Here is a 144,179-nt window from a genome sequence, read left to right as displayed (position 1 = left end):
GGGAGTTTTTAAAAGCCTCAGGTATCTTTTGCATGTGTTTAGACTTAATTAGTTGATTCAGAAGATTAGGGTAATAGGTCGTTTAGAGAACCTTTTCTTGATATGCTAATTTATTGAGACAGGTTTTTTGGGTTATCAGGGGTTGTAGGCCAAAATCATCAGTATTAAAACAATAAAAGACCTGACAAATTTCAGTTGGTGGATAATGAATCTATAATATATGAAAGTTTAATTGTAATCATTACATTATGGTAAATAATGAAATTTAACACTATATGCTAATTTTTTGAGAAGGACCTGTACTCGGGTATATATGGTTTAAAACAAGCCGCTAAAGCATGGAATGATAAAATCACAGAAGTACTCATAAATGAAGATTTTCAAAGAAGCAAAGCGGATCCTTGCCTATATACAAAAGAGACTGACAGATGGATCTATGTGCTGATATATGTGGATAATATTTTAGTTTGTTTTGAAAAAGAAAGGGATGAAGCGGAGACAGTGAAAACTTTGGATCAACACTTCGAGATCAAAGATCTGGGAAATGTGAAACAGTACCTAGGAATACAGATAGAAAGAGAAGACGGGAGTTTCCTTCTTATTTAAAATCACATGACTCAAGACATAATCGAAACATTTGAATTGAAAGATGCAAAACCAGTAAAATCTACAATGGAAACCAACTATCTGAAGGACATAAATAGTGAACAGAATCTATTACCGAATAATGAACAATACAGAAAGGAAATTGGAAAATTATTATATCTTGCGATTGTTACAAGGCCAGACATTGCAGCAGCAGTAGGAATTTTGAGCAGGAAAGTGTCAAAGCCAAACAAAATGGATTGGAATGCAGTGAAGAGAGTAATCTGTTATTTGAAAGGGACTAGCAGTGTTAAACTGAAACTACCTGCAAGTGAGAAATGCAGATAAAAAAAAAAGAAAAACCAGATATATTGATGCAGACTGGTCTGGAGATCCAAATGACAGGATTTATCTTTTCTTGCTCTCATGCGGACCAACTAGTTGGACTAGTAAGAAACAATCTATAGTAACACTGTCGTCGACCGAAGCAGAATATGTCGCCGCAGCACATGTCAGTCAAGAAGTTCTATGATTAAGACAACTGCTAACAGACTTAGGACAACAATTTGGACAATCAAAGGTGTATGAGGACAATTAAGGATGTCTAGTTCTTGCTCAGATGGAATGAGTTAATCCAAGAACTAAACACACTGATGTAAAGTTTCACTTCTTGAGATATCACCAGGAACAAGGAATCCTAAATTTAGAGTACTGCCCAACTGAAGATATGACAGCAGATGTTTTCACAAAGGCATTGAATGCTGAAAGACATCAGAGACTGATGAAGAAATTAGGTTTAACTGAATAAGTCCTTACTGTTGAGAAAAGGTGTTGGCAGATATGCAACAGATACAGACTTATTTGAGTGCAGGAGGAGTTAACACTTTTCTGAAAGTAGATGACGATGTCGTTACTGTTATATGCTTAGTTGAATGTAATGCATATACTTGTACTTTGGTTTCACTTTATCTCTCGTAAAAGGTTCTTTAGACTTCCTGTTATGCTGTATTAAGAAGCTGATGCATGTACCTTGTTCTGTGTAGATAAAAGTTGAATTACCCCATATAATCTACTTTCACAAGTTTCTTCTGCGACCAAACTATGCAACAATATTGTGGATTTTGATGTGTGTTTAGGATCATTATCCATTTTTCAACTTCAGCTTTTTTACAGATGATGATTGATCCACCCCCATGCTTAATGATTGGTGAGATGTTCTTTTTCTGAAATTCTGCGCCCTTTTTTCTCCACACGTACTGTACCTTTGATGATTGTGGCCAAAGAGTTCTATTTTAACCTCATCAGTCCACAGGACTGGTTTCCAAAATGCATCAGACTTATTTTAGATGTTCTTTTGCGTACTTCTGAATTTTATGGTGAGAACATAGGAGAGATTTTCTTCTGATGACTCTTCCATGAAGGCCATATTGTGGAGGTGTCTAAGAACAGTAGAACAATGTACCACAACGCCAGTGTCTGCTAAATCTTTTGCTTGGTCTTCCAAACCTTATCCTAACCTCCACTGTTCCTGTTAACTACCATTTCTTAATTACATTTTGAATGGAGGAAAGGGCAACTTGAAAACCCTTTTCTATCTTCTTATAGCCTTATCCTGGTTTGTGGGCCTCCACATTTGATCACTTGGTACTATTGCCACTTCGGCACGCTCCTATCCATTGTCCCCTGATGAGCCCTGATGGGAGAGGGCGAAACGCGTAGGGACGCCATACATAAGACTGGGACAAATTATCAGAAATGACCAGATAAGTGACTTACTATGGTGGATTAAGCATATTATTTTACTGCATGACTAACCATGATGTATATTCTGTGAGACCAGATTGCTCTATATATGTTTGGTCATTGAGCCCAGAGATACTGGGACTATATGCCCTATTTTTTAGGTGTCCATAATAATCTGATATTGGGTCTCTTAGTGAGTGGACACTGATGTGGTATATGTATTGTCCTGGTGGGATATACCTACTCTATATTTGTTTTTTACTGCAGCTTCAATAAGTCATGGTCATTGGAAAAATCATGCAGTTGGTCTCTATCTAGTACATCTAGCTTACCCAGATGACTATTCGTTAACTGTGACCCTAATATTCAGGGTTATTTTCCTATTTAAAGATATACCCTAGGTTTGTGTACGAATTGGGTATTTTTGTATCTATCAGTTTTTGCTAGATAGTGATTGTATGCATGTGGGGTTTGGGGTGTGGGTAGTTGGCAGGGACATCCAGGGCTAGGAGGGATAGCCGACGAGGAGTGGGGGCGCCATATCGATTTTAGGGTGCCAACCTCCACTGATAGGAAGGGTGAGCCTAATAGGAGCCCCTAGGGGATTTGCACAGGCATACTTTCCCTCCTAATCACTATACTTTTGCCCTGTGCCCACTGCCTTACCCAACCTGGGGTGTGGGTATGTTGTACTTTATTTTTGTAATTGTTCTTCAGTGATGGTTTACATCTTTTAATTTATATTTATTAAAAGTATTTTTTAAGGGTTTTTTTCTTTTTGGTTTTTCTATATTGTACCCTTCATTAAATTTGTTTTGGTTTTCCTTTGTGGGCCTCCGCCATTTTCATTTTCAAAGGGCTAGGCAGCTGCTTTTTATGCAACTGGCAATGTGCATTACCTGGCCTTTCCTAACAATGATAGTGAACAAGTCATAAATTATCTGAGCACACAAATCTCTAAGGGTGTCCAAACTTTTGCATCCGCCCAATTTCCTTTTTGTAAGTTTTAAAATGTAAAAAAATTACTTTCTTCACCCAAAAAAGGAAATGTGTCATCTTTAACTTTAGCCCTTTGGGATGATTTAATCGTCAAGTTAAAGGGAGCATATCAGCAGTTTTGGCTGATATAAGATATGGCCACTGCCTTTCAGCGCTTATCTACAGCATTCTATAATGCTGTAGATAAACCCTGGACTGACCTGAAAGATAAGAAAAATAAGTTTTATTATACTCACCCGGGGGGCGGTCTGGACCGATGGGTGTCGTAGGTTCGGGTCCAGCACCTCCCATCTTCTTGTGATGCCGCCCTCCTGCTTGCTTCATCACTCCCCGGGAAAGGTCAGAGAGGCCTAGCACCTGAGCACTGTAGTACTTTACTCAACAGGGCAGATAATTACGCCTGCGCAGGAGCGCGATACTGGGGAACGATAAAGCAACAGGAGGATGGTATCGCAAGAAGATGGGAGGCGCCGACCCGGACCTGCGACACCCATCGGACCAGACTGCACCGGACCGCTCCCCGGGTGAGTATAATAAAACTTATTTTTTTATCTTTCAGGTCGGACCGGGGGCTTATCTACCGCATTATAGATTAGTCATTTTGACCAGAGGTGGCCAAATTTTACATGCCACTGTATGCACACTCACTATACATTATTCATAGATTATTCACGTTTACTTCATTATAATAGTGCGTGTGCATTTTATTTTGCCTCTTGCCTTGAGCTTTTTAATTTCTGTTTAAAAGGGTTGTCCAGTCTTGAGGTCACTCTACATGACTGCAGGCTTCTTAATGCTTACAGCGCACACTGTCAAGATTCTCTGGTGTCACTGCCAAGATCGGGCTGTCATGTGACCACAAATATGTGATTTACATGTATGCAGTCATGTGCTGACTAGATATGCTCGGCCTTTCTCGATACTAGTTAACTGAGCGAGGACAAGCGTGTCTAGTAGGAATGTCATCAGAAGTGTGCAAATTGCATTTTTGCGGTCACACGTGACCACCCACTCTCTGTAACAACACAGGAGAATCTAGACTGTGTGCGGTACATGCACTGTGAGGATTCAGAAGTCTGCAGTCACATAGTCACTGCACACTTTCACCACAAGACCAAACAACCCCTTTAATAATAGGTTACAAAACGATTACTGTGTGTAAGGCTTTATTTCATATGTATATACAGGTCCTTCTCAAAAAATTAGCATATAGTGTTAAATTTCATTATTTACCATAATGTAATGATTACAATTAAACTTTCATATATTATAGATTCATTATCCACCAACTGAAATTTGTCAGGTCTTTTATTGTTTTAATACTGATGATTTTGGCCTACAACTCCTGATAACCCAAAAAACCTGTCTCAATAAATTAGCATATCAAGAAAAGGTTCTCTAAACGACCTATTACCCTAATCTTCTGAATCAACTAATTAACTCTAAACACATGCAAAAGATACCTGAGGCTTTTAAAAACTCCCTGCCTGGTTCATTACTCAAAACCCCCATCATGGGTAGGACTAGCGACCTGACAGATGTCAAGAAGGCCATCATTGACACCCTCAAGCAAGAGGGTAAGACCCAGAAAGAAATTTCTCAACAAATAGGCTGTTCCCAGAGTGCTGTATCAAGGCACCTCAATGGTAAGTCTGTTGGAAGGAAACAATGTGGCAGAAAACGCTGTACAACGAGAAGAGGTGACCGGACCCTGAGGAAGATTGTGGAGAAGGACCGATTCCAGACCTTGGGGAACCTGAGGAAGCAGTGGACTGAGTCTGGTGTGGAAACATCCAGAGCCACCGTGCACAGGCGTGTGCAGGAAATGGGCTACAGGTGCCGCATTCCCCAGGTAAAGCCACTTTTGAACCATAAACAGCGGCAGAAGCGCCTGACCTGGGCTACAGAGAAGCAGCACTGGACTGTTGCTAAGTGGTCCCAAGTACTTTTTTCTGATGAAAGCAAATTTTGCATGTCATTCGGAAATCAAGGTGCCAGAGTCTGGAGGAAGACTGGGGAGAAGGAAATGCCAAAATGCCTGAAGTCCACTGTCAAGTACCCAGTCAGTGATGGTGTGGGGTGCCATGTCAGCTGCTGGTGTTGGTCCACTGTGTTTCATCAAGGGCAGGGTCAATGCAGCTAGCTATCAGGAGATTTTGGAGCACTTCATGCTTCCTGGCACCTGCTCACAGTGCCAAAACCACTGGTAAATGGTTTACTGACCATGGTATTACTGTGCTCAATTGGCCTGCCAACTCTCCTGACCTGAACCCCATAGAGAATCTGTGGGATATTGTGAAGAGAAAGTTGAGAGACGCAAGACCCAACACTCTGGATGAGCTTAAGGCCGCTATTGAAGCATCCTGGGCCTCCATAACATCTCAGCAGTGTCACAGGCTGATTGCCTCCATGCCACGCCGCATTGAAGCAGTCATTTCTGCCAAAGGATTCCCGACCAAGTATTGAGTGCATAACTGAACATTATTATTTGATGGTTTTTTTGTTTGTTATTAAAAAACACTTTTATTTGATTGGACGGGTGAAATATGCTAATTTATTGAGACAGGTTTTTTGGGTTATCAGGAGTTGTATGCCAAAATCATCAGTATTAAAACAATAAAAGACCTGACAAATTTCAGTTGGTGGATAATGAATCTATAATATATGAAAGTTTAATTGTAATCATTACATTATGGTAAATAATGAAGTTTAACACTATATGCTAATTTTTTGAGAAGGACCTGTATATATCTGATCGGTAGACACCAGGGAAATAATTTGCATGGTGTGTTAACCTCAGTTCCAAAGATAAAGAATACATATTTTAGACTGTATACGTAGCAAATGCTTATTCTATATCAGCAAATAGTGTAACTGGGGTGGGGAAGATTTGAGGACACAGTTTGGGGAGCAAGAAATGGACAGGTACAGACACAATATCGGGAGCAAGGGGAGAGATGTATGAAGAAACGGTACAGGGGGATTGATGTGGACACAGTATGGTGATTGTGGGAATGGGTGTTGACACAGTATGGTGAGTGGAGGGAAGAGTGCGTACACAATATGGTGAGAGGGGGATGGTGTGGACACAGTATTGGAAGTGAGGGGGAATGTATGAGAGGTGGGTGCAGACACAGTATGGTAAGTGGGGAGATTGGTGCCGACACAGAATGGGAAGGATGGGTGTGAACACAGTATGGGGAACAAAGGAGGAAATGTATGCCGACATAAAATGGGAAGTGAGTGGGGGTATGGGTGCAGACACAGTATGATGGAGTGGGATGGGAAAAATGTATGTGAACACAGTATGGAGTGCCAGGGTAATGGGATGTGTGCACAGTATGGGGAGCTGTGGGGATGTATGAGGAGACAGTATGGAAAGTGAGAGGGTAAATATCTGAGGAGACAGTATCAGTAGGGAGGGGGAAATGTGAGAATAATGTGAAAAGACAATATGGAGAGAAACGTGTGAATGGGCACAGAATAGAGACTGATTAGTGTGGGAGGAGGGTATAGCATGGAGGAACAGTGTAAGGCCCCAGCCAAGAAGGAGGAAGTTTGATAAGGGGGCACAGTATGGAGACTGGGCCCTAAAGGAGGAACACAGTGTGAGAGGACTGTGTGAAGAGGGAGCCCAGTATGTAAAGGAGAGAGCAGTGTGGGAGGCATGTACCACAAGAGGGACAGTGTGTGGGTTATATTTTGTGTAGGGAATATAGTGAGTGGCAATTATTTATTCTGGGGCTCAGCGTAGAGCACACATTTTTATTCAGGAGCATTAAAATTACATGGCTATCTTTAAGGGCATTGTGTGGGGATGTGCTGCACAAGACCGGAGAAGATGGAAGTTTTCAGAGATGAGCTGTGAATGTGAAACGTCATAATGGAGTCTGGACAAGATAAAGAGAAGAGAACGGTTCCAATGAGAGACAATGTCATCTATCAGGTACCTGGATGTAAAAAAATTTTGTGATACTCACTTTTTTTTTTTAACCCCTAAACCCCCCATGGTGGTTTGCACGTTAATGACCAGGCTAATTTTTAAAATTCTGCCCAGTGTCACTTCATGAGTTAATAACTCGGTAATGCTTTATCAGATCCCACTGATTCTGAGTCTATTTGTACTTAATGATAGTGATAAAATTTACTCTAAATAACTTTATTTGTGAAAAAAACGGAAATTTGGCTAAAATTTGGAAAATGTAGTAATTTTCAAACTGTGAATTTTTATGAACTTAAATCTAAGAGATGTGTCACACAAAATAGCTAAGAAATAACATTTACCACTACTTTGCATCAGCACAATTTTTGAGACAAATTTTTTTTGTTACGAAGTTATTCTTCGGGTCAGTATGATTACGGGGATACCCAATTTATATTTTTTTATGTTTTGGCGCTTTTACACAATAAAAACTATTTTATAGAAAAACTTATTTTTGCATCGCTTTATTCTGAGAGCTATAACTTTTTTATTTTTCCGCTGCTGGAGCTGTATACTGGCTTGTTTTTTTTGCGGGACAAGATGACGTTTTCAGTGGTTTCAGGTTTATTTATATTCGTCTTTTTGATCGCGTCTTATTCCATTTTTTGTTCAGCGGTATGATAATAAAGCGTTGGTTTTTGCCTTGTTTTTTATTTATGGTGTTCACTAAAGGGGTTAATTAGTGGGACAGTTTCATTGGTTGCGTTGTTCGGTTCTTCCGCTTGTATAGCATGATCAAGCAACTTTGCTAGCTCTGGTAACCCAGACTTCATCATGACCGTACCGAAGAATAAAACTCATAGCATACATCATTATCCATTAGTAATGTTCCACACACGTGATTAAGTAAATCCAGCCAACCACTTACTTCAATGACGATTACCTTTATTGTTAAGTCTTGGGATATACTATACTATCAATATACTAAATATGTAATAGCCTTACGTATAAATCTGGACATGATAGGCAAAGTAATAGCCCCCTGTATGTGTAACATCACTTTCAGCTAACATCTGGTAATAAATTGGTTAATAAGAGGGCCCAGTGCTCCGCGTCTGTGGTTTAGAATGTCAGTAAATCCTCGTGGCAATATGTGCCCTTAATATGCTATGTGCAGAAGGCTGTGCTAATTCTATATGAAACATAATATTGTGTAAAATCAGCCCCATGTGTCTCCTTATTGTCTTCTTGGATTGTGGGTAGCAAATTGCTCTATTGAAGGGCACATGGGTATGATTCAATAATCTGTCCATGGGTATAGCGCTGAAACATCAGACATGTCAGAAATATCAATTTGCAACCGCCAGCAGGTCTACAAAGTATAACACGGTGCTACTTACAACTATGCTGTCTCTAAATGTGCAGTTAGGTAAATATAGGTGATGTGGAAGTAGCTGTGGCATCCGGATCCTGGTATTGGAGGACATCAGAATTATAAATGGCACATAATAAATCGGGGCACCATCTACACCAGAGTCCAAGAATTATTTCTATATATACAATGACTGGCGGTACAAATTATAATGGAATCAAATAGGGTTATTCTCATCTCTAAGATCCTATCCCAATATATAGTAGGTGTAATAATAATAATATTAGTAAGTACCTTCAATTACAAATGTAGTATAGTTCTTCTGATTCGCTAAGTTGCTTTCCCCATGTGCAGGCATTGCAGTAACTTAGATTATCCATGGTTACGACCACTATATGAGTGGGATTAACCATGGATACCTAAGCTACTGCAATGCCCTGTAAGCGACATAGTTTATCAGAAGAACTATATTACATTGCTCATTGCAGATATTAGCTAAAATTATTATTATTATTACACATACTATATCTTGGAAATGGGAATAGCCCTTTAGGTTTTTAACATTTTCAGCCACTCTTATGTTTAATTTATGCATCGATTGCATTTTTAAACCCTGCTTCCACGACATCTAAACTGGAAATATGTTTAAGTTTATTTAGAGATATATGCTTATGGACTTTCTTTCTGCATCTAGAAAAGCTGGATAAGCTGTAATGATAAAAATACTGGTTGTTCTTCCACTTTTAAAAATGCAGAAAATTTTGCAATTTTTCATTTACACAAATGGTCAAAATTGTTGGTACCCCTCATTTAATGACAGAAAAAGCCACGTGACCACATGTGTATTTACGTAGAGCTGGCAGAAATCCATGTGCCAACACAATTCAGAGATCTCTGACTGCTTTTCAAAAATTTATGTTAAAAAATCTGCTACATGCTAGGGCGCGGGCGTACAACCACCGCATTAGTGGTTACCCATCCCTATAGTGTTACCTGATATTCCTAATATGAAAATTACAAATGAACAGCTACCAGAGAGTTTCAGGTATGTCTACAACCTTCTGGTGAGGGTCACACAGAAAGACATCAAGGGCTGCATGTGGGCCCCAGATTGGGCACCCCTGCCATAGGGCTATATTAAGAGATGTTTGAATAGCCTGATATCAGGTTTTGGCCAGCTTCACGTGACCACATTTCATGGTCTGTGTATGGAACAAAATTTCCTGACCTGAATGTGTCAGCGTCATATATGTCTATGAGGTTGTTGAGTTCAGGTCAGAAGATCCTCGGCCGGTCTGAAAATTGTGGTCTGTACACAGACCGTAAGCTCAACCTTAGGCTGATAAACACATGATGAGCCTGATATAGCTTTTTGACCCAATAACCTTTTTTTGCTGCATCTATTTTTGCAAGGAAACTGCATGTGTGGACCCTAAGGGAATGTCCACAAGATGATTTTTTTTAATCTTTTCAGAATACTGTATATCCATTTTCTCTGGTGTTTTGTAAACCTGATTTTTTTTAAACTTTTTTTTAGGGCACCTTTTGTGGTGTTTTTTTCCTGAACATTTTTATTTAATCTCCATTCATCAATGAAGAAATAACAAGAAAGCGCTTACCAAAGGCTCAAAAACAAATATGGTATCTTTTCTGCCTTCCCATTGACTTATGTTGTAAGTATAGAGCATTTTCAGAACAGAAGATGCCTGAAGAATGATCTAATCACTTCTTTTAAATCACTTGGCATCTTTCGAAACCTAAAGTGGTTAAAAATGCTCAAAAGCCTGAACCTATCAGCAGAGTCATTTTTACATAAAAGGTATATGATTATCCTTATGAGCGTTTTATTAGCACTTTTTCATGCAAGTTTCTAAGGGGACTCACTCCGGACCCTCCTGAAAAAGACGCCATGTGAACGTACCCCAATGGTTTCCCATCATCTCTAAGTAGGTAACACATTATAATACTAAAACCAGTGGATAGAAGTTGATCCCCACAACATTGCCAAATTCAATTTGAGGCAGTAAATAATTAGTGCTAACTTCTATACAAACACAAAAGGAGAATCTGATGGCCTTTTGGCTTTGTGTGGGTGACAAGAACAGCCTATGAATAGTGAACATCGGACTCACCAGACAATTAATATTAATCTTCTCTAGTTCAGCGCCTATGTAGAGATATTGGAGACAATCGGTTTGAAATGAGATGGAAGAAAATGCACCATATGGCCAGACACAGAAATGCCACAAAGTGCAATTTCTCAAACTTGGCAGGCTGTGTTTTCACTAATGATGAAAAACTCTGTTTTTTTGACCTGAGGCGTTGTTGATTGTTGGGCTTCTCCGTTTACAAAAAATCCCAACTATAATTCAGAATCATGAAGGCTCCAATTCATTACTTTTTGTCTTGTCTCCATTTGCGCTGGTGAACTTTGTGCCAAATCGATTAAAATCGGCGAATAAAAATTAATAAATTGATACAAGTTAATTTATGGTACCTTTTTAGAGTAAAAAAAAATCATTTGCACAATCCTTTCAATAAGCTTCAATAAGAAGTTTGTACTTCTCAAAGGTCCTGGATTACAATTGCACAATTTTGGGACATTTCGAAAAACAGTAAACGATTAATTAGGCTTTCAAATCTGGATAATCAATATCAAAGCCATAATGATGAGCTAAAAAAAGACAAAACTGATTAAAGTTACTTTAAATACATAAAATAAATAGTGAATAAATTGCCAATACAGAGCCATTATTAGGGCTCGCTTGCACAAGCGTATAACACATCCGAGTAATATCTGATGTTTTATCGGATAGCACTCGGCGCAATGTTATTCCATGAGGCCAGGGATGGACTGGGACTGAATTTCAGTTTTGGCATTTGAAATCACACACGACCATGCTGTCCCCGTCCCCGAATCCCAGATGGGGAAATATTACTAATATTACCCTGCCTGGAGGAAATCAAGATTTATTACAAGACCAATATTTCTATTATTATTATTATATTGCTGTATAAGATTAAATAATTATAATATCAAAATAATAATATTTCAATATACCAAATACCAACAAACCATAACCAAATATTACCAGCATATACAGTTATAATAATACCACCATACTGATCATTAAAGGGGTTGAGGTTAAAATCTATGAAACTTCAGACTTCTGACTCCTCAGAGCGCACACTGTGAGGATTCTCTGGTGCTGGCATTGGGAGCGGGCCGTCATGGCTTTGCTAATCTCACTTGTATTGAGCGAGGCCGTGCATATCTAGTCAGCACTTGACCACATTTATGCAAATCGTATAAATGATCCCTTTGGCCTATAAAAAAACATTAATGCTATTAACCCCTTAAGCCCCAAGGATGGTTTGCACGTTAATGACCGGGCCAATTTTTACAATTCTGACCACTGTCCCTTTATGAGGTTATAACTTTGGAACGCTTCAATGGATCCCGGTGATTCTGACATGGTTTTCTCGTGACATATTGGGCTTCATGATAGTGGTAAAATTTATTTGATATTACCTGCGTTTATTTGTGAAAAAAAACGGTAATTTGGCGAAAATTTTGAAAATTTTGCAATTTTCCAACTTTTAATTTTTATGCCCTTAAATCACAGAGATATGTCACACAAAATACTTAATAAGTAACATTTCCCACATGTATACTTTACATCAGCACAATTTTGGAACCAAAATTTTTTTTATTACGGAGTTATAAAGGTTAAAAATTGACCAGCAATTTCTCATTTTTACACCACCATTTTTTTTTTAGGGACCACATCACATTTGAAGTCATTTTGAGGTGTCTATATGATAGAAAATAACCAAGTGTGACACCATTCTAAAAACTGCACCCCTCAAGGTGCTCAAAACCACATTCAAGAAGGTTATTAACCCTTCAGATGTTTCACAGGAATTTTTTGAATGTTTAAAAAAAAATTAACATTTAACTTTTTTTCCACAAAAAATTTACTTCAGCTCCAATTTGTTTTATTTTACCAAGGGTAACAGGAGAAATTGGACCACAAAAGTTGTTGTACAATTTGTCCTGAGTACGCCGATACCCCATATGTGGGGGTAAACCACTGTTTGGGCACATGGCAGAGCTCGGAAGAGAAGGAGCGCCGTTTGACTTTTCAATGCAAAATTGACTGGAATTGAGATGGGATGCCATATTGCGTTTGGAGAGCCACTGATGTGCCTAAACATTGAAACCCCTGACAAGTGACACCATTTTGGAAAGTAGACCCCCTAAGGAACTTATCTAGATGTGTTGTGAGAGCTTTGAACCCCCAAATGCTTCACTACGGTTTATAACGCAGAGCCGTGAAAATAAAAATTCTTTTTTTCCCACAAAAATAATTTTTTAGCCCCCAGTTTTGCATTTTCCCAAGAGTAACAGGAGAAATTGGACCCCAAAAGTTGTTGTCCAATTTGTCCTGAGTACGCCGATACCCTATATGTGGTGGGGAACCACCGTTTGGGTGCATGGTAGAGCTCGGAAGGGAAAGAGCACCATTTGGAATGCAGACTTAGATGGATTGCTCTGCAGGCGTCACGTTGCATTTGCAGAGCCTCTGATGTACCTAAACAGTAGAAACCCCCCACAAGTGACCCCATATTCAAAAGTAGACCCCCAAAGAACTTATTTAGATGTGTTGTGAGAACTTTGATCCCCCAAGTGTATCACTACAGTTTATAACGCAGAGCCGTGAAAATAATTTTTTTCCACAAAAATTATTTTTTAGCCCCCAGTTTTGTATTTTTCCAAGGGTAACAGGAGAAATTGAACCGCAAAAGTTGTTGTCCAATTTGTCCTGAGTACACTGATATCCCATATGTGGGGGGGAACCACCGTTTGGGCGCATGGCAGAGCTCGAAAGGGAAGGAGCGCCATTTGGAATGCAGACTTAGATGGATTGGTCTGTAGGCGTTACGTTGCATTTGCAGAGCCCCTGATGTATCTAAACAGTAGAAACCCCCCACAAGTGACCCCATATTCAAAAGTAGACCCCCCAAGGAACTTATCTAGATGTGTTGTGAGAACTTTGAACCCCCAAGTGTTTAACTACAGTTTATAAAGCAGAACCGTGAAAATAAAAAATCATTTTTTCCCACAAAAATGTTTTTTTAGCCCTCCAAATGTTTATTTTCCCAAGGGTAACAAGAGAAATTGGAGCCTAAAAGTTGTTGTCCAATTTGTCTTGAGTACGCTGATACCCCATATGTTGGGGCAAACCCCTGTTTGGGAACACGGGAGAGCTCGGAAGGGAAGGAGCACTGTTTTACTTTTTCAACGCAGAATTGGCTGGAATTGAGATCGGATGCCATGTCGTGTTTGGAGAGCCCTGATGTACCTAAACAGTGGAAACCCCCAATTGTAACTGAAACCCTAACCCAAACACACCTCTAACCCTAATCCCAACCACACCCCTAACCCCAACCACACCCCTAACCCTAACACACCCCTAACCCTAATCCCAACCCTAACCACCCCCCAACTCCAACACACCCCTAACCCTAATCCCAACCATAACCCTAACCACACCCCTAACCCTAATCCCAACCGTAAATGTAATCGAAACCCTAACCCTAACTTTAGCCCCAACCCTAACTGTAGCCCTAACCCTAACTTTAGCCCCAACCTTAACCCTAACTTTAGCCCCAACCCTAACCCTAACTTTAGCCCCAGCCCTAACCCTAACTTTAGCCCCAGCCCTAACCCTAACTTTAGCCCCAACCCTAAGTGTAGACCTAACCCTAACCCCAACCCTAACCCTAGCCCTAAAGGGAAAATGGAAATAAATACATTTTTTTTAATTTTATTATTTTTCCCTAACTAAGGGGGTCATGAAGGGGGGTTTGATTTACTTTTATAGCAGTTTTTTTAGCGGATTTTTATGATTGGCAGCTGTCACACACTAAAATTTTAATAGGCTGACACGTCACTCCTTAATTTCAGGTGCTCAGAAGAGGGATGCCAACCCCTATATCCAATATTAGAAAAAGATCCGGCACTCAAAGTTCATGCAATCTTATTTATTTGATTTCAAAAAAGTAAATCAATCCATCATGTAACGTTTCGGTCTGTTCGACCTTCATCAGACTATGATACAGAAAGAAATAGATAAAAAAATAATAAATAACAAAAAAAAAAAAATCCATATTATTTATATTACATAAATCATTACATATAATGTGCAGATACAACAATTTGGAATTGTCTTTCTCCTTTTATAATCAATGTTTATACTGGATAATAATATCAAGATTATATGGATAATAATCATATCTACCTCAAGTCTAGTAACAATACAGTATATTTAGACTCTAAATGAATGATCCCAGCAAAATTATAGCATAATTGATCATACAGTGAATCCTATTTAAAAGGGAAAGGTAATGCATAAATTGCACAATCCCATAAGGTACATTATTAGTAATTACCATGGTTCAATATTATCCTATGATATTCTGTGAAAGCATAAAGTAAAGCGCTTACCGCTAGATGCAGTGATAGAAAAAAGACCGACCTATGAGAGGCTTGTGACTCCTAATGGAGTTCTAAAAGGAAGGGGACAAAGCGAAAAAACAGAAATAAACACCAGGAAAAATATATAAAAAATATAAAAAGAATATAAAAAATATATAAAAGAGGAAGCACATGTTCCAGTCCGTGTCCAAAAGAATGCTAATGTGCAGGGAGAGCTTACCGCATATGTGTCCGGTGGTCCGAGTGTTGCTAACCGCAAAGTAGCGGTAAAAAGTAACTCTGCATGCCATGCTGACATAGCGTCCGTGTTAAAAAGCCCATGACCCGGAAGTGACGTCTGAATATGCGACTGAAACGCTAGGTGGAACGCAACATTGAGATCGGCGCTACCGGAACTACGTCACCACAGTGTATGGATAGGATTCCTCTAAAGACACTGAAACGGTATGCAGAAGTGCGCGGTGAGATTCCCAGTGACAACCGGAACTATCAATCCGTAGTGCATCAATCATTCAACGCTGGAACAAGGAAATTAGGTGAGTATGGTGTAAAAATAAAGAATCAATTGCCCGCCTGAAAGAAAAAAGAGAAAAGAAAGAATGATTAGCCAGAATAAATGTTATAACAAGCTCCTAAGGTGCACAATATCAGAGGATTATTTTCCATGTACATTACATCACGTATCATTTTTTATATCAATCCATGGACTATTTCTGAATATAATGCATATTAATCAACTGATAGCTAGGATTAAAATGACATATGAATAAATCAAAAAATAGAAAATAGTATAAAAACAACCATGCTTGACATAAGTCTCTGGGTCAGGAATTTAATATCCGTTAGTTTTAATTTCGAAGGGAAAGGCAGATTTAGAAGAAACCTGTCAGATTAAAGTCCCTATTCAAGCCCTTAGGTTCGAGGCTCTGTAAAAAGTGAATCCAAAACGCCTCTCTTTGTAACAATCTTCTATTTAAGTTACCCCCTCTACGGTTCGGAGTAATCTGTTCTAAAACCAAGAATCGTAATTGTGCTATTGAATGTCCTGCCTCATGAAAATGATGGGGAATCGGAAGGTGACGCTTCCCGCAACGAATATCAGATTTGTGGTGTGAAATACGATCTTTTATCGCCTGCATCGTTTCACCCACATAAACTTTGCCACAAGGGCATTTTATTGCATAGATCACTTGTTTAGAGTCACAAGTAAAAAATCCTTGAATAGGGATATCCGTACCTGTCAATGGGTGTGAAATCTTAGGACCTTTTAACACATTGGCACACTGTGCACATCGTAAACACGGAAAAGTTCCTTTCCGTGGTGTTTGCAAAAAAGTCTGTCGTGCAATGTTAGACGGTGAACCGATATCTGCCCTTATAATTTTATTCTTTAAATTACTTGGCCGTCTAAAACAAGGTAAAAACGGTGCTTGAAATTCTGGTATCCCCGGAAAGCTATCCTGTAATATGTGCCAATGTTTCCGAATCTTGTTGTGGAGTTTATACATAAAAGGATGAAACGTATGAACCAGAGGAATCCTCTCAGATGCTCCTAAACTCCTATCTCGGTTTCCATCAATACGACATTGGCGCAATATACGACGTGGATAGCCTCTTTGTAAGAATTTATTTTCCATCTCATCCAGGCGCTGTGAACATAAAGTTGAATCACTTACAATTCTACGTACCCTTTCAAACTGGGAACGGGGGATCGACTTTTTGATCGCTTTAGGGTGACAACTCTGATAAAGTAAAAGATTGTTACGATCCGTATCCTTCACGTAAAGATCTACCATTAGTGTCCCATCAGACTTTTGAATAACCTTAGTGTCCAAAAAATTAATCTCTGTACAATCATAGTTTAATGTGAAAGATAATTCCGGCCAAACTGAATTAATCTGGTCAAGGAACATATATAAAGTCTCACATGAACCCCTCCACAGACAGAACACGTCATCAATGTATCTACACCATAATATACAATGAGACTGATATAATTCATTACTGTATACAAATTCGGACTCAAAAGTGGACATGAAGCAATTTGCATAGGGTGGGGCCACATTGGACCCCATTGCCGAGCCCTGAATCTGAACGTAAAAAGTGTCCTCAAAAATAAAAAAATTTTCTGTCAAAACTAATTTAAGTAAATCCAATAGAAAAGAAATCACTTTCCGATCTATTTGCGAATTAATGAGAAGTTGTTCTGTTGCTCTTAAACCCTTAACGTGTTGGATGGAAGTATACAAATTATTTACATCCAATGTTACCCAAAGTGTATTTTCTGGTAGATTGCCTAATTAACGAATAATTTTTAGGAAGGCCCCCGTATCCAACAAAAAAGCAGGTGTTTTTTTAATAAGGGGTGTTAGTACTTTCTCCAGTAAAATTGACAATGGTGATAGAATAGAATCAGTTGATGCTACTATCGGCCTCCCTGGAGGTTTTTTTAAATTCTTATGAATTTTAGGCAATATATAAAAAAACCGGAATTATTGGATACTCATTTGTCAAGAATTCTTTAGTCTTTTTGTCTATAATCTGCGCTGATAAAGCTTCCTCCAGTACTAAAGCGATTTTATTCCTGATTGCTGAGGTCGGATTATTAGTGAGAGGCAAATATACCTCTCTATTTCCCAATTGAGATAAAATCTCATATCGATAAAAAGAATAATCCATAATGACTATTGCTCCCCCTTTATCAGCTGCCTTTATGACTATATCTTTGTCACTCATAAGGGATTTAAGAGCTACACGTTCGGCTTGTTGTAGATTTGATCTCAAAGTGAATTCCCCTTTAACAATCTGTTTAGAGAAATTCAAAACCTCTCTATCAATTAGAGTAATAAATGTCTCTACAGGTGCACTGTTTTTTGGAGGGGAGAAATTACTACGTAATCTTAAACCCAGATCTTTCAGATTAATAGGTGTTGTCTGGGCCACCACGGCCTGTGTAGTAGTGGGTAATGGTTCACCAAAGTACGCTTTTAGTCGTAAATTTCTATAGAATCTTTCTAAATCAATATTTACCTGAAAAGAATTAAACTTATATGTCGGACAAAACGATAAACCCTTTTCTAACAGCCGTAGCTGTGATGTATCAAGAGATTTCTTTGATATATTTATGACCAAGTTCGACTCATTACCTGGGATCTGGTATTCATAGTGTGACGATTTATTTCTGAAGCATTGGCCACCCCTCCTCGTCCTTTTCGAGTGTTGTACCTCCGACCTGCACCTAAAAAAGAACGACTGTAATCCGTGCGTTCGTTGTCTGAACTCGATGCTGACGAGCCATCTGTGTATCTGTAGTTTCGGTAATTCGGACGATAGGAGGAATTTTGCCATTTGTAGACTCTTTTCTGTAGATAATCCTGGGTATCTCTTATGAACTTCTGTCGTTTACGTTTCTCCGTTTCTTTCTTAAAACTGTCCACGTTTTCTTTTGTACGGGTTTTTACTGAATCAAATTCTTCTTTCGGTAGTGAATCTTTTAGCTGTGTCTCAATACTAGAGACTTTTTCTTGACTGTTCTTAATTTCTTTATTTAAATGATCTAAGGTTAAAGTCATCAGGTCCACCGAGCACTTATTCAAAATCTGCTCAAACTTAGAGCAGAACTCAGAATTCTCTTGAAATAAGGTGGGTCGTAATGAAACACGAAGGCCTCTTGGAATACGTTGTGTTTTTATATATTCAGCGATAGTAATGCTATGCAGCTCCAAACTCACCAAGTGGCGGGACTCCCTTTCCAGGTCCCGTGATTTAAATTCACTTCCCGAGACTTGTAAGAAGTCACTACTTGCCGTGACTTGTGAAACGATATTTGCCACCTCTGTTTCACTATATGAAAAACCAATTGTAGACATATTCCACTATTAACAGTCACAAATGTATCCAAAAAATTCAAGAAAAAAATATCATGAAAATATACAGAACTGGATCAAGAAATATTCAGGGTGCTCGTGAAAAAAGGCACAATCCAATTTTAATAGGCTGACACGTCACTCCTTAATTTCAGGTGCTCAGAAGAGGGATGCCAACCCCTATATCCAATATTAGAAAAAGATCCGGCACTCAAAGTTCATGCAATCTTATTTATTTGATTTAAAAAAAGTAAATCAATCCATCATGTAACGTTTCGGTCTGTTCGACCTTCATCAGACTATGATACAGAAAGAAATAGATAAAAAAATAATAAATAACAAGAAAAAAAATCCATATTATTTATATTACATAAATCATTACATATAATGTGCAGATACAACAATTTGGAATTGTCTTTCTCCTTTTATAATCAATGTTTATACTGGATAATAATATCAAGATTATATGGATAATAATCATATCTACCTCAAGTCTAGTAACAATACAGTATATTTAGACTCTAAATGAATGATCCCAGCAAAATTATAGCATAATTGATCATACAGTGAATCCTATTTAAAAGGGAAAGGTAATGCATAAATTGCACAATCCCATAAGGTACATTATTAGTAATTACCATGGTTCAATATTATCCTATGATATTCTGTGAAAGCATAAAGTAAAGCGCTTACCGCTAGATGCAGTGATAGAAAAAAGACCGACCTATGAGAGGCTTGTGACTCCTAATGGAGTTCTAAAAGGAAGGGGACAAAGCGAAAAAACAGAAATAAACACCAGGAAAAATATATAAAAAATATAAAAAAAAAAAAATATAAAAAATATATAAAAGAGGAAGCACATGTTCCAGTCCGTGTCCAAAAGAATGCTAATGTGCAGGGAGAGCTTACCGCATATGTGTCCGGTGGTCCGAGTGTTGCTAACCGCAAAGTAGCGGTAAAAAGTAACTCTGCATGCCATGCTGACATAGCGTCCGTGTTAAAAAGCCCATGACCCGGAAGTGACGTCTGAATATGCGACTGAAACGCTAGGTGGAACGCAACATTGAGATCGGCGCTACCGGCCGATTACGTAGTAATTTCTCCCCTCCAAAAAACAGTGCACCTGTAGAGACATTTATTACTCTAATTGATAGAGAGGTTTTGAATTTCTCTAAACAGATTGTTAAAGGGGAATTCACTTTGAGATCAAATCTACAACAAGCCGAACGTGTAGCTCTTAAATCCCTTATGAGTGACAAAGATATAGTCATAAAGGCGGCTGATAAAGGGGGAGCAATAGTCATTATGGATTATTCTTTTTATCGATATGAGATTTTATCTCAATTGGGAAATAGAGAGGTATATTTGCCTCTCACTAATAATCCGACCTCAGCAATCAGGAATAAAATCGCTTTAGTACTGGAGGAAGCTTTATCAGCGCAGATTATAGACAAAAAGACTAAAGAATTCTTGACAAATGAGTATCCAATAATTCCGGTTTTTTATATATTGCCTAAAATTCATAAGAATTTAAAAAAACCTCCAGGGAGGCCGATAGTAGCATCAACTGATTCTATTCTATCACCATTGTCAATTTTACTGGAGAAAGTACTAACACCCCTTATTAAAAAAACACCTGCTTTTTTGTTGGATACGGGGGCCTTCCTAAAAATTATTCATTAATTAGGCAATCTACCAGAAAATACACTTTGGGTAACATTGGATGTAAATAATTTGTATACTTCCATCCAACACGTTAAGGGTTTAAGAGCAACAGAACAACTTCTCATTAATTCGCAAATAGATCGGAAAGTGATTTCTTTTCTATTGGATTTACTTAAATTAGTTTTGACAGAAATTTTTTTTATTTTTGAGGACACTTTTTACGTTCAGATTCAGGGCTCGGCAATGGGGTCCAATGTGGCCCCACCCTATGCAAATTGCTTCATGTCCACTTTTGAGTCCGAATTTGTATACAGTAATGAATTATATCAGTCTCATTGTATATTATGGCATAGATACATTGATGACGTGTTCTGTCTGTGGAGGGGTCCATGTGAGACTTTATATATGTTCCTTGACCAGATTAATTCAGTTTGGCCGGAATTATCTTTCACATTAAACTATGATTGTACAGAGATTAATTTTTTGGACACTAAGGTTATTCAAAAGTCTGATGGAACACTAATGGTAGATCTTTACGTGAAGGATACGGATCGTAACAATCTTTTACTTTATCAGAGTTGTCACCCTAAAGCGATCAAAAAGTCGATCCCCCGTTCCCAGTTTGAAAGGGTACGTAGAATTGTAAGTGATTCAACTTTATGTTCACAGCGCCTGGATGAGATGGAAAATAAATTCTTACAAAGAGGCTATCCACGTCGTATATTGCGCCAATGTCGTATTGATGGAAACCGAGATAGGAGTTTAGGAGCATCTGAGAGGATTCCTCTGGTTCATACGTTTCATCCTTTTATGTATAAACTCCACAACAAGATTCGGAAACATTGGCACATATTACAGGATAGCTTTCCGGGGATACCAGAATTTCAAGCACCGTTTTTACCTTGTTTTAGACGGCCAAGTAATTTAAAGAATAAAATTATAAGGGCAGATATCGGTTCACCGTCTAACATCGCACGACAGACTTTTTTGCAAACACCACGGAAAGGGACTTTTCCGTGTTTACGATGTGCACAGTGTGCCAATGTGTTAAAAGGTCCTAAGATTTCACACCCATTGACAGGTACGGATATCCCTATTCAAGGATTTTTTACTTGTGACTCTAAACAAGTGATCTATGCAATAAAATGCACTTGTGGCAAAGTTTATGTGGGTGAAACGATGCAGGCGATAAAAGATCGTATTTCACACCACAAATCTGATATTCGTTGCGGGAAGCGTCACCTTCCGATTCCCCATCATTTTCATGAGGCAGGACATTCAATAGCACAATTACGATTCTTGGTTTTAGAACAGATTACTCCGAACCGTAGAGGGGGTAACTTAAATAGAAGATTGTTACAAAGAGAGGCGTTTTGGATTCACTTTTTACAGAGCCTCGAACCTAAGGGCTTGAATAGGGACTTTAATCTGACAGGTTTCTTCTAAATCTGCCTTTCCCTTCGAAATTAAAACTAACGGATATTAAATTCCTGACCCAGAGACTTATGTCAAGCATGGTTGTTTTTATACTATTTTCTGATTTATTCATATGTCATTTTAATCCTAGCTATCAGTTGATTAATATGCATTATATTCAGAAATAGTCCATGGATTGATATAAAAAATGATACGTGATGTAATGTACATGGAAAATAATCCTCTGATATTGTGCACCTTAGGAGCTTGTTATAACATTTATTCTGGCTAATCATTCTTTCTTTTCTCTTTTTTCTTTCAGGCGGGCAATTGATTCTTTATTTTTACACCATACTCACCTAATTTGCTTGTTCCAGCGTTGAATGATTGATGCACTACGGATTGATAGTTCCGGTTGTCACTGGGAATCTCACCGCGCACTTCTGCATACCGTTTCAGTGTCTTTAGAGGAATCCTATCCATACACTGTGGTGACGTAGTTCCGGTAGCGCCGATCTCAATGTTGCGTTCCACCTAGCGTTTCAGTCGCATATTCAGACGTCACTTCCGGGTCATGGGCTTTTTAACACGGACGCTATGTCAGCATGGCATGCAGAGTTACTTTTTACCGCTACTTTGCGGTTAGCAACACTCGGACCACCGGACACATATGCGGTAAGCTCTCCCTGCACATTAGCATTCTTTTGGACACGGACTGGAACATGTGCTTCCTCTTTTATATATTTTTTATATTTTTTTTTTATATTTTTTATATATTTTTCCTGGTGTTTATTTCTGTTTTTTCGCTTTGTCCCCTTCCTTTTAGAACTCCATTAGGAGTCACAAGCCTCTCATAGGTCGGTCTTTTTTCTATCACTGCATCTAGCGGTAAGCGCTTTACTTTATGCTTTCACAGAATATCATAGGATAATATTGAACCATGGTAATTACTAATAATGTACCTTATGGGATTGTGCAATTTATGCATTACCTTTCCCTTTTAAATAGGATTCACTGTATGATCAATTATGCTATAATTTTGCTGGGATCATTCATTTAGAGTCTAAATATACTGTATTGTTACTAGACTTGAGGTAGATATGATTATTATCCATATAATCTTGATATTATTATCCAGTATAAACATTGATTATAAAAGGAGAAAGACAATTCCAAATTGTTGTATCTGCACATTATATGTAATGATTTATGTAATATAAATAATATGGATTTTTTTTTTTTGTTATTTATTATTTTTTTGTCACACACTAAAAGACGCTTTTTATTGCAAAAAATAGTTTTTGCGTCTCCACATTTTGAGAGCTATAATTTTTCTATATTTTGGTCCACAGAGTCATGTGAGGTCTTGTTTTTTGCGGGACGAGTTGACGTTTTTATTGGTAACATTTTCGGGCACGTGACATTTTTTGATCGCTTTTTATTCCGATTTTTGTGAGGCAGAATGACCAAAATCCAGCTATTCATGAATTTCTTTTGTGGGGGCGTTTATACCGTTCCATGTTTGGTAAAATTGATAAAGCAGTTTTATTCTTCGGGTCAGTATTATAGCGATACCTCATTTATATCATTTTTTTATGTTTTGGCACTTTTATACTATAAAAACTATTTTATAGAAAAAATAATTATTTTTGCATCGCTTTATTCTGAGGACTATAACTTTTTAATTTTTTCGCTGATGATGCTGTATGGCAGCTCGTTTTTTTGTGGGACAAGATGACGTTTTCAGCGGTACCATGGTTATTTATATCCGTCTTTTTGATCGCGTGTTATTTCACTTTTTGTTCGGCGGCATGATAATAAAGCGTTGTTTTTGCCTCTTTTTTATGGTGTTCACTGAAGGGGTTAACTAGTGGGACAGTTTTATCGGTCGGGTCGTTACGGACGCGGCGATACAAAATTATGTGTACTTTTATAGTTTTTTTTTTATTTAGATAAAGAAATGTATTTATTGGAACAATATTTTTTTTTTCTTTATTTAGGAATTATTATTTTTTTTTACACATCTAAATATATATTTTTTTACATTAGCACATTGTCCCAGGAGGGGACATCACTATATAGTGACAGATCACTGATCTGACACTTTGCAGAGCACTGTGTCAGATCAGCGATCTGACGGGCACTGCTCCAGGCTTACAGGCGCCTGCTCTGAGTAGGCGCTTGTAAGCCACCTCCCTGCAAGACCCGGAAGTAGCCATTTTGGATCTGGGGCCTGCAGGGAGGAGACGCTTGGTACAAGGTGAGCACATTGCCTTGTACCGAGGGTCTCAGGGAAGCCCGCAGGGAGCCCCCTCCCTGCGCGATGCTTCCCTATGCCCCGGAAAGCTGCGATCATGTTTGATCACAGTGTTCCGGGGGTTAATGTGCGAGAAGCGGTCCGTGACCGCTCCTGGCACATAGTGCCGGATGTCAGCTGCGATATTCAGCTGACACCCGGCCGCGCTCCCCCCGTGAGCGCGGCCGATTGCATATGACGTACTATCCCGTCACTGGGAATTAAGTCCCAGGTCACCTCGACGGGATAGTACGTCATATGGGATTAAGGGGTTAAAGACTTGCAATAATTGGGGGCCCCATTAAAGATTTTGCTTTTTTGCCTAGGAAAGGTGACATATCAGGACAGGGACCAAATTTGAAGGACGCCTTGACGTGGCAGTTGGATTCACATAAATTGGCCAATCTATGCGACAAAGTACCTTCTTTTTTTACTGCATTTTTCATAGAAATTTTGCAAATGAATATTTCATATATACATTATATAACTTTTTCTCCTTTTTTTCCATTTTCTATGGCAGTAATGCAGTTTCAATGTTCTAGAGTAATCATTCTTGGTAATTCATGGTGCAACCTTGACAGTTGTTCATGTTACCCTGTTGGTGCTGGCCTTAGCAGGTAGTAGACAAAAGGGATGCCCGTGGCTTGCTGGGGTAGGTGATGAAGCCTGGGACTTTGTGCTGTGTCACAACTGCTAATAGTGTGGGTGTCTTGAGGATGCTGATCCTGATAAAAATGTAGCAGCCAAGACGGCCCAAGACCAGACAGGCCCATCTGAGAATTGCCAGATGGCCAGTCTGGCCCTGTCTGTCATCATCTACATGTCCTCCATGTATAGCGCAGGGGTCTGTCACTCCCTACCTGCCCTCCATGTGTAATGCAGGGGTCTGTCACTCTCTACCTGCCTCCCATGTGTAGTGCGGGATTTGTTACTATCTACCTTTTCTCCATGCGTGGTGCGGAGTCTGTCACTCTCTATCTGCTCTCCATGTGTAGTGTGGGGCCTGTCACTCCCTACCTGCTCTCCATGTGTAGTGTTGGGTCTGTCACTCTCTACCTGCTCTCCATGAGTAGTGTGGGGTCTGTCACTCTCTTTATTCACTTGGAAAATGTGCTTGGTGGAGGATAAAAACAGCAATAACAGAGGGTAAAATGCGATATCAGCGCGTTTTTCAAATAAGTAAACAATAGGAGTTTAATTTCCTTTATTAGTGTCTCCGCACACGCCTAGACACCTATTGTTTACTTATTTGAGAAACGCATTGATATCGCATTTTACCCTGTTATTGCTGATGTTTTTATCCTCCACCGAGCACATTTTCCAAGTGAATAAAGAAAAGATTTCTTCACTATCTTGTTGAGCTGGATTCTTCATTGCGGGATATGTTACTATCTACCTGCCCTCCATGTGTAGTACAGGGGTCTGTCACTATCTACCTGCCCTGTGTACTACAGGGGTCTGTCATTCTCTACCTGCCTTCCATGTGTAGTCCTCGGGTCTGTCACTCTCTACCTGCCCTCCACGTGTAGTGTAGGGGTCTGTCACACTCTACCTGCCCTCCACGTGAAGTGCAGGGGTCTGTCACGCTCTACCTGCCCTCCACATGAAGTGCGAGATTCTGTCACTCTTTACCTGTCCTCATTGTGTAGTCCTCGGGTCTGTCACTTTCTACCTGCCTTCTATGTGTAGTTCGGGGTCTGTCACTCTCTACCTGCCCTCCATGTGTAGTTCAGGGGTCGGTCATTCTCTACTTGCCCTCCATGTATAGTGCAGGGGTCTGTCACTCTCTACCTGCCCTCCATGTGTAGTGCAGGGGTCTGTCATGCTCTACATGCCCTCCATGTGAAGTGCAAGGTTCTGTCACTCTTTACCTGTCCTCAATGTGTAGTGCACGGGTCTTTCACTCTCTACCTGCCCTCTACGTGAAGTGCGAGGTTCTGTCACTCTTTATCTGCCCTCAATATGTAGTCCTCGGGTCTGTCACTCTCTACCTGCCCTCCATGTGTAGTGCGGGGTCTGTCACTCTTTACCTGTCCTCAATGTGTAGTCCTCAAGTCTGTCACTTTCTACCTGCCCTCCATGTGTAGTGCAGGGGTCTGTCACTCTCTACTTGCCCTCCATGTGTAATGTAGGGGTCTGTCACGCTCTACCTGCCCTCCATATGTAGTGCAGGGGTCTGTCACCCTCTACCTGCCCTCCATGTGTAGTGTAGGGGTCTGTCACGCTCTACTTGCCCTCCATGTGTAGTGTAGGGGTCTGTCACCCTCTACCTGCCCTCCATGTGTAGTGTAGGGGTCTGTCACACTCTACCTGCCCTCCATGTGAAGTGCAAGGTTCTGTCACTCTTTACCTGTCCTCAATGTGCAGTGCACGGGTCTTTCACTCTCTACCTACTCTCCATGTGTAGTGCACGGGTCTTTCACTCTCTACCTGCCCTCCATGTGAAGTGCACGGGTCTTTCACTCTCTACCTGCCCTCCATGTGTATTCCTCGGGTCTGTCACGCTCTACCTGCCCTCCATCTGTAGGGCGGGGTCTGTCACTCTCTACCTGTCCTCCATGTGCAGTGCATGGGTCTGTCACTCTCTACCTGCCCTCCATGTGTAGTGCGGGGTTGAAAACTATTTATCCCCAGACATGGATTACGGTGTGTGACAGAATGACGGACAGGTGAGGGATGTTGTTTTTTTATTTTTGTTTTATTACAGAAGACGAGGGATTCAATGGAATAGGTGTTAGTTGAGTATAACTGTGTTATTTTTAAATAAAAATGGAAAAGTGTATTTAATTTAAAATAAAGGACTTTATTCTGGCTGTGTCTTTATTTACAATATAACTATAGGATTAGCAATGGATAGGTGTCTTATAGACGCCTCTCCATTACAGAGCTGTAGGCTTGATGTCACCAGACAATACAAAGGTGACATCAATCCTACAAATATGAATCCCACTTGCCACCGCTACAGGGCAAGTGGGAAGAGTAGAGCAAAGAGCCAGAATCGGCGCCTTTTCTGGGTGGCTGCGGGCTGCTATTTTAAGGCTTGGGGAGGTCAATATCTATGGCCCCTTACCTGCCTGAGATTACCAGCCCCCAGCTGTCAGCTTTAGCTTGGCTGGTTGTCAAAATTATTTAATTATTTAAATAATTAGAAAACAGTGTGGGGACCCCTCTATTGTTGAAAACCAGCCTTGCTGACAGCTGAGGGTTGTAGCCCACGTTCAGTTGTATCTGGTTGGTTATCAAAAATACAGGGGGACCCATGCCACTTTTTTAATTTATTTCTTTATATCATAGGTGGTGGCTGATGGGAGTATTCATCAGCTGCCGCCTGTGCTATAAAGAAATAAATAACCACAAGTATTACAAACACAGACATATGGACACAGATATTTCCAGTAACAGGCATTAGAGAGCAAGCAAAATATTTTCATGAACTCCAAAATGTCATCAATGAAAACATCAGCTCACAGTGCAAAAAAACAAACTAAACAAAAACAAGTTGTCACAAAGTTAATTCATGGGAAAGTAAAAACGTTACAGGTAGTGTTGAGCATTCCGATACCGCAAGTATCGGGTATCGGCCGATACTTGCGGTATCGGAATTCCGATACCGGGATTCCGATACTTGCCGCGTATCGGATACCGGAATCGGAAGTTCCAAGATTCAAAATGCAGAAATTCAGCCAATGAGAATGATTCCAAGTGTGGGCACATCCTGTTTAGCATGGAGGGCATGAAACTACTGGCAAGGCTGTGATTGGCTGCTGAAATGATGTCATGCTGCAGTTTAAAAGTCGCTGGCGCCATTTTGCGATCACTCTGCTGTGAATTCAGTTAGTGACAGGACGCTGTTTGCTGACTGAGGGACAGTTTAGAGATAGCGATTTGCTTCTTTGTGCTTTCCAAAGGCTAATTTAGCAACCGCTGTGTTCACCTACTATTCACCTTGCTTTTGCCTTGTAGCGCTGTTTTCACAGCGATCTGCAAGGTCTGTGTGTGTGTGTGTGAGTGCAGCCCACTCTCTAGTCTGAGTGCAGCCACATAGGCCATCCATAGCTGGTTGTATTCAGTTCAGGGAGGGTGGTTCATTGCCTCATACTGTTCTTTTTTTTTTTTTTTTTTTTCAAGTAGTGTAGTCTGCTGCTAATTTATTCAAAAAAATCCTATTAGTGTCTTTCCACCCGTCTCCAGCTAATTTGTGGAAAAACACTACATAGGATAAAGTAGAGGAGGGTTTTTGGGCCTTGCAGCGCCGTTTACGGCTGTCTGCACGGTCTCCGTGTGATTGCAGCTCGCCCTGTAGTCTGTGAGCAGCCATAGCCTGGTTGTCTCCAGCTCAGGGTTGTTCACTGCGTCATACCGCCAAATCAATTTTAATTTTTTTTCAAGTAGTGTAGTCTGCTGCTAATTTATTTAAAAAAATCCTATTAGTGTCTTTCCACCCGTCTCCAGCTAATTTGTGGAAAAACACTACATAGGATAAAGTAGAGGAGGGTTTTTGGGCCTTGCAGCGCCGTTTACGGCTGTCTGCACGGTCTCCGTGTGATTGCAGCTCGCCCTGTAGTCTGTGAGCAGCCATAGCCTGGTTGTCTCCAGCTCAGGGTTGTTCACTGCGTCATACCGCCAAATCAATTTTCTTTTTTTTTCAAGTAGTGTAGGTTGCTGCTAATTTATTTTAAAAAATCCTATTAGTGTCTTTCCACCCGTCTCCAGCTAACTTGTGGAAAAACACTACATAGGATAACGTAGAGGAGGGTTTTTGGGCCTTGCAGCGCCGTTTACGTCTGTCTGCACGGTCTCCGTGTGACTGCAGCTCTATCTGTTGTCAGTTCAGCCCCCAAAAAATAAATAAATAATAAAGTTCACCAAACACACCAGTTACACCACTTTACATTTGTGTAGGCCACATTAGCTCATATTAAAGTCTAGTCCACACTTTAGAAAATTAGTGTTTCTTATACCTGTTAGGAGGAGTTGCTCAGGAATAAGCACACAAATCCGTTAGTACTTTTCTGCTTATCTTATCAGTCAACCAAGATGAAGAAGGCAGTGAGTAAGGCACGTGGGCGTGGGCATGGGCGCGGAGCAGGGAGGGGACGTGGGGATTCTGTGCCTGCTGCGGGCACCAGTGACTCATCAGCACCCACTTTCACCAGGCAACAGTCGTTCATGCGCAGCTTTGTGTCAGAACGCCGTACACCGCTGCTGCGTCAAGAACAAATTGAAGCTGTTGTCGGATGGATGGCAGCTAATGCATCAACTTCCATTAGTGCCACATCCTCTCAGACACAGAGCACTGGAGAGCAGCCATCTGTCTCTTCACCACCTGCCAAATTGCCCAGGCAGACAGAGAGCCCAGGACAGGAGCCGTCTCTACTTCTGTTCTCTGAATCTCTTGGCTTGGAAACAGGGGGCCAGCCAAGCAGCATTGGAGAAATGGAAGAAGAGGCAGGGTGCAGTGATGCCCAACAGCTTTTTCTGTCTTCCTCTGAAGAGGCGGGTGGGCCAGTGGCTCCGGTCACCACATCGCAGGCCGCATCAGCTGATGATGACACTCAGGTGCCACTTACTGGTGCGTGCTCTGCTGCTGAGACTACCCAGGAGGAGCAGTTGGGGGCAGAGGGTAGTGTAGATGATGAGGTCCTCGACCCATCTTGGCGTGAGGGACAGGAAGGTGGTGGGAGCAGCTCTGAGGAAGGGATTCCCCGTACGGCCCAAAGAGGGAGAGGGAGGGGGAAGACTGCGGATCCTGCAGCCTCCGCTTTGGCACCTGTTAGGAGCATGTCTCTTCCAAAAGCCAAAAAGGGCGCTCCCAAGACTTGCAGTGCCTGGTCCTTTTTTGACACAGTTGCAGATGACATTTGCTATGTCAGATGCAAGGTGTGTCATCAAAAAGTCAAAAGAGGGAAAAATGTCAGCAACCTCAATACCTCCAACATGTGGAAACATGTGCGCAACAGGCACCCGGCGGAGTTAGAAAAACACACTGAAGAGGTAGGCCAACCAACAGCGGCAGCTACCACCTCTTCAGCTCGTGTTGCCTCTTCCTCTAGCTCACACGCAGCTGGTTCGGCTTCCTCCCAGGATCGCCGTGGAAGAACCTCTGGCCCTGTTGTCCAGAGACCCGCTGTAATTCCACCCGCAGCACCACTTTCCCAGTCATCCACACACTCCCAGCCCAGTCTACAGCCATCGGTAGTACAGGCATGGGAGAAAAGGCGGCCTTTCTCGTCAAACCACCCACGAGCACAGGCTCTGACTGCAGGCATTGCCAAACTTCTGTCACTGGAAATGCTGTCATTCAGGCTGGTGGAGACTGACAGCTTCCGTGACTTGATGTCATTGGCAGTCCCACAGTACAATGTGCCCAGCCGCTTTTACTTCAGCAGGCAAGCCGTCCCTGCCCTGCACAAGCATGTGGAGGGACACATAAAACACGCGCTACTGAACGCCGTCAGTAGCAAGGTCCACCTCACCACCGATGCGTGGACCAGTCAACATGGACAGGGGCGATACCTTTCCCTCACTGCCCATTGGGTTAATGTCGTTGAGCCGGGTACAGAACGTGCGAGTGGCGCAGGACGTGTCCTGCCCACTCCAAGGATTGCAGGAATCCATTCTGTACGCATTGACTCCTCCTCTTACACCAGTTCCTCAGAATCATCGCTGCAGGAGCCGTCACAGTCCACCTCCACATGGACCCGTGATGAACGTGTACCTGTTACGACCGACATGAGCACAGCCGTGGCCAAACGTCAACAGGCCGTCTTGAAATTAATTTTTTGGGGGAATCGTAGCCACACAGCGCAGGAGCTCTGGAATGCCATCAAGCAGGAGAGCGATGTGTGGTTTGTGCCAGCGAATCTCCAGCCAGGCATGGTAGTGTGTGATAATGGCCGAAATCTGGTGGCAGCTCTGGGCCTCGGCAACCTCACTCACATCCCATGTCTGGCACATGTGCTCAATTTGGTCATGCAGAGCTTTTTGAGGGACTATCCGGATCTTGATGCACTGCTGCACAAGGTCCGCCTAGAGTGTGCTCACTTGCGGCGTTCCAGCACGGCAAAAGCGCGCATTGCGGCTCTGCAGCGCCGACACCGCCTGCCGGAACATCGCATCATATGTGACCTACCTACCAGGTGGAATTCCACGTTACATATGTTGGAGCGGTTGTGTGAGCAGCAGCAAGCTGTAATGGAGTACCAGCTGCTTCAGGCGCAAAAAAGTCGCAGTCAGCGCTGTACAGACTTCACAACCACAGAGTGGGCCACTATGAATGACGTCTGCCAGGTTTTGCGTCCCTTTGATTATTCCACGCGGATGGCGAGTGCAGATGATGCACTAGTCAGCATGACTGTCCCCCTTATCTGCCTGCTTGAAAAATCACTGCAAGCGCTAAGGGATGATGTTGTGGAAGAGGTGGAGGATGAGGATTCACCATTTCCATCATCTTCTGGACAGTCAGCGCCACGTGGTTCCTCACAAACGCGTAGGCAGGGGACAGTTTGTGAGGAGGATGAGGAGGAGTCAATGGAGGAGGAAGACGTCCGTCCAGAGGAGGGAGTTACCGAATTGTCCAGTACTCAGTGTGTACAGCGAGGGTGGGGTGATGACGAGCAGGCAGAGATCACGCCTCCAGCAGGGGACAGCGTTTCTTGGGCAGTTGGCAGTCTGCAGCACATGGTGGATTACATGCTGCAGTGCCTGAGAAACGACCGCCGCATCGCCCACATTCTCAACATGTCTGATTATTGGGTGTTCACCCTCCTCGATCCTCGCTACCGGGACAACGTAGAAAGCCTCATCACACCGTTGAACCGGGAGCGAAAAATGCGGGAGTACCAAGACACACTGGTCAATTCCATCATCTTCTCCATTCCAAGTGAGAGAAGTTCTGCTAGTGCATTCCAAAGCAGCTCAGTGCGTCCAGGCAGTGGTGGAGGCTCTGCACAAAGAGGGAGCAGAAGCAGTGCCTCTGCCCAAGGCAAGACCAGTATGGCCCAACTGTGGCACAGTTTTCTGTGCCCCCCACAAAAGTCTACACCATCACAGACGGCTCCAGTCAGCAGGAGGCAACGGTTCCGTCAGATGGTGACAGACTACATGTCTTGCCCTCTTGCTGTACTCCCAGACGGCTCTTCCCCTTTCAAGTTTTGGGTCTCAAAGCTGGATACATGGCCAGAGCTAAGCCAGTATGCATTGGAGGTGCTGTCTTGCCCTGCGGCCAGTGTATTATCGGAACGTGTCTTTAGTGCTGCAGGTGGTGTACTAACTGACCGTCGCATGCGACTATCCTCCGATAACGTTGACCGGCTTACTTTCCTGAAAATGAACAAGGCCTGGATCTCGCAGGAATTTGCCACTCCTCCTCCTGATTAAATAATTAGGTCACTGTATACGTTATCCAGGTCTCCTGTTGTGTTCATCTTTCTACCACCTGAACTTAAATTCCTGGGCTCCAACACCGCCAGTTGAGGCTCAGAAGTGCCGTCTGCACAGTCAAAACATACGACCCAGTGTTATTGGGTTTCAGTAACGTCAGCTGATCCCCAGCTGTGTAGCCGGCAATGTGTCATGCGACCGCCACGCTGACACAACAACTGAAATGTAAGGGAATCTGTCCCCCCCCCCCAAGGCGTTTGTTACTGAAAGAGCCACCTTGTACAGCAGTAATGCTGCACAAGGAAAAGGTAGCTATTTTTGTTTAGCACCTTGCACACGCAGAACTTAACACTTATAAAATGTGTCCACTGATACCGTAACACCGTCCCGGAGGTGGGACTTTCCTTCGTAATGTGACGCAGCACAGCCGTCATTCCTACCCCCCCGGCGCCGCGCACCCGCTCCTCAGCGTTGTTTGATTCCGTCCCGGAGCCTGCGCTGTTATGTTATCCCGTGGCCAGGCACACTTAGCGCTGCCCGTCTTCTGGCATCATTTGGTGTCAGGATGGCTGCGCCTGTGCGGCCGCGCTGGCAGAGAGCCCGCCTCGCAGTGTCTTCTGATTTAATCCCACTGGGGGCCTGGGATCCATGGACATGCGCAGTGCATATCTGAACCTCCACCTCTCACTCATCTCCCTATGGCTTCTTCAGACTGTTCGGTGTCAGCTGGTCCCTAATAGCATGCCACGGCCGTGACACTGCACAGTCTTAAGAAGCCGTAGGGAGGGGAGTGAGAGGCGAGGATATGCACTGCGCATGTCCATGGATCCCAGGCCCCCAGTGGGATTAAATCAGAAGACACTGCGAGGCGGGCTCTCGGCCAGCGCGGCCGCACAGGCGCAGCCATCCTGACACCAAATGATGCCAGAAGACGGGCAGCGCTAAGTGTGCCTGGCCACGGGATAACATAACAGCGCAGGCTCCGGGACGGAATCAAACAACGCTGAGGAGCCGGTGCGCGGCGCCGGGGGGGTAGGAATGACGGCTGTGCTGCGTCACATTACGAAGGAAAGTCCCACCTCCAGGACGGTTTTACGGTTGCAGGGGACACATTTTATAAGTGTTTAGTTCTGTGTTTGCAAGGAGCATGATGAAAAGAGCCACCTTTTCCTTTTGCATCTTTTGTGCTGCACAAGCTGGCTCTTTCAGCTACAAACGCCTTGGGGGGGGGGTTAAAGGTTCCCTTTCGACTTTCTCAGGCTTCGGCCTACATTGTGTTCCTCTGCTTTTCCACCTGTCCCTGGGCTCCAACACCGCCAGTTGCCGTCCAGAAGTGCTGTACGCACAGTCAACAGTCGCTCCTCTGTTATTGGGGTTCAGTAACGTCAGCTGTTCCCCTGCTGTGTGTGTGGCAATCCCTCCTACCTCCTCCAACCTCCTCCTCCTCCTCCACCTGTCCCTGGGCTCCAACACCGCCAGTTGCCGTCCAGAAGTGCTGTACGCACAGTCAACAGTCCCTCCTCTGTTATTGGGGTTCAGTAACGTCAGCTGTTCCCCTGCTGTGTGTGTGGCAATCCCTCCTACCTCCTCCAACCTCCTCCTCCTCCTCCACCTGTCCCTGGGCTCCAACACCGCCAGTTGCCGTCCAGAAGTGCTGTACGCACAGTCAACAGTCCCTCCTCTGTTATTGGGGTTCAGTAACGTCAGCTGTTCCCCTGCTGTGTGTGTGGCAATCCCTCCTACCTCCTCCAACCTCCTCCTCCTCCTCCACCTGTCCCTGGGCTCCAACACCGCCAGTTGCCGTCCAGAAGTGCTGTACTCACAGTCAACAGTCGCTCCTCTGTTATTGGGGTTCAGTAACGTCAGCTGTTCCCCTGCTGTGTGTGTGGCAATCCCTCCTACCTCCTCCAACCTCCTCCTCCTCCTCCACCTGTCCCTGGGCTCCAACACCGCCAGTTGCCGTCCAGAAGTGCTGTACGCACAGTCAACAGTCCCTCCTCTGTTATTGGGGTTCAGTAACGTCAGCTGTTCCCCTGCTGTGTGTGTGGCAATCCCTCCTACCTCCTCCACCTGTCCCTGGGCTCCAACACCGCCTGTTGCCGTCCAGAAGTGCTGTACGCACAGTCAACAGTCGCTCCTCTGTTATTGGGGTTCAGTAACGTCAGCTGTTCCCCTGCTGTGTGTGTGGCAATCCCTCCTACCTCCTCCAACCTCCTCCTCCTCCACCTGTCCCTGGGCTCCAACACCGCCAGTTGCCGTCCAGAAGTGCTGTACGCACAGTCAACAGTCGCTCCTCTGTTATTGGGGTTCAGTAACGTCAGCTGTTCCCCTGCTGTGTGTGTGGCAATCCCTCCTACCTCCTCCAACCTCCTCCTCCTCCACCTGTCCCTGGGCTCCAACACCGCCAGTTGCCGTCCAGAAGTGCTGTACGCACAGTCAACAGTCCCTCCTCTGTTATTGGGGTTCAGTAACGTCAGCTGTTCCCCTGCTGTGTGTGTGGCAATCCCTCCTACCTCCTCCAACCTCCTCCTCCTCCTCCACCTGTCCCTGGGCTCCAACACCGCCAGTTGCCGTCCAGAAGTGCTGTACGCACAGTCAACAGTCCCTCCTCTGTTATTGGGGTTCAGTAACGTCAGCTGTTCCCCTGCTGTGTGTGTGGCAATCCCTCCTACCTCCTCCAACCTCCTCCTCCTCCTCCACCTGTCCCTGGGCTCCAACACCGCCAGTTGCCGTCCAGAAGTGCTGTACGCACAGTCAACAGTCGCTCCTCTGTTATTGGGGTTCAGTAACGTCAGCTGTTCCCCTGCTGTGTGTGTGGCAATCCCTCCTACCTCCTCCAACCTCCTCCTCCTCCACCTGTCCCTGGGCTCCAACACCGCCAGTTGCCGTCCAGAAGTGCTGTACGCACAGTCAACAGTCGCTCCTCTGTTATTGGGGTTCAGTAACGTCAGCTGTTCCCCTGCTGTGTGTGTGGCAATCCCTCCTACCTCCTCCAACCTCCTCCTCCTCCACCTGTCCCTGGGCTCCAACACCGCCAGTTGCCGTCCAGAAGTGCTGTACGCACAGTCAACAGTCCCTCCTCTGTTATTGGGGTTCAGTAACGTCAGCTGTTCCCCTGCTGTGTGTGTGGCAATCCCTCCTACCTCCTCCAACCTCCTCCTCCTCCTCCACCTGTCCCTGGGCTCCAACACCGCCAGTTGCCGTCCAGAAGTGCTGTACGCACAGTCAACAGTCCCTCCTCTGTTATTGGGGTTCAGTAACGTCAGCTGTTCCCCTGCTGTGTGTGTGGCAATCCCTCCTACCTCCTCCAACCTCCTCCTCCTCCACCTGTCCCTGGGCTCCAACACCGCCAGTTGCCGTCCAGAAGTGCTGTACGCACAGTCAACAGTCCCTCCTCTGTTATTGGGGTTCAGTAACGTCAGCTGTTCCCCTGCTGTGTGTGTGGCAATCCCTCCTACCTCCTCCAACCTCCTCCAACCTCCTCCTCCTCCACCTGTCCCTGGGCTCCAACACCGCCAGTTGCCGTCCAGAAGTGCTGTACGCACAGAGCCAAACACATCGCAAATGTGTTAGTGGGGTTCAGCACCGCCAGCTGTTCCCCTGCTGTGTATACGGCAACGTGTACTGCGACCGCCACGCAGGCACAACAAGTTAAATTTAAGGGAACCTGTCCCCCCCCCCCCCAGGCGTTTGTTACTGAAGGAGCCACCTTGTGCAGCAGTAATGATGCAAAGGGAAAAAGTGCCTCTTTTCGTGGTGCTCCTTGCAGATGCTGAACCTAACACTTATGAAATGTGTCCCCTCACAGCGTTCAACCGTCCGGTAGGTGGAACTTTCCTTTGTCATGTGACGCAGCACAGCCGTCATTTTTACCCCCTTGGCGCCGTGCGCCGCCTCCTCAGCGTTGTTTGAATCTGTCCCGGAGCCTGCGCTGTTAGGTTACCCCTTGGCCATGCACACATTTCGCGCTGCCCGTCTTCTGACATCATTTGCTGTCAGGCTGGCTGCGCCTGTGTGGGTGCGCTGTCCGAGATTCAGCCTCGCAGTGTCGTGTAATGTAATCCCACCGCGGGCCTGGGATCCGTGGCCATGCGCAGTGCATATCCTCGCCTCTCACTCCCCTCCCTACGGCTTCTAAAGACTGTTCGGTGTCAGCTGATCCCTAATAGCATGCCACGGCCGTGACACCGCACAGTCTGAAGAAGCCGTAGGGAGGGGAGTGAGAGGTGAGGATATGCACTGCGCATGGCCACGGATCCCAGGCCCGCGGTGGGATTACATTACACGACACCGCGAGGCTGAATCTCGGACAGCGCACCCACACAGGCGCAGCCAGCCTGACAGCAAATGATGTCAGAAGACGGGCAGCGCGAAATGTGTGCATGGCCAAGGGGTAACCTAACAGCGCAGGCTCCGGGACAGATTCAAACAACGCTGAGGAGGCGGCGCACGGCGCCAAGGGGGTAAAAATGACGGCTGTGCTGCGTCACATGACAAAGGAAAGTTCCACCTACCGGACGGTTGAACGCTGTGAGGGGACACATTTCATAAGTGTTAGGTTCAGCATCTGCAAGGACCATAATTAAAAGAGCTAAGTTTACCTTTTCCAGCATTAGTGGTGTACACGATGGCTCTTCCAGCTACAAACGCCTGGGGGGGGGGTTAAAGGTTTCCTTTCAACTTGCTCCAGTGCAGGCTTCGGCCTACACTCCGCTCCCCCTGCTCCTCCTGCTGACCCTGGGCTCTAACACCGCCAGTTGGGGCCCAGATGTGCTAGCTGCACAGAGAAAAACACCAGCCAATGTGTCAGTGGGGTTCAGCACCGCCAGCTGTTCCCCTGCTGTGCAGCCGGCATCGTGTCCTGCAAAAGCCACGCAGACACAAGAACTGAAATTGAAGGGAACCTGTCCCCCCTCCCCCAGGCGTTTGTACGTTTAAAAGGCCACCTTGTACAGCGGTAATGCTGCATGTGTGCAAGGTGGCTCATAAACGTATTCTCCTCGCACATGTGGAACTGAAAACACGTCTAAAATGTGTCCTCTGTGTGACCATTTAACCGTCCCGGTGGTGTGACTTTCCTTTGTAATGACACGCTGCAACCCCCTTGGTAGCGCTGCCCGTCTTCTGGCATCATTGTTTGGCTGCCTGCGCCTCTGCGGCCGCCCTGACCCACACAACGCCCCTCGTTGTCTTATTTATTGGGACTGCGAGGGTGTGATTGACGGGCATGATCAGTGCATCAGTTCGCCTGTCCCTCATCTCCTTCCGCCTTCTGCGGACTGTGCGGCTTCATGGCCGTGGCATGCGATAAGGGATCAGATGACGCCGCACAGTCTGAAGCGGGTGTAAGGACCCGAGTGTGAGAGGCGAACATATGTGCTGCGCCAGGCCCTGAATCCCAGCCCCGCAGTGTTTTAACAATGTTAAGACACTGCGGGGCTGGGATTCATGGTCATCGCGAACCGCACCGGCCGACATTAAATGATGCCAGAACATGGGCAGCGCTAACAGCGCTAGGCCAGGGGATCACACGACAGCGCAGACTCCTGTACAGCAAATAACAACGCTCAGGAGGCTGCACCCAGCACCAAGGTGGGATTCTTGACATCTGTGCTGCGTCTCATTACAAAGGGAACTCGCGCCTCCAACACAGTTTGACTGTTTAAAGGGCTAAATGTTATACGTGTTTCATTCAGCGTGTGCAAGGAGCGAAATTAAAAGAGCAACCTTTGACTTGTGCAGCACTACTGCTGCATAAGCTGTGGCTCTTCTACTTTGTAATCCCTGAGGGGGGGTTAAAGGTTACCTTTGAAATTGGTTCAATTAGGCTTCGGCCTACACTCTGCTCCCCCTGCAGAGCCCTGGGCTCCAACACCGCCAGTTGGGGCCCGGTACTGCTAGCTGCACAGAGAAAAACACCAGCCAATGTGTCAGTGGGGTTCAGCACCGCCAGCTGTTCCCCTGCTGTGCAGCCGGCAACGTGTCCTGCAACTGCCACGCAGGCACAACAGACCCAAAAGCTGCCGCCAGTGCAGGCTTCGGCCTACACTCTGCTCCATCTCCTCCTGCTGACCCCGGGCTCCAACACCGCCAGTTGGGGCCCGGTACTGCTAGCTGCACAGAGAAAAACACCAGCCAATGTGTCAGTGGGGTTCAGCACCGCCAGCTGTTCCCCTGCTGTGCAGCCGGCATCGTGTCCTGCAAAAGCCACGCAGACACAAGAACTGAAATTGAAGGGAACCTGTCCCCCCTCCCCCAGGCGTTTGTACGTTTTAAAGGCCACCTTGTACAGCGGTAATGCTGCATGTGTGCAAGGTGGCTCATAAACGTATTCTCCTCGCACATGTGGAACTGAAAACACGTCTAAAATGTGTCCTCTGTGTGACCATTTAACCGTCCCGGTGGTGTGACTTTCCTTTGTAATGACACGCTGCGACCCCCTTGGTAGCGCTGCCCGTCTTCTGGCATCATTGTTTGGCTGCCTGCGCCTCTGCGGCCGCCCTGACCCACACAACGCCCCTCGTTGTCTTATTTATTGGGACTGCGAGGGTGTGATTGACGGGCATGATCAGTGCATCAGTTCGCCTGTCCCTCATCTCCTTCCGCCTTCTGCGGACTGTGCGGCTTCATGGCCGTGGCATGCGATAAGGGATCAGATGACGCCGCACAGTCTGAAGCGGGTGTAAGGACCCGAGTGTGAGAGGCGAACATATGTGCTGCGCCAGGCCCTGAATCCCAGCCCCGCAGTGTTTTAACAATGTTAAGACACTGCGGGGCTGGGATTCATGGTCATCGCGAACCGCACCGGCCGACATTAAATGATGCCAGAACATGGGCAGCGCTAACAGCGCTAGGCCAGGGGATCACACGACAGCGCAGACTCCTGTACAGCAAATAACAACGCTCAGGAGGCTGCACCCAGCACCAAGGTGGGATTCTTGACATCTGTGCTGCGTCTCATTACAAAGGGAACTCGCGCCTCCAACACAGTTTGACTGTTTAAAGGGCTAAATGTTATACGTGTTTCATTCAGCGTGTGCAAGGAGCGAAATTAAAAGAGCAACCTTTGACTTGTGCAGCACTACTGCTGCATAAGCTGTGGCTCTTCTACTTTGTAACCCCTGAGGGGGGGTTAAAGGTTACCTTTGAAATTGGTTCAATTAGGCTTCGGCCTACACTCTGCTCCCCCTGCAGAGCCCTGGGCTCCAACACCGCCAGTTGGGGCCCGGTACTGCTAGCTGCACAGAGAAAAACACCAGCCAATGTGTCAGTGGGGTTCAGCACCGCCAGCTGTTCCCCTGCTGTGCAGCCGGCAACGTGTCCTGCAACTGCCACGCAGGCACAACAGACCCAAAAGCTGCCGCCAGTGCAGGCTTCGGCCTACACTCTGCTCCATCTCCTCCTCCTGCTGACCCCGGGCTCCAACACCGCCAGTTGGGGCCCGGTACTGCTAGCTGCACAGAGAAAAACACCAGCCAATGTGTCAGTGGGGTTCAGCACCGCCAGCTGTTCCCCTGCTGTGCAGCCGGCATCGTGTCCTGCAAAAGCCACGCAGACACTTGCTCTTGTACCTTCTGCTCCCCATCCTGGTTCCAGTACCGTCAGCTGGTTCCGGGCAGAGCCTTTGGCTTAGGTGCCTCCCTCTGGGTATCCGAGTTCCACCAACGTCAGGTGGTCCTTGGTAGTGCTTTCAGGCACGGGTACCTCCTGCTTAGTAACCGGGTTCCAGTAACGTCAGCTGGTCCTCGGTAGTTCCATTGGCTCTTGGACCTTCGGCTACCCATCCGGGTTCCAGCACCGTCAGCTGGTTCTTGGCAGTGTCTTTTGCTCTTGTAGCTTCTGCTCCCCATCCTGGTTCCAGTACCGTCAGCTGGTTCCGGGCAGAGCCTTTGGCTTAGGTGCCTCCCTCTGGGTATCCGAGTTCCACCAACGTCAGGTGGTCCTTGGTAGTGCTTTCAGGCACGGGTACCTCCTGCTTAGTAACCGGGTTCCAGTAACGTCAGCTGGTCCTCGGTAGTTCCATTGGCTCTTGGACCTTCGGGTAGCCATCCGAGTTCCAGTTCCATCAGCTGGTTCTCGGCATTTTCTCAGCCTTCTTGTACCTTCTGCTACATTTCCAAGTTCAAGAGACTAAACACGATGACCCGGAAGACCACCCCTAAGATGACGACGACACCAGAGACGACAACCACCGTGATGACGACGACCCTGGAGACGATGACCCCGAAGACCACCCCGATGACGACGACCCCGGAGACGACGACCCTGAAGACCACCCCGATGACGACGAGCCCGGAGACGACGACCCTGGAGACGACGACGACCTGGAAGACCGAGAAGCAGAAGAACAAGAGGCTGCAGAACAAAGAGCAGAAGAACATTAACCCCTTCACCCCCGGAGCTTTTTCCGTTTTTCCGTTTTCGTTTTTCGTTCCCCTCCTTCCCAGAGCCATAACTTTTTTATTTTTCCGTCAATTTGGCCACGTGAGGGCTTATTTTTTGCGGGACGAGTTGTACTTTTGAACGACATCATTGGTTTTAGCATGTCGTGTACTAGAAAACGGGAAAAAAATTCCAAGTGCAGTGAAATTGCAAAAAAAGTGCAATCCCACACTTGTTTTTTGCTTGCCTATTTTGCTAGGATTTTTCACTAAATGCTAAAACTGACCTAACATTATGATTCTCCAGGTCAGTACGAGTTCATAGACACCTAACATGACTAGGTTATTTTTCACCTAAGTGGTGAAAAAAAATTCCAAACTTTGCAAAAAACAAAACAAAACAAAATTGCGCCATTTTCCGATACTCGTAGCGTCTCCATTTTTCGTGATCTGGGGTCAGGTGAGGTCTTATTTTTTGCGTGCCGAGCTGGCGTTTTTAATGATAGCATTTTGGTGTAGATACGTTCTTTTGATCGCCCGTTATTGCATTTTAATGCAATGTCGTGGCGACCAAAAAAACGTAAATCTGGCGTTTCGAATTTTTTTCTCATTACGCCATTTAGCGATCAGGTTAATGCTTTTTTTTATTTGATAGATCGGGCGATTCTGAACGCGGCGATACCAAATATGTGTAGGTTTTGTTTTTTTTTATTGATTTATTTTGATTGGGGCGAAAGGGGGGTGATTTAAACTTTTATGTTTTTTTTATTTTTTTCACATTTTTAAAAACTTTTTTTTTTTACTTTTGCCATGCTTCTATAGCCTCCATGGGAGGCTAGAAGCAGGCACAGCCCGATCGGCTCTGCTACATAACAGCGATCATCAGATCGCTGTTATGTAGCTAAAATGCAGGTGTGCTGTGAGCGCCGACCACAGGGGGGCGCTCACAGCCACCGGCAATCAGTAACCATAGAGGTCTCAAGGACCTCTATGGTTACAATGGAGGAGCATCGCCGACCCCCGATCATGTGACAGGGGTCGGCGATGCGCTCATATCCGGCCGCACGGCCGGATGCGGTAGTTAAATGCCGCTGTCTGCGTTTGACAGCGGCATTTAACTAGTTAATAGCGGCGGGTGATCGCGATTTCACCCGCCGCTATTGCGCGCACATGTCAGCTGTAAAAAACAGCTGACATGTCGCGACTTTGATGTGCGCTCACTGCCGGAGCGCACATCAAAGCGGGGGTCCCGACATGTGACGTACTATTCCGTCACATGTCGGGAAGGGGTTAAGCATAACACTAAATATCAGAGCAAAAAATATTATCTAAATTATAAGCAGAAGAAGACTAAGCAGTGTATGGGGGTGAGTCCGTTCCTCCTCGTGGTGCCCCTGGATAAAGCCTGATGCTGCAGGCCAAACTGAACGCGGACAAATGTAACTGTTTTGTGACAGGCAGAACGGAAGGTGTAATCTTCAAACTTTTATAGATAACAACTACGGGAATGCCTGTCACAAATAAGAATATGATGAAGAAGTAGAATATGATGAAGATAATAGTAAAATAAAAAGAATATGAACAATGTAACCAAAAAAATAATAGGTAGAAGATGAAGAAGAAGATGAATAAGGTGAAGAAGTTGATGTCAAAGAAGCTGATGATGAGGATAATGAAGAAGAAAGTGTGGGAGAAGTAAAAAAGAAGGTGAAGGGCGTGGAAGTAGTGAAACATCAATATCTGACAAAATAAAAAAAAAAATTAACATAGTCAAAATCTTTCTACCGCCGAACGTCATAAAAAAAACCCAAAATCCTGCTATTCTATTACATTGGGCTAAACCTCTGTGCCTTTAATGTCTCCGCCACGTCCCCCAATACATCCTACATTATTCTTAGTTGTTTTCCTTCATGTAGAATTAACCTACAAGTTTATAAAGGGTTTATTTTAATTCCGATATTTTCGTCCCATTGACTTGCATTGGGATCGGGTATCGGTATCGGATTGGATCCGATATTTTGACGGTATCGGCCGATACTTTCCGATACCGATACTTTCCGATATCGGAAAGTATCGCTCAACACTAGTTACAGGTCTTAGAAAAAAAAAAGTAAAGTTGGTATCATCATACTGACCTGGAGAATCAGGCTTCCAGGCCATTTTTACCATACAATCTACGCCATAAAAATAAAGTAGGAATTGCATATTTTTCACCATTTCATCCCACTTTAAATTTTGTTCACATTATTTTGTAAATTGTATGGTAAAATTAATGTGTTATTCAAAACTATAATTTGTCTCACAAAGATACAAGACCTCATACAGCCATGTTAACACACACAAAAACGTTATGGCTTTTTGAAGACAAGGGGGGAAACTGAAAAGTAAAAAAATGAAAAATTGGCTGGGAGTGAAGGGGTTAAAGAGACTGTGCAGCGCCCCAGAGTCCTGGTCGTTGCAGTACTGTCGCACCGCCACTAAGGGGAGTGATGGTACATCTGATTGCACTAAAAGAGTTCACCTTGCAGGTATCACAGACACACATTACACTTCACACTCCGGCCGCCAGGGGGAGCAAAAGGTCCTATCTACTAGGCCACTCCTCACACATGGGTAAAACTGGGGGTTGGATAGGAAGTCAGGGAGAAAGTAGCTGGGGAGAGCTCGAGAGAGGACCTGTCAGGGGTGGGATCCTCACAGAACCCTAGAAAAGGACAGATCGTTACGGAGCCGTGCCTGTGCCTTATAGCGGCAGATTCCTAAGAAAGGACACGAAGCAAAGCATATTGTGGAGAAGTGAGAAACGGGATCACAGCACAAAGGAGATAGAACCAGAAGGAGTCGTGCCTCAAGATCAGCAACATCCTTCTGAGGCACGTAGCCAGCGGCCGGAACGCCGAGGAAGTAAGAGACTCTACGCATTACTTTGAACTACGGCCGGGCAGTTAACTTTAGGTTGGCTGTCTCACCTTTACACCTAATGAAGACAACGGAGGCAATTGAGGGAGAGGGGTGTCTCTAGGGTCCCTATAAAATAACTCCAGGCCTACCCCGTCATACGGGTTTGTCCTATCCATATCATCTGGGGGATGGAGAGAAAGAACAGAAACATACATGACAGTTGTGAGGACTATCCAGTGGTGCTCAGCAGGGAGGTACTACAACACACAGGCGCTGGTAGGAAGGACACTGATTCCCACCTGTAAAGGGAACTCTGGATGTGCCTTCGGACTGGCCGGTCTCAGCCAGCCCTGTTAGCAGTGCTCTGGATTGCGGATGCCGAAGCCTTCAGTAAAGAGGTAAAGAGACTGCAACCCTGTGTCCTCGTTATTTACTGCGACCTACACCACCACCTACACCTTTCATTGGGCGCCCCTTAGCAGGACCACGGACCGGGTCGGGCCACCGTGACATCCTCAGAACCGAGAGACCCGGATTCGAGTACCCCGTCGTCCTGCGTCTGGGGGCCGCTCCAACTTGGCGTCACGAACAGGATCTACTTAAGCCTGAAGAATCAGGTCATGTGTGCCTTGGAACTGTGACTGAATTATGCTGAATCGTGATTTATTGCAAAGACTGTGTGTTGCTATTTGCCGCCCCCCCAAAAAAAAAAATCCGCCATCGCCGCGCACGAGGGGAGGAGCCATAGCTTCATGGGCGGAGCCGGCCAAAAAGAGAGCGGAACAAGAAGACGCGGTGAGGTGCTGATTCCGAAGAGGAACCCCGACTTCCAGCAGGTTAGCAGGGGGGAAGAACAGCCATGTCTGATTCAGGAGGAGCGGAGGCGGCGGTCGCAGCCGCAGACCCAGGGGCGCCTCCGGGCCCCGCATTAGACGCTGCCGCGGGCCTTGTACCACCGCCGGTTGCCACAAAGCTTGCCGCCCCCATCAGCCAACCGGATACTGCCGCGGCTACAGCAGCCATAATGCCTGTTGTGAATTTGCTTTTTGCTCCCTCTAGTGGTTACTAGTTTTTTGACTCTGGTTTTTCTGTCATTCCTTTTATCCGCACCTGGGTCGTTAGTTAGGGGTGTTGCTATATAAGCTCCCTGGACCTTCAGTTCAATGCCTGGCAACGTAGTTATCAGAGCTAGTCTGCTGTGCTCTTGTCTACTGATCCTGGTTCCAGTTATATCAGCTAAGTCTGCCTTTTGCTTTTTGCTATTTGTTTTGGTTTTGTATTTTTGTCCAGCTTGTTCCAAATCTATATCCTGACCTTTGCTGGAAGCTCTAGGGGGGCTGGTGTTCTCCCCCCGGACCGTTAGACGGTTCGGGGGTTCTTGAATTTCCAGTGTGGATTTTGATAGGGTTTTTGTTGACCATATAAGTTACCTTTCTTTATTCTGCTATCAGTAAGCGGGCCTCTCTGTGCTAAACCTGGTTCATTTCTGTGTTTGTCATTTCCTCTTACATCACCGTCATTATTTGTGGGGGGCTTCTATCCAGCTTTGGGGTCCCCTTCTCTGGAGGCAAGAAAGGTCTTTGTTTTCCTCTACTAGGGGTAGCTAGATTCTCCGGCTGGCGCGTGTCATCTAGAATCAACGTAGGAATGATCCCCGGCTACTTCTAGTGTTGGCGTTAGGAGTAGATATATGGTCAACCCAGTTACCACTGCCCTATGAGCTGGATTTTTGTATTCTGCAGACTTCCACGTTCCTCTGAGACCCTCGCCATTGGGGTCATAACAAATGCCCTTCTCCATGCTGTACCTACCTGAAGCAGCCTGGCTCCCGCGATACTCTGGAGAATCACACACACTAACTGACTTTAAAGAAGGGATCGGCAGCCTGCTCGAGTTCTCTCCCTTGACAGAGCCCCAGAAAGTTCATATGATAACAGGCCAACTCTTTGGAGCGGCTCTGAGAGAAGTGAAGTCCTGGCCCGCCGCGGATGAGAACTGCGCAGCAGGTCTTTGCAATGCTTAAAGCCACCTTTGACACCCGCACCGCTACAGAAATTAAATTGACGTTCTATGGGTGCAAGCAGAGGCCGCAGGATAGCTTACGGGACTATGCCCTTAATCTCCAGGAGGCACTGCGGGCCATCAAGCAGAGTGACCCAGACAGCATGCAAGATGAAGATAAACTCCTGAAAGAGCGGTTCATCGAGGGGCTCTTGTGCAGTCACCAAAGGGCTCAATTACACTTCCTCGCTATGCAGAATCCAGACCTGACTTTTGCGCAATTCAAAGATAAAGCCATCCAGGCACTACCGGAGCGACAGCCCAGCCGTGCCGTACTTCCCAGGCATCAAGCCTTCACGTACCACCAGGAGGTGGCGCCGGATACGCCAGTTTCCGCCAAGGCCGATGCCCAGATCCTGGAAGATGACTCCCCTGCAGGACTACGCCTCCAGATGCAGGAGCTGACCAAGAGTGTTGCTGCCCTAGCCCGGACCGTACAGTCTATACAGGAGGCCCCCAAGGAAAAGATCCAGCTGGCTTCCAGACCGGAAGATGTCCCCTGTCAGCGACAGAGGAGGACTCCACCGACCAGAGGCAGGGACGACGATCGCTTTCATCGGGACGGACGACCTATCTGCCGCCGCTGCCACCAGGTGGGCCATCTTGCAAGGTACTGTCATTTAAACGAGCAACCCCTGGGGCAGAGGGCCAACCCCCAGGAGTAGGACGATCAGGCCCGCAAAACTGGAGAGCCAAATACATCGGGGGCGACCAGTTCTCCCCATCGTAATCGACGGTATCCCCATGAACGCTTTGCTGGACACCGGTTCCCAGGTGACGACTATGCCTTACATCCTTTATAAAAGTTATTGGGAGGACACCGACATTACACGTGGCCCCGATGATGATTTCACCATAATAGCCAGTAATGGTCAGCCATTGCCACAAGTGGGGTATAAAGAGGTCACCATTAAAGTGGGGCGGGTAGAATTGGAGGCCCAAGGGATTGTAATTGTTGATATTGACCGCCACGAATGTAATCCCATGATGACCATTGGTACTAATGTCATAGAAAACTGTCTTGCAGAAGTTATTGTCTTGTTACAGCAGGTAGCAGAAACAGCTGGCTACAGTGAACAACGCGCCCTGCAAAAAGAAATCAGGGCTCTGATGCAGAGACAGCAGGTGGAGCTGACTGGTGGTGAAATTGGTCGTGTCACAGTGAGTGATTCAAACCCCATTGCGATACCCCCCAGGAGTGAAATGTTAATATGGTGTCGGGCAGCCATAGGCCTTAGGGGTAAAGACTATCAGGCCCTGGTAGAACCCGTATATTCAGATAATAGGCCTACCCTCCTGACAGCCAGAGGGGTGGTTGACGTCCGCAATTGGAGGGTGCCAGTACGTGTTCTTAACTGTGGGGAGGAGGAAGTCCATCTAACCAAATATGCCACACTTGCCAAACTGTTTACTGTTAATAATAGTGTGATACAGGCACCCGGACCCTTGCTCTCGTCCAATCCGGCGGAGAACAACGGTTCTGCAGGGCAACGGAAAGATTGGTGTCGGGAATTGCACGTGGGCACTGACTCTACCCCATCCCACCAGAAACAGGGGGCCTACAGGGTGGTTCATGAGTACGAGCGGGTATTTAGCAAACACCCCCTAGATTTTGGGCAGATAAAAGGGATTCAACATCATATCTGTTATGATCTGGTGACCTTGGAGCCGCATGAAAACTTTCTCTGGAGTCGGTGGAACCTGTACTGACCGCAAATCCTGAACTAACACCGCAACTAGAAGTAGCCGTGGGGTGTGCCTAACAAACCCTAGACACCTCGACACAGCCGGAGGACTAAATACCCCTATAGATGGAAACAGGAATGCTATCTTGCCTCAGAGCAGACCCCCAAAGGATAGGCAGCCCCCCACGAATAATGACTGTGAGTAGGAGAAGAATAGACACACGCAGGTAGAAAACAGGATTTAGCAAAAGAGGCCACTCTAGCTAAATAGGAAAGGATAGGACAGATTACTAGGCGGTCAGTATTAAAACCCTTCCGAAAATATCCACAGCAGATAATACAAAAAGTTCCACAATCTAACTAAAGACATGGAATGTATATCTGCCACTCCAGAGAATCCAACAAGACTGAGAAAATACTGACACAGTCTAAGCTGGACAAGAAAACACAAAGAAGAGCACTGAATTGTGAAGCACACAGCATGTGTGCCACAGGAAAAAAAAACAGACACTTATCTTTGCTGATTTGGCAGAAAGGCATGAGGAACCAGGCAGAGGTCCAACACCACCCAACAACAATTGACAACTGGCAAGGACTAATGAATCCTGCACACCTAAATACCCCAGTCAGAACTGCAATCAGCAGACACACCTGACCAGGACTGCAACCCAGGGACAACTGCATTACCACCTACTACCACCGGAGGGAACCCAAAAGCAGAATTCACAACAGTACCCTCCCCTTGAGGAGGGGTCACCGGACCCTCACCAGCGCCTCCAGGCCGATCAGGACGAGCCAGATGAAAGGCACGGACCAGATCAGCAGCATGGACATCAGAAGCAAAAACCCAAGAAATATCCTCCTGGACATAACCCTTCCATTTGACAAGGTACTGAAGCCTCCGCCTCGAAAAACGAGAATCCAAAATCTTATCAACCACATACTCCAACTCACCATCAACCAAAACAGGGGCCGGAGGATCAACAGAGGGAACAACAGGCACCACATATTTCCGCAATAAAGATCTATGGAAGACATTATGGATAGCAAAAGAGGCCGGAAGCGCCAATCGAAAAGACACCGGATTAATAATCTCAGAAATCCTATAAGGACCAATAAACCGAGGCTTAAACTTAGGGGAAGAGACCTTCATAGGAACATGACGGGAAGACAACCAAACCAAATCCCCAACCCGAAGCCGGGAACCAACACACCGACGACGGTTAGCAAAACGTTGAGCCTCCTCCTGAGACAACACCAAATTGTCCACCACATGAGCCCAAATCTGCTGCAACCTGTCAACCACAGAATCCACACCAGGACAGTCAGAAGGCTCAACCTGCCCAGAAGAAAAACGAGGATGAAAACCAAAATTACAAAAAAAAGGCGAAACCAAAGTAGCCGAACTAGCCCGATTATTAAGGGCAAACTTGGCCAATGGCAAAAAGGCCACCCAATCATCCTGATCGGCAGACACAAAGCATCTCAAATAAGTCTCCAAAGTCTGATTAGTTCGCTCGGTCTGGCCATTTGTCTGAGGATGAAATGCAGAAGAAAAAGACAAATCAATGCCCAGCCTAGCACAAAAGGCCCGCCAAAACCTAGAAACAAACTGGGAACCTCTGTCGGACACAATATTCTCCGGAATACCATGCAAACGAACCACATGCTGAAAAAACAACGGAACCAACTCTGAAGAGGAAGGCAATTTAGGCAAAGGCACCAAATGAACCATCTTAGAAAACCGGTCACAAACAACCCAGATAACCGACATCCTCTGGGAAACCGGAAGATCAGAAATAAAATCCATAGAAATATGCGTCCAGGGCCTCTCAGGGACCGGCAATGGCAAAAGTAACCCACTAGCACGGGAACAACAAGGCTTGGCCCGCGCACAAGTCCCACAGGACTGCACAAAAGAACGCACATCACGTGACAACGAAGGCCACCAAAAGGACCTACCAACCAAATCTCTGGTACCAAAAATACCAGGATGACCAGCCAACACAGAACAGTGAACCTCAGAAATCACTCTACTAGTCCATCTGTCAGGAACAAACAATTTCCCCACAGGACAGCGGTCAGGTCTATCAGCCTGAAATTCCTGAAGAACCCGCCGTAAATCAGGGGAAATGGCAGAAAGGACCACCCCTTCTTTCAGAATGCCGACCGGTTCAAGGACCTCAGGAGAATCAGGCAAAAAACTCCTAGAAAGGGCATCAGCCTTAATATTCTTAGAACCCGGAAGATACGAAACCACAAAATCAAAACGGGAAAAAAACAAGGACCATCGAGCCTGTCTAGGACTCAGCCGTTTGGCAGACTCGAGGTAAATCAAATTCTTATGATCGGTCAGGACCACAATACAGTGCTTAGCTCCCTCAAGCCAATGTCGCCACTCCTCAAACGCCCACTTCATAGCCAACAACTCCCGATTGCCGACATCATAATTGCGTTCAGCAGGCGAAAACTTGCGGGAGAAGAAGGCACACGGTTTCATCCAAGAACCAACAGAATCCCTCTGAGACAAAACGGCCCCTGCCCCAATCTCAGAAGCATCAATCTCAACCTGAAACGGAAGAGAAACATCTGGTTGGCGCAACACCGGAGCAGAAGTAAATCGGCGTTTAAGCTCCTGAAAGGCAGAGACAGCCGCAGAGGACCAATTCGTCACATCCGCGCCTTTTTTCGTCAAATCAGTCAAGGGTTTAACCACGCTGGAGAAGTTAGCAATGAACCGGCGATAAAAATTTGCAAAACCCAAAAATTTCTGAAGGCTCTTCACGGATGTGGGTTGAATCCAATCATGAATGGCCTGAACCTTAAACGGATCCATCTCCATAGATGAGGGAGAAAAAATAAAACCCAAAAAAGAAACCTTCTGCACCCCAAAGAGACACTTAGACCCCTTCACAAACAAAGCATTGTCACGAAGGATCTGAAATACCATCCTGACCTGTTCCACATGAGACTTCCAATGATCGGAAAAAATCAAAATATCGTCCAAATATACAATCAAGAATTTATCAATATAAATCCGGAAGATATCATGCATGAAGGATTGAAAAACAGATGGAGCGTTAGTGAGCCCGAATGGCATCACAAGGTATTCAAAATGGCCTTCGGGCGTATTAAACGCAGTTTTCCATTCATCACCCTGCTTAATATGAACCAAATTATATGCCCCCCGAAGGTCAATCTTCGTAAACCAACTAGCCCCCTTAATCCTAGCAAACAAATCGGAAAGCAAAGGTAAAGGGTATTGAAACTTGACCGTGATCTTATTCAAGAGGCGATAATCAATACAAGGTCTCAAGGAGCCATCCTTCTTAGCAACAAAAAAAAATCCCGCTCCCAACGGTGAAGAAGATGGCCGAATATGCCCTTTCTCCAAAGACTCCTTAACATAACTCCACATGGCGGTATGTTCAGGCACAGACAGGTTGAAAAGTCGGCCCTTAGGAAACTTACTGCCTGGAATCAAGTCAATAGCACAATCACAGTCCCTGTGCGGTGGAAGGGAACTGGACTTGGGCTCATCGAATACATCCTGAAAATCAGACAAAAACTCTGGAATTTCAGAAGAGGAAGAAGAGGAGATTGACATCAAAGGAACATCATTATGAACCCCCTGACAACCCCAACTAGTCACAGACATAGATTTCCAATCCAACACAGGATTATGTACCTGCAACCACGGAAAACCCAGCACGATAACATCATGCAAATTATGCAACACCAGAAATCGACAATCTTCCTGATGGGCTGGCGCCATGTGCATGGTCACCTGTGTCCAAAACTGGGGCTTATTTTTAGCCAAAGGTGTAGCATCAATTCCCCTTAAAGGAATACGGTTCTGCAAAGGCTGCAAGGGAAAACCACAACGCCTGGCAAACTCAAAATCCATTAAGTTCAAGGCGGCGCCTGAATCCACAAACGCCATGACAGAAAATGATGACAATGAGCAGATCAAGGACACCGATCACAGAAATTTAGGTTGTACAGTACTGATAGTAAATGAACTAGCGATCCTTTTTGTCCGCTTTGGGCAGACTGAAATGACATGAGAAGCGTCGCCACAATAATAACACAACCTATTCTGACGTCTGAATCCTTGTTGTTCCATTCTAGACAAAATCCTATCACACTGCATTGGCTCAGGACTTTGCTCTAAGGACGACGCCACAGCGCGCACAGTTTGACGCTCCCGCAAGCGCCGATCAATCTGAATGGCCAGAGACATAGAATCACTCAGACCGGAAGGCGTGGGAAACCCCACCATAACATCTTTAACGGATTAAGAAAGACCCTTTCTGAAAATTGCCGCCAAAGCATCATCATTCCATTTAGTCAACACAGACCATTTTCTGAATTTCTGACAATACAATTCTGCCGCCTCTTGACCCTGAGACAGGGCCAACAAGGTTTTCTCCGCTTGATCCACAGAATTCGGTTCATCATATAATAATCCTAAAGCCTGAAAAAAGGAATCTACATTAAGCAAGGCCGGATTCCCAGATTCCAGGGAAAATGCCCAATCCTGTGGATCGCCACGCAGCAGGGAGATGACAATTTTAACGTGCTGAATGGAATCACCGGAGGATCGCAGTCTCAGAGCAAAAAACAGTTTACAATTGTTTTTAAAACCCCAGAATTTGGACCTATCACCAAAAAACAAATCAGGAGTAGGAATCTTCGGCTCTAAAGCAGGAGTCTGAACAATATAATCAGAAATACCCTGTACCCTAGCAGCAAGCTGGTCTACACGAGAAGCTAATTCCTGAACATCCATGCTGGCACAAGACTCCTCAGCCACCCATAAATAAAGAGGGAAGAAAAGACAAAACAGACTGCAGAAAAAAAAATGGCTCAACACCTTTCTTCCCTTCTTCTGAGATGCATTTAACTCATTATGGGCCAGTTGTACTGTTATGATCTGGTGACCTTGGAGCCGCATGAAAACTTTCTCTGGAGTCGTTGGAACCTGTACTGACCGCAAATCCTGAACTAACACCGCAACTGGAAGTAGCCGTGGGGTGTGAGGCATGAGGAACCAGGCAGAGGTCCAACACCACCCAACAACAATTGACAACTGGCAAGGACTAATGAATCCTGCACACCTAAATACCCCAGTCAGAACTGCAATCAGCAGACACACCTGACCAGGACTGCAACCCAGGGACAACTGCATTACCACCTACTACCACCGGAGGGAACCCAAAAGCAGAATTCACAACACATATCCCCACAGGAGACCATCGACCCATAAAAGAGAGATACTGTCCTGTACCCCCAGCTCATTATCAGTGTGCCAAAGACATGTTGCGAGAGATGAAGGAGGCTGGGGTAGTGAGAGACAGTTGTAGCCCCTGGGCAGCTCCATTAGTCCTCGTTAAGAAGAAAGATGGCACAATGAGGATGTGTGTTGATTATAGGCAGTTAAATCGCATTACACATAAGGATGCATACCCACTGCCCAGGATAGAGGAGTCCCTGGCTGCTTTAAAATCTGCTAACTACTTCTCTACCTTGGATCTCACCAGTGGGTACTGGCAGGTTCCCGTGGCAGAGGCGGACAAGGAGAAGACGGCCTTCACGACGCCGATGGGTCTCTGCGAATTCAACTACATGCCCTTCGGATTGTGCAATGCCCCGGGAACATTCCAGAGGATGATGGAGTGCTGTCTAGGGCACAAGAACTTCGAAACCGTGTTGCTATACCTGGACGACGTCATCGTCTTCTCCAAGACTTATGAGGACCATCTGAAGCACCTGGCCGAGGTGTTCGAAGCCCTGTCCAACTTTGGTCTAAAGGTAAAACCGTCCAAATGCCATCTGCTAAAACCCAAGGTGCAGTACCTGGGCCATGTGGTGAGTGCTGATGGGGTGGCCCCAGACCCCGACAAAGTCACGGTGATCAAGGACTGGCCAAAGCCCGGCAACCTCCATGAGGTCCGGCAGTTCCTTGGGTTGGTAGGCTATTACAGGAGGTTCATCAAGGACTTCACCAAGAAGGCCGCGCCATTGCAAGACCTGTTGGTGGGCCAATCCAGGAAGACCAAGGGTAAGAATACCCCATTTGATTGGAACGAGGGACTGGAAGAATCGTTCACTTGCTTAAAGTTGGCGCTGACGGGAGAAGAGGTACTGGCCTGCCCTGAATATGATCAACCGTTTGTGCTGTATACGGATGCCAGCAACGTGGGACTGGGAGCCGTGGTGTCCCAGGTCCAGAAAGGCAAGGAGAGGGTAATTGCTTACGCCAGCAGAAAACTTCGTCCCACTGAAAGGAATCCGGACAACTACAGTTCCTTTAAGCTGGAATTCCTCGCCATCATTTGGGCAGTGATGGAGAGGTTCAAACACTACCTGGCCTCAGCAAAATTCACCGTCTTCACGGATAACAATCCACTAACGCATCTGGACACTGCAAAGCTCGGTGCCTTGGAGCAGCGGTGGATGGCCCGGTTGTCCAATTACGACTTCAGCATCAAATACCAGGCAGGGCACAAGAACGCGAATGCCGATGCATTGTACCGGATGCCCAACTTGCCAGAAACGGGAGAAGACCCTGAGGCACTTGAAGAGGTAGAACTGCCCGCTTTCCATCGCCCCAAGGCCACCCAGTGCTCCCATCAGGTGGAGAACAGGCGCAGGAATAAGCAGGGCGCCACGCTGAACCCCCTGCCCCATCACGGGTGGGCAGAGACCCAGGATGGTGACCCCGCGGTCCGTCGGGTGAAAGAGCTTCTGACGCAGGCAGGTTCGCATCCCAGCCCGGATGACCCACAAGAGACACAACAGCTGTGGAGGGGGAGAGGCAAACTGTTTATTCACAACGGTAAGCTGTGACGGAGAAGCATCGACCCACGCACTCATGAATTGGTATGGCAGATAGTGGTCCCAAGACAAGATGTGCCAATGGTTCTGGCAGCGTACCACGATGGGGCAGGACACTTCGGATGGAGGAAGCTGGAGAGGCTACTCCGTGGGAGGTTCTACTGGCATGGCATGAAGAAAGCCATTGAGAAGTGGTGTCGGGAGTGTGGCCCCTGTAGCCTACGAAGGAAGGACCGTGACAGCCAACGGGTTCCCTTGCAGCCCATCATCACCAAACGGCCGCTCGAACTGGTTGCGCTAGATCATGTGAAGCTAACACCTAGTCGGTTAGGCTATATCTACGCCCTGACCATCATGGACCACTACTCTAGATTCCTGGTAGTCGTGCCCGTCAAAGATCTAACAGCCAGGACGGCCGCCAAAACCTTCCAGAAGTACTTCTGTAGACCCCATGGGTACCCGGAAAAGGTACTGACCGATCAGGGGCCAGCATTTGAAGCGGAGGAGTTCCAGGAGTTCATCTGTACCGGTGTAAGAAGATCAGAACCACACCGTACCATCCACAAACCAACGGAATGTGTGAAAAGATGAACCAAGTGGTAATCGACTTACTGAAGACCTTACCTGTGGAGGAACGGAACTTGTGGCCTGCAAAGTTGCCCGACTTGGTAGACATGTACAACCACATCCCAGTGAATTCCACCAACTGCACTCCAGCGTACCTGATGCGAGGAAGATCTAGCAAGTTGCCTGTTGATCATGACATGGGGGTCCTAACTCCCGAAGATACCTCGCCAGATGCAGATTGGGATACAGAAAGGCATCAAAGATACCGCAAAGTACAGGAATACGTGGAAAGAAGTCTCTCCCAAGCCAGACAAAAACAAGAAAGGGACTACAACCAGCATGCTCCTGCGATTCCCCTATCACCCGGTGAGCAAGTACCCAAACAGAAGAGGAGGCTACACAAGCTTGACGATCAATGGGAAGCGGAACCGTATACCATCCTGCCATCCGATTTCGACAACACGAAGGTCTGTCTCATCAGCAAAGATGGAGGGGAAACCTCAACGGCAATATCCAGAGACCACCTTAAAATATGCCCTGATAAGTTGAGAGAGAGGGAAACAGATCCAGGAAACTCTCCACCTGTAGAAGAGGAGAAGATGATACACACTGTTCTTGGCGATTTTCCCCAGTCTTGGACTCAAATAAATCAGGCCATCGTGGTACCTGTCTTAACGTTTCGTCAATTGAAACCGCCAGAACTAAATGTGGTGCCAGATCATCCGGACCCGCAATCACAGCAGATCCCACCAGAGGATGCCATGCCAACCGTTGAACCGGCAAATCCTCCCTCTGCTATCGGCGAATCTGCCATACCCACCAGTAGTAGCAGCAGCCCTGAGAGCTCCAGCATGCCAGTGCTACCCAGACTCACTAGAAGTGTAGCTAGAAGACAGTGCACTACACCAGCGATAGCAAGCATAGCGGGCCCTGTTAGACCAATAGCAACCCCTGCACTGCGGAGGTCTACACGTAGCACCAAGAATCAAACTCCACTTCGCTACAAAACTTGGAGATATTAACGATAGTTGCTATTTGGTTGAAAATGTTTGTGTAAATATCTTTGCTACAGGTTTAAAAAATGGACAATGGAGTAATGGACAGTGAATTGCTCCAAAACTTTCACAGGGACCCCTTTGTTTACCCGGGGTCCCTGCTGTTTCAAGGTTGCACCCACTGAACTGGGAGTCATGAACTGTGCATGACCAAACTTTCGCAACATTCAAGTGTCCTCACCTCCCATAAAGGGAAGCCCTGTTATATTTACTTGTTCATAGCATTTACTTGTTCATAGCATTTCAAAATTTTGTATGTCTGTTGCTAACATGTATTGTTGTTCTTCTTTTCCCAGTCCGGGAGTACTGGATTTAACCGGGGGGGGGGAGTGCAGCGCCCCAGAGTCCTGGTCATTTCAGTACTGTCGCTCCGCCACTAAGGGTAGTGATGGTACGTCTGATTGCACTAAAAGAGTTCACCTTGCAGGTATCACAGACACACATTACACTTCACACTCCGGCCGCCAGGGGGAGCAAAAAGTCCTATCTACTAGGCCACTCCTCACACATGGGTAAAACTGGGGGTTGGATAGGAAGTCAGGGAGAAAGTAGCTGGGGAGAGCTCGAGAGAGGACCTGTCAGGGGTGGGATCCTGAAAGAGCCCTAGAAAGGGACAGATCGTTACGGAGCCGTGCCTGTGCCTTATAGCGGCAGACTCCTAAGAAAGGACACGAAGCGAAGCGTATTGTAGAGAAGTGAGAAATGGGATCACAGCACAAAGGAGATAGAACCAGAAGGAGTCGTGCCTCAAGATCAGCAACATCCTTCTGAGGCGCGTAGTCGGCGGCCGGAATGCTGAGGAAGTAAGAGACTCTACGCATTACTTTGAACTACGGCCGGGCAGTTAACTTTAGGTTGGCTGTCTCACCTTTACACCTAACGAAGACAACGGAGGCAATTGAGGGAGAGGGGCGTCTCTAGGGTCCCTATAAAATAACTCCAGGCCTACCCCGTCATACAGGTGCGTCCTATCCATATCATCTGGGGATGGAGAGAAAGAACAGAAACATACACGACAGTTGTGAGGACTATCCCGTGGTGCTCAGCAGGGAGGTACTACAACACAAAGGCGCTGGTAGGAAGGACACTGATTTCCACCTGTAAAGGGAACTCTGGATGCGCCTTCGGACCGGCTGGTCTCAGCCAGCCCTGTTAGCAGTGCTCTGGATTGCGGATGCCGAAGCCTTCAGTAAAGAGGTAAAGAGACTGCAACCCTGTGTCCTCGTTATTTACTGCGACCTACACCACCACCTACACCTTTTATTGGGCGCCCCTTAGCAGGACCACGGACCGGGTCGGGCCACTGTGACATCCTCAGAACCGAGAGACCCGGATTCGAGTACCCCGTCGTCCTGCGTCTGGGGGCCGCTCCACTATGTATGAAGTTAGTTTTAGATTTTGAGTGGGGTAAAAAACGACAAGTTTTCCAGCATAAACCGCTTAAAGGGACTGTCCGGTCCACAACGATAAGTCTGCAGTCACCACTGGCCAGGAGGATCTATAACTCATACATACCTGCTAGTTCGTGCACTGGGCGGATTCATAAGTCTGCAGTCATACAGAGTGACTGCAGACTTATCAGTTTGGAGTGGACAACCCTTTAAGGAAATGCTCCTCCATTAGGGAATAATTTAAGGAATTTTTTAGTTTCCTTAAACCGTTTTGAATTTTTTTAAAAAGCGTTTTTGCTCAGTTTGTTTCCTGAATATATTTATTTTTGTAGCAATATTTGACATACACTCTCCCATCAAGTGTTTTTCACAACCTGATGTGGATGAAAAACGTTTAAAAAGACTTAACATATGATGAGCAAAAGAAAAGGTAAAAATAAGTAAAGATACAAAAAAAGATTCATACAAATTTTTTTTTTTTTTTTTCAATGATACATTCCCTGAGTATTTGGTGAGATTTTGATTTTCAGATCTTCTATAAAACACTTCTGTACCTATTACGGTATATACATTAATTATTCATTTTTTAATTGCATTTTTTAGTTTGTTATTTTTACATATGTTTTTATTATCTTTTTGATGCTGCAGTTTTTGTATTTGGCTGTGACAACTTTATTGATAGTCATATGTGGTTTAGTGCGCACAAGATATGCATATGTGGAAACTTTATATTATATATACACTACCGTTCAAAAGTTTAGGGTGACTTCGAAATTTCCTTATTTTTGAAAGAAAAACACAGGTTTTTTTTCCAATGAAGCTAACATTAAATGATTCAGAAATACAATCTATACATTCTTAATGTGGTAAATAACTATTCTAGCTGCAAACGTCTGGTTTGTAATGCAATATCTTCATAGGTGTATAGAGGCCCATTTCCAACATCACTCCAGTGTTCTTATGGTACTTTGTGTTTGCTAACTGTGTAAGAAGGCTAATGGATGGTTAGAATACCCTTGAAATCCCTTGTGAAAGTATGTTAGCACAGCTGAAAACAGTTTGGCTGATTAGAGAAGCTATAAACCTGACCTTGCTTTGAGCTAGCTGAGAATCTGGAGCATTACATTTGTTGGTTCCATTAAACTCTCAAAATGGCCAGAAAAAAAGAACTTTAATGTGAAACTCGACAGTCTATTCTTGTTCTTAGAAATGAAAGCTATTCCATGCGAGAAGTTTCCAAGAAACTGAAGATTTTCTACAACGGTGTGTACTACTCCCTTCAGAGGAGAGCACAAACAGGCTCTAACCAGAGTAGAAAGAGAAGTGGGAGGCCCCGCTGCACAACTGAGCAACATGACAAGTACATTAGAGTCTGTATTTTGAGAAATCGATGCCTCACAGATCCTCAACTGGCAGCTTCATTACATAGTACACGCAAAATGTCAGTGTCAATGTCTACAGTGAAGAGGCGACTCCGGGATGCTGGCCTTAGGGACAGAGTGGCAAAGAAAAAGCCATATCTGAGACTGGCCAATAAAAGGAAAAGATTAATACGGGCAAAAGAAAACAGACATTGGACAGAGGAAGATTGGAAAAAAGTGTTATGGACAGACGAATCCAAGCACCCTTGTGGTTTCTTATGTTGTGATTGTGCTACACGACGTGTCTTGCTGCCAAAGTCACCGTGTTCATTGGCTGTAGCAGAGGACCATTCCTCCGGGCCATTACTTCCAGCATAGACATACCGTACAGGGTATGCGCTGTGGCCACGCTTCAGAAGAGAAAGAGGGTGGATAGTGTGGTGAGCACCTACAGAGTACTAAGTGACTCACTTATGAAGGACTTGTGGCCTAGCGGCAAATACTGGTGACCCCCGTTACTGCCAGTGTAACAATCAAAAACGCTTGTAGAGATTACGACAGCTACAGGTCTATTGTTGAGTGTGGCGCCCATTGAACTAAGACAGAAAGACATAAATATTTATTTGACTTTTGAACCATAAGGATAATGTATACAAATAGAATGCTGAAGATATTGCATTAAGATTCGTAAGTGTCAGAAATTACTGTACTGCTCTTATTGTTATGACTCCTAACATTGTTTACCTGTATATATATATATATATATATATATATATATATATATATATATATTCCTGCAGCGCCCCAGGGTCCTGGTTGTTGCAGTGATATCATTCTCCTCTAGGGGGGAGTGATGTTACGTTTGGAGGCAAAGAAGCACAACTGAATCCAGGTATCACAAACATGCAACACATTTTGCACTCCAGGCCATCAGGGGGAGCTCTGCTCCTGTTTATTAGGGCACGCCTCACACTTAGGTAAAACTGGTTGCCTGGGGAGGAAGTTAGTGAGATTCTGGCTGAGCTTCGCTCAGGTAGTTGGTCCCTGACAGGGGTGGGATCCTGTCAGAGGTCGAGACAGAAGGACACGGAGCTGGGCCTGCCCTAAGTGCGGCAGCTTCTAGAAAGAGACACTGAAGAACTGTATTGTAGAGAGGGTGAAGAAGTCGTAGCAAAGGAGTGGATATCAGAGAAGTTCTGCCCTACATAGGCTGCCTCCTTCTGAGGCGCAGGATCTCGGCAGCCGGAACACCGAGGGAGCAATGATCCTTTATGCCTTGCTCCAGAGTCCGGCAGGACAGCTAATTTCACGTTACCTGTCCGCCCCTACACCCAGGAGGCAAGGTGGCACCGCTTAGAGGCTGGGGCATGATAGAGTCCCTGTAAAACGCCTCAAGCCACCGGTCATACGGGTTTGTCCTATCCATCTGGGGGACAGAGAGAGACATAACATCTGTAACATCTTCAACAGTTGTGAGGACTTATGAGAAGCTTAGCAGTAAGGTACTACAACACCATGGCGCTAGAGGAAGGCTACTGATTTCTACCTGGACAAGGGGACTCTGGATTTCCTCCAAACTGGCCGCACTCTGCCTGCCCTGTGGTCTGGTACCCTGGACTGTGGATGCTGAAGCCTTTAGTAAAAGGTAAAGAGACTGCAACCTTGTGTCCTCGTTCTTCACTGCGCCTTTCACCATCCACCATCTACACACCAGGAAGCCCTGGGGATACACTTCACCTGTGGGAAGGTATACCATCTAGCTGCCATAACATCACCCCAGCGGACCCCTTAAAGCAGCGTCGGTCACCCTGACCGAATACCACAGGTGGCATCACGAACATATCCTTTTAAAGACCTTTCCCTTTAACACGGACGTCCCAAGGGCACGGACCGGGTCAGCCACCGTGACATCCCCCTTGTGAACCGAAGGACCCAGTACCGAGTACCCCACGGCCCCATGGGGGCACTCCATTTGTATAGTGAGATTTCCTTTCTGTGGTACTAAGATAAATAGTTGAGGATGATTACCATTGTCCCTTCATTGTCTGCACCGTTGCTTCTAAATAACCTGTTCACAAAAACAAAGTATGTCATTGGGTGGGAAGGGGTTAACAGGCAGTTTGGATGACATCACAAAGCACATAAATATCATAGACATCATACGACATAATGTACATAGAATGTGCAAACTGCAACACCTGAGCCATCTTTTTTTATTAGAGCCTGACATCTTGAAGGAAACAAGTCCAGGTAGGGAACTCTTCACTTACGACATCAATCATATATTGTATCGATGGGGGATTAGTAGTGGGATTCAGAACTGCATCATTCACCTGAAAATCTTAGCAAAAACCACTGTATCATGTGTCCTGTGATTGCTATAATGATTCGATGATGTAAAAAAAAAAATATTATTGACCAGATTCCAAGGAAAATATGAAGATTTTAGCTCTTTATTAAGCCAGTGTTAGCCCGGCCTAACAGGGGTTACCAATCTGGACAATCCCTTCCCTAAATGAGGAGTTGCTGGTCGATCAACTGATCATGTGTCACTGGTCTTGAAGACCCTCAGCATTCGGCTGGTTTTTCCCTCTGTGACACCCATGTGCTCTAATAAAAGCATACAGAGAGGGGTGGGCCAGGTGAGACAACTCCATTTGGTTCCATTTTTGCGTAGCTTTGCCATTAATGTTGTGAGGACGTTTTTATAACATAAATGTAATTGCAGACTGCTACAGTTCTCCATTATCGGCTCCCTTGGTCCTGTTGGATCAGGGGTGACTGGGAACTGACGGTTTATCGTGATCAGGAATTGCAGTATGGCGTCCTGTGTTTTCCTTTAGTTCATAGAACAGTAGGTGACACGGATTAGAATAAAAGGGTGGAAATGTTTAGGTTTTAACGTGCGTCAAGACTCAATTAAAAATGAGGCTGGTGATTATTTGCAGCCTGTGATTTTGTTTTATTAATTCTACTCTTGATGTTGGAAACTTGATACATAACACACCAGTGGCCGTTATTACGACAGGGGACATGGACATCACAGGGCACATGACATCATAGATATCACATGACATCACAGGGCACATGACATCATAGATATCACATGACATCACAGGGGACATGACATCATAGATATCACATGACATCACAGGGCACATGACATCATAGATATCACATGATTATTATCATTATTATCACCGAATCACCTTGTGTCCCCAGAAGCAGCAGCTTGAGGAAGACAAGTCCCGGTAGGTAGCTGCTCACTTAACACTAAGGCCCCATTCACACACTGTGTAGCTGCGGGGTGTTCGTGGTGAAATTTAGAACTGCACCATTTACCCCTAAAAAACCTCAGCAAATATCTCTGAGTGACGTGTTCTCTCTTGTGTATCAGGATGACTCCTTAAATAGGACCTACCATGTAATCCTCTTTTTTGTAATGATAGGTGTTATGTCTCATCTAGTTCAGATGAGCAGCTGTAATGAAGCACGGACAGATGACGGTGGCGCAGCAGGAAGGCTGAGTAGAAACAATGGAGAACGTAGTAGATTGAAGCAGCAGCAGGAGAACCAGAACTGGAACCACAGGATATCATGGGCACTATTGATTAAATGGCATAGTGTTACAGACTCTGATCAAACTCAGATCAGAGTTTTTCTCGGACATGGAGAGGGGAAAAAAGGTTTCTCCACCTTCTCCATTGTCAGTCTGTGAAAATCGGATTGCACTCAGATGTCATCCAATTGGGGTCCAAATTTTTCACGGGCCTGTAGACTTGCATTGCCAATTTTGATCTGAAACTGGGATCAAAATAGGACTTGTCTCCGATTTTTTCAGTGGACCACTGGGTCCGAGGGAAAAATCTGACATTTGCACAGCCCCATAGAATATCATAGTTACAAGTGCTATCCATAAAAACCACGGATAGCATTGAGATGACAAAATTGGTTGTGTGCATGGGCCCTTATGTCGAGTTGATCAGTTGGTGACTGGATCCTGGGAAACCCACTGATCGCTCCACACAGCTGCTCTATAGCACGCTGTCCAGCACACAGAAGCACAGAGCTCTGCCTGAGCGGGCTCAAATCTATGTACAGGCTTGATAGAACGTCTATTAGCCTGTATCCTACTCTGTGCATAGGCTTATAGAATTGCACAAATACACACAAACACATATATATTTATTTATTTTACTCACTTACATAGCACCATTAATTCCACACCGCTATCTATACACACACTATATATTAAGAAATTAAATATACATAAATAAATATATTTATACATATATTTATATATGCTCTCCGATTTTCACAGGCTGACAAAATGGAGAAACTTTTTTCCCCTTCTCCACCTCCGAGAGAAACTGATGCTACTCTGATCACACTCTGATTAAAGCCTGTTCGGTGTCTGCTATCTGTATACATATGTGTATTTTGTGGACGCACCTGACCATAAGATGCACCACAATTTTTGGGTGGAAAATAGGAAAAAAAATAACATTTTTAAATAACATGGGGATGTTTTTTCTAGTCTGGTTTAACAGTAGCTTGTGGCTTCACAGGAGGCAGGTTCACTGCTTCAGGATGTCGGCAGCATCAGGGTGGGGCGATGTTGCGGACCCTGGGCTCTCATAAGATGTTTGCGCTGGTGAGTGGAGTCCCCTTTCCCATTGATTTCCCTGTGGTGGGCTTTGGGAAAATCGCAGCTGGAGGCCGCGCATGAACAGATTGAGATCTTGGGAGACGAGATCTTCGAAGATGAGATCTTGTCTCTCGAAATCTCAATCTGCACATGCTCCACCTCCAGCAGCCATTTTTCCGAAGCTCACCACAGGAAATTCACCGGCGCCGACATCTTATGAGAGCCCAGGGCCAGCAGCCTCGGCCCACTCCTGCCACCTCCACCAGCCTCCTGAAGCAACGACCCTGCTTCCTGCGACTCCACTCCACTCCACCACAGCCGCCACCCCGGTAAGCTACGTTCAGATTATAAAATGCATGCATGGGTGCATATTGTATATTAGATTGTAAGCTCCTAGGAGCAGGGTGTATATTGTATATTAGATTGTAAGCTCATAGGAGCAGGGTGTAAATTGTACACATTAGACTGTACGCTCCTTGGAGCAGGGTGTATATTGTACATTAGACTGTACGCTCCTTGGAGCAGGGTGTATATTGTACATTAGACTGTACGCTCCTTGGAGCAGGGTGTATATTGTACATGAGACTGTAAGCTCCTTGGAGCAGGGTGTATATTGTATATTAGACTGTAAGCTCCTAGGAGCAAGGTGTATATTAGATTGTAAGCTCATAGGAGCAGGATGTATATTGTATATTAGATTGTAAGCTCATAGGAGCAGGGTGCATATTGTATATTAAATTGTAAGCTCCTAGGAGCAGGGTGTATATTGTATATTAGATTGTAAGCTCATAGGAGCAGGGTGTGGCGGCGGCGGCAGAGGTGCGGGGATGAGGAGGCGCAGAGAGCGGTATGGCGTGAGCGGGGTCCGTTTCACAGGTGAGGTGATGCAGCAGCCCGGTAAGCAGCAGAGCTGGGTGAATCATGTTGTTATCGGTGGTGGCGGCCATCTTCCTGAGGCTGCGTGTGTGCAGATGGAGTGCTCTGCTTCTTGGGGCTTCAGGAAAATGGCCGTGGGAGGCCGCGCGTGCGCAGGAGATCGCGGCGGCAATTTTCCTGAAGCCGAGATCTAAATCTGTGAACTCGGCTTCAGGGAAATGGCCACCGCAATCTCCATCTGCGCACGCGCAATCTCCATCTGCGCACGCGCGGTCTCCCGCGACCATTTTCCTGAAGCCCCGGGAAGCAGAGCACTCCATCTGCACACGCGCGGCTTCAGGAAGATGGCCGCCACCACCGATAACAACATGATTCACCCGGCTCTGCTGCTTACAGGGCTGCTGCATCACCTCACCTGTGAAAGGGACCCCGCTCACGACATACCGCTCACTGCGCCTCCTCATCCCCGCACCTCTGCCGCCGCCACACCACTGCCGGTAAGCCTGTATTCCAACTATAAGACACCCCCCCCCATTTCCCCCCCTTTTTTGGGGGGGGAAAGTGCGTCTTATAGTCGGAAAAATACGGTATATTGTATATTAGATTGTAAGCTCATAGGAGCAGGGTGTATATTGTATATTGGATTGTAAGCTCCTAGGAGCAAGGTGTATTTATCTTTTCCCTTCCAAATCGACTCTCCTGAGCTTATAATACATGCAGATATACAGCAATATGCATCAGGACAGATGTGATCCAGGGAAATATCCGATCGCCACAATTGGGGTCAGGAAGGAATTTTTTTCCCCCCTGAGGCAGAACTCTCCGAGGGGTTTCTTCGCCTTCCTCTGGATCTTTCGGTCCAGTGGCTCTCAGGCCGTCCTCAATGCCCACACCTAGTTCTGTGGTCTGTATAGGGCCTGACCTGAGAGGCATTGTGATCATGCTTTAACTTCTTAAAGGGCCGGTAATATTTTTATTACAGTGTTGCTTATTGCTATTCCAATAAAAAAAGAAAACTAAAAATTAAAAGTGTCATGGTAGTTTTTTGTATTCACTTTCTTTTTACACAGTTACAATGATGGGAGTCATCATTACTTCCCTCAATACTCTACAAGTTGAACCAGGAATTATGGGGGGCACCATTTACAGAAGGCAGAACACATATCTCCACCCATTGTGGTATCATAATGTCAACTCCTGTCCCAAGATACATTATAAGTGTTATGGAGGCAGCGCCCTAAAATAGTATATGTCCTACGCAGCAAAGTACACAAGAAGACTGAAGACAGGGACACAAGCAGTGTAGGATTGGGTGCCAAGGTTTCACCAGTAACCAACTCCAGGGCCCCACTTTACAGCTACATGCAAATGTGACATTATCCTCAATCACAAATTTATATAACAATGAACTGGGTAGATTGTTACATGAATAAGATGACACCTTTGTACGCAGTGAATAAAGTATATTATTCCAAGTACTGCTCATATAAGAGGGTGGTGGTCCACTCTTGCACAGTGACCCACCGTAGGATTTTCCTGTTCTCCTGTGGGCAAGTTAAAGCTTGGGTACAATATGTGTAATGTATGTAAATGTAATACTTAGCGTTTGTGGTGGAGACCTGCCCAGCTACATACTGTAGTGACAGACATACTTAAAGCTTGGGACTGGCCCCTGGGAGGGGAGCCCTAGTAAAAGAGGACTACTTCCTGATAGTCCGATAGGGAAGTACCGTATAGCTGGCAGCCATCGGTCAAGGCAGTGGGAAGCCTTACTGCAATCTCTTGCGGACATTCCGGCAACAACCGAAGCCTAGGGCTCGGTACAGGTACTACACAGAGTCCAAAAAAGAAAAGAATGTCCAGCTTCACCGAATCCGTAAAAAAGAGTTTTCTTTATTAACATACTTTTAAGCATAGAGGATACAGACTTCAGCACAAGCCATATGAGTAAGAATCTCAACGCGTTTCTGGAGACTAAAAGGGAGCTTAGTCTCCAGAAACGCGTTGAGATTCTTACCTATATGGCTTGTGCTGAAGTCTGTATCCTCTATGCTTAAAAGTATGTTAATAAAGAAAACTCTTTTTTATGGATTCGGTGAAGCTGGACATTCTTTTCTTTTTTGGACTCTATACGCCTGAACACAGCGGGTCCGTGCTCCCGAGGATTGGTTTATGCATCACGGGTGAGCTGGTTTATATTCCTACTACACAGAGTGCCTTATCCTCTAGTGTACAGAGGAAGTGGAAGTGAAACGGCATTAAGGGAAGGTAATCCCGTTGTACTGTGGGATTGGACAGAAAATCCCTGGAAAATCAGTTAACGTGAGGATAGTGCAGGAAGAACGGAGAGCGATGCTGGAGATGTACTGTACTAAAGAAACGAGGAATAAGAAGCGTCGTGCCCGAAACGTCATGTTACAGTCTGATGAAACTGGACTGCCCAATAAATAACTGCTTGTAACAATGAACTGAGCTATGTGTGGCGTCTCCTGCGGAGGAAGACCTAGAGAAAGCAGAGGCCTGCGGTCTACAGGTGAATGTGATGCACCCCACACTTGCCAGTAAGTTGGGACTGGGACATGATTTTCCTGTAAAGTGCCAGGGTGCAATGGGGCAGCAGCTCGACAATAGCTACTGCCCGCGGTCAAGTTACAACAGAATGGCAGTATGATCCTTTGTGAAAGATTAATTAAATTTCTACCCACCTAGACAAACTGACAGCTCCTCACTGTCCCTTCTCCCTGTTAAAATCTGCTCAGTACAAATTGCAGCTGTCATTCAAACTGGGTTGGAGGTTTTTTTTTTCTCATCTGAACAGCCCTATTGAATAACATTGGCCAGTGGGATACATAATAATTTTAGCATGGATAGCACACCTAGGCATATTACGCTGAAATGAACAAGCCCTTAACAGCCAATATCCTGTAAAGCAAAAATTTTTTTTTTGCTTATATAAAACATATATAAAATGTAGAATAGTATATACCTAGGTATATACAGGTACGCGCTGGGTAATAGCAAATAACAAATAAGAAAGTCCTGTACAATACGCAGCAGGATATATAAAAAAGTGCAGTGTCCCAGTATATTTCAATTTAAACCATCAGCTGTAACGGGTACACATCTGATAGGCGCAAATAGCATAAAGAAAGGAATGCGTACAACTTATGCTGTTCATTTTAACTCACAACTACTTTTTATATAAGGAGAACTACTACTCCCAGCAGTGGGGTACCGCTATGGGGACCAGGTTCGCGCCTAGTTACGCCAACCTCTATGTGGGTAGCTGGGAAGAACAATATATTTACCTGGGGGGAGGTCTGAGTGCGAACCTGGTCCTCTGGCGGCGTTTTATAGATGATATCGCTTTTATTTGGTCTGGTGGTTGGGATACTCTTAACCAGTTTTTAATGGATACAAATAAAAATCAATATTTTTTAAAGTTCACTTCCACCACCAATACCACTTAAATTAACTTTTTAGATTTGAGCATTTTTATCCATGACTCTAAAATCCAAACCCGCACCTTCACTAAACCAACCGATACGAATAGCTACATTCCTCTGGACAGCTGTCATCTTCCCAGCTGGTTGCTTAATATTCCGAAGAGTCAGTTTACCAGGATTCATCGGAACTCTTCTAGGCCTCAGGATTTTGAAATGGAAGCACAAATACTAACTAAAACATTTCTGGAAAAAGGATATGATGAATTAATCTTAGAAAAATCAAAAGAAACAGCCCTAGTAAAATCCAAACAGGATCTTATCAACCCAGTCCCCAGATCTAAAGAAATTATGGACTCTATCCCCATCATAACAAAATACAATACTAATTCAAACATTCTCCGCAAAATAGTCAGGAAACACTGGCACATTTTAAAGAATGATAAAATTCTGGGAGATAAGATTACTAACCAGCCCCGCTTTGTATATAAAAAATCCCAAAACTTGGGAAATATGATTGCCCCCACGGTTCAGAAAAAATCTTTTTTAACACAGTCTTCCTTTTCCAACACTAAGTTAAAGGGATTTTTTCCATGCCACAAATGCAGCATATGTAAACAGACCACCATTCAAAAATGCACGCATATTAAAAAAGGAGACAGGACAATTCAAATTAAGGATTTTATTACATGCTCCACGACAGGGGTAATATACACCATAGAGTGCCCCTGCGGAAAATTGTATGTGGGGAGGACAAAACAATCCTTAAAAATAAGGATCAGTGAACATATCCGTAACATCAAAAATAAATTTATGGGTCACCCACTCTCCCAGCATTTCATAGTATATCATGGCGGACTGGCACAACAGATGAAAGTATCAGGCATAGCTACGGCACATCGACACTGGAGAGGTGGGAACTACATTAAAGCTATGTCGAGAATAGAGACCAAATGGATTTTCATCTTGGACACTATTGCACCAAGAGGATTGAATATTGGCACGGAACTTTCTGGCTTTCAATAATCAGTTCATAGCATGAGAGGCTATATAAGGACAACCAGTACGGGGCAGGGATCATCCCTGAAGAAGGAGAAAGTCATCTCCGAAACGCGTTGGTTGTTAGATCCTTACTGCACTCCGTACTCACTCTCGGGCTCTGGTAGCGGTCACATGATCTATTGTGTCACAAAGGTCCTGCACACCATCCGGACTCACCGCTGACACCGGCTCTGCAGGATCCCGCTTCCACCCGGAGGTTAGTTTAAGGTGGCTGCTACCGGCCGGGGCAGCCACTTGTTTGGATTTTTACACTTTTACCTGGACTCATTTGGAACAACAGCAGCATCACTACAGTCTTCAAATCCTCAAAAGAGTCAACATTGGAGGTAGGAAGACTTGTACGCATTCCATTCTTTATGCTATTTGCACCTATCAGATGTGTACCCGTTACAGCTGATGGTTTAAATTGAAATATACTGGGACACTGCACTTTTTTATATATCCTGGTGCATATTGTACAGGACTTTCTTATTTGTTATTTGTTATTTGCTATTACCCAGTGCGTACCTGTATATACCTAGGTATATACTATTCTACATTTTATATCCGTTGTTTACAAACTGTTTGTGGAAGTTTGTGGTATCGCTGCAGGGATTTATAGCATAGTGACACTTTGTGCCACCATACCTAGGTTATATATAGACTCTTTATATAAAACCGTTCACCCCTCCCAGCCTGTTTGCACCTTCATTACCAGGCCATATTTTACAACTATGACCAGCGTCAATTTATGTGGTAATAACTTTGGAACGCTTGAACAAATTTCAGTAATTCTGAGACTGTTTTTTTTTGTGACACAGTGTACTATATGTTAGTGGTAAATTTATGTTGATATTTTTTGCGTTTATTTGAGAAAATATTGGAATTTTGGCAAAAATGTAGCAATTTTTAAATTTTTTATTTTTAGGCCCTTAAAATAGATACTTAGATCACACAAAATAAAAAAAATAACATTTACTACATGTCTACTTTACATCATCATAATTTTTTTTTTTTTTTTTTTTAATGTTTTTGTTAGGAAGTTAGAAAGATTAAAAATTGATCAGCAATTTCAAATTTTTCCACCAAAATTTACAAAACCAATTTATTTTAGGGAACACATGCCTGCCATTTGAAGTGACTTTGGGGGCTTATATGACAGAAAACACCCCAAAGTGACACCATTCTAAAAACTGCATCCCACAAAGTGCTCGACACCACATTCAAGAAGTTTACTAACCCCTCAGGTGTTTCACATGGTTGCATTGCATGGTAACAGGAGAAAATTTACCATACAATTTGTTGTGCAATTTCTCTTGAGTACACCAATATGAAAAATGTGCTGAAAAACCATTGTTTGGCACCATTTCACTTTTGGAATATAAAATTGGCTAGAATAGACAGCGGACACTATGTCATGTTTACAAGGCCCCTCATGTGCCTAAACAGTGAAACCCCCCACAAATGACTATCTTGGATACTAGACCCTTTAAGGAACTTATCTAGCTGCATGGTGAGCACCTTGAAGCACCAGGTGCTTCACAGAGTTTTAGAACGTTGAGCCGTGAAATAAATAAATTACATTTTCCCACAAAAAAATTTAGCTTTTGCCCCAATTTTTTCATTTTCATAAGGGTAATATTAGAAAATGGCCATATAGTTTATTGTGCAATTTCTCCTGAGTAAACCGACACCCCATATGTAGTAGAAAACTATTGTCTGGGTGCATGGGGACTCGGAAGGGAAGAGGCGCCATTTGACTTTTGAAGCCCAAAACTGGCTGGAATAGATAGAGGACGTCGTGTTGAGTTTGTGGAGCCGCTGATGTGCCTAAATAGTGAACATGTTGACACCACATTTGCCTCACATTATTTTATCCCATTGGGCGGTGAAGAAAGAATAAAATGGACTTCCCAGTTTGTTGTGCAATTTCTCCTGATAGCGCCAATACCCTACACGTAACTGGGAAATACTTTTCAGGCATAGTGGAAAGCCCAGAAGGCAAAGAGAGCCATATTATGGAACAGATTTTGTTGTTATGGTTTGCGGGTGCCATGTAATATTGGCAGAGCCCCTGAGGTGACAGAACAGCAGACCACCCCCCCATAAGCGACCGCATTTTACATACTATGCCTCTCAATTAATCTAAGGGTGCAGTGATCATATTGACCACATAAGAATTTTATACCATTGGGCAGTGAAGAAAAAATAATTAAATTTTTATCACAAAAATTTTGTTTTAGCCTAAGATTTTACATTTTCACATTGTGAACTGGGTAAAAATGGCACCAAATTTGTCACACTTGACTTTTGGTAAACAAAATTTTGTAGAATAGCTTGCAGACTCCATATACAGAAACACTAAGTGAGATTCCCCCCTCCAGTGACCCCATTCTGTAAATTCCACCCCTCTGAGAATTTATCTACAGGTGAAGTAATAATTTGACTCCAGGGATGTTTTCCAGAAACAAGCCGCAATGTTACTGAGTGAAAATTGCAAACTTGCCATTGTAGTCACCAGCACATTGTAGTGCCAAGTACATTCTACCCAGTTCATGCTTCTGGAGATACACCCCGCAAATTAAGTGGGCTCTCATCGCTACAGAAATGCTAACTGCAGTTTAGGCACACTGTGGGGCATTAGTATTTTAGAGAGCAGAGCTTGCTGGATTTATTTAGGGGCGAAGAGCCATTTTGCTTTTCCAGAACCTTTGTACAACCAGTAATGTGGAAGCCATCGATAAATGACAGACCTGAGTGGGGACTTTTTTTGTGGATCGCCACCACTAGGTGGCACTCATAGCAATCCAGCAGCGACAACCATAGAGGCCTCCAGGAGACCTCTGATTGTCATGTCGATCCATTGGCGGCCCACGGTCATTTGACACGGTTGCTGATGGAAGGAGGTAATGACGCGGTTCCTGTGCTTGCATGTTAAATGCCGCTTTCAGAGTTTGACAGCGGCATTTAACATGTTAACAGCCACGGGTGGATCGCAATTCTACCAGCGGCTGTTAGGGGCACGTCAGCTGATCAGATCAGCTGTCATGTGCCAGAAAAGGTGCGGGCTCATCGCTGGAGTATGATATAGTATGATGTCCACCATAGACCCCCATAAATAGTATGATGCTCTAAACAGCCCCCAAGTATACAAAGATGATACCCACAACACCCCTTAGAGTATAATGGCCCATAAACAACACTCCAAACAGTATGATATTCCCCACAGCCCCAATTTTCATGTCCCACACTGCCTCTCCTTTCATGCACCCCTGCACAGCCCTTTTTTTATTCGCCTCATCTGCACAGCCCCTCACTTTATTCCCCCATCTGCATAGCCCTTCAGTTTATTTCGCTCATCTGCAAAGCCCGTTTATTTACCTGATTTGCGCAACCCCTCATTTTATTTCCCCCATCTGCACAGCCCCTCATTTTACCCCTTCTTCACAGTCCATCAGCTTATTCCCCCATCTGCACAGCCCCAAATCTTATTCCCTCCATCTGCACAGCCTGCCACTTTGTCCCCCCATCAGCACAGCCCATCAGTTTATTTCCCCCATCTGCAGAGCCCCACAGTTTATTTCTCCCGTCTGCACAGCCTGTGTATTTACCCTATCTGCGCAACCCCTCATTTTATTTCCCCCATCCGCACAGCCCCTCATTTTATCCCCTTCACAGTCCCTCAGCTTATTCCCCAATCTGCACAGCCCCGAATTTTATTCCCATATGCACAGCCTGCCACTTTATCCCCACCCATCTGCACAGCCCATCAGTTTATTTCCCCATCTGCAGAGCTCGTAATTTTATTCTCCCATCTACACAGCTGTTTATTCACCCAATCTACTCAGCCTTTCAGCCTATTCCCCCATCTGCACAGCCCGTCAATTTATTCTCACCCATCTGAACAGCTCCTCATTTTATCCCACCTCTATCTAGCCCCTCAGCTTATTCCCTCCATCTACACAGCCCCTCAGTTTATTCCTCCATCTGCACAGCCTCTAAAATTATTCCCCCCATCTGCACAGCCTGTCAGTTTATTCCCTCATCTAAACAGCTCATGTCATTTTATTTCCCCATTAGAACAGCCCCTCTTCTCATTATTTCCCCCATTAACACAGCACCTCACCTAATTTTAATCCCCCAATCAGCGCAACCCCTCCACTCATATTGAGCCCCCCATCTGCACAGACACTCCACTCATTTTATCCCCCCATTAGCACAGATCCTCCCCTCATTTTACCCCCTATGAGCATAGCCCCTCACCTCATTTTATTTCCCCATTAGCACAGCTCCTCACCTCATTTTATTCCCCCATCAGCAAAGCCCCTCCCCTCATTTTATGCCCCCCTATACAGTAATATAAGAATTAAAAAAAAGCTCATACTCACCTAATCCAGGCTCCCGGTCTACCATCTCCTCTGTGCAACAGTCAACGATGGATGGCGCGATGACGTCACTGCACCGCACCATCCAACGTATCTCTTGGGAAAAAAAATTGTTTGAAAATGGCAAGGTTCGCGCCTGCACAATAGCAGCTATCGTTGATAGCTGCTATTGTGTAGGCGCCATTTTCAAATATATTTTTTTATGAGTATCAGGAGAACAGCAATCAAATTAACTATACACATTACCCATGCGATTCTGCTGCAGCGCAGCTGCCACCACCAGTGCCTGCCTGCAGGCGGGTTTCTTTTCACCGAGATATGTATATAATATTCATTATGTAAACTAGGGGGCAGGTCACTGAGGGATAAGTGACCTGTCAGCAGTCTTCAGTATGAATAGCTAAGCAGAGCATCATATAGAGATCCACGCCTACAGGCCGCCCTGGAGCATGGGCATATAATTAACTCAAAACTGTAAATAAAGATTAAACAACAACCACAAGACGGATTTCAGCAACCAAGGTATCATTTTAATCAGTCTAACAGCGCCGACCTGACACTGTAGGTTACTGTGCACAATCCTGCTGACAGGTTCCCTTTAAGGGTATGCATGAAAAGACACCACTTGCCAAGGAGCAGTGTCTTAGATTGCATTCTCCAATACCAGTCACTACTTATGTACAAGAGTGGAGTCGTTTCTGGAAAAAGGCAGACCCATTTTTTTTTCATAATGTCACACAGCTATTGATCAATAATTCCCAGATAAAATATGTAAATTGTTCATTTTAGTATTGTGTTGTGACTAATAGGATTAGAATAATAATGCTGATAACATGCTTCATTCCACTGGCAGACACAGACAGAAGAGGGCCCCATGTGCAGAAACAATATATGGGCCCTTTGCAGTCCAATAGCTCATCATAATGCAAAATTCCACCTGCATTGGAGGTGGTAGTGGGCCCCTTATCTCTTGGGCCTCTACATAGGTCAGCCCCTGCTTCATTCTGTAAGGCATTAATCTCTCTAGCTATTGCTACAACTTCCAGCAAACCATGACAGTCACAATGGTTGGTGAATACTAATTTCGAAAAACTGACCGTCACATCCAAACATAGACTAAGTGTGAACAGGTGCTGAACCTAGAGTCACCAACTCGTATAATGTTAAATAAATAAGGCAGCACACTGCGGCGCCAAAACATGCAAACATGAAAACTGAACTGCATTACTGCACTAGAAATATGAAAAAATTAGAGCGTTTAGCGCATAAATCGGCCAATTCATGTGTACCTGGTAGCCACATTAAGGCATCACTCGTATACCAGGACCTAGACTTTCCTTTCCTAGCTGAGAATAAACATCTTCATCTGAATGGGAACCTACTGTGAATCCTCTTCTTAGACTAAAATCTCTCTCTGTGGAGGGGTAATGGTCCTGCTGCGATTTATGCGCTAAACGCCCTCATTTTTTCATATTTCTAATGCAGTTCAATTTTCATGTTTCATAATTAAAAAACAAACAAAATCTTTTTGGGTGTTGAAGGACCTTTTGACTTTATGACACCATTCAGTCTTTTTGGGTAGGAGTTGATCAGCATGGCACATCTGGAGTGGGCAAAGATTGGAAATTCTAGATCTGTCAGTTTTTGAGGTCTTTTCCTATGTACAACCTTCTTCCGGTCAACCCACAGATTTTCAATAGATTCAGGTCTATTGATGTTCTTCTGGTGTAGCCATTCTTTTGTTGATTTGGAGGTATGTTTAGGGTCATTGTCATGCTGACAAAATAAATTCCATTATTGTATTCAGCTTTTTAGCAGAGGCCTGAAAACTTTGCTGAAATTGACTGATATTTGGAAATGTTCATAATTCCATACAACTTGACTAAATCCCAGTTCTAGCTGTTGAAAAACAGCTGCAAAGCATAATACTGCCTCCACCATGCTTCACTGTGGGTATGGCTTTGCACTGAACATACCATTTGGAATTATGGCCCCAAAATTTCAACCTTGGTCTAGTCAGACAATAACATGTTTTCTCACATGCTTTAATTCACACTTCATGTAGGTTTTGGCAAAACATAGCCAGTCTTGGATGTTTTTCTTTGCAAGAAAAGGTATTCATCTTGCCACCCAACCCCATAGGTCAGACATATGAAGAATACGGGAGACTGTTGTCACATGCAGTACGCAATCAGTACTTGCCAGAAATTTCTGCAGATCCTCTAATGTTGCTGTGGCAGATTTCCAGACAACTTTTCTTCTCGTCTTTTCATCAATTCTTTTAGTGACGTCATGTTGTAAATAACGTCACTGATATGTCAAATTTAAGCCTCTTGATGACAATATTCACAGTATTCCATGTTATAGGTAATGTCTTGGAAATTTTTTGCACACGTCTTCTGACTGGAAACTTTCAACAATGAGATCCCTTTGCTTTGTTTCAAGAGGTTATCCGACTATAACTTTTGCTGTAAAATGCAACTAAGAACATGTTAGAAAAATCCTACGAGAATACATAAATTATACGTAGGGTTACTCAGAATCACTATAAATGACGGCAGCTGTATACTTACTACTATTTAACATGAGTTTAGATATGATTGGGTAATTCTGAATTCAACCACATTGACAATCATAAGCGGGTATTAACACGTATGTAACTACAATATTTTAGATTTTGTCATTTTCCCCCTCAAAAGGATTTCAGATTGTTTCTCAATGGATCTGTACAGATTATGAGAGAAATCAAAGGGAAAAAAAAAGTTATCAAGTGATTCTTCTTGGTATAGTTTCTTTAGGCTGTGTGCACACGTTCAGGATTTTTCGCGTTTTTTTCGCAATAAAAACGCTTAAAAAATGCATACATATGCATCCTATCATTTATAATGCATTCCACAATTTTTGTGCATATGTTGCATTTTTTTTCTGCGAAAAAAACGCATCGCGGTAAAAAACACAATATGTTCATTAATTTTGCTGATTTTTCGCGTTTTTACAGCTATTTAATTGCATTGGGAAAGCTCCGGAAAAAAACGCATGCGGATTTCCTGCAGAAAAAGACTGGTTTTGTTCAGGAAAATTCTGCAGAAAATCCGGACGTGTGCACATAGCCTTACATTAGTAAAAATCTGGCTTTTTAACAGGAGACTGTACACTTTTTTACATTCATTGTAAATACGGTTGAAAGAAAGAAAAGTTTTAAAATCTACATTTTAAAGAAACATTTATTACAATGTATAGTACAAGGAACAGATACAACTTAAATGGAAAATTGCCGCTGTGTTGTTGCTATATTGCGCTATTTGTTAATGAGTTAATATTCCACATGAAAAAGACAATGGATGAATTTAGCCATTTTATACCAACTTTAGCTCATGCTTTTTCAATTTGAATTCAGAATACCCAAATATATACCCAACTGGTATATCCGATATGGTACACTGTAGGTTAAATATTCACAGCTTTAAAACGTGAGATACCAGTGAAATTATCAACACTCCAAAATAGAACTCTCTTTGCATGGTATCAAAAGGGTTCTCTTTTAAAGCTTTTTGACACCGCATCATTCCATCAACAGTACAGTTAAAGGGAACCTGTCATGTAAAAACATGCTATTAATGTGCAGATATGGGGTTAATCTGCAGAGTAACAGCATTCTGAAGCTGCCTGGTGACTGCACTGAGAGCCCCACTGCTGGGAGGAAATGTTCTTTATTCTTCCCAGCAGCCTTGGACTTTCAGTCATAGGGATGCGACTTGCGAGTTTTCAGTCACTGCTCAGCGGCGGCTGTAACCATGCCCCCAGCACTGACTGACAGCCAGCTCAGCATTAGGGTATGTGCACACGTCAGGATTTCTTTCTGCAAGAAATCCACATTTTTTTTTTGCGTTTTTTTCCCGTTTTTTTAACATTTTGCAAGCGAAATTAGCTTGCAGAATGCTAAAGTTTTCCAAGCGATCTGTAGCATCGCTTGGAAAACTGACTGACAGGTTGGTCACACTTGTCAAACATAGTGTTTGACAAGTGTGACCAACTTTTTACTATAGATGCAGCATCAATAGTAAAAGATAGAATGTTTAAAAATAATTAAAAAAATGGTTATACTCACCTGTAGACAGCTGATCTCCTCAGCGGCGTCCGTTCCTATAGATGGTGTGTGTGTGCAGGACCTTCGATGACGTCGCGGTCACATGAGCGGTCACGCGACCAATCACAAGACCGCGACGTCATCGCAGGTCCTTCACACACACCATCTATAGGAACGGAAGCGGCAGCGTGCACCGATGAGAGGCGGGAAGACTCCTGGGGCCATCAGAGGGTGAGTATATGACTATTTTCTATTTTAATTATTTTTTTTTTTTACCAATTATATGGTGCCCAGTCCATGGAGGAGAGTCTCCTCTCCTCCACCCTGGGTACCAACCGCACATGATCTGCCTACTTTCCGCATGGTGGGCACAGCCACATGCGGAAAGTAAGCAAATCAATGCATTCCCAGGTGTGCGGAATCCCCGCAATTCCGCAAATTTAATGAACATGTTGCTTTTTTTTCCCGCGGAAAAAAATGCAACATTTGCACAAGAAATGCGGAATTCACTGTAAATAATAGGAGGCATATGTAAGCGTTTTTTTCGCGTATAAAAACGCGAAAAAACGCGAAAAAAACGCGAAAAATACTGAACGTGTGCACATGGCCTTAGAGCTGGATGTCAGTCAGTGCTGGGGGGAGGTTACAGCCACCACTCACTGTATACTGAACAGTGACTGAAGCCACGACAGCGACACCCACATGACTGAAAGCCGTGAGGAATAAAGATAATTTCCTCCCGGTAGCGGGGCTCTCAGTGGGGGTACCAAAGCTATAAAACTGCAGATTAACCCCATACCTGTTTTTCACATCACAGGTTCCCTTTAATATATCTATTGTAACATGTCTTTCACACTAATTCACGTCTATGAGATCGGATCTCAAGGACTAAAGCGCAGGATGACATATGATTATATAATTCTATATCTTGGTTGCCAACTGTCTAGAAATTCCTGCACAGACCATAATAAAAAAAATCAACTGATCCGTTCAGTATTTTTTCAAAGCAGGAAAAGCTTGAACTGGTTATTGTTCACAGTAAATGCGGCTAATTTTTTCACATCAGTATTTCAATCTGTAGATACTTATAATGTCTATGACTTGTTATAGTTTTCCATTGTGTCTAATGAGTCGTTCAGAAAAATAGAAGTCGGCAACCCAGCTCTATATACGGTACATCCTGTATACTGTGTCTCCAGCATGGTCTTAGCACCTATGTCGAGGTCACAGACTATTCTTATTAATATTCCCATTGTAAGAGACATCATTTATTAATACCCAGAGAGCCTCCTCCATCCATGTGAACTCCAAATCAATAAAGTTTCATTGATGCTTCGAACAACTTTGACAGGTCTTCTTCAGAGTGAAGCCTTGGGGACAACTTTGTAACTCGCTCCTAAAATGTCGAAAAAAAACAGGTACTGAAAATTATTACAAAATAATAATGATCCTATAATTATATGACTATTTTGTGTTCACAAAGTAAAAGCGAGTCTCTACATTTTATAAGTCTACCTGGTAACCATCAGCAAGTAGGTGCTGCTGATGGATCCTATTACAGTCTTAGTTTTATCCTAAATCTGGCTGATATTAGGTGAACATTCACATTTTTTTAGTCTACTCTATTGCCCCCACGGCACATTAATAGACTATGCCATGCCTGCCTCCTGCCAGCTATGTCCCTTCATTGGCTATATACTACTGTATCCATACAAGTATTTCTCGTCAGAAAGAACTGGCAATAACCACCCCTTTTTTGTGATATAAGATAAAACTATCCTTCAATTTAGCGTCAGCTCTGCATTACAGCAGTACTTTTGATACCCCCTGACTCCCCACCTTTGATGAATAAATACAGTTTTTATCTCTCCTGTAGTGTATGTAAATCTCCTCGGTCCGATCCGATGGGCGGGGCTTATTCTCCTTCTCCCACCCTCCTGTCTTGCTATACGCATTTATTTCTCCTCCTTCCTGGGTTCACGTACAGTTGCCGCGCGTGCGCATTGAATTGCCCTCTCAGTATCAGTATTGCGCATGCACCGGCATTTTTCATTACGTTCTATGCCCCAGAAGTCTTGCCACGCAAGGGGTCGAAGAACGTAATGAAAAATGCGGGCGTATGCGCAATAATGATTTTATGCTTTGACCACAGCTGGGCAAAGCATACTGCGCACGCGCGAGAGGCCATTTCAATGTGCACGAGCGGCAACTCTACGGGATCTGTGCTATTCACAGATCTCACTACATACAGCAAACAGAGGAGGGGGGGGGGAGAGAAGGAGAATTAGCCCTGCCTATCGGACCGGACCGAGGAGATTTACACGCAGGAGAGACAAAAATGCTATTTAGTCATCAAAGGTGGGGAGTCAGGGGGTATCAAAAGTACTGCTATAATGCAGAGCTGATGCTAAATTGAAGGATATTTTTACCTCATATCACAAAAAAGGGGTGACAGATTCCCTTTAAGAATCCTCAAATTGAGCCTGCTTTCCATACTTTAATGTCTGGAAATAAAAAATACAGGTGAGTGTTGGCTACAGGGAAGGATACATGTACTGTATTTATGACAAGTGAAGAGTCACTGTTCGGGGGGATTTTATGATAGTATGTCAGCGTCTAGGTAAATAGTGACAGATATGAAGTATTTTCTAACTTCTCATAAGAAATGCAAATTATCATATATCTATAAAAACAGGACACAAGACACTGACAGCTGCTTCCTTCTGAAAGACGCACAGAGCTCATCATGTGCGCTCCTCCTACCCGTATATTGAGGATGAGCCACTGTATGTTGCTGAGCCCCTTCCCTCCTGCATACACTTTGTGAGACCACCCAAGTATACTTTATAAATACAGTCCACTATTGAGGATTACACTTAATACCTGGATTTATTAAGGCTGTGTTCACACTTCATTGTTGGTTTATAATAAAAAGTGAAAAAAACAGAGGGAACCATCACATATTGAATATCACCATTGACACCCCATTGTGATTTCTGCCATCTTGACATGGCAAAATAATCACCAAATCTGCCATAATCTGCAATAAAGCCTCTGATATACAATAAAGCCTTTAACTGGCCATACATTAGATAATGATCATTCGGTTGACAGCTATATCTCCTGAGTCCCCAATGCACAGGAACACTCAGCTCGGCTGACTCTCAGAGAGCTGCTGATAGACCCCTTTCAGACTCCTCCGTCCCCCTCCACACCATTCTGGCAGAGGCTAATCTCTGCGACTAATAAAAGGACCAGATCTTTCTCAGTCCCCCAGGACAACATCTGTCTGGATAGAATAGGGAGGCTCCATACCCATTAGATGATGGCTGACTTTTATCTAAATGTGATTGAGGTCATGTTTTCACTTGGCCATACTGTGTTATGTTTTTGGATAATTTTTATTAGTGGCCCTGACAAAGCGAGGAACATCCAGATAATGGGCCTATCTCCATAAAACAAGTCCTAAATAATATGTTCATTACTCCTCTCTTTCAATGACCCAGGATCCAGTCATACAAAGATCTGATTGCTCAGGAGGTCCTGAGGGTTCCTGAAACTATGGTAACAAGGAGGACAATACATTAGAGTTTATAGTACAGTACTACATTTGGAAACTGCACCTGAGGCAAAGTTCCTTTAACCAATGCAGGAATATCAGCCGTACTGTAGCCCACAGCTGCCAGGCCATCATCTACATTCAGGTCAAAGAGAAACTTCCGTAGTGTGTCTGCCAAAATAAGCCCAGCATCTTTGATTTTGGCGGTCCGGACGTCAGCCCCTAAATGAAAACAGACAGCTTTAACTGTGGGTTGTAGACATGTGCAGAAGGACCTAGATCATGCAGAAGGTTCAGAGAGAGTCTTTCATTGAGTGCATGCACAGTGGTACATAAACTGGAAATATTACTATCAAGTCAGGCATTCAGGGAATACTCCCCTTGAGAAAGCACACGCGAAACGCGCGTTGGGGACTCTACATGAATTTTGCACATTCTTCTTATAATAGAAGAGGAATATCCAGCTTCACGGGTGCAGTCTTCTTTATTTGGTAGAAAATTCAAATTGCAGTTAAACCATTGCCAAAATAGTAAAAGCATCCTCACGTGTCAAGGCACGCTTAATCATCGATTCTGGCAGAAATGTTTTCTTGCTCCGGACTACAGTAACACACACATTATGGTGAGCTGGATTTTCTATATACTTTCTTATCATGGATAAGCTGTCCATAAGATTTCTTTTTACACTTTTTGATCCCATTGTTTATTCATTTAGGAACTTCTCCCTGAGATCTGCATTTATATCATACTCTTTGATATTGTTCTTCATTTCCTAACAGTTCATGGCCGCATATTGATCTTTTCCTCGGTCATTGTCACTTCTTTTAGGCTAGGTTCCCATTGCGTTAATGGGATAGCGCTAACGGACAGCGTTGCACGGCGAAATTAACGCCGTGCACCGCGTCCGTTAGCGCTCCCATTGCCGGCAATGTTAGAGCGCATTGCTAGCGCGTGTCATTTTCGGCACGCGCTAGCGATGTGCCGGTCTTTTGTAGCGCGCCTCGGACGCTGCTTGCAGCGTCCGCGGCGCGCCAGAGGTCCGTTCCCCGCTCTCGCAGATCGGGGATCTGCGAGAGCGGGGACGTTAACGCGACCCCTGAACGCGGCCCCGAAAAAGACATTGCGTTAGCGCAATCCGCTAGCGGTCGCGCTAAACGGATTGCACTAACACAATCTGAACCTAGCCTTACACATCAGTCTATGCTCACATGTTGCATATTTTTTTCTGCAGACAACACCTGCTCTCTTGGCAGTAAAGAAGCCGCTTACAAAAATCAAGTTTTCCTGCGTATTTGCTGCGTTTTTGTTGCTTTTTTTCTTTTGCCGTGTTTTTATTGTCTCTTGTGCATGCTGATGAAGTTTAGTGTCCAAAAAAATCATGATGCAACTTCCTTAAGGTTTTTGCAACAAAACCTGATACCTGTGTATTTTGCTGCATTTTTGCACTTACTCGTTTCTATGGATAAAAAAAAGCTGAAAAAGTGCTGAACGTGGTGACAAGCTCCAGTTCACAAAAATGCAGAAGTCTGGAAAAAAAAAACAATGTTTGTGCATGAGATTTCTGAAATCTCGTAGCTTTTAAAATTTGCATTAAAAAACGCAGCAAAAATGCAATGTGTGAACATAGCCTCACTAGATACATTGCATTTTGACTGTGTGATTATGCAGTTTCTGTGTCTTCCTTATTATATGTGACATATGAACTTTCATATATTGACTGTGACCTGGCTGTATTTATGCTGCAAATCCTTGGATTTTTCTTGGATATTTTTATTTTTGGCAAACTTCTTAATATTTTTTGCTTTCATTGTTATTACTACATATTATATTAATAAAATGTTGTATCTTTACTAAATGAATGCAGTACTCCAGTCTGCGTGACACATGTAGGTCTTATATCGTTGGAGTCCATTCCATACTATCTAACAAGTTAAGGGGATCAGGAGTTTTTTTTTTACAACATGCTCCTAACCAGGATAATATATTTATGCCCTGTGACTATAATTATACTTTCTTCATGGCCAGATAGCGTTTTCAATTCATCTTAAGTGAAAAATCAGAATCAGAAATATATCCCTGCAGACTATTGCAGGTGACGTGCTCCATCAATATATCAAATAGCTGCACTAAATGCTTGTAACTAAAGTTGTTAACTAGCCAGAAAAAAAACAGCAAGAATTAAAGGGGTTATCTGGGACTATTTTTCTTTTACTATGGACCTAAGAACTACCTGGCAAAGTTGCTGCCCACCTTCCTTCCTGTTGTGCCCGGCACCACTCCTGCTGGCGATTCTGTGGCTTATGCTGGTATCACGTTGACAGAGCGGCAGCTTCTCTTTCACTCTGCTGACATCATGCTGACTGACAGCCAGCTGCAGGGAGACGGCTGTCAATCAGCATGACGCTAGCAGTCACTCCCCATCAACAGAGCAGAGTGGGAGAGGAAGAGCTGCTCTGGTGACGTGAAGCAGCAGAATCACTGGCAGGAGCGATCAGTGGCCGCTCTGTGATGGAGTCAGGTAGAACAGACAGATAGTTAACAACTATAACAACTACCTGCCTGTAAGTTTTTAGGCCCGTAGGGGAAAAATATCCCGGATACAGCCTTTAACACTGGGAGCTGTGTATAGTAAGACAGCGATGGAGTAAGATTACGTTCTATTTCATCTGCATATTTCTTCTTTGTTTTCCAGGAATAGAGAGTAGAAAGAGTTGTGCTACTGTGGGCAAGCTTGGGACGCAATTTAAGACAGACCAAATTTATCAAAAGCCGCTTTACTATGAGTGAAGTATAAAGCGGATGAGCAACTTTAGGAATTCCGGAGTATGTCAGGGTCTGCCCCATTATTGGTCCCAGCTGTCATAAATATGAAGTCATGACCATGAACCAATTTTCAAAAATAAATAAATCATTTAAAAAAATAATACCAGTAAACTAGTTTTAGTTAAAAAAAAAAATAAAAAATGTCACCACCATACTTGTGACACTTAAAATACGAAGAATTTTGTGATGTGCTGCAGGTATTTATGCGTCGTAGGGTCTAGCCATGTGTCGCATTTAACAAAGTAACATTTATCATGAGCCATGCAGCATTTTATAATTTTTCCCATGCACTGCTATAATGACTATTAAGTCCCTAGCACATTTCATTATTAATGTCTGATTCTCTGCCCTGCCATAGTTCAAAGGAAGATAAGTGATTATACAGTGACACCTAGTGGTCATGTGAGGAAACGATTGCAAGAACCCATCTGTTTACAGAAGACCAAGTCTTGTGGTTGTTGTGTAATCTATATTTTCAGCTTTGAGTTAATGATATGCTCGTGCTCCGGGGCGGCCTGTGGGGGTCTTCATGTGGTGCTCTGCTTAGATAGTCATAATGATGGCTTATGACAGGTCACTGATCCCTCACTGACCTACCCCCTATTTTACATACTGTATATAAACGGTGCACTTTTTCTGTTTTAAAAATTAAAAACATTAAAGAACCCAGAAGGATCCCATCATGATCAATGAGGCTACTTTGCTACCATTTTTATGCAACGGATCTATTTTTCACATTAATTGCATTTGTCTCTTGTTAAAAATGAAACTAACTGTTCAAAAACATATGTGATTGGAGGCCCAACATTGTGCTTTACACATGATAAAACACGGCATGCTATTTACACCGTACACCTCTCTCATATCACGAAAGGCACAAAACACCAAGTTATCATTTGGATCCTGCGCATGTTTAATACATAGTGATTTCATTATAAGCATTTCTGGTATATTACATAACTAAGAGAAAGACAGGTTTTTTGTTTTTTTTTGTTACTTCCTGATCTATGCCACAGCAGTAACCATTCGGGATTAGAGGAGACAACTTGGCATACGGTATAGCCCCTTAGTGACGGAGCCACATTTTTAAAATCTGACCAGTGTCACTTTATGTGGTAATAACTCTGGAACGCTTCAACAAATCCCAGTGATTTTGAGAATGTTTTTTCGTGACACATTATACTTTATGTTAATGGTAAATTTAGGTCGATATGTTTTGTGTTTATAACAAAATATCAGAAATTAATAAATAATAACAACATTTCCCACATGTCTGCTTTACATCAGCACCATTTGTAAAATGTTCTTTTATTTTGTGAGCATTTTAGGAGGTTTAAAAATGTAGCAGTCATTTTTCATTTTTTTGAAAGAAATTTAGAATTATTTTTTTTAGGTACCTATCCAGGTTGCATTTAGGGGTCCCATATATTGGGAAACTCCCAAAAGTTATACCATTTTAAAAACAGCACCCTCTGACACTGCTGTCATGTAGTTTATTAACCCTTCAGGTGATTTTCAGGAATTAATACAAAGTGGCATGACAGAAATGAAAATGTGTATTTTTACCACCTAAAAGTCTCTAACTTCTGAACAGGTTATAACAGCCGTCAAGACTCTAAGGCCGCTATTTGGTCATGAATTGTCATTGGCAAACATCAGGACCACACAATCATGATCTGAGGGCACCAATTGGAATAAAAAGGAAGCCTCCACACTCTGTTAACCATTTATAATGATGTAGTCACTATTGACAGCAGCATCTAAGGGGTTAAACAGATTTGGACGGTGCAAACACTGATCGTGGCTGATGCAGCAAGTTGTCAGCTATAGTGGACAGCCGACAGCTGCTGGATTGGCACCTGTATGGGGAGGTTATTCTCTTATATCTCAGGTCAGTAAAAAGACGTATTGGCGGTCATTAAGGGGTTAATACATTACCAATATAAAAGTGAATTGCTTGCAGCTTTAATGTATAAAAATGATTACCACAAAGATCTCTTAGTCATTGTACACACTGCATACAATCTATCACACTCAGCCATTTATTTGCCACAAATTTTCAATTAACAATTTGTCAACAAAGTGAGAAATTTTAAAGGTAAATAAAAATTCACTCAATATTTCTTTAGTGCAAAAGTGAGAAATTCTTACCAAGTATCTCCGCTGCCTCTAGGTGGCGCTCTGGGCACATGGATCCGGTAAATGAAAATACCGCTGGTGATGTGAGCACTACTGAAAGTCCATGAGGCTGCGGAACACAAATCATTAATTAAACATAAATAAAGATTTTTGGAATCTGTTTCTCTTTCGTCTTCATTGGGGGACACAGAAAACCATGGAATAGTCTGCTGCCACCTGGAGGTTGACACTATTATTACATTCTAAATGAAAAGTGGCTGCTCCCCAGCAACTATACCTCTTCTGCTGGCCTCAGGCTCCCTCAGATAAGTGAGAAAGCAGTGGGAGAGACAAAAACATTAAAGGAAAAAAACTGAATTACACCCTGAGAGAAAAATAACGAATAGATGCAACCAAGAGTGGGCGCTGTGTCCCCCAATAAAGACTAATGAGAAACAGATTTTACGGCGAGTACCAGAAATCGTTATTTCTCGGTCGCTTCACTGAGAGACACACAGAACCATGGGACGTCAAACCTGTCACCTGGGGTGGGAAAAATAAATAGTGTACTGATACTACCAAATCCTGAGAATTTACAGGCAATTACCGCCTGCAATATCTGTCAGCGGGGTCTCTAAGAGCGGCACTCATCACTGTAATAATAGATAAGGCAGAAAGACAAGAGAATGGTAAGAAAGGGGGAGACTGTGGGACATAGAAGTGTATAGGATACACAGGCGGCCGACCCTTGCGCCAGTTGCTCACATCCATGTTACATGGTCTGGCTGCGGATCTCCGGACTCAGACTTAGCAGCCTCACATATGTCTGTAGGAGACCCAGGGCACGGCTGTGTATTATGGGAGACCCAGGGCACGGTTGTGTATTATGGGAGACCCAGGGCACGGCTGTGTATTATGGGAGACCCAGGGCATGGGTGTGTATTATGGGAGACCCAGGGCATGGGTGTGTATTATGGGAGACCCAGGGCATGGGTGTGTATTATGGGAGACCCAGGCCACGGCTGTGTATTATGGGAGACCCAGGGCACGGTTGTGTATTATGGGAGACCCAGGGCACGGGTGTGTATTATGGGAGACCCAGGCCACGGCTGTGTATTATGGGAGACCCAGGCCACGGCTGTGTATTATGGGAGACCCAGGGCACGGGTGTGTATTATGGGAGACCCAGAGCATGGGTGTGTATTATGGGAGACCCAGGGCACGGGTGTGTATTATGGGAGACCCAGAGCACGGTTGTGTATTATGGGAGACCCAGAGCACGGGTGTGTATTATGGGAGACCCAGAGCACGGTTGTGTATTATGGGAGACCCAGAGCACGGTTGTGTATTATGGGAGACCCAGAGCATGGGTGTGTATTATGGGAGACCCAGGGCATGGGTGTGTATTATGGGAGACCCAGAGCACGGTTGTGTATTATGGGAGACCCAGAGCACGGTTGTGTATTATGGGAGACCCAGAGCATGGGTGTGTATTATGGGAGACCCAGGGCATGGGTGTGTATTATGGGAGACCCAGGGCATGGGTGTGTATTATGGGAGACCCAGGCCACGGCTGTGTATTATGGGAGACCCAGGGCACGGTTGTGTATTATGGGAGACCCAGGGCACGGGTGTGTATTATGGGAGACCCAGGCCACGGCTGTGTATTATGGGAGACCCAGGCCACGGCTGTGTATTATGGGAGACCCAGGGCACGGGTGTGTATTATGGGAGACCCAGGGCACGGGTGTGTATTATGGGAGACCCAGAGCACGGTTGTGTATTATGGGAGACCCAGAGCACGGGTGTGTATTATGGGAGACCCAGGGCACGGTTGTGTATTATGGGAGACCCAGGCCACGGCTGTGTATTATGGGAGACCCAGGGCACGGGTGTGTATTATGGGAGACCCAGGCCACGGCTGTGTATTATGGGAGACCCAGAGCACGGTTGTGTATTATGGGAGACCCAGGGCACAGCTGTGTATTATGGGAGACCCAGGGCACGGGTGTGTATTATGGGAGACCCAGAGCACGGTTGTGTATTATGGGAGACCCAGGGCACGGTTGTGTATTATGGGAGACCCAGGGCACAGCTGTGTATTATGGGAGACCCAGGGCACGGTTGTGTATTATGGGAGACCCAGAGCACGGTTGTGTATTATGGGAGACCCAGAGCACGGGTGTGTATTATGGGAGACCCAGGGCACGGGTGTGTATTATGGGAGACCCAGGCCACGGCTGTGTATTATGGGAGACCCAGGGCACGGGTGTGTATTATGGGAGACCCAGAGCACGGGTGTGTATTATGGGAGACCCAGGGCACAGCTGTGTATTATGGGAGACCCAGGGCACGGTTGTGTATTATGGGAGACCCAGGGCACGGTTGTGTATTATGGGAGACCCAGGGCACAGCTGTGTATTATGGGAGACCCAGGGCACGGCTGTGTATTATGGGAGACCCAGAGCACGGTTGTGTATTATGGGAGACCCAGAGCACGGGTGTGTATTATGGGAGACCCAGGGCACGGTTGTGTATTATGGGAGACCCAGGGCACAGCTGTGTATTATGGGAGACCCAGGGCACGGCTGTGTATTATGGGAGACCCAGGGCACGGTTGTGTATTATGGGAGACCCAGGGCACGGGTGTGTATTATGGGAGACCCAGAGCACGGTTGTGTATTATGGGAGACCCAGGGCATGGGTGTGTATTATGGGAGACCCAGGGCACGGGTGTGTATTATGGGAGACCCAGGGCATGGGTGTGTATTATGGGAGACCCAGGGCACGGTTGTGTATTATGGGAGACCCAGGGCACGGGTGTGTATTATGGGAGACCCAGGGCATGGGTGTGTATTATGGGAGACCCAGGGCACGGGTGTGTATTATGGGAGACCCAGGCCACGGCTGTGTATTATGGGAGACCCAGAGCACGGGTGTATTATGGGAGACCCAGGGCACGGCACGGGTGTGTATTATGGGAGACCCAGGGCACGGTTGTGTATTATGGGAGACCCCGGGCATGGGTGTGTATTATGGGAGACCCAGGGCACGGCACGGGTGTGTATTATGGGAGACCCAGGGCACGGTTGTGTATTATGGGAGACCCAGGGCACGGCACGGGTGTGTATTATGGGAGACCCAGGGCATGGGTGTGTATTATGGGAGACCCAGGGCACGGTTGTGTATTATGGGAGACCCAGGGCACGGTTGTGTATTATGGGAGACCCATGGGCATGGGTGTGTATTATGGGAGACCCAGGGCACGGTTGTGTATTATGGAAGACCCAGGCCACAGCTGTGTATTATGGGAGACCCAGGGCACGGTTGTGTATTATGGAAGACCCAGGCCACAGCTGTGTATTATGGGAGACCCAGGGCACGGCTGTGTATTATGGTCCAAGTACGGATTGTGAACTATGATGTATGAAAATGGCCTTAGTCAGAAAGGTGTAACTAATCTAATGGTGTTACCTTAAATGTAATCCTGTCTGTGGTGGTAATGAGACGGCTGAAAAGAGTATTTACTGAACAGGAAGCCTAGCATCCAGCAGGTTTAGTGTGAAAATGGCAAGATTTCTATACAGATATATAGTGATATCCAAAAATATAGAGATGCTTAAAATATATATACGGTACATAAAACTAAAATTTAAACAATACGTCGTTTTCCAATGACACATTGCCAACAATAAAGTACAACACCACTTCTGCTTTATAAAACACAGCCCTATCTTGCAAAGTTTCAGAATGATATCTTCCGACACAGTATCTTAAAGGGAGTGGCTTCTTTCTCTGCCAGAATTGATCAGTCATTATCAAAATTTTCAAATCTGAGGTAAAATCTGTATTCAGTGCAGCCTGACTGTGACATTACTGACATAGGAGACGGCGGATGCTACGGATATGATTCTACGTAAACGGAAGAAGGAGGAGCTAGAAACAGCCCCCTCCTATCCACATAGACTCATCCATAGCAGCCGCCATCTCCTGTCTCAGTACTGTCACAGTCGGTCTGCACTGAATACAGATTTTACCTCAGATTTGAGAATTTTGATAATAACCAATCAATTTTGTCAAAGACAGAAGCAAATTTGTCTGATAAGATATATTACAAAGTTGCTTATTTTCATGTGTCCTATTGATTTATGAAATAAAAATGATAACGATGGTTACTCTTTTAAGTAAAAATAGAAAAAAGGATGGGACACTTTATTATTAGTGAAGGCAATACTGTGGAGGACATACTTACCACTATTGGGTGATCCACATTGTAATCCTTTGCTCTGTACTTCTTCACCAGCCCTGCAATAGGGTATGACATCCCATGGCTGGAAGCATAAGATATTATTATTGATTACTATGACCCCAGTTCCAATTATTTGTTTTTTCTTTACATTAAAAATACAAGTTCTATGATATGTGTTGAGATTTCCATTGCACAGAGTGATAACGTTGCAGCCGTCTCTAGAAAAGCTTTGGAGTTAGGCTATGTGCACACGTTCAGGATTTTTCGCGTTTTTTCGGCCGTTTTCCGCGGAAAAAATGCTTAAAAAACGCATACATAAGCATCCCATCATTTTTAATGCATTCTGCAATTTTTGTGCACAAAATGCATTGCGGTAAAAAAAGCAGCATGTTCATTAATTTTGCGGATTTTTTGCGTTTTTGCCGCTATTTAATGCATTGGGAAGCTCCGGAAAAAAAAACGCGCAAAAAACGAGAGGAAAGAGCGAGAAAAACGCATGCGGATTTCCTGCAGAAAAAGTCCGGTTTTGTTCAGGAAAATTCTGCAGAAAATCCTGACGTGTGCACATAGCCTTAATGATGGGTCAGTACTGTCTCCATTGAACACAATGATAAATCTGTCTTTTGTAGGCTCCTGAGCGCCCCCTATTGGGGGCTGCAGCCAGACAGAAATATGTAATTACCGGTATATAGCTGTATTAGGAGATTTATAGCGCTGTAAAGAAACGAGTGCCAGCTGCTATAAAGATATTTTCCAGTAAAGAATTTAGGACATATTTGGATAAAAAATACACTTTAAAAGGGGTTGTCTGGGACTTACGATAGGTCATCAATATTTGATCAGTTGGAGTGGTGCGACACCCGGCATCCTCGCTGATCAGCTGTTTCCGCTGCTGGACGGAAGTGATCAGTTACAAAGCAGCACAACACAGCTCCGTTAACTTTATTCTGGCCGCTGGCGGGTACTGCTGATCTGCCCCATATTCGAATCAATAGGAAGCGGAGGTGCAGTACCAGGCTGCGGCCACTATACTGCTGTGCAGCTCTGCAACTGAGAGCTTCTGGCCTCCACTGGGACAACAGATTGGGAAGGGGTGCTGGGTGTCGCAACCTGACCAATCAGATACCGATAACCTATCCTAAAGGATAGTACATCAATGTAAAAGTCCTGGACAAACCTTTACACCTAGAAGGTATATTGTTATTACTCCTAATGTGCAGACAAACCTTTTTAGTGAAGATGCAATAAAGGCTATAGATAAACTTACTGGATAATGCGTATAATCGAATGGTGATATGAGGGATGTATAGCAAACTCACCAGAGATGTACCCCGGCATTTCCAAAGCCTATTCCAGCAAATGAACTGGCCAAATGCATTGAGAAACGAGCTTCACGGTCATCTGGGTTCTTAACAGCGCTGTTGACGGTAGAATTAAAATTATAATAATGTTTTTTCAGTTCCTAGAATATATAATACTAGTAACATTCAATCCTTCCTGCTTTAGGTATCTCTTAAAAGGTCATTCCCATCTTAAGAACTTACCCGATCTGGAGAACAGGGATCCGAAATGGCCCGCCTGAATGCAGGACAGGTGAACCACAGTTCCATTCATTCTCTATGGGCCTGCCGGAAAAACACATGCACTTTACTCTGCCATGTCCAGCAGTCCCATAGTGAATAAATGGAGCAGGGGTTTGCATGTTGTCCACTGCTACATTCAGACGGGGCTTTCCAGAGCCATGGTCACGGAATCGGCGCAGGTCTCAGCAGCCAAACACCATCAAACAGCAAGTTATCAGCTATTCTTTGGGTAGGTGATAACTTGTAAAGATAAGAATAACCCTTTAAGTGAAAATAGAAGTTTTTGTAGAAGTTGAAAAAGCCGACCCACCGTTTCAAGTACTTAGCGACGATCCTCAATGCATGTACGGCCCACACATCGCTAATAGGGTTACTGCCTTGGTAAGCAGGGCGGTTGATTGGATTGGTAGGACAAGGGCTACGCATATTATATGGGATAGCAGTATAGGATTCCAGCGAATGGCTGTAAAAAAAAAATTAGATATGCTACTGGTTATTATGTCACAGTATAATAGTAATTACAATAGAGATATAAAGATACCCACCATAATACATCAAATCCACTGTTGGCAACCACTCTCTCCGGCATATATAATGTGTGCTCTGGGTCAATCAGTCCTAGAGTGGGCTTTATGGCTCTTGCTGCTATACCTAAAAAGTATACATCATAAAAATGTTACACTGCACATATATGAGGCCGTATACAGATTGTGCTATATCAATATAACAATACAACTACATTCTTCCAATATCGACAGTGGATCACATTGGGCACTACATCAGAATCCCTATGCAGGAATGTTCTTCTGGTCTCTGTTCACATTACTTATGTGATCAAATTCTGTGTACAGCAGATGGGTAACCACTGCAGCCAATCACTAACAGTATGTACAGCACGTGACTGGCGGGACCAGTGATTGGGTGCAGCAGCGGTAACTATGGAATGTCATCGCTACGATATTGATGGGGTTCACCCATCTCATAAAGTGATGGTATATTACTTGTGTATGCCATCAATTTAGGAACGGTGGGGTCTGAAATTTGGGACCACCGTCGATCCTAAAATAAAGAAGCCATATGTTTTCTCAGTAAATTGCCTCTCCCAACCACTTGGTTGTAAAAGGGGATGCACTACAGTTATTTTTACACATTCAGATGGCAAATTTCTGCTTTGTGGTGTAAAAACAGTGAATAGGATGCAGCACTACATCTTTTTTTATTCTTAGAGGCCTGGAACCTCACTAAAGTATATATTGCAATATGCCATTATATTATGAAATGGAAAAATCTTGAAGCACCACTCCAGAGCGTTCTTTTTGCAGTGCTAGAGTGGTGCTTCTAATGAAAGGTCCCTGTCACTGGTCTTATACCATCTTGTAACCACAACTTCTGACGGGTTGGAAGTCAGAAGTAATAATCACAAGCTCTCAGTGTAAGTCTATGAGGACAGAACGAGGCTCTCATAGACTTGTATTGAGCTGCGACCTCCGTTCTGCACAGAAAACACTGGAGCGATCCGGCAGGTCACAAACTACCGGAGGCCGACGGTGATAGAAGGGGAAGACGGCGGCAGGTAAGTATCAGACTAAGTGATGGGACCTTAGATTCAAAGCACCACTACAGTGGTAAAACAAACAAACAAACAAACAAAAAAAGCAGGAACCACAGGCCGGGGAATTGGGGTGTGTAGAAGCTTGCTGTTTTTTGCAATATGCATCTACCTTTACTTAACCCTTTTAAAGAGGCTGAAAAAAATACTCGTAATAAAGACATGAACAAAGTCACGTGCATCTGTTTACTGGTGTCCTCATAAAAGGATTGTAAAACGATCACAATGTCACATTCTGAAAAAGGTTTATGTATTTAGAAAAAAAATTATGCAATTATAGTGTCTAAGACAGAAACCTCCTGTATCAGAAAGGCTCGTCAGCAATTTCATCACATTTGTTTAATCATTGTCCCGAATCCCCTAACCTGCAAATATTTAGACAATTATTAACTATAAGATGAATAAAGGACTTGTCCAATTTGAACAACTCCTTTCTGCATTACTGTCAGAAGGAAATTTATCATCAGAAAATGTTTGGAGTTACATGTATTTTTTTTACTATGGTAATGTTCTTTTTTATTTTTCATATTGAGTTCTGTGTTAAAAAAAAATAGAAACCTTCCAATTTTTAAACTGTCCACTGGAGCTATTCTACACTTATACTTCGTGCTCTTGCAGACAATCCATATGTACATTAATAGCAATACACTGTGGCAGCCCTGATCATTGGCATTTAAGCATCTAATGAGCATGTGCAAAGGTCATTGTGAAGGGGGATGGGGATAAGAGTCAGCTGTGACATTACCCATGAAGATTGCTGGTTCTGGTGTTATCAGCTGTGTACAGAGGTGTTGCCTATCATTGTAATCCTGACTGTGATAATAATGAGACTTCTGAAAAGGCTTCTGGAAAGAACACAAAGTATGAGACTAAAAGAGCCACAGTGACCAGTGTGAAAATTGCTAGATTTCAATATTTTTGCCAAATACAGATTGTGGTATGGAAAAAAAAGCAATAATTAAAAAAAAAAAAAAAAAAAAAATACATTTAACTTTCTGATGATACGTTCCCTTAAAACAGAACTTGTCACCTCGGAAAATGCCATTTACCTACAGATATATGGTTAATTTGCAGGTAAACAGCGTTTCGATGCTGACCGGTCGCCTTACTGAAAGTGCCGCTACTGGGAGAAAAAAAAATGTATTTCCTCCAGGGAGCTGCAGCTTTCAGTCATGAGATGTGCATAACGCGATCAGAGTCACTGCTCACCATACTGTGAGCCGCAGCTGTAAGCACGCCCCAGCACTTTGATTGACAGCTCTCTCTGCACATATGAGCTGCACCGCAAGTTGACAATTAAAGCACCGGGCGTACTTGCAATATAGTGAGCAGCGCTAAAAGTGGTGACTGTAGTTGCTCTGTGCACACCCCCATAACTAAGGGAGGAATTCAGTTCATTTTCACCTGGTACTTTCAGTAAGGCCAGGCAGCATTGTTATACTATTTATCTGCAGATTAATGTCATTGTTACAGATAAATAGAGTTTTCCGTGGTGACAGATTCTCTTGCAGACATATGGAAGTTGTATAGTGGAGTTCCTGACTTAAGTACACCTGATGCGAACATACAGTACAGACCAAAAGTTTGGACACACCTTCTCATTTAAAGATTTTTCTGTATTTTCATGACTATGAAAATTGTACATTCACACTGAAGGCATCAAAACTATGAATTAACACATGTGGAATTATATACTAAAAAAAGTGTGAAACAACTGAAATTATGTCTTATATTCTAGGTTCTTCAAAGTAGCCACCTTTTCCTTTGATGACTGCTTTGCACACTCTTGGCATTCTCTTGATAAACTTCAAGAGGTAGTCACCAGGAATGGTCTTCAACAATCTTGAAGGAGTTCCCAGAGATGCTTAGCACTTGTTGGCCCTTTTGCCTTTACTCTGCGGTCCAGCTCACCCCAAACCATCTCGATTGGGTTCAGGTCTGGTGACTGTGGATTCCAGGTCATCTGGCGTAGCACCCCATCACTCTCCTTCTTGGTTAAATAGCCCTTACACAGCCTGGAGGTGTGTTTGGGGTCATTGTCCTGTTGAAAAATAAATGATGGTCCAACTAAACGCAAACCGGAGGGAATAGCATGCCGCTGCAAGATGCTGTGGTAGCCATGCTGGTTCAGTATGCCTTCAATTTTGAATAAATCCCCAACAGTTTCACCAGCAAAGCACCCCCACAGCATCACACCTCCTCCTCCATGCTTCACGGTGGGAACCAGGCATGTAGAGTCCATCCGTTCACCTTTTCTGCGTCGCACAAAGACACGGTGGTTGGAACCAAAGATCTCAAATTTGGACTCATCAGACCAAAGCACAGATTTCCACTGGTCTAATGTCCATTCCTTGTGTTCTTTAGCCCAAACAAGTCTCTTCTGCTTGTTGCCAGTCCTTAGCGGTGGTTTCCTAGCAGCTATTTTACCACGAAGGCCTGCTGCACAAAGTCTCCTCTTAACAGTTGTTGTAGAGATGTGTCTGCTGCTAGAACTCTGTGTGGCATTGACCTGGTCTCTAATCTGAGCTGCTGTTAACCTGCGATTTCTGAGGCTGGTGACTCGGGTAAACTTATCCTCAGAAGCAGAGGTGACTCTTGGTCTTCCTTTCCTGGGGCGGTCCTCATGTGAGCCAGTTTCTTTGTAGCGCTTGATGGTTTTTGCCACTGCACTTGGGGACACTTTCAAAGTTTTGCCAATTTTTCGGACTGACTGACCTTCATTTCTTAAAGTAATGATGGCCACTCGTTTTTCTTTACTTAGAATTTGTATTATGGCAAGAAAAAAGCAGCTAACAGTCTATTCAGTAGGACTATCAGCTGTGTATCCACCAGACTTCTCCACAACACAACTGATGGTCCCAACCCCATTTATAAGGCAAGAAATCCCACTTATTAAAACTGACAGGGCACACCTGTGAAGTGAAAACCAATTCCAGTGACTACCTCTTGAAGCTCATCAAGAGAATGCCAAGAGTGTGCAAAGTAGTCATCAAAGCAATAGGTGGCTACTTTGAAGAACCTAGAATATAAGACATAATTTCAGTTGTTTCACACTTTTTTGTTAAGTATATAATTCCACATGTGTTAATTCATAGTTTTGATGCCTTCAGTGTGAATTTACAATTTTCATAGTCATGAAAATACAGAAAAATCTTTAAATGAGGTGTGTCCAAACTTTTGGTCTGTACTGTATGTTACACCATCGCCAAGTTCTAGGGTATCATTTAATACTACCTTTTTCTCTACAGTGGAAGCAGACAACTACATTTTTATGTTTTTTTTTTTGCAAATATTTATTGATCAGTATTTGGAAAATTATGATTTGTTGTAATATTCCTCATTACCTTATTTTGCCACTTTCTTTGCTAAACACTATTCTGCAATTTTGTTTCAGTGCCATGTTCATGCTCCTTTAGAAGCTCCTTACATCTGATCCGTACGCTGCATTCAAATCTGTGTTAGAACATTCCCTTTCTCAAAAGTGGGTGAAGAGCAGACAGGCTTAGAAAGGGAGAGTCCTGTACATTGATTGTTTTAAATGCAGTGCAAAGATCTTACAGAGCAGCAGCTAAAAGCAGCTTGTAAAGGAGCATGATTTTGGCATTGCAACCTCACAGCATAATACTGGAGTGCTTGGGAGAAAAGGAGGCAAAATTAGGTGAAGCAAATCATAAAAAATCATAACTTTCCAAAGTAAGTTCAGTTACGCTAAAAGAATGGATGGTTTGATTGCATGTCGTATTTAAAGTTCACGTGAAAGAGCTACGTCTACAAATCATAAGAGACACATCAAGAAAAAGAACATTTTATAGAATATATAACTTTAATTGCTCTTACCAGTTTTTGCTTTAAGTTCTTCATAATCAAAGATTGCAATCCCTGTGGTCTCACTTCCAGTTCCAGAAGTTGTTGGTACTATTAATTAACATAGTGAGAAAGGTTAACAAAATAGTCCTTCCTGTTCAACCTACAGTGTTGATCCAAAGGACAAAAAACACAAGACCAAAGCCAATTTTCCTTATATTAAGGGCTCATTTCCACTTGCGAGAGAAAAAACGGTCCGCAATCTGGACCGAAAAAAAGGGATGAAAAGTATGCGATTATCATGCGAGTTCAATGCGATTTTTTAATCGCACCTTCCGTTTTACATCCGTATGACATCCGTAGGCAATCCGTTTTTTTTCTGTGCAACTATTTTTATACAATCATTTACAGGACTATTTACAGTGTTCTATGCCACAGAATGATACAGTATCCATAAAAAACGGACGTCATTCGCATGGTGCGAGTGCTGTGCGTTTTTTTTCTCGCACCCATTGACTTACATTGGTGAGTCTCGTCCGACAATCGCAGCAATACGCAGCATGCTGCGATTTTTTTCTCAGTCCGATTTCAGCTGAGAAAAAAATCGCAAATGAAAAGACACCTATTGAATAACATTGGTCCGAGTGCAATCCGATTTTTTATTGGATTGCACTCGTCCGTTTTCCTCGCAAGTGGAAATGAGCCCTAAAGGGAATAATTTCCTTCTAAACATGTGCAAAAAGATTTGCAGTAACCTGGTCCAGCATTCACTTTGGTACTTCACGTCAGCTGAACCAGGGTAGTGTGAACTCCGTCGGTTGGCATAGGAAAGTCTGTATTCTGGGGGAGTTTCACATCACAATGTTGCTTGAGGCCTTGTAATTGCGAAAGGAAGGAGCCCAGGATACCAGCATTTAAGTACTGTCCAAGGAAGTTCGCACTGCCCTGGTGCAGCTAACATGGAGTAGGTGGACCATAGAAGTGGAAATCATTTTGCTCATGTCCATTTCCTTTCTTAGCGATATAAAGCAATAATAAATACATTTCTTGATTAACGACTCATCTCCAGAAATCTTGTAAAAATGTGTTACTGAATTAACCACCACAACCAAGATTACGGCAATTCCATTTTTTTTAAGAAACAGTGCGTGCGCTGGGGCGATTCATGAGTCTGCAGTCACAAAGAGTGACTTCAGACTTATCATTTTGGACCGGACAACCCCTTTAAGCACCACTACACATTTTTTATGTCATACCAGGAGTGGTATTACTAATCTAAGTCTCCTGCTATTACTGGTAATTATATACTTACCAGCTGCCATCTTCACCTCTTCCCATCGCCATTCCGATTCCGATCTTCCATCTTGGGTAACTTCTGACTAACCAGAAGTCAGGGGTAATGGACATAAGCTCTCATGTAAGTCTATGAGAGCAGCGTTCTGGCTCTTATAGACTTGAGTTGTGACTTCCAGCTCGCCCAGCAAACATTGGAGCATCCGGCAGGTCACAACCTGCAGAAGACGGCCGGAGCGTCACTGAGAACAGATGAAGACGGCAGCCAGTAAGCATATTACTAGGGGCAGGGAACTTACATTAGTGACACCACTCCGTCGGATAGTGCAGTACTTGAGAAGGGAAATGATGAGAGCATGTACCAATATTTCCAACAGGTCTATAGGTGCTGTATGGAAGTGTACATACATTTTCACTAAAGCAGCCCATATCATTAAATTAATGATGTTGGATCTTACATGTGCGAGTGTCTCCTGATGTCTCCAGATGACAGGCGTCCTGAGTTTTGGGGAGGTGGAGAGCTAACACAAACAACAACTATATTGTGTAAGATTAAGGGGTGTATACCTGCAATGACCTCCAGTCTCAAGTTTCCTATAACCTAAAAATAGCTAAATCCCCTCTCCCCCCCCAAATTATTTATTTTTACCTGCAATGAGGGGCTTGAGAGCCACAGTCACTGGCTTTCCTTTTCCAATTGGGGCGTTGACATAGTCCAGAAATTCAGCATCAGGACTGGATGCATAGAGGTTAGCGGCCTTACAGGTGTCCATGACAGAGCCACCTCCAACAGCGACATAGGCATCAAATGAACCACTTTTCGCAAACTGTATCGCATCCTTGAAGCTGCATGCAAGTATATTAATTTTTACTTTTTCATTATCACTTCATAGATAACTGCTTGCCATTAAAAGTGTTGTCATTACTATACTTACTGCACTCAATAGATATTCTTTGCAACATACTACACGTAAAACCCTTACACACATTAGACAATCCAATGTACCCGTGTTCCTCCCGACTGTCCCACAAGAGATTTTCATGGTGAAGAGGACTGGGCAGCTAACAATTAAGAAGCCCTCCTCCCATTAAAGTTTTTATCCTCTTAATATATCACAGTCATCATAATATATAGCATAGCGTGCTAACAATTGCTCATTTTGCCTTTCTACCCAGTAAATTCTTCTCTTTTCTCTGCTTTATGTAGAAACAGGAAGTATCTTGTCCCTGCATTTTTAAATCTCCTCTTCAACTCCTGACTAGAGATGGGCGGACACCTAGATGTTCGGGTCCGGCAGGTTCGGCTGAACAGTTACAAAAAGTTCAGGATCGGGTACCAGAACAGTACTCGGACCTGAATCCCATTCACTTGAATGGGGAGTCCGAACATCCAGCGTTCTAAACTTCTGTAAAGCACCTGGGGGTTCAAGGTGCTCACCACATATCTAGATAAATTTTACTGGAAAATGAGAAATTGCTGGTAAACTTTTAACCCTTCTAACTTCCTACCAAAAAAATCATATTAGGTTTTGAACACAGGATATCAGGTCATACATTACTTTTTATCCAATATATAATCTGTAATATTTAATACATGTTACAGTTACAACTTAATTTTTTTTTCCATATTCCAAACAAGCAGTTAGCAAGGCACTGCGGTCTTTACCTTGTATCTGTCGGCTCCACCCTGACCTTGTCGTACATGCAGAACTTGATGTCATTCTTTGTCAGTGAATTTATCACAGCTTTAACAGGCGGGAGATGTGCAAGGTTCTTATCTGTCATCACACATACATTTTTTGCACCCATATTGTGCAAATCCTTTGTAAAACAGAATACAAGGAAATAAGTAATAGGATTGTGCCAAAAAAGCCCACCAAAACCCTGAATACATCTAAATATTGACTGACATAAAAAATATTAACATTAGTTTCCGCATGGAATTTTCTTAGTAATATGTGGTCAGTTTTCTAATTATCCATTCACCAGAACTGAATTAAGAGCAGCCTCTTCATGCCTAAAACTAGAGTACATAGTAATAGCAATGAAACCCATGGCTTTCCGAGAGAGGGGTCTGTCTGCCTTCACTGACTACAGGATGATGACTTTGTCAACTTTAAGTTCTTTTCATATAATGCTTGAATGAAACAATGAATTCACATAATTACAAACAGAATAGGTTTATGGCTCAAGCCTAGTGATAGATAAAGAAATACAATGCATCTATGATCTTTTCTAGTAATAAAAAAGAAAACCTCAGAAATTTTGGTAAATAATCTAGGGGCCATGTTCCCAGAAATGGATCATCCTAGTAGACCTGCAGCATGCCGCGAGTTATAAAGAACTTCTGAACTTTTACGAACTATGAACCAATTGCCCTATTATATTCAGCGTTGACTGTTGTATCTTCTCCTTACCATTCCCACTTCTTTTGTAACACCTTCTCCATATCTGATGTTAGAAACGGCCATCTGAAAGATGGAAATAAATCCGTGAGAAATTATTGTGCCTAAGTGAGAGGACCATTGTCAAAACACGAAAATGCCATGTTAATAATTACCTACTATCTAAAAGTACGCTGCTTTTATCCACATGAAACATGGCATGATTTTACAAGATTTTTGTTTGATTTTAGTGTTATGTAGGAAGGGGGAAAACTGGGCAATTTAATAGGGCCCCCACTCTCTTACAGACCCGCAGAAATTGCCAAAGGTCCTTTAACTGCAGGAGTCTAGATGAACTAAAGAGGAGACAGAATGGTATGCACCGTATATGCAGTGTGTGTATATACATGTGTATGTATATGCTGTGTGTATATACATGTGTATGTGCAGTGTGTGCGCATAATCATATGATGATATTTAAATAATTGTTGATTTTTTTTGTCCAAGAATTAGGCTATGTGCACACATTTTAGCCTTTTTTAAGCGTTTTTTTCAGCTGTTTTCTATGGAAACGTTAAAAAAACCCACTTACATAAGCATCCCATCGTTTTTAATGCATTCCGCATTTTTTGTGCACATGCCGCATTCCGGAAAAAAACGCAGCATGTTCATTCTTTGTGCGGAATCGCGGGGATTCCGCACACATAGGAATGCATTGATCCGCTTACTTCCTGCATGTGGCTATGCCGACCATGCGGGAAGTAAGCATATCATGTGCGGTTGGTACCCAGGGTGGAAGAGAGAAGACTCTCCTCCAGGCCCTGGGAACCATGTACCTGTAAAAAAAAAAAAAAAAAAAAGAATTAAAATAAAAAAATCGTGATATTCCCACCCTTCGGCGGCTCCCGCAGCCTTCCCGCTCCTCGCGATGCTTCAGTTCCCAGTAATGCCTTGCGACAATGACCTGTGATGACATAGCGGTCTCGCGTGATGCTACATCATCTGGGGTTATTGCCGCGAGGCATTACTGGGAACGGGAGCTGCCGTGAGCATCGTGAGGAGCGGGAAGGCTGTGGGGGCCGTCGGAAGGTGAGAATATCACAATTTTTTTTTTTTTAAATTATTATTTTTAACATTATATCTTTTTACTATTGATGCTGCACAGGCAGCATCTATAGTAAAAAGTTGGTCACACTTGTCAAACACTATGTTTGACAACTGTGACCAACCTGTCAATCAGTTTTCCAAGCGATGCTACAGATCAAATGGAAAACGCTAGCATTCTGCAAGCTAATTACGCTTGTAAAACGCTAGTGTTAAGCGGGAATATGCATGCCAATTCCGCATGCGTATTTCCCGCGGCAGGAGTTGCAGAATTGCAGCTGAAATTTCTGCGGAAATTCTGCAACGTGTGCACATAGCCTCAATGTGGATTGTTGATCATGGAAAAAAATAAAGACATCTACTGAAAATAAGCCCTAAACCAACTTCTGGAGCAAAAAGTAATATAAGATCCTGTGTAATGATGAGCGAATATACTCGTTACTCGAGATTTCCCGAGCACGCTCGGGTGTCCTCCGAGTATTTTTTAGTGCTCGGAGATTTAGTTTTCTTCACCGCAGCTGAATGATTTACAGCTATTAGCCAGCCTGTGTACATGTGGGGGTTGCCTGGTTGCTAGGGAATCCCCACATGTAATCAAGCTGGCTAACAGATGTAAATCATTCAGCTGCGGCGAAGAAAACTAAATCTCTGAGCACTAAAAAATACTTGGAGGACACCCGAGCGTGCTCGGGAAGTCTCGAGTAACGAGTATATTCGCTCATCACTAATCCTGTGTTACACAGTAGCATAATGACAGGGACATTCATTGAAGTGAGTGGGTCCAATATACCAACAGTATGACCTATTGGTTTAATTTCACATCATTACACTCTTTACACCCAGAGACAGTGCTTGTATGTTGACATCCTTAAGGGCCCCATACACATCAGATAAAAGTCGGCCAAATTCACAGACTTCGATGGGAGCACACTAAGGCTAAGTTCACATTAGCGTTCGGGGGATTCGCGGAGGGCTGCGTATGTCCTCCGCTAAGCCCCACTTACTTCTGCATGCATCCTGGGTACCTATCTTTAACATTGGGTACGCAGGACATGCCGATGTATGTGGTTGTATCCAGATGCATTGTTTTGACGCGCCCGCTGACCGCACGGCAACGCAACAAGTTGTGTTTTGTGTGGACGGCGGGCGCGTCAAAACGATGCATCCACATACATCCGCATGTCATGCATACCCAATGTTAAAGATAGGTACCCAGGACGCATGCAGAAGTAAGCGGAAGTAGGCGGAGGACGTACACAGCCCTCCGCAAAGCCCACAAACGCAAATCTGAACCCAGCCTAATGTGTAGTGGGGCCTCTCGACTCTCCTCTGACAGATAACCAATGGAATTTTTTTTCAGCTCTTAGAGAGAACACGAGTGCTTGACCGAATGGAGCATTCCTATGTATTAGGTGAGTCAGGAGAAATAGCTGTCAGCCGAACAATTACTAACACATATGGCCAGCTTTTCTATTTACTAAAAAGAAGGGTCACTTTCTCCTTTATCATATTTGCCTATATAATGGACTTGCAGAGAGAGAAATCCCTAGTTCGGTCCACTCTGAGCAGGCGATGTTTGGAAGAGACAAATATGTGCCTAATCGCCAGTGGGCATTAAAACAGCTAGCTCATTTACACCTAGCCACATAGCTTAGCCATCAAATAGTGACAATGGGTCATTTGTTTATTAACAATTTATAATGAAGAAATGTTCCCCACCAATGTGTAAACGGCATGTGCTGCCGGCAATATGCAAACTGTATGGGACCGAACAATCACTGACAATATTTTGTCCCATACAATTTTTATTGGTCCATGTAAAAGGATCTTTCAAAAACGTAGATTGACTTCTTAGATAATCTATTAGTGCTTTTTCATGGCAGAAATCTGCCAGTGTAAGTCCTGATTTACACATACTACATCAGACATTTTTTTTTTAATTGACCTGCTCTTGAGCCAACACTCAAGCACCCAAAGGTCGCCTATCTACGCCAAACTCAAAAACTCATACTACATACAGACAGAAAGTAACTTAGGTCATAACATCACCTGCAGGCCACACGTTCTGCAGAACAAACCAAGTATTATTCCGCAATCTCAGATTAAGCCTTTACAAAGCAGGAATGAGCATCAATAAAGGACACGTACCTCAAACGCATAGTCTGCTGTTACTGGAGATGATGGGGCTGAAAGTAAAATACGTTAAATGCATCAATTTATGATACTGTTAGGTTAGGCTATGGGTTGAACTAGATGGACTTAAAGTCTTCCTTCAACCTTAATAACTATGTAATGTCATGTATTTGACCAAATATTAGACATTCTGCTCCATTCTGTAAGGAATAGCAGAGTGGCAAGCAGAATCAAAGAGAATGTGTCATCAGAAAATGGTTTATTGTTTAAATCAGGTTTTGGTGTTGAATTAATTTTTTTTTAGAAATTTTTGCCAATGTTTTTTTTTTTCTCCACATTGTGACCTATATTAAATAGCACTTCCTTTCAGGAAGAGTTTTCAGCAGGCTTCTTATCATCAGAGATATCCTCCCCAAAAATGGCCAACATAATCTATGTATTAGGGGGGAACCCCCCCGAGTAGTATACGAATCCGAAACAAAGGGAAGTAGTAGTACCTAAATTTATAATAGTAGATAATCTAAATTCAAAATGTAAGCAAACAGGATCAGCCCCTTTACCTCCCAAGGTGGTCTGCACGTTAATGACCAGGCCAATTTTTACAATTCTAACCAGTGTCATTTTCTGAGGTAATACCTCTGGAACGCGTCAACGTATCCCACTGATTCGGACAATGTTTTTTTGTGACATATTGTACTTCATGTTAGTGGTAAAATTTATTTGATATAACTTGCATTTATTTATGAAAAAAAATGTACACTTGGCTAAAATTTCAAAAATGTGGGGGAATACTACTTTTGAGGCACAGTGCAAAGTCCAAAAGGGAAGAGGAGCCATATTGGAGTTTACATTTTGCTGGAATGGTTTGAGTGTGCTGTGTCACATTGCCAGCGCCCCTGAAAAGCCAGAACAACAGAAACCCCCATATGTGAATTCATTTTACAAACTACACTCCCCAATAAAATCATCTAGGGGAGCTGTGATCATATTGACACCATATGTGCCTCACAGAGTTTTATACCATTGAGCAGTGAAGAAAGAATAAATTACATTTTTACCACTAAAATGTTGTTTTAGCCCCAAGTTTTAAATTTTTCTAAGGGCCAATAGGAATTTTTTTTAAAACAAACAAAGATATGGCGCTACGAGTGGCTGCAAACTGACCGTAACAGCGGTCCGATTAAAAATATGTAAAATATATATGCACACAACTCCCTAACAGGCGTGTTACACCTAGTGCTGGCTGCAACAGCCCAGCCTCAGTAAACTAGCACAGTAATAACCAATAGCTGATGCTAATGACAAAAAATCGCCTGCTGTATGTGTAACCGTACCGGCTAGACTACTTGCTTAGAGATTTAGGTGTCCGGTACTCACGCATAGATGTACGTTCTGGTTCAGAGCAGTTCCCGTCTACACGGGAGGTAGGTGTATAGATGTCAACGTTAGCCCAGGTCAGTGGCTACGGGTGCTAGCGGTGAAGATCGCAAGTGCCACGTGTAGTGCCAGAGACGTCCCGGCCGGTGGCGTCCCTGGATACACGTGGAAAAAAGGCCAGCACTGCAGAACAGTGAGTGACGTCACTGGCCTATGGGGGCCTGTATGGGCCAATTCTAACCTACGCGTTTCAAAGTGACACACACTTCTTCATCAGGGTTACCGCTCGCTGTCTTCACCCGCATATATAGGCACCTTGCACCCCGCTGTGTGTTTCCACTCCCGTGAGACTAAATGCCTCTGACTGTTACCTGTCATCCATATAGACATAGCGATCATGGGTTACCCCTCAGCATATGGACACCCAATTTTTCGCTATGTGTCAGGTATTCCCAGGCAATTATTCGCTGCGATATTAAATTAACCTATTCCTGTGTACATATTATGTATCACCAATTGCATTTTTATGTAAAGAATATTGCTAAAAGGAGCTTATCCTACCAAAATTAAAACATAACCTTTATTAAGACCATAAACATATAAAAACATATAAAAATATACGAAAAAGATGCATAAAATTTTTTTTAGCGTAGTTAAAAACCGATAAAAATATAAATATGTGCTTATACCATTATAATGCCCTACACTTTAGGTTAATAATGTACAGGGAAAAAAAGTTTTGTCCCCAGAGGAGAGGCTATAAAACTGTACCCACACTGCAGGCTACCCCTGTCACTAGAGTGCGGCAATACAGCAATAGAATCAGGTGGGCTAAAAATGTGTGGTAATTATCCCTACATGTCCAATATACTTGGGGATTACATAACGTATAAAGGGCCATAAAACTCCCACTGTAGGTCGATTCCTGTTCCCAAAGTGTGGCAATATAGTAATAAACTCGGATGGGCTATATGACTATTTTTTATGGATCTTTTTCGTATATTTTTATATGTTTTTATATGTTTATGGTCTTAATAAAGGTTATGTTTTAATTTTGGTAGGATAAGCTCCTTTTAGCAATATTCTTTACATAAAAATGCAATTGGTGATACATAATATGTACACAGGAATAGGTTAATTTAATATCGCAGCGAATAATTGCCTGGGAATACCTGACACATAGCGAAAAATTGGGTGTCCATATGCTGAGGGGTAACCCATGATCGCTATGTCTATATGGATGACAGGTAACAGTCAGAGGCATTTAGTCTCACGGGAGTGGAAACACACAGCGGGGTGCAAGGTGCCTATATATGCGGGTGAAGACAGCGAGTGGTAACCCTGATGAAGAAGTGCGTGTCACTTTGAAACGCGTAGGTTAGAATTGGCCCATACAGGCCCCCATAGGCCAGTGACGTCACTCACTGTTCTGCAGTGCCGGCCTTTTTTCCACGTGTATCCAGGGACGCCACCGGCCGGGACGTCTCTGGCACTACACGTGGCACTTGCGATCTTCACCGCCAGCACCCGTAGCCACTGACCTGGGCTAACGTTGACATCTATACACCTACCTCCCGTGTAGACGGGAACTGCTCTGAACCAGAACGTACATCTATGCGTGAGTACCGGACACCTAAATCTCTAAGCAAGTAGTCTAGCCGGTACGGTTATACATACAGCAGCCGATTTTTTTGTCATTAGCATCAGCTATTGGTTATTACTGTGCTAGTTTACTGAGGCTGGGCTGTTGCAGCCAGCACTAGGTGTAACACGCCTGTTAGGGAGTTGTGTGCATATATACTTTACATATTTTTAATCGGACCGCTGTTACGGTCAGTTTGCAGCCACTCGTAGCGCCATATCTTTGTTTGTTTTATACTGATTTCTCCTATTATCGGATTGGGCACATAATCCGGTTGTGATATCGGCAGCACTTGTGCAGCGTACAATTGTGGTTATAGCGCCAGTGTATATATTTTTTAACAGGAATTTTTTTTACAAAAAACTGAGGTCCAGAAGTGCATAAAAATGTCCCCATAATTTGTCTCACAATTTCTACTGAACGTGGCAATACCCCATATGCGGCTGTACAGTACTGCTTAGCCATATGAGAGACTCGGGAGGAATGGAGCGCTATTTGCCTCCTGGAGAGATTTTCCTACAACAGTTTGCGGACTTCATATACAAAGCCCCTAATTGCTAGAAGACCAGAATCCCCCCTCAAGTGACCCCATTTTGGAAATTACACCAAAATGGGGTCACTTGAGTGTACTGACGGTTTTGACTCCATGAGCGTTTTCCAAAAAACAAGCAGCAATGAATGTTGCTGAGTGAAAACTGCAAACTGCCGTTGTAGTAACCAGTACGCTGTAGTGACCGGTACCTTATAGTGACCAGCACATTATGCCCAGCTCATGCTTCTGGAAACATGTACCCATAAGTTAGGTGGGCTCTCATTGCTTCAGAAATGCCAAACATATGGACGCTATATGTTGTTTAGGTACACTGTAGTTTTTTTTAATGTTCGCGTGCTTACACAATAAAAACTATTTTATAGAAAAAATAATTATTTCTGCTATAATTTTTTTTATTTTTCCGCTGACATAGCTGTTTGATTGCTTGTTTTTTTGCGGGACAAGATGACGTTTTCAGCGTTACCATGTTTATTTATATCCGTCTTTTTGATTGTGTTTTATTTCACTTTTTGTTCGGCAGTATGATGACAAAGCATTGTTTTTTGTCTTGTTATTTTTTTGTTTTTGCTTTAAGGTTCTTCAATAAAGGGGTAAACTAGTGGGAACGTTTTATAGGTCCGGACACACGGTGATATCAAATGTGTACTTTTATTGTTTATATATTTTTAATAAAAATATTTATTTTTGGGTATAATATATTTAGGGTTTTTTTTACAATTTTTTTTAAAACTTTTTTTTTTTTTTAATTTCTTTTTACTTTGTCCCACTATGGGACTTTTAATTTTTTGCAGGCTGATCGCTTGTGTAGCATAGAAACGCAGTAGCATCCCTATGCTATGCGAACTGTCAGCGCTGTACTGACAAAGTTGCTTCATCATGCTCTGAGCATGATCAAGCAATTTTGCTAGCTCCGGTGACCTGGATGTCATCATGACGTTATCAGGTCACCATAGCAGCGATCTGGACCCCGAGATGACATTGCGGGGTCTCTGATCCAAGGGCAGAGGGGCTGTCTTCCCTCTGCCTGCTTCCGAAATGCTGAGATCGAGTACAAGTTAAAGTGCCGGGAGCGGTGCGGGACCGCTCCTGGTACTGAGTGCCAGAATCGGCTGACACCCAGTGCCACGTGATCACGTGCGCATAGCCTCTGTGCATGCAAAATTGCAGAGACGTATCCATATGGCACAAGTCAATAAGTCCTATGTCACAGGGATGAACAGATACGTCTCAGGTGGGAAAGGGGTTAAAAAAACATTAAAAGGACTGGACAGAATAACTCCATATCCCCCAGGATTTGTAAATAGACAAAAATGCAGCCCCCTGAAGAAACTGATGCAAAACACACGTTGGGGTTCCTGCACCTCATAGCCTCTGGATTTGTATGAATACTATTTGAACTGGGTTCATGTGTATGCATAATTTGCACATTACTTGCATCTGCTTGCACAGTTATGAGACATCTATTGGTCTGGCTAATATGACTTTTCAAATTTCTCACACAGTGTTCACATTACTTGCCATACCTATGTCTGTATAATACATGCTGGATTGCACATAAAACCTATACTTAGATCTATCACATAAATCTGTTTTCTATGTATATAGGATTTATATATTTGTAGGCCATTTTGTGCACAAGTCAAGTCACTTTGAACATTACAACCTTTAGAGATGTCTATATATTCTGCAGATACATTTATGTATGCATTATTCAGCTCTCTCTAGGACTCTGATCCACATTAATTGACGAGTGATATACTCTTTGCTTTGCAGACATTATGATGCACATTTGTGGGATTTATTTCCAGCTTACCAATACTAAAACAATGGTTTTATACCGCATATCTTTATATAAATTCAATATTTATCACTGTGCATTGCATTTTGTCTAGTTACAAACTTTGGGGAATATGGGTTAATTCTGTTCACACTCCTTTTCTAATGTTTTTTAATCATGTTTGCTTTTGAACAAAGATTATCTGCTATTATAAATTTGCATATTCCACTGAGGACACAACTTACCCATGTTTAAGGTGCAAGTGCAAATCAGTGTTCCCTGGGGACCACCCCGACGCGCGTTTTGCGTTGGCTCTCACAGGGGGTCTCATTTCATTGTCAGATTTGAATTCAGAAAGTCAAAATCATGAAGGAAAACTGAATCTAACAACTTTTAAAAATAGATAGAACAAATATTAACATAGAAAATATGTTAACAAAAAAGCCGATTTAAACAATAGGTCATTGTCCGGTGACACATTCCCTTGAAATAACTCCCTGACAATCTTAAGGGGGATGTATGAGATTTGGTTTACATTTTTTTTTTTTAATCTTGCACAACCTCTAATGTCCACTAACCAACCAGCTGCCAAACATATGGATGTGCTTGTTTTTCCTTTAAGACTATTGGGTTCAAGTTTATCTTATGGGGTTCAATTCCTACCTTGGGAGTAAGTGTGAGAATGGGCTGGACATCTGCACCTACAATAGAAAAAGAAGGACAGGCAAGGCTACTTTTTTTTCAAAAAACAAAACAATGTAGTCTCTTTCTAATCCAGAATGAGCCTTAAGAAGCAGATCTGTCAAAAACCTGGTATGACCAGTATGACCAGAGCGTCAGGGCTAGTACACGGTACAGACCCCGCGTAGCCCCCATGCAGTGCCGTACAGGCGCCATCAGAGTCCACGTGTTTGATGATTTTTTTTTCCCCTACCAGTCCCTGTACACACTTATCTTAACTGTCTACATAAAATCTGCTAAAAGCATATGAAGATTCAAAGGATTTGCACCTGGACAAAATAGAGTTCCAGTAAAACCACAAGCATGAGTCCTAAGGGTTTGTACACACGTTAAGTATTTGAAGCAGATTTTTCGGCATAAACATGAGCATTTTTTACATACGTTTCTTCCCCATTAATATGAATGGATAAAAAATACTGCAAATCGCTCTAAGAATTGATATGCTAAAAAATGCTCTAATGGGTCATATCCGCAAAAAATAAGAGGCACGTGTAGGATATTTCAGAAATCTCATTCACTTTGCTGGCACTGTAAGGTGCAGCTTTTTTACCTTTGAAAAACATGAGGAAAAAATTTGGCAAAAACTCAGCGTGTGAACAGCTTTTTAATTTTATGACAGGTAAAATAAATGCAGAGAGCGCACATTCATACGGCTGAACAGAAATCTATTAAGTGAGAGGCTTACGACGCTCCGTGCAGTAGTCTCAGCAGGTGAACCACTTTGTCCCGTCCAGCAGCCATTATGGTACAGACAGGGCTGATCTGAAGACTCTCCCCGAGTAATGCTCAATACAACAGTCACTAAAAACAAAACAAAAAAAACAGACATTTTACCATAATATTGGATATCACGGCCTTATGCTGCAGCAGTGTTCCCACGATAACCTGCAGGGGTTAATAATGGTAGAGCAATTGCTTGTAACCAGCGCAGGTCAACAAAGCAGCAAGTCGATCAGTGCTCCTTTAGTGTTTTGTATTTTAAGTGCATTATGTTATACTTTCCATTTCTAAATTTACCTTATGTGGGTTTTTTGTGCTGAAATTGTGATAAAAACGTTACAGTTCTGTTACGATTGCTGCAAATAAACGCACCATGACTGCTTTGTGTGAACCCTACCGTAGGGATTTCACTCTTGTCAGATGTTTTCTACACCAACCACAGGTCATCAAGCTTAGGTCACGCTTATTTTTACAGCTTTATTCAAAATGGAGGAACAGAAACACACGAGCCGGGCACACTTGTTTGTATAAGACTAGGGAGGTTTCCACCACTCCTTGTGAGCCGTGCACATAATAGCCGTTCTATGCTGCGTTTCCACATTGGGCATTACCTTTCTGAATCCTGCTCATACAGGTACTATACATATGACCAGGTTTTTAAATACATCAGATAGGGATTACATACATGAGTAAGGACTGCTCTAATACGGGTATACCTTGATGTTTGGTAGAGCGGCTTAATACACATTTTTTGCAAAAAACGTATTAACCAAATACCCTGTGTTTTTCCATCCTTTTACAGTTATATGAAAAAGTTTGGGCACCCCTATTAATCTTAACCTTAATGTTTTATAAAAATTGTTTTTTTTTTGCAACAGCTATTTCAGTTTCATATATCTAATAACTGTTGGACACAGTAATGTTTCTGCCTTGAAATGAGGTTTATTGTACTAACAGAAAATGTGCAATCTGCATTCAAACAAAATTTGACAGGTGCATAAGTATGGGCACCCTTATCATTTTCTTGTTTTAAATACTCCTACCTACTTTTTACTGACTTACTAAAGCACTTTTTTTGGTTTTGTAACCTCATTGAGCTTTGAACTTCATAGCTAGGTGTATGCAATCATGAGAAAAGCTACTTAAAGCGGCCAATTGCAAGTTGTTCTCCTGTTTGAATCTCCTCCGAAGAGTGGCATCATGGACTCCTCAAAACAACTGTCAAATGATCTGAAAACAAAGATTATTCAACATAGTCGTTCAGGGGAAGGATACAAAAAGCTGTCTCAGAGATTTAACCTGTCAATTTCCACTGTGAGGAACATAGTAAGGAAATGGAAGAACACAGGTACAGTTCTTGTTAAGGCCAGAAGTGGCAGGCCAAGAAAAACATCAGAAAGGCAGAGAAGAAGAATGGTGAGATCAGTCAAGGACAATCCTCAGACCATCTCCAGAGAGCTGCAGCATCAACTTGCTGCAGATGATGTCACTGTGCATCGGTCAACTATACAACGCACTGTTTTTTTGCTGCCATGCATAACGCCTTTTTGTATTACCAAACAACTCAATCTTGGTTTCATCAGTCCACAGAACCTTCTTCCAAAAAGAAATTGGCTTCTCCAAATGTGCTTTTGCATACCTCAGCCGACTCTGTTTGTGGTGTGCTTGCAGAAATGGCTTCTTTCGCATCACTCTCCCATACAGCTTCTCCTTGTGCAACGTGCTTTGTATAGTTGACCGATGCACAGTGACACCATCTGCAGCAAGTTGAAGCTGCAGCTCTCTGGAGGTGGTCTGAGGATTGTCCTTGACTGATCTCACCATTCTTCTTCTCTGCCTTTCTGATGTTTTTCTTGGCCTGCCACTTCTGGCCTTAACAAGAACTGTACCTGTGTTCTTCCATTTCCTTACTATGTTCCTCACAGTGGAAATTGACAGGTTAAACCTCTGAGACAGCTTTTTGTATCCTTCCCCTGAACAACTATGTTGAATAATCTTTGTTTTCAGATCATTTGACAGTTGTTTTGAGGAGTCCATGATGCAACTCTTCGGAGGAGATTCAAACAGGAGACCAACTTGCAAGTGGCCACTTTAAGTAGCTTTTCTCATGATTGCATACACCTGGCTATGAAGTTCAAAGCTCAATGAGGTTACAAAACCAAAAAAAGTGCTTTAGTAAGTCAGTAAAAAGTAGGTAGGAGTATTTAAAACAAGAAAATGATAAGGGTGCCCATACTTATGCACCTGTCAACTTTTGTTTGAATGCAGATTGCACATTTTCTGTTAGTACAATAAACCTCATTTCAAGGCAGAAACATTACTGTGTCCAACAGTTATTAGATATATGAAACTGAAATAGCTGTTGCAAAAAAACAATTTTTATAAAACATTAAGCTTAAGATTAATAGGGGTGCCCAAACTTTTTCATATGACTGTATTAGCACTTGCTGATTACTGATATTTTTTGCAACAGAGTATTTTTTGGTTTTACTGGGCCTCTGATTCTATGCATTATTCAGATCAAACGAGTGAAAGTTGTGAAATCGGACAATGAGCAATGGCACACTGGATATAGAGGGTCCTTGTGCTGCCCATGTGAGATCCATGGTGCAAACAGACTGATGGTACCGGCATCTAAACTAACCCTTAGTCTGCGTGTCTGACTTTTCTGTACTCCATTATGGCACCCAGCCGGGGTGTATGAATTCTGGCAGGTGAGGAGGAGGCCTCTCAGGAGCGGCCTCTCAGGAGCATGTTCATTTTCAGTGCAGGTATCCCTCTCTCAGTGCTTTGGAGGATCGCACTTACTACTACTATTGTGGGCCTCATGTATATAGTACCAACAGCAGTAACTCCTCCAGTAAGGACACAAGGCAGCGTTACCGTGTCGGCTCTGTGGGTTTGAAGAGCTGGTACAGCAGGGTTTGTCTAATTTCTTTCCACAAATTTTGCAGAATTTTAGCGGAACACGGAACGTTTTGCTCAAACAAGTTGCAAAAAAGGTTTCAGACAAAAATGAAGAGCATTTTTTATTTTGGGCAATTCATGAACCGCACACATCATTTTGAAGAATTTGGCACAAAAAATAAAATAAATTAATTCCACGAGACAAAAAAAGAAAAGTGACAAAAAAAAAACAAAACACACAAAATTATTACATTGGCCCAATTATCCAAAGGAGTTCAAGATATGCAATTTTGGATTTGGAGTTTTTTTTTTTCTTTTTTGGTCGTAGCCTTCCTTGAAGTCAGAAACATTAGTGCTGTTATTTCTGACCTTAATGACAAGTATGGAAAAAAAAAAAGACTTCAGCTGGAGTCTGAACTGAGTTCAGATAGTTGAAGTCCATGGCTCCGTTGAGCATATGTACAGAACCAGACGTGTCCATCTGATTGTGCCAGCTGCATCGCATCCAATAGTTCCAATCACACTGCAGTGCCCAGTTATGCCAACATGACACGACGCCGCTCCTAATGATCTCGCAGTGCTCTGTACACTGACAGGGACGTTTATGTGTCAATCAAGAGCCATAAGAAAGTCACAGATCGCACTGCAGAATACCAGAAGTGTTGTGTTCTGGGACAGGACGGGGGTCCAGGACTTTTCTTGCCAAGTCCTGGACACTTGTCCGTTATGGGATCAGGTAGTCACATGCTGCCTACGGCCTCTAAATGTCTTTGCCTCCTAGTACCACTCTGCTGCCTCAGTCAATGGTTATATGTCATGGGAAGAAACTGGCTTTTCAAACTAAACCAAGTGATAATATTTTACAGCTATAAAGTCCAGCTATTGTGTCCAACCAAAACATAAGGCTCGTAGTGTTGAGCAAACGTGCTGGGATAAGGTGTTATCTGACCATGCTCGCGTGCTGAGTGTCTTCGGCGTGCTCGAAAAATATGTTTGAGTCCCCGCGGCTGCATGTGTTGCGGCTGTCGAACAGAGACATGCAGGCGCAGGGACGTGCAGATTTTTCGAGACTCGGTTAGCACTTGAGCATGCTCAGATAACACCTTATCCCAGCACGTCTGCTCATCACTAACGGCTAGTAAGCACACAGACAGATGCAGTATGTCCACACAATATATAGGTTTCCTCAGTCATGTCCTGTTTGAGCTCGTTCACTAATCTGCTTCCTATATTCCTCAGTTGACGTCACATTGCTGTATATTACACTGAGGCAGAGAATAGGAGACAGACTGCGGATAGGAATACCTGAAGCCAAAGTTGTGTGTGATTATAGGACAAGACGGCAAATCCTGCTTCCTCCTCGCCCGCCTCACTGGAAAGCTCTGCCTTTCCCAGCATTCAGTGCTGGTGTTTCCTCACTGGCAGTAATGTGATCTGTGGTATACTCCCCCACTGTAGGCCACTAGTCACAGGACAGCACCGGCCACTATGGACTCAGTCCCTGCACTGCTGGCTACTGAGGGCTCTCACATCTCAGGCTGGAGACCCAATAAAGCACAGTGTCGTCTGCAGTGTGGTCGGTGCTGTGGATGTCATCACACGTCACCCATATGAAAAAAAATAAAATAATCACACCTTTTCAGCAACAAGATCTCACTGCATTTCCCCATGTGGGAGCGCACTCCTCGTATATTACAAGCAAAATGTGCTGTACATTCCTTGTCCTGGGGATAAGCTGTGTGGTCATGGATAAATGAACAGTGGGGAACAGAATTACTAATGCAGATCCGACAAAGAATAAGAACAGGGACATAAAAAAGAAGCTGGTCGGTTAGGCTATCTCTGGATTTGCCACTATATAATATAGTAGTGGGATGCTCCGGAAAAATACGCCAGAAAAACGCAAAAAAAATACGCAAGCGGATTTCCTGCAAAAGGAGTCCGGTTTTGATCAAGAAAATTCTGCAAACAATCCTGAACGTGGGCACATAGCCTTAGAATAGGGTTGGTTACATTTTTTTTTTACCTAAATGTAAATATTTTGCCCTAAAAATTATTTTTGTAATTAGATTTCATTACAAATTTTGCTCCATTTTCCTTTCACAGGCTCTTCGCTTCCTGTACATTGAACTTTAATGCATTCTGTAGCCAAAAAATGAACCCTGAAATGGTTAAAAGAAGTGACTTAAAGGAACCTGTCACCAGAAAGCAAAACACACTATTAGGCTATGTGCACACGATGCGGATTTCCTGCGGATCCGCAGTGGATTCTTTCGCGCAGAAATGCTGCAGATCCGCAGTGATTTACAATACAATGTTATTCAATGGGATAAAGAAAAAGCTGTGCGGAAAAATCAGTGCGGATTTCAAAGAAGTGCATGTCACTGCTTTTGTGTGGATCTGCAGCATTTCTGCACCCCTCCATGATAAAAATCCACAGTGGCAAAAACCACAGAAAATCCGCATCAATTCCGCATAAAAACCGCAGCTGCGGATTCTGCCAGGAGATGCGGATTTTGTGCAGAAAATTCTGCACCTCTTTCCCTACGTGTGCACATAGCCTTAGGCTGTGTGCACACGTTCAGGATTTTTCGTGTTTTTCCCGCTATAAAAAAATGCGATAAAAACACTTTAAAAAACGCATACATATGCATCCCATCATTTATAATGCATTCCGCAATTTTTGTGCATATGTTGCATTTTTTTCCGCAAAAAAAACACATCGTGGTAAAAAAACGCAGCATGTTCACTAATTTTGCGGATTTCCCACTATATTATTGCATTGGGAACCTCCGGGAAAAAAACGCAAAAAATGTGAAAAACACACATGCGGATTTCTTGCAGAAAATGTATGGTTTTCTTCAGGAAATTTCTGCAAGAAATCCTGAACGTGTGCACATAGCCTTAACCTGCTGCTATGGGGATAATCTGCAGGTTAATGGCGTTAATAAACTGCCCTTACCCAAACACTGCGGGGAGAAAATTAACTTTATTCCCCGAGCAGCATGCCGGATTCAGTCACCGCTCCGAGAATAGAGAGCAGCGGCTGTAATGTGCCTCCGGCCCGGACTGACTTTTCGGCATTGGGCTTGGGGCGCAGTTATAGCCACCGCTAAAACAGTGACTGAAACCTGAATGCTTCCAGGGTGGAATAAAGCTTGTGTTCTCCCCGCATAGTTCGGGTGTCGGCCAGGATAACAACATTATTAACCAGCAGATTAACCCCATATCTGAATGTTAATAGCTTTTTCTGGGAGCGGGCTCCCTTTAAGGACCATGCCCACAGCATTGTCATTTTGACATTGTTGTGCATTATGTCTGTTTTATGAGGCAACTTTTTTCTGCCCAGAATCCGCCTGAAGACGACGTGTGCACATACCCTTAGACTGCTAGAAAGGGATCAATGGTGGATTCTCAGATTGGCCATTCTCCTCACACACTCACCAGCACTTCTGTCCATAGAATGTAAGCATGGCTCCAATGATATACCTTAGGCCCGGGGTCACACTTGCGAGTATATTGCGAGAAACTCACGAGTCTCTCGCATCAATACCCGGCACTGCCGCCAGCACTCAGGAACAGAGCGTGCGGCTGCATGTATTTCTATACACGCTGTATTTCTATGCAGATGGACACTCTGGTCCCAAGTGTCGGCGGCAGTGCCAGGTATTGATGTGAGACTCATGCGAGTTTCTCGCATTGTACTCGCAAGTGTGACCCCGGCCTTAGACACATTGTCTAGGAATTTTAAATGGATGCCCTATCCTTAGTATAGACAATATGTAGTCGGGTGGTGTGCGACACCCAGCACCCCTGCTGATCAGCTGGTCCTCGATGCCATTTGTGTCCAGATATGCGGAGTTACACAGCTGTGTATACAGAATAATGACCGTGGCTGAGTACTGCACTTCCGTCCCAATTCAAATCCATAGGTGGCAGATGCGCAGCCACTATGCAGCACATCCAGATGCGCCAGGAACAGCTGATAGGTGGGTGTGCGACACCTGCGCCACCACATATCAGATACTGATGACCTCTCCTAAGGATACATTGCAGTTCTTACAGCTTCCTCTGCTACTTTCTTGTGAATCATTAATAGCTGCTGCTGTGAAAAATGGATTGTATGCAGACTGCACACATGACAAGTGAGAAAACAACCGTCCAAGTTTTCTGGATAGAAACTGAACTTTTTTTTTTGTTATAAGTAGAGATGAGCGAATATACTCATTGCTCGGGTTTTCGTTGCTCGGGTGGTCTCCGAGTATTTGTTAGTGCTCAGAGATTTAGTTTTTGTTAATGCAGCTGCATGATTTATGGCTGCTAGCCAGCCTGAGTACGTGAGGATTGCCTGGTTGCTAGGGAACTCCCACATGTACTCAGGCTGGCTAGCAGCCGTAAATCATGCAGCTGCATTGACAAAAACTAAATCTCTGAGGACTAACAAATACTTGGAGACCACCCGAGCGTGCTGGGGAAAACCCGAGCAACGAGTACACTCGCTCACCACTAGTTATAAGCTTATGCGAAACTACCCTAATGGGCATTACTGATTTATCTAAAGTTGACAGAACCAATCTTGGCACAGTTAGTAGTCTTCCTGACTGCAGATTGGAAGTCTATTATACTTTGAACATTATTTAGGCTAAAATCCCAGCAGTAAACCAAAGACAGCGACCAGGTCTTCCGTCATACCAAACTAAGTCCAACTTGGGTGTTTTTTTGCCTGAACGAAATTAAGGCTATGTGCCCACGTTGCAGAATAGAAGCAGAATTTTCTGCTTCAATTCTGCATACCCTTGGCAGGAAAAACGCATGCGGATTTAGACACGTTTTTACGTGTTTGATGCGTTTTTCAAATATATGTCTATGGGTGTGATGCCTTTCCGCCACAGAAAAAAAAACACAGCATGGGTACATTTGCGGAATGCATTAGTAATTAATGGGATGCTGTTTGTAACTGTTTTTTTTAAGCATTTCCGCCACGGAAAATCACAGCAAAAACGCTTAAAAACAAAAACACAACGTGGGCACAATAGCCTAAGATGTGGACCCTCCTGATCAATCTGGTAAACACTGCTCTGGGGCAGAGGCCGGCACCATGCTCATGCACCAGTGTAAAGAAATGTCCCCAATGTCTGTCATTTACACCAGCTCCTACATTGATACAACCTAGAAGTATTGAAGAACGTGTCTAAGGGCTCATTTCCACTTGTGAGAAACACGTCCGTGTCTCGCATGTGGAAACCAAGCTGTGGCGCCGGCACTCCAGAGCGGGGCGTGCGGCCGCATAGGAACACATGGAGCTGCATGCTCCGCTCCCAAGTGCCGGCGCCACAGCTTGGTTTCCACATGCGAGACACAGACTTGTTTCTCGTAAGTGGAAATGAGCCCTAATTTAGATTTTCAAACAATTTCTTAATGGGTGAGAAAGGAAGCGAGGAGGGAAAAACAAACCACTGTAAGATGATATCTCCTCTCCACTTGGTACTGTGCCCCCCCCACTGGTCTCCAGATAACATTAGGCAGGGGGCTACCACTGAAACAGATAATATCCACACTAGATAAGGATGCCAGGAGAAATTCTTCCTCCTTTCTCCAATCATTAGGAAAATATTTGAAATCTGTGTACAAGCCCTTTAGGAAAACTTGCCCATTGTGTGAAGAAAAAAAAAACAAACCGGCAGCAATCTGCATGCAGAAAAAAAAATGGTGCATGCTTATGAGTTGGGTGTATGTGACTCCCATTACCCATAACAATTTTTTATGAACACTTTAACCCCTTAGTGACCACTAATATGTCTTTTTACTGATCTGCGATATAAGAGACTAGGGAAATGTTATTTATTAATGTTTTTCTGTGGTATGGCTATCTGGATTAAAGGGATAATCATTCAAAGTTTGAAAATTACCAATTTGTTTTTTTTTTACATGTCACATTTCTGATATTTTTATAAATGAATACAAAAACATGTAAGCCTAAATTTACTATTATCATAAAGTACAATGTGTCACAAAAAAAAATCTCAAAAGCAATGGGATATGTTGAAGCGTTCCAGAGTTATTACTACATACACTGTTCAGATTTTAAAAAATTGGCCCGTCACTAAGGGGTTAAAATTACTATGCATGATTTTGTGTTCACCACATGATTGAATTCTGACTTTTGCTTAGTAAATCTCCCTTTTGAGTTATCAACTTAAGGGTATGATGTGCACATAGCGTATTTTATACATCGGCATACCAGCAGTTTTTTTAAAGAAGATGCCAAAAATGCATTTCCTGAAGAGTCTACTTTGACATTCTTTCCGATGCATTTGCGGTGGCTTTTTTTTTTTAAATCATTAATTTCATATAAAAGATATTGGAGGCTCCAAACAGAAGCCGCCTGAACAATGGTCAGGTCACTTTCAGCCGCTTCACAGATTTCAACGCCAGAAGTCAAAATAGTTACAAAAGACAGAACATATGGCCAGCAAGTCAATTAGACAATGCAATGCGTGTGTTCATTATTTTTGATAGTTTTTACCGTATTTTCAGCTGGGTTCCATTTATAATCTACCCCAAAAAGACATTTTGTCCAAATAAATCCAACAAAAAGGAAATACCAATAATGAACAAACTGTAAATTGCAAAAATCAAAGATACAACCCAAAAATACAGTATTTAGAGACAGTCAGTCAGTCTCAATACTCTTCTTGGGTTGTATTTTGTCCACATAACCTAACAGTATAGACACAGGGATTTTAGTGTTTACTTCTGGCATATTTTTTAGAACTATAGACAAAGATATATCTGTGTGCTGGGAGTCAATAGATACACTTTATGTGCTGCACACACATCACATATCAGAAGAAATACAGGAGAATGCTGCAACACTCACCAGTCCAAGTGAGACCTGTGGAAGCGCTATTGTAGGCGCGAAACAGCTGTCGTCACATCCTGCTCACCTCCTTCTCTGCTTCACCACCCCGGGCTACGAACATGACGGCTGTGTTTTATATGCTGCAATAAAGGAATTGAACCACACTTGGACTGGTGAGTGTTGCCGCATTCTCCTGTATTTCTTCTGATGAGTGCATCTCTTATTCATGCGGGCACCTCTACCTGGATATCAGGCTCCTGTGTGACACGCTTTGGATAGACTGCAGTTGGTCTCGGATCGTGGGGTAGCTGTGCGACTTTACTTTTTTCTACAATGAACATACACATCACATATACCTCCATTATTTGTTGTTTTTTTTACTCTTCTTGTTAAACGCTTGTTAATATGACTGGCAATTTTTTCTGCCTTTTCTGTCATTTCAAGTCAGACCTATAACAATTAGATAAAAACCAAAAACCCATTTAACGTCTTTGACATGCACATAACAGATTAATTGTTCCTCTCTAGGTTCACTGCTGCTCACCATGGAGAGGTCACACTGCAGAGCTGGAGATGCAGCACTAGACCTGGGGAGGGTGAAAACAGATGATTTTATTCATTTTAACACAGGCATGCCAATGGAGTAAATTCAATTTACAGTGTGAATACCCTTGTCGTTACACCCAGACGGATGTCAGATTAATTTGATAATGAACACTGAAAACAGAAAACAATGGAGGAATTGCATTTTTTATTTCATCACATTTGGATTTTTCCCCAGGTTTCAGCACATTTTATGGTATAATAAATGGTGTCATTCAAAACTGCACCTTTGCCACGAAAAAAAAAAAAAAAAAAAAAAATCAAGCCCACATATGGCCGAGTTGACAGAAAAAAAAAACAGTTATTAATTGGGCACAGTGGAAAGGGGTTAAATGCAGAAAAAACTGGCACAGGAGCACCAGCGTTCAGCGAAAGCATCTGACGAAAGCCCAAACCACGGCCTCACACATTTGGCTATGGACGCTCCCACCTTATAGAAGGGCTGTAACATTTCCATCCACACTGCCATCAGGCTAAGGCACAGAATGACATCAGACACACTTTATTGCCCCAGGGGTCGGAGTCACGCTGTGGGGGGCACATATTAACCATATAAATAATTATCAGCTCCAAAAGTACAAAAATCATTTGTAAATGCAAAACGTGGATAATAGGTGTGAGTTCAGAGCTGAAGGTGCCACATCCCCAGCTACAAGCGGCCTAGGAACCCTGCAGCTGGGGGCACAGGGGTCATCCCATTGCCAACAGGCGCAGGTAGCAGTTCACAAGCCCCTTCTACTTTCTTTTCCCCTTCCCTCTCCTGGCTGGGGCCTTGCCTTTGCCCTTTTTGGGGCCCCCTCTGTCTCTGCCCCCTTTGCCCTTCTTGGAGGACTTCTTCCTCTTCTTGGCAGAGGCCTCCGCGTCCTCCTGCCTCATCTGCTTGTTGACCGCTTTGGTGACATCCATCTTGGGCTTCTTACTGTCCATAATCTTAAGGATCTCCAGCTGTTTGCTCCTCTCTGCCCCAAAGTCTCCCAGCAGGGGCTGGAACTTCCTCTTCTTGCCTGTGTTCTTGGGCTCCTTCTCCTGGGGTAGCTTGGCCTGGAATCTGCCCAGCGAGGCGGTGGAGCGCTTGGCCACGTACAAAGCCTTGCCCAGCTCGTCCTTGGAAGGCTGGCTGGTGGGGGTGAGCCCTACGCCGGGCACTTTGCCCTTGTGTGCCCGGGCCAGATTTCTCAGGCGGTGCAGTTCGTTTTTGGCCACTCGCTCCTTCTTGGCATTCATTCTCTTGGCGAACTGGTCCTCATTGGGGTCCGCGTTGCCCGGTACCTCGATCAGCCAGTCCTTGGTGCCATCCTTGGCTCTCTGGTAGCCCCAGCGCCGCCGCCACTCCTTGTGCTCCTCATCCCACACCAGGTTGGTCTTATTCTTCTTCTTCTGGATCCCCTTCAGCTTAGCGAACTCCTCCCAGCGGGTGGGCGCCCGGGGCTTGGGCACCGGCTTCTCCCGGGGCAGGCGGGTGCTGGGCTCCGGTAATGCCGCCACCACACTCTCCTGCACCCGCTGTGTCGGCAGCGTCCACAGCTGATTGATGAGGAGCTGCGTGTTATCCCGGGCGAGGGCGCGCAGGAAGTCGGCTCTGTTCTGCTGCCGGAAAGCTTTACCGTCCGGAGGATTGGGGTCTATGGCCAGCAGGTTCCCCAGGTCAAACTGCAGCTCCAGCTCCTTGGTCACAGTGATGAGCTTCAGCTTGTCCGCCTCATTTTTCTCCACTTGGGCCAACACGTCCTCTATGGTGGCGGCCGCCATGTCTACAGCACGGGAAGAAGCGAGCGGAAACACGAGGAAACACTATGGAGGGACACGTGACTTACCTCAGGTCAAAGGTTTCCTTCCGGTGGAGCCCATTGGCTGTGGCTGACTGAGGGCGTGATAAAGAAGAGGCGAGACTGCTCTGCTAATACTGCGCGTAGCCACTAGAGGGCGCACCACACCGGAGAATGTATCTTCTCTCAGGTCATGCTTGCACTTGTAGTTCCACACTCAGTCACTGGAAAGTTTTGCGTAGTTGGAAGATATGGTGTTATAAGTACATAGAACCCAACAATAAGCTATAATATATATCACAAAGAATCTGTGCAATAACAATCTTCTCGGGTTACTTCATTTTAGTTGCATTTTGTTATGTTTTTTTCCCCCCTTATTTAATGAGTTTTTGGTGCAGATCTGAAGAAGCATTTTTATTTTATTCGTATTTTTTTTATATAGGACACAAAAACTTTGATTCTGCACTTAAAAAAAAAAACAACTAAGTTTTTTACATAGATATATCAAAAAAAGGATGATATTGAGTCTAATGGTAGAAAACATCAAATACTTTATTATTTAAAAATTAACACCACCAGGTCTAAAGAGGCAAAGATACAGAAAAAAGTCTAAAACAATGCTGCAAAGGCAATGGCAGGAGGCATGTGACAGGAGGTCACAATAATCTATAAGGTGATGGGCTAGACAAAATGTGTGCCCCTCAACATTAAACACGCTTAGTGCCGGGCACATACTGATATTACATCATGCTCTGTGAACATGCTGAGTGCTGCAGCCATAAACAATCTTATAACAGCTAATGCTCAATTACGCAGAAAAAACAGCACCACACAGATGGTAAAATAAACAGAGCACATAATAAATAATTACCCACCGCAATCAGGGGAGACTCTCCTGGCACACGCCTCCGCCCCAACGCGCGTTTCGGTAAACAACCTTCGTCAGGGGGCACTGAATAAATGCAGACTCGTGTCTTAAAAAGAAATGACCCCGGAAGTATCAAGTACGTGTGCACTGGAAGTGAAGGAGCGCTGCCATGCCAACAGCCGACGCGTAGCGCGCACCGATACCACGGTGAGGGGAGGAGACCACGGGGGCCCCACGTGATCACCAACACCCATCCGAGATCAGAATGCACGCACGCGCAGTGTGGCAGGCAAGCGCTCGCACAAAAACAACTAAGTATACTAGTGAAACAGTGTTAAATGTAAAAAAATGATACAGAGCTACCCCGTCTGAACTGGTGAATAATACCCACAGCCGCAATAACCATTAATGCAACCAGAGGCTGGCACGAAGATGTCTTAAGTATCCAACTAGCCACCATGGACTACCAAAGGATAGGGGGCATAACATACCGCGCGGGCTATGGCACCATTACTCATAGAAAGACACCACTATGTCAATAACAGGGTAGAATCCAACCATACAAATTATTAATAATAATCACTAAATATCCTGTAAAGGCACGACACCCGTACTCTAAATCCATATAGTGCAGCGAAAAGTGCAACGGGAGCCAACCAATGTCCTCACTGTCCATATGACTAGAAATCAAATATTGCACATTATAGATGCCAAAATATTTGCATAGTCAAAAAATGATCACATTATGTCATTAGTCCACAATAGTAATATTATTATATCACAATCAAAATGTGATTCGGCATATGTCAAAGGGACAGTCTATAAGCTGTTATGTTTCAATAAAGATGGAACTGCAGTCCATGGTAGCAAGCCTCATATTCTTCCACCAGCCGAGACGGGGTCCACCATCAGATAGGCAGCTTGTATAGCATCACAACAATCGGGGTAAAACACAAACCGAAACTAGGAAAGAAATATGAAAGTTAAAAACAGAATTAAAACAAATTGCTAAATACAACACATCTCAGACCATATTCCTGTAAGCAACGAGATACCAGTGCTCACAAGAATGGGGCATAACTAATATTCTCGTTCAACCTGCTGGATGGACCGTATTCAAGGTCCAAATCCACCTTGATTCAATCTGGGCGAGACGTTGAAAGGTACCTCCACCCCGAATACCCACTTCCAATGAATCAATGCCCCTTACTTTTAAGAGGCCGGCATCACAGTTATGAAAATTCCTGAAGTGGCGCGATAACGTTTTTAATGTGGAAATGTCAGTCACTTCGGCCGCTGCGTTGATGCCCAAAACATGTTCTCTAACGCGTATCTTAAACTGTCTTGTTGTCATCCCGATGTAGATTTTATTACACGGACAAACCGCATAATAAACTACATTTTTGCTAGTACATGTAATTCTCTTCCGAATAGTAAATTGACGGGATCCCTCCGAATTGGAGAAGATGCTGGTGCGTTCAATGTTAGGGCAAGCAACGCAGCGGCCGCATGGACCACATCCCACCCTTGCCACTGCAGAATCCAAGAAGGTGCGCACTGGAGTGCTAGAATAGTGACTATGCACCAGCATGTCTCGCAGATTCTTAGCCCGTCTTACCGCAATACTCACATTTTTTGGAATATACCGTGACACTATAGGATCCGCTGTCAAAACATGCCATGATTTGGATAACATCTTTTTTATGAGTGGGAATTGCGAATGATAGTTAGTCACAAAACGGACAATCTCTTGATCCCGCCTTACTTTCCTTTCATATAATAGGGCATGCCTAGACGTATGTCGAGCCCTATTAAACACTTTTTTAATGTTATGCTTGCTATGTCCCCGTGCCAACAACCTTTCCCTTAAATCATCGGCTTGTTCCAAAAACGCCTTCTCTGTGGAACATAACCTACGCAGGCGAATAAACTGACCGGTAGGAATCGCCCGTATAATATGGCCGGGATGGGAGGAGGAGGCATGCAATTCGTAGTTGTAGGTTTGCGGTAAATGTCAGTCTGTAATTCCCCACTTGAATCCCTTTTAATTAAAACATCAAGAAATTCAATAGTATCCTTGTCAGATCTAAAGGTTAGTGCAATATTCTGATCATTGGTGTTCAGTAAGGTCAGAAATTCCTGAAGACCTAATGGTGAACCCTGCCAGATCATGAGTATGTCGTCGATGTACCGCGCCCAAAACAGGACGCGGCCCATCGACGACAACCGATCCGGCAGGGGGAGGTCCCTCTCCCACAGCCCCAGGAACAGATTGGCATAAGCCGGGGCGAAAGGAGCCCCCATTGCTGTTCCCTGGAGCTGCAGGAAGAAGGACCCCTTAAAAACAAAAAAATTGTGAGTCAAAGAAAATTCCAATAACCTGTAGATCAAAGTGACCAAATCACTAGGTAGATTAGACATCCCTAAAAAGAAGTCCACAGCTCGCAACCCATCATGATGTCTGATGCTGGTGTACAGCGATTCCACATCAGCTGTCACCAGCATCTCATCCTCTTCAAGATGTATACTATCAACTCGCCTCAGAAGGTCTCCAGTGTCCCTAAGAAATGAAGGCAAGCTCTCCACTAGGGGTTGTAACTTGGAATCGATCCACTGATTGACCTTTTCCAAATAATTGCCCCTTCCCGATACAATGGGACGACCAGGAGGCGTCTGCATGTCCTTATGGATTTTGGGTAAAAGATAGAAAGTGGGAATTGTAGGCTCAGTAATCACCAAAGCTGAAGCCAATTCACTAGTAATTATTCCCTCCTCCCTGGCATTTTTAATAATGTCATTGAGTTGACGAGAATAAGCGGACAAGGGGTTAAACGTAAGCCTTTTATACCATGTGGGATTCTGTAGTTGGCGATAAGCCTCTGTCTCATAGAGAGCTTTAGGCCAAATCACATTTCCCCCCTTGTCCGCTTGTTTAAATACCACATCAGGGAGGCTCCGTAAGACATGCAGACGCCCCCTTTCATCCCCAGTAAGATTGTCTCTATAAATATGTCGTGGAATCTCTAAGAAATCTTTGGTGACCAATTGTACAAACAGATCCACATTCGGACAGGTAGCAAGGGGAGGAAACTTTTTAGATCGCGGGCGAATTGACATAGGAATCATACCTCCTTCAGGAGTACTATGTTCGATGGCGAGCTCCTCCAAAGTACGCAGGGCTACCTGCTCTTCCTCTGTAGGGAATAATGCGGCTAGATTACCATCAAAAAAGTGTTTTTTAAAAACTAACGTTCTGGCGAATAAATGGAGGTCCTTCACCGCACCTAAGACGTCGAAAGGTGCCGCCGGAGAAAAAGATAGACCCTTCTCCAATAATGCCAAGTCAGTGTCAGTGAACTGATGGGAACTCAGGTTAATTACCTTATTATTACGTCTCCTTGCCTCCGCTGAATAGTTATCACGTCTATAGGGGTGGAATGTAAAATCCTTTTGGTTCCGTGTGGTCATTCCTGATCTTGTCATCATAGATGAGCCTGATCGATCAGAGATATCACTTGCTGATGATATTGATGTTTGTGACGGAGTTCGTCTCATTTGTTCGTTTTGTTTTAACATTTAACACTGTGTAACGTTTTCAAAGGCAAGAGTGAGAGTGGACCCTCTGGACCGTGGAAGGGACCTACCCCTGGGTGAGCAGACCTAGAGTTAACCAACCCCTATACAGGGGCTGTCAGGCGCAGGCCCAGAGATCACCAATCCACAGTAGCAGATACCAAGAGGGACGGCTCAGAAGGAGGGAACAAGGAAGAGAAAACAAAACAGAAACGCAGGAGCGAGGCAGGTAGAACCAACAGCAGGACCAGGAGAAAGGACGTCAGGCTTGAACTTGGAGGAAAAATGGAACAGAGACGGAACTGTAGAAAGGAAGAGAGACAAGAGGAGCTGAGTAAATAGCAGCACAAGGAACGTGAAGCAAAGTGAAGGACACAGAGCTAGCACAAGGGGGCTGGAGGCAAAAGCAAATGCAAATGACACTCAGGCACCACCTAGCAGGGGAGGTGGCCTGAAATACTGTGGGCCTTACCAGGATTGGCTGCTAAGGCTCTCCGGAACAAAACATCCGGAAACTGAAGATCCAAGACTGGGGGGTGTGCGACTATTGCAGAAGCCTGTGCGCCTGCGCAGACGCTGCACACCTCCAGCAGAGCGGGCAGCAGGACGTGGAGGAGGAGCCCGCCGAGGACGACCGCGCCACCTCCCGGAAGTCGGACAGCAGGGATGAGCAGCGATGGAAGGAGCCAGAGCCACCGGAGAGAAAGAGAGAACTGCGCACCGGGACCCGGAAGAAGAGCGGCCAGGGACAGCGGAAGAAGCAGGAACAGCGCGCCGGGAGCCAGGAGCGGAGCGACGAAGGTGAGTAGCGGCTGTAACACACTGTTTCACTAGTATACTTGTTTTTGTGTGAGCGCTTGCCTGCCACACTGCGCGTGCGTGCATTCTGATTTCGGATGGGTGTTGGTGATCACGTGGGGCCCCCGTGGTCTCCTCCCCTCACCGTGGTATCGGTGCGCGCTACGCGTCGGTTGTTGGCATGGCAGCGCTCCTTCATTTCCGGTGCACACGTACTTGATACTTCCGGGGTCATTTCTTTTTAAGACACGCGTCTGCATTTATTCAGTGCCCCCTGACGAAGGTTGTTTACCGAAACGTGCGTTGGGGCGGAGGCGTGTGCCAGGAGAGTCTCCCCCGATTGCGGTGGGTAATTATTTATTATGTGCTCTGTTTATTTTACCATCTGTGTGGTGCTGTTTTTTCTCTGTAATTGAGCATTAGCTGTTATAAGATTGTTTATGGCTGCAGCACTCAGCATGTTCACAGAGCATGATGTAATATCAGTGTGTGCCCGGCACTAAGCGTTTAATGTTGAGGGGCACACATCTTGTCTAGCCCATCACCTTTTAGATTATTGTGACCTCCTGTCACATGCCTCCTGCCCTTGCCTTTGCAGCATTGTTTTAGACTTTTTTCTGTATCTTTGCCTCTTTATTCCTGGTGTTAATTTTTAAATAATAAAGTATTTGATGTTTTCTACCATTAGACTCAATATCATCCTTTTTTTGATATATCTATGTTATATGATGATAGGTCATGATATGGTCCTATGTTCTGGTACTTACTGTTTCATTAGGATTCACTGTCATGATCTCAATGGCAAGAGAACATAGCATAAGCATATATAGGAACTAGCTCTTGGAAGATGGGAACTGAGCTGACCATGAACTAAACCTAACGCACAACTAGCAGTGGCCGGGTAGCATGCCTACGTTGATTCTAGATGCCCAGCCCAGCCGGAGGACTAAATAAAGCTAGCAGAGGAAAATATTAGTCCTAGCTCACCTCTAGAGAAATACCCCGAAAGGAGACAGAGGCCCCCCACATGTATTGGCGGTGAGTTGAGATGAAATAACAAACGTAGTATGAAAATAGGTTTAGCAAATTTGAGGTCCACTTACTACATAGCAGAAGACAGAAAGGACACTTTCATGGTCAGCTGAAAACCCTATCAAAAACACCATCCAGAAATTACTTTAAAACTCTGGCATTAACTCATAACACCAGAGTGGCAATTCCCGTTCACAAGAGCTTTCCAGACACAGTAACGAAACTACAGCTGTGAACTGGAACAAAATGCAAAAACAAACATGGACAAGAGTCCAACTTATCTAGTAGTTGTCTAGGAGCAGGAACAAGCACAGAGAGGCTTCTGATAACATTGATGACCGGCAAGCAACTAACAGAGCAGCAAGGTTATATAGCGACTCCCACATCTTGATGGGAACAGGTGAACAGAGAAGATGAAGACACCAGTTCAATTCCACCAGTAGCCACCGGGGGAGCCCAGAATCCAAATTCACAACAGTACCCCCCCCTCAAGGAGGGGGCACCGAACCCTCACCAGAACCACCAGGGCGATCAGGATGGGCCCTATGAAAGGCACGAACCAGATCGGAGGCATGAACATCAGATGCATTCACCCAAGAATTATCCTCCTGGCCGTATCCCTTCCACTTGACCAGATACTGGAGTCTCCGTCTGGAAACACGAGAGTCCAAGATTTTCTCCACAACGTACTCCAACTCACCCTCAACCAACACCGGAGCAGGAGGCTCAACGGAAGGCACAACCGGTACCTCATACCTGCGCAATAATGACCGATGAAAAACGTTATGAATAGAAAAGGATGCAGGGAGGTCCAAACGGAAGGAAACAGGGTTAAGAATCTCCAATATCTTATACGGGCCGATAAACCGAGGCTTAAACTTAGGAGAAGAGACCCTCATAGGGACAAAACGAGAAGACAACCACACCAAATCCCCAACAGAAAGCCGAGGACCAACACGACGGTGGCGGTTGGCAAAAAGCTGAGTCTTCTCCTGGGACAACCTCAAATTGTCCACCACCTGCCCCCAGATCTGATGCAATCTCTCCACCACAGCATCCACTCCAGGACAATCCGAAGATTCCACCTGACCAGAGGAAAATCGAGGATGAAACCCCGAATTACAGAAAAACGGGGACACCAAAGTGGCAGAGCTGGCCCGATTATTGAGAGCGAACTCCGCCAATGGCAAAAAAGCAACCCAATCATCCTGGTCAGCAGACACAAAACACCTCAGATATGTCTCCAGGGTCTGATTAATCCGCTCGGTCTGGCCATTCGTCTGAGGATGGAAAGCGGACGAAAAAGATAAATCTATGCCCATCCTAGCACAGAATGCCCGCCAAAATCTAGACACGAATTGGGTCCCTCTGTCAGAAACGATATTCTCAGGAATACCATGCAAACGAACAACATTTTGAAAAAACAGAGGAACCAACTCGGAAGAAGAAGGTAACTTGGGCAGAGGAACCAAATGGACCATCTTAGAAAAACGGTCACACACCACCCAGATGACAGACATCTTCTGAGAAACAGGCAGATCTGAAATAAAATCCATCGAGATGTGCGTCCAAGGCCTCTTAGGAATAGGCAAGGGCAACAATAATCCACTAGCCCGAGAACAACAAGGCTTGGCCCGAGCACAAACGTCACAAGACTGCACAAAGCCTCGCACATCTCGTGACAGGGAAGGCCACCAGAAGGACCTTGCCACCAAATCCCTGGTACCAAAAATGCCAGGATGACCTGCCAATGCAGAAGAATGAACCTCAGAGATGACTCTACTGGTCCAATCATCAGGAACAAACAGTTTATCAGGTGGGCAACGATCAGGTCTCTCCGCCTGAAACTCCTGCAAGGCCTGCCGCAGGTCTGGAGAAACGGCTGACAATACCACTCCATCCTTAAGGATACCTGTGGGCTCAGAGTTACCAGGCGAGTCAGGCTCAAAACTCCTAGAAAGGGCATCCGCCTTAACATTCTTAGAACCCGGTAGGTATGACACCACAAAATTAAACCGAGAGAAAAATAATGACCAGCGCGCCTGTCTAGGATTCAGGCGCCTGGCGGTCTCAAGATAAATCAAATTTTTGTGGTCAGTCAATACCACCACCTGATGTCTGGCCCCCTCAAGCCAATGGCGCCACTCCTCAAAAGCCCACTTCATGGCCAAAAGCTCCCGATTCCCAACATCATAATTCCGCTCAGCGGGCGAAAATTTACGGGAAAAGAAGGCACAAGGCCTCATCACGGAGCAGTCAGAACTTTTCTGCGACAACACTGCCCCAGCTCCGATCTCAGAAGCGTCGACCTCAACCTGAAAAGGTAGAGCAACATCAGGCTGACGCAACACAGGGGCAGAGGAAAAACGGCGCTTAAGCTCCCGAAAGGCCTCCACAGCATCAGGGGACCAATCAGCAACATCAGCACCCTTCTTAATCAAATCGGTCAATGGCTTAGCAATATCCGAAAAACCAGCAATAAATCGACGATAAAAGTTAGCAAAGCCCAAAAATTTCTGAAGACTCTTAAGAGAAGAGGGCTGCGTCCAATCACAAATAGCTTGAACCTTGACAGGATCCATTTCAATGGAAGAGGGGGAAAAAATATATCCCAAAAAGGAAATCCTCTGTACCCCAAAAACACACTTCGAACCCTTCACACACAAAGAATTAGACCGCAAAACCTGAAAAACCCTCCTGACTTGCTGGACATGAGAGTCCCAGTCATCCGAAAAAATCAGAATATCATCCAGATACACAATCATAAATTTATCCAAATAATCGCGAAAAATATCATGCATAAAGGACTGGAAAACTGACGGAGCATTAGAAAGACCAAAAGGCATCACTAAATACTCAAAGTGGCCCTCGGGCGTATTAAATGCGGTTTTCCACTCATCCCCCTGCCTGATTCGCACCAAATTATACGCCCCACGAAGGTCAATCTTAGAGAACCACTTGGCCCCCTTTATGCGAGCAAACAAATCAGTCAGCAACGGCAATGGGTATTGATATTTAACAGTGATTTTATTCAAAAGCCGATAATCAATACATGGTCTCAAAGAGCCGTCTTTTTTTGACACAAAGAAAAAACCGGCTCCTAAGGGAGATGACGATGGACGAATATGTCCCTTTTCCAAGGACTCCTTTATATATTCTCGCATAGCAGCATGTTCAGGCACAGACAGATTAAATAAACGACCCTTTGGGTATTTACTACCCGGGATTAAATCTATGGCACAATCGCACTCTCGGTGCGGAGGTAACGAACCAAGCTTGGATTCTTCAAAGACGTCACGATAGTCAGACAGGAACTCAGGAATTTCAGAGGGAATGGATGATGAAATGGAAACCACAGGTACATCCCCATGAGCCCCCTTACATCCCCAGCTCAACACAGACATAGCTCTCCAGTCGAGGACTGGGTTGTGAGATTGCAGCCAAGGCAATCCTAGCACCAAATCATCATGTAGATTATACAGCACCAGAAAGCGAATAATCTCCTGGTGATCCGGATTAATACGCATAGTTACTTGTGTCCAGTATTGTGGTTTATTATTAGCCAATGGGGTGGAGTCAATCCCCTTCAGAGGAATAGGAGTCTCCAAAGGCTCTAAATCATACCCACAGCGTTTGGCAAAGGACCAATCCATAAGACTCAAAGCGGCGCCAGAGTCGACATAGGCGTCCGTGGTAATAGATGACAAAGAGCAAATCAGGGTCACAGATAGAATAAATTTAGACGGTAAGGTGCAAATGGAAACAGATTTACCAAGCTTTTTAGTGCGCTTAGAGCATGCTGATATAACATGAGTAGAATCACCACAATAGAAACACAACCCATTTTTCCGTCTAAAATTCTGCCGCTCGCTTCGGGACAGAATTCTATCACACTGCATACTCTCTGGCGACTTCTCAGTGGACACCGCCAGATGGTACACTGGTTTGCGCTCCCGCAAACGCCTATCGATCTGAATAGCCATTGTCATGGACTCATTCAGACCCGCAGGCACAGGGAACCCCACCATAACATCCTTAATGGCATCAGAGAGACCCTCTCTGAAAGTCGCCGCCAGGGCGCACTCATTCCACTGAGTAAGCACAGACCATTTACGGAATCTTTGGCAGTAAATTTCCGCTTCATCTTGCCCCTGAGATAGGGACATCAAAGTTTTTTCTGCCTGAAGCTCCAAATGAGGTTCGTCATAAAGCAACCCCAAGGCCAGAAAAAACGCATCCACATTGAGCAACGCAGGATCCCCTGGTGTCAATGAAAAAGCCCAGTCTTGAGGGTCGCCCCGGAGCAAGGAAATCACAATCCTGACCTGCTGTGCAGGGTCTCCGGCAGAGCGAGATTTCAGAGACAAAAATAATTTGCAATTATTTCGAAAATTCTGAAACCCGGATCTATTCCCCGAGAAAAATTCCGGCAAAGGAATTCTCGGCTCAGATACAGGTGCATGACAAACAAAATCTTGCAAATTTTGTACCTTCGTGGCGAGATTATTCAAACCTGCAGTTACACTCTGAAGATCCATTACAAACAGGTGGACACAGAGCCATTCAAGGGTTAAGAGGAGGTAAGAAGCAGCTAGACAGCAATTAAGGGCTAGGCAGCAAAACTCTGAGGGGAAAAAAAAAAAAAATTTCCCTTCAACACTTCTTTTTCTCCTGCTTCAGCCCAAACAATTAACACTTTGCGGGCCGGTCAAACTGTCATGATCTCAATGGCAAGAGAACATAGCATAAGCATATATAGGAACTAGCTCTTGGAAGATGGGAACTGAGCTGACCATGAACTAAACCTAACGCACAACTAGCAGTGGCCGGGTAGCATGCCTACGTTGATTCTAGATGCCCAGCCCAGCCGGAGGACTAAATAAAGCTAGCAGAGGAAAATATTAGTCCTAGCTCACCTCTAGAGAAATACCCCGAAAGGAGACAGAGGCCCCCCACATGTATTGGCGGTGAGTTGAGATGAAATAACAAACGTAGTATGAAAATAGGTTTAGCAAATTTGAGGTCCACTTACTACATAGCAGAAGACAGAAAGGACACTTTCATGGTCAGCTGAAAACCCTATCAAAAACACCATCCAGAAATTACTTTAAAACTCTGGCATTAACTCATAACACCAGAGTGGCAATTCCCGTTCACAAGAGCTTTCCAGACACAGTAACGAAACTACAGCTGTGAACTGGAACAAAATGCAAAAACAAACATGGACAAGAGTCCAACTTATCTAGTAGTTGTCTAGGAGCAGGAACAAGCACAGAGAGGCTTCTGATAACATTGATGACCGGCAAGCAACTAACAGAGCAGCAAGGTTATATAGCGACTCCCACATCTTGATGGGAACAGGTGAACAGAGAAGATGAAGACACCAGTTCAATTCCACCAGTAGCCACCGGGGGAGCCCAGAATCCAAATTCACAACAATTCACGTACCATGCAGTTTAATACTATAAGTATGTATTTTTATGTTTTTTACATGCATTTTTTTCAGCGTGTGGAGAGGAAAAAGCTCCAAAGCCGCACAGTTGAGCAGCGTTTTTAGATTCACAATGGCTGGAGTTTGCATGGCATTGCATTCTGTTTGTTTGGACAGTTACAGCAGAATTACAGCGCAAAAAGAAAACACAACAGAAAAAAACACAGCATTATGATTTAAAAAGAAAACACAGTAGATTGACAATAAATGGCTTCACCCAACCACTAACCATGAGTGGAGAAAAGTTTTGGGGTTATGATTCATATTCTCTGAAAAAAGGCCAAGAAGGCAAAAATTCTGCCGGGGTATGTAAACTTTTGAGCACAACAGGTTTGCAGTCTCTTTACCTGGTTTACTGAAGGCTTCAGGCAACTGCAGTCCAGGGCACCAGATCACAGGTACAGGCAGGGTCCGGCCGGCTTGGAGGTGAGTTCAGAGTCCCCTTTACTAGATGGAGATGAAAGCCTTCCTACCAGCGCTTTGATGTAGTCCCTTGCTGCCTGTGGCTTCTGTTAAGGTCCTCACAGTTCTCTCTGTCCTCCATAAAGGTGGGACACAAACCCGTATGACAGGTGACTCGAGCCTTTTTACAGGGTCTGTATCATGACCCGGGCTCTGTGTCTACTGGGTATTAGGGCAGACAGGTGATGTGTAATCCAGCTGTCCTGCCGGTTTCTGCTGTGCCTCTCAGGGCTCCTTCTCACTTGCGAGAAATACGTCTGAGTCTCGCAGGTTAAAACCCTGCTCTGGCGCTGGCACTCCAGAGCGGAGCGTGCGGCCGCACAGCAATACATGGAGCTGCACTCCGGAGTGCCAGTGCCAGAGGAGAGTTTTAGCTTGCGAGACTCGGACGTATTTCTCGCAAGTGAGAAGGAGCCCTTAGAGTCCGATACAACCTCGGTCTTCCGGCCATCGGGAATCTGCGCTCTGCAGGGAGGTAGCCCAGTCACAGCTATCCTCTCCAGGGCCCAGGGGTGTCACAAAAGCAGAATGAGCTATTTATTGGTAAGTATGTAGAGAGAAGAGAGATGCTGGTGTAGCGCCCCCACTGCCGCAGGGCCGAGGGGTACCCGGTACCGGGCCTCTGGGTCTCTGTTCTGGGGTTGTCACGGTGGCTAGACCCGGTCCGTGACCCTGCTGAGGGGCGTACAATGAATGTGGAGGGGATGGTGATGATGTTGTGGTGGTGCGGTGCAGGTCGCAGTAAATAACGAGGACACCAGGTTGCAGTCTCTTTACCTCTTTACTGAAGGTCCCAGGATCCTCAGTCCGGAATACGGTTAGCCAGGCTACGCAAGTCCGGCCGGTCTGATGGCACCTCCAGAGTTCCCTTTGCAGGTGGAAATCTGTGCCTACCTTCTAGCGCTTGTGTGTTGTGGTCCTCCCCTGCTGTGCTCACAGGATAGTCCCCACAACTGTTGTGTCTGTTTCTCGTGTTCCCTCACAACTCGATTATGATGTTCTTCTTCGTCCCCCAGATGATATGGCTAGGACGCACCCATATGACGGGTAGGCTCGGAGCTCTTCCTGGACCCTAGTGTCGCCCTTCTCCTATTGTTGCCCCCTGTGTCTTCATAGGTGATTGGTGTGAGACAGCCCGCCTATAGCTGACTGTCCTGCCGTAGGTTTGAAGTATTGCTTGGAGCCTAATACTTCCTCGGCGTTCCGGCCACCGGCTACGCGCCTCAGTAGGATGTTGCCTCGTCTTACAGCACGACTCCTACTGGTATTTTTCCTTGTTGCGTTGATCTCGTTTCTCACTCAGCACAATATACCTCGCTTCTTGTCCTTTCTTAGGGCACCGCCGCTATCTAGTGCAGGCGCGGTCCCGTAACGTTCTCCCTGTTCGCTAGGTCTCTGCCAGGATCCCACCCCTGACAGGGACCCCCCTGAGTCTCTCCCCGCAACACCCTCTGCCACAGGATGTTGCCTGTTCGATTCCCAGTCATCTTCTGACTAACTTTCTGCCTAACCCCCAGTTTTACCAGATTGTGAGGAGTGGCTTAATACATAGCACCCTTAGCTCCCCCTGGAGGCCAGACTGTGAAATGTTTTGGTGACTGTGATACCTGGTCAGAAGAACTCCTTCAGTGCCATCAGACGTACCATAGCCCCCCTTAGCGGCGGAGCATCAGTACTGCAACGACCAGGACTCTGGGGCGCTGCACTGGCCTCGCCCTCGGAGTCAGGGGAGGAGGTGGAGGAGTAGTAGCAGGAGGACTTACAGCATAGTGAAGACAGAAAGAGTAGAGATGGGCGAACACAAACAGTAAAGTTCAGCATCTGTACCGAACACCTACTGTTCGGGCACGGACACTGAACACGGACTTCACCAAGAAGTCCGTGTTAGGCCGGGGTCACACTAGCGATGAATACAGACGACTGCTATGTGATAAAACATCGCATAGCACTCGGACCAGTATTCATCTATGGGCAGCTCACATCAACATCTCCCTCCATTCTAGGTCTTACAAGTGGCACATGGCCATGGTTTCCATTTAAACATGCAGTAAAGGTTTGGGTGTGTCCGTTTTTTGTGTTTGGATTTCACATGCTGTAGAAATGAAGGTGCTCTGGTTGTATGCCTGGCTGTGTGAAGCTAACACAGGCCAGAGCCAGCGATGTGGATGAACACGGTAGCACCCAAGAATCCTACAGAGGTGCGAGCGCCAGCCGGACTTTAGGTATTTCTGGCTGTGATCCAGGGGTGAGCGATTTCATGTGTGCAGTATTTGGACAATCAAGGACTTTTACTTAACTTGCCTGGGTCACTGTTGTCGTCGCCACATAATGTGGGAAGCTCTGAGACATTGTGCCGGTTCCAAATTAAAATTTACAATGCAAGTACATGTACAAAGAGAGAGGTACAACACTGACACTCTTGGTGTCAGAATAAAACTCTTTATATTGCATCATTGGTCCGGGTTTATTTTGTTTTATAATGGCCATACATTAAAGTAATATAATTGGTTCTGCTTATCTCTATATACAGTGGGTACGGAAAGTATTCAGACCATTTTAGATTTTTCACTCTTTGTTTCATTGCAGCCATTTGGTAAATTCAAAAAAGTTCATTTTTTCTCTCATTAAAGTATACTCTGCACCCCATCTTGACATGAAAACTAACAGAAATGTAGTAATTTTTACAAATGTATTAAAAAAGAACAACTGAAATATCACATGGTCATAAGTATTCAGACCTGTTGCTCAGTATTGAGTAGAAGCACCCTTTTGAGCTAGTACAGCCATGAGTCTTCTTGGGAATGATGCAACAAGTATTTCGCACCTGGATTTGGGGATCCTATGCCATTCTTCCTTGCAGATCCTCTCCAGTTCTCTCAGGTTGGATGGTGAACGTTAGTGGACAGCCATTTACAGGTCTCTCCAGAGATGCCCAATTGGGTTTAGGTCAGGGCTCTGGCTGTGCCAGTCAAGAATGGTCACAGAGTTGTTCTGAAGCCACTCCTTTGTTATGTTAGCTGTGTGCTTAGGGTCATTGTCTTGTTGGAAGGTTAACCTTCGGCCAAGTCTGAGGTCCAGAGCACTCTGGAAGAGGTTTTCATCCAGGATATCTCTGTACTTGGCTGCATTCATGTTTCCTTCAATGGCAACCAGTCGTCCTATCCCTGCAGCTGTAAAACACCTCTATAGCATGATGCTGCCACCACCATGTTTCACAGTTGGCATTGTATTGGGCAGGTGATGAGCAGTGCCTGGTTTTCGCCACACATACCGCTTAGAATTATAATCAAAAGGTCTCTCTCCGTCTCATCAGACCAGAGAATCTTATTTCTCATAGTCTGGGAGTCCTTCATGTGCTTTTTAGCAAACTCTATGTGGGCTTTCATATGTTTTGCCCTGAGGAGAAGCTTCCGTCGGGCCACTCTGCTGTAAAGGCCCGAATGGTGGAGGGCTGCAGTGATAGTTGACTTTGTGGAACTTTCTCCCATCTCCCTACTACATCTCTGGAGCTCAACTACACTGATCTTGGGGTTCTTCTTTACCTCTCTCACCAAGGCTCTTCTCCCATGATTGCTCAGTTTGGCTGGATGGCCAGGTCTAGGAAGACTTCTGTGGTCTCAAACCATTTCCATTTAAGGTTTATAGAGGCCACTGTGCTCTTAGGAACCTTGAGTACTGCAGAAATTCTGTTGTAACTTTGGCCAGACATGTGTCTTGCCACAATTCTGTCTCTGAGCTCCTTGGCCAGTTCCTTTGACCTCATGATTCTCATTTGGTCTGACATGCACTGTTAGCTGTGAGGTCTTATATAGATAGGTGTGTGCCGTTCCAAATCAAGTCCAATCAGTTTAATTAAACAAAGCTGGACCCCAATGAAGTAGTAGAACCATCTCAAGGAGGATCACAAGGAAATGGACAGCATGTGACTTAAATATGAGTGTCTGAGCAAAGGGTCTGAATACTTATGACTAGTGTTGAGCGATACCGTCCGATACTTGAAAGTATCGGTATCGGAAAGTATCGGCCGATACCGGCAAAGTATCGGATCCAATCCGATACCGATACCCGATACCAATACAAGTCAATGGGACTCATGTATCGGACGGTATTCCTGATGGTTCCCAGGGTCTGAAGGAGAGGAAACTCTCCTTCAGGCCCTGGGAACCATATTAATGTGTAAAAGAAAGAATTAAAATAAAAAATATTGCTATACTCACCTCTCCGACGCAGCCTGCACCTTACCGAGGGAAGCGGCAGCGTTCTTTGTTTAAAATTCGCGCTTTTCTTTCCTTTACTGAAGTCCCGGCTTGTGATTGGTCGCGTGCCGACCATGTGGCCGGGACGTATCCAGCCTCCCGTGACGTCCCGGCTTGTGATTGGTTGCGTCGCGATCAACCAATCACAAGCCGGGAGGCTGGACACGCGCGCATTTTAAAATTTTAAAATGCGCGTGTGTCCAGCCTCCCGGCTTGTGATTGGTTGACCGCGACGCAACCAATCACAAGCCGGGACGTCACGGGAGGCTGGACACGCGCCCATTTTAAAATGCGCGCGTGTCCAGCCTCCCGTGACGTCACGGCTTGTGATTGGTTGCGTCTCCCATGTGACTGCGACGCAACCAATCACAAAGCCGGGACGTAATTTTAAAATCCTTAAGGACCTGAAATTACGTCACGGCTTGCTGTGATTGGTTGCGTTGCCCATGTGACTGCGACGCAACCAATCACAACGCCGGAACGTAATTTTAAAATCCTGAAGGACCTGAAATTACGTCACGGCTTGCTGTGATTGGTTGCGTCCCGGCCACATGGTCGGCACGCGACCAATCACAAGCCGGGACTTCAGTAAAGGAAAGAAAAGCGCGAATTTTAAACAAAGAACGCTGCCGCTTCCCTCGGTAAGGTGCAGGCTGCGTCGGAGAGGTGAGTATAGCAATATTTTTTATTTTAATTCTTTCTTTTACACATTTTTACATTAATGTTGTTTCGATACCGATACCCGATACCACAAAAATATCGGATCTCGGTATCGGAATTCCGATACAGCAAGTATCGGCCGATACCCGATACTTGCAGTATCGGAATGCTCAACACTACTTATGACCATGTGATATTTCAGTTTTTCTTTTTTAATAAATATGCAAAAATTACTACATTTCAGTTTTTTTCAGTCAAGATGGGTGCAGAGTGTACATTAATGAGAAAAAAAATGAACTTTTTTGAATTTACCAAATGGCTGCAATGAAACAAAGAGTGAGGAATTTAAAGGGCTCTGAATACTTTCTGTACCCACTGTATGTGCTGGCATACATACATCGAATTGACTAAAGTTAACACTGTCTATGCCCAGCTTTAGTGTCTAGGTGTGGCTCTACTTCTTTACTTTCACTTCCCTCTAAGAATAAGAATAACACATTTCTGAGACCCCCTTATCTAAACATAAACTCCGTTTTGAAAGCAAGGAGATGCACGTAGAAGAACCAAAATGGAGTCAGGATAGATAAATAAATACTGCTCTCACACTGTTCTCTAAATTCAATGGCGGAAACGCTCCTGGATTACAGTTGTCATCATTTGTAGGTCAGTTTATGATGAAATCTGGCATAATCAACTTTGTAAATGCATCAAACCATCATTCAGCTTTATTACTATGAAACAAAAAAAATCTGGATAAGGATCGATGATTGTCAGTGAGCTGATTGTTGTTGTACTAGCTGCTCGCATTTGTTTGTTTTTTAGGAAAGTACTTATGGATATATCCATGAATCATGTTACTTGAGGATTTCTCACTATCTAATAAATAGATTTATCTAAATTGCACTTTCTCATGGCTTGTGTTTTCATGCAGTTTTTAGATCTATTATAGGGACATGCCACCGTACATATTAATCCTGTTCACTTCTAGTACATTAACTTACATCTAAATGGGAAACTTTACAGGATTGCAGCCTGAAAGCAGAAATGGCGCGAGATGAATCAGATTCACCACATGCCTGCTGTGAGAATAGTTGCTTTGAGTATTATACTTGGACATCTAAATGCTCCTGCGGTAGTGTAATGTAGCTGGGAAGAGCCCTTATAATACTTCCATATTATTCTCATCATTTCACAATTTACATTTTAAATTTTGAAGTGCCAAGTTAGAAGCGTTTGCTTAAGTAATCCTTAGAGATATGTTATTTTATGGCTTATTTCATGGCATCATCTTCATTTTTTTAATCACCCTTTTTTTGTAAGAATCTTAAGCACAGGTTTTCTCTTAAAGTGAACATGATAGCTGAATCAACACCTATAAACTAATTATATGGTTGCATCTGTCTTTTAAAGGGAACCTGAGAGCTGATACATGCTACCCGATCCACAGGCTTGGTGTATAATACACTGGGTATGTAAGGGTGTGACAGAGACTGTCGTGTACCTGCTTCTGAAGACAATAAAAATATGTAGTGTGAATATTGACATGCGGTTTTATTGCATTTTTTTTTTATAACTGTAAATTTGTATTGAAATTTTGTAGTTTAACAGTTGGACCCAAATCCAGACAAACAATAACAGCAAAGAAGCTACAAGGACAAAATAACAAAAGAATGTGAGGTGAAGTATTGGGAATCGCTCCCTCTAGTGGTGAAAAAGCAAATTGTAGAATGAAACATTAAATACTAGAATTCAAGTTCTCGAGTATGCATATGGAACAGTTATTTGTAGCACCACTGTTAACCAGCTCCATCATTCAGTATATTTAACAAAGGAAAATTATATTTGAAATTATATAAATGAACCTCACATATAAAGACAGAAAGACAAGACACACACATAAAGGGTTGGGGAAGGGAAGATACAGGTCCCAAAAAAGGCAAGAGGAGGTACGAAAAACCTAACCATTTCTCTGAGCCCAATAATAATCCCAAGGGGACCAAACGGAGTCAAAGTAATCCACTCTCGCTCCCAACAAAGCTGTCATATACTCCATCCTACGAATGTCAGCTATTCTATTCCGTAAGCGCTGATGAGAAGGATGTCTGCTTCCAGTGAAGAGCTATCCAACAACTTGCCGCTGTAAGGCTAGGTTCACATTGCGTCAAGTACATGGCGTTAAACGGATCCGTTAAACGCATGTACAGAAAAGGATCAAATTTGTAGAAAAATCGGCTTCACGTTAACGCTTGCGTTAACGCTTTTGACAGCGTTTTTCTCATTTTGATGTCCGTTCGCGATGTATCCGTTTGTCTGCGTTTGTCACTGTCAATAAAGTTTTGTTTTTTTTTTTTCTCCTTTTGTCCTCGTCGGGGTGTGGGTGCAGACTCATTCTCCATTTTGAAAGCACTGAGTGAACTTCTGCTAGCAAGATGTTTGTGTCTGAGCTGGTTCGATTTCGCTTGATGCGGTTGCGACTTCGGCAGAGAAAGCGTAGTTCGCAAAGGAGATATTGGATCCACGAAGTTAATTTCTTGCGGAGTACTTATGGTGCCTTTCACACCCTGTATCTTCAGCTTCGGGATCACCCTTCTAAATTCCAACGCTATCTACGGATGTCCATTGAGACTTTTGATGTTCTGCTCTCGCATGTGAAGGATGAGATACATCATCATCGCAGCACTTTCCGTAAAAGCATCTGTGCGGAGGAACGATTAGTAGTAGTGACTGTGAGGTGATTATAACATTTTTTCTCATTCTATTGACAAAGACTAGATCTAGGCATCGTGGGGCATAATGTTCATTTAGCAATTGTATATTCTATTTATGTAGCCTTTTAGTTGTCCTTTAAAATCCTAACATTTTTTTTTTTCTTTTTCAATGCCGACAGATATCTGGCTACCGGAGAATCTTTTACGTCACTGCATTACCAATTTAGACTGGGGAAGTCAACAATTTGCCAACTGGTTCGGGAAACTTGTGATGCCATTTGGAACAACTTGCAACCACTTGTGCTACCAACCCCGACATCAGAAATGTGGCTAGCGATTTCCCAACAGTTCGAGGATGTGGCTAATTTCCCCAATTGTATTGGTGCCGTGGACAGCAAGCACATACGGATTCAGAAACCAGCGCATAGTGGGTCCCTGTACTATAATTATAAAAAATACTTCTCGATAATCTTGATGGCTATTGCGGATGCAAGATACCGGTTTGTAGCTGTGGATATTGGTGCGTATGGCCGTACTAAGGATTCAAGAGTCTTCAGAGACTCCAACATGGGGAGATGTTTGTACAGCAACAATTTTAACATACCCTCATCACGACCTCTACCGGGGACGGAAGATCCAAGTTTGCCCTTTGTTTTAGTTGGTGATGAGGCGTTCCAACTTGGGCAAAATCTCCTCAAACCGTACTCAAGCCGCAGTCTGAACTCCACCAAGCGCATTTTTAATTATCGCTTGAGCCGGGCAAGACGTTATGTGGAGTGCGCCTTTGGGATTTTGACATTAAAATGGTGAATTCTACTAACGTGCATGCAACTGCAACCAGAAAATGTGGACCGTGTTGTGAAGGCATGCATCTGTCTGCATAATTTTGTGGCCAGACATGAACCCCAGGTGGTTGACCCCGATGAATGTGAGTCGAACCTCATGAGCATTGAATCTACTGCTGTTCGGTCTACAGCACAAATAATGAGGATTCGTGACCAATTTGCACAGTACTTCATACATGAGGGGCATGTTCCATGGCAAGACAGACACGTGTAAAATTTATTTCAAGTCTGAAGCTGTGTCCTGATGTGTTTTGTTGTTTTTGGGTTTTTTTTATTTCCCATATGTCTTGTAAAATATGTCTTGTAAAATGTTACATTACTGTTATGTTGTGTTCACAGTCATACAAGAATCAGATTTTAAACAGTTTACTTAAGTTTCCGAATTTTTATGAAAGAACAGTTGTGAACT

The 144,179-nt window shown here is 44.1% G+C and overlaps 2 protein-coding genes and 1 long non-coding RNA gene across 6 annotated transcripts; 1 reads left to right on the top strand and 2 right to left on the bottom strand.

Moving 5' to 3' along the window:
• Window positions 1–64,998: 64,998 nt before the first annotated feature.
• LOC143781293 (uncharacterized) lies at window positions 64,999–65,543 on the top strand. The gene is made up of 2 exons (XR_013216649.1): window positions 64,999–65,139; window positions 65,180–65,543. It is a non-coding gene; the product is annotated as an uncharacterized LOC143781293 (long non-coding RNA).
• Window positions 65,544–75,713: 10,170 nt separating this feature from the next.
• ADHFE1 (alcohol dehydrogenase iron containing 1) lies at window positions 75,714–123,161 on the bottom strand. 4 transcript variants are annotated; one of them, XM_077270591.1, is made up of 16 exons: window positions 115,152–115,285; window positions 110,905–111,020; window positions 110,142–110,179; window positions 104,145–104,182; window positions 100,926–100,979; window positions 100,175–100,329; window positions 99,158–99,354; window positions 97,249–97,326; window positions 92,348–92,453; window positions 92,113–92,265; window positions 91,539–91,637; window positions 90,223–90,301; window positions 86,004–86,100; window positions 81,094–81,251; window positions 78,749–78,866; window positions 75,714–75,851 (listed from the first exon to the last, which is right to left on the bottom strand). In XM_077270591.1, exons 2-15 carry the CDS (start codon window positions 110,958–110,960, stop codon window positions 78,783–78,785), a joined length of 1,392 nt encoding a protein of 463 aa, XP_077126706.1. In that variant the 5' UTR covers window positions 110,961–111,020; window positions 115,152–115,285; the 3' UTR covers window positions 75,714–75,851; window positions 78,749–78,782. The 4 variants fall into 4 exon arrangements, with proteins under 4 accessions (XP_077126706.1, XP_077126705.1, XP_077126707.1 ...); XM_077270590.1 differs by lacking the exon at window positions 75,714–75,851 and adding an exon at window positions 75,991–76,107; XM_077270592.1 differs by lacking the exons at window positions 75,714–75,851; window positions 115,152–115,285 and adding an exon at window positions 123,126–123,161 and having other exon boundaries at window positions 76,592–78,866.
• RRS1 (regulator of ribosome synthesis 1) lies at window positions 121,445–123,115 on the bottom strand. The gene has a single exon (XM_077270593.1). The coding sequence runs from the start codon at window positions 123,058–123,060 to the stop codon at window positions 122,047–122,049; it is 1,014 nt and encodes a 337-aa protein (XP_077126708.1). The 5' UTR covers window positions 123,061–123,115; the 3' UTR covers window positions 121,445–122,046.
• Window positions 123,162–144,179: the final 21,018 nt, after the last annotated feature.

The sequence above is a fragment of the Ranitomeya variabilis genome, chromosome 6 (genome assembly GCF_051348905.1).
Source record: "Ranitomeya variabilis isolate aRanVar5 chromosome 6, aRanVar5.hap1, whole genome shotgun sequence".
Lineage (NCBI taxonomy): Eukaryota > Metazoa > Chordata > Amphibia > Anura > Dendrobatidae > Ranitomeya > Ranitomeya variabilis.
The sequence above is the reverse complement of the archived record's forward strand: the minus strand, read 5'-3'. Positions and strand labels throughout refer to the sequence as shown.

Bases quoted from the DNA above. Each gene is read 5' to 3' on its own strand.
- ADHFE1 (XM_077270592.1), bottom strand. From the start codon at position 110,960: ATGGCTGCTGGACGGGACAAAGTGGTTCACCTGCTGAGACTACTGCAC. The intron at 110,180-110,904 runs GTAAGCCTCTCA...TTTCTATTGTAG, and splicing joins AGACTACTGCACGGAGCGTC to GTGCAGATGTCCAGCCCATT. The intron at 81,252-86,003 runs GTAAGAATTTCT...GTTTTCATTTAG, and splicing joins AGAGGCAGCGGAGATACTTG to GGGCTGACGTCCGGACCGCC.
- RRS1 (XM_077270593.1), bottom strand. From the start codon at position 123,060: ATGGCGGCCGCCACCATAGAGGACGTGTTGGCCCAAGTGGAGAAAAAT.